At 43.0% G+C, this 144,179-nt stretch overlaps 1 protein-coding gene and 1 long non-coding RNA gene across 5 annotated transcripts; both read right to left on the bottom strand.

Moving 5' to 3' along the window:
• Window positions 1-33,848: 33,848 nt before the first annotated feature.
• LRRC3B (leucine rich repeat containing 3B) lies at window positions 33,849-125,283 on the bottom strand. 4 transcript variants are annotated; one of them, XM_042999262.1, is made up of 3 exons: window positions 110,058-110,122; window positions 109,496-109,594; window positions 33,849-35,103 (listed from the first exon to the last, which is right to left on the bottom strand). In XM_042999262.1, the coding sequence occupies exon 3, from the start codon at window positions 34,937-34,939 to the stop codon at window positions 34,160-34,162; it is 780 nt and encodes a 259-aa protein (XP_042855196.1). In that variant the 5' UTR covers window positions 34,940-35,103; window positions 109,496-109,594; window positions 110,058-110,122; the 3' UTR covers window positions 33,849-34,159. The 4 variants fall into 4 exon arrangements, with proteins under 4 accessions (XP_042855196.1, XP_042855198.1, XP_007097526.1 ...); XM_042999264.1 differs by lacking the exons at window positions 109,496-109,594; window positions 110,058-110,122 and adding an exon at window positions 124,917-125,283; XM_007097464.3 differs by lacking the exons at window positions 109,496-109,594; window positions 110,058-110,122 and adding an exon at window positions 123,417-123,655.
• A 10,166-nt stretch (window positions 125,284-135,449) lies between these two features.
• On the bottom strand, window positions 135,450-141,641 carry LOC122230482. Its single transcript, XR_006207458.1, has 4 exons — window positions 141,570-141,641; window positions 139,123-139,266; window positions 138,793-139,017; window positions 135,450-135,575 (listed from the first exon to the last, which is right to left on the bottom strand). It is a non-coding gene; the product is annotated as an uncharacterized LOC122230482 (long non-coding RNA).
• Between the last annotated feature and the right edge of the window lie 2,538 nt (window positions 141,642-144,179).

Here is a 144,179-nt window from a genome sequence, read left to right as displayed (position 1 = left end):
TCTGTTTGCAAATTAGAAGGTTTTCCTAACACTAATTAAAATAGCCTTATTAGCTTTTGGCAGGCAGCTGCTGTTCCTAATTTGAAGAAAACAGATTTAGAATAAAGATTTGAAAATATTAAAGAAAAATAGATGATACCCCCCCAAACAACTTCACGACCACATAAACCTTGCATGCATATAGTACTGAATTGACTATGATTATAGAAAAAAAAAAAAGAACTCTAACTCTCTCTCAACTTCATAGTAGTAAGAGGTTACATAAAACTAATTTCAAAAAATGACACCTCTTGTTACCTTTTCCAAATGTTTGGACAAATCTGAACCAGTGGTTGTTTTCTACTCTCATAAAGGCGCCATCATGGAGTATGCTTGGTCAGTGTTGTTAATCACCGACAACAGAATCCGCCATAGCTATTAATAAGAAGGAGATATGAAATGGTATTAAGCAGGTCACAGAGACTTAGGCCTAGATGCTACACAGTGAAGATAAACGCAGTCAAATGGAACAGAACATACCATGGAGCTCTCTACCAGACATATCACTGCCCACACCGCCTCCCACTCAGCAATGTGATGCTAAGGCCTGGAGCTTAGAATGTTTTCCTAGGGACCAGCATAACCACACCCCTGCTTGCGACAAGTTGGGTCATCCCAGCGTGAGGTGCTGCCTCAATTTCCTCCTCTGCCTTCTAAGACGTGTGGGGTTGCATCTGTGCGGTAAAATTTGGTTCTCCTGTGGATTTCTACCTTCTTGGCGGTTTTAAAGTGTAACTTCTAGTTTGGCAGATTCTATCGTTCAGGTAAGCAAGCTAGAATCTGTTGCCAAGCAATCTATAGTATGTGTTACAAGTACTAGACTTTCCTCTTGGAAGTTTTTTCCCCCCTAAAAAATAAAGCATTCACTGAATACGTAGGGGCATGTTTGGGCATCATATGCCAGGATGGAAGGTCGATAGTAAAAATTATATGGGTCCTGGGTACTCTTGACCTCTGCCAGATCCACAATGACCCTGTGACATTTCTGTGAAACTTAGGGACTGTCTAGTTCCCCACACTGGAGTATTGTACCTTCATTTCAGGGCAGCATCACGTTTATCTCAAGTTTCAGAAATCAGGAGAAAAGTTTTTGTCTGCAAAGATTACAGCGTCTATATGTCATAGGGTGAGTGAGGATAGCAATCTGTGGCAGCGCACATATTTGAAGTCTGGGTGTGCTCTTTTTCCTCTGATCTCTTGTTGCCGGTGAAGACGTGAATCAAGCTTGAAACCTGTCAGGGACATGGAGGGAAAAAATCCTCTTAATACACATTTATAGAACACTCATACATTTACAAAGCACTTCTTCATACATTCTTAAGAGTCTCGGGAGGTAGGCAGTTGCAAGGGAGAGGAGGCAGGATTGTCTGCATTTTAAAGTCAGGGAAACTCAGGCTTACACTGATTTGTCCAAAATTCATGAAGTGAAACTAAAACCCTAACCCATATCTTCTGACTACAAGCTTATTACCCTTTGGATCACTCAAATTAGCATCATACTAAAGTGAAAGGGAAGCACCTGAAACACTCACTTAGAATCTTCTTTTTTTAATGTTTATTTTATTTTTGAGAGAAAGTGTGTGTGTGTGTGTGTGTGTGTGTGTGTGTGTGTGTGTGTGAGTGTGGGAGAGGCAGAGAGAGAAGGGGACAGAGGACCTGAAGCGGGCTCTGTGCTGACAGCACAAAGCCCGATGCTGGGCTGGAACTCATGAACCATGAGATCCTGACCTGAGCCAAAGCCAGATGCTTAACCAACTGAGCCACCCAGGTGCCCCAGAATCTTCTATGTGCTAGGCACCATCTTGGACACTTTCCATTTATTATCCCACATTGCTCAAAACAATCCCCTGGAGTACGTGTTATTACAGTAAGGACACAGCTCAGAATACCCCACTGATGATAAATCCCAGCATTTGTACCGGAACCAGTCTTCTCAAAAGGTTTGGATCTCCACTAAGAAATTTGCTTCCAGATTGTTAGTAAAAATAACTTGATTATGAGATGGAGGAAGAAGAGTAAAAATTCTGAGAAAATGCAAAGGAAGAAGAACAAGAGGAAGAGTTGTTAACAAATCGTCCAAAGGTCGGTATCTGCCTGTGCTATGCATATCAGCCTCAGGGGCCACTCCCTGACATAAGTGTTTTCTTTGGTGACATTTCTTGCCTCACTGATTTCTGGAAGCTGGCACCATGACCACAAGGTGTATGGGGAACAGAGTTAGGGCGAGGCTTTTCCCATATGTGCTCATTCATTCTATTCAGAGCTCAAGTCCAATTTCCTCCTCAGTATCCCTGCTACTGACCAGGTATGTATGTCACTAAGTTGCTTGATTATAGAAGGAGAGGGATGACCTAAAACTTATCATTGGGGAACAATATCATTTAAATATGATGACACCTGTGTATCCCCCCAATACCTTCATTTGGCGAGTTCTTCCATAAGTTAAGGCATTCTTATCTGACCCAATTCTCCTCCTGTGTGTAGACCTGAGAGAATTGACAACAGACGTCTATATGAAACCTGTGCAAGTTCCTAGCAGCATTATTCATGATAGCCAAAAAATGGGAACAACTGAAATGCCCACTGGCTGATGAATGGACACACAAAATGTGGTATATTCATACAATGCAATGTTTCTTAGTCATAAAGAGAAATGAAGTATGGATATATGACATACTACAAATGGATGAACTTTAAAGACATATCCAATGAAAGAAGCCAAACACAAAAGATCACATGATTGTGTACGAATCCATTTATATGAAATATCCAAAATGGGCAACCCCGTAGAGACAGAATATAGGTTGACAGTTACAAGAGGCTGGGGGGATGGGGTATTGTAGGGTGGGGATAACTGCTAATGAATATGGGGCTTCTTTTGGAGGTGACAGAAATGTTCTAGACTTAGATAGTGGTGATGGATATATAACTCTATGAATACATTACAAACCATTGAATTCTACCCTTTTAAAGGGTAACCTTTGTGGTATGGGATTATATCTCAATAAAGATGTTGTTTAAAAAATTAAAACTGGTGGGGCACCAGGGTGGCTCAGTCAGTTAAGCACCTGATTCTTTAAAAAAATTTTTTTTAATGTTTTTATTTATATTTGAAGGAGAGAGAGACAGAGCACGAGCGGAGGAGGAGCAGACAGAGAAGGAGACACAGAATCTGAAGCAGACTCCAGGCTCTGTGCTGTCAGCACAGAGCCCAATGCGGGGCTCGAACTCATGAACTGTGAGATCATGACCTGAGCCGAAGTCGGACACTTAATGGACCGAGCCACCCAGGCGCCCCATTAAGCACCTGATTCTTGATTTTGGCTCAGGTTATTATCTCATGGTTCGTGGGTTCGGATCCCATGCTTGGAATTCACTCTCTTTCCATCTCTCTCTGCCCCTCCCCTGCTCATGGTCTCTCTCTCTCTCTCTCAAAATAAATAAATAAACATAATTTTTTAATTAAAAATTAATCCTGCATGCAAAATACAAAGAAATATCTAATACCTTAGTTGCCCAATCATAAGGAATTCATCAAGTGTATGGCTATACCCCTCTAGTGCTATTTAAAAGATTTTCATCATCACATGGGATATATGTAATTCTTTCCATTGAAACCCACATTTTAAGTCTTAGGATAGTGAGGTAAAAATAAAGTCTTGATAAAATATACTAGGGAAAAAGAAGTCTGTGTATTTCTGTCAGCATGTTTTGATGTAACTTAAGTGGCATGCTTTCGGAATTGGTCAAGGTTTGAGTATTCATTTATTCATCCAAAATATCTTAATAGAGTAACTACCATGTGCAGGACACAGAACTGATAGCTGTAGATTATTCACAGAAGTACAAGGCAAGGATAACATTAGGATCTCATAAGAGAGACACATGTGCCCATAGACTCCTAAAGGTCACTCTTAGGTCTACTGCTAGGTCTAATTCTTGCTCTGACCACAGCAACCACTGGTAATTAGACTCTTCCCCCTCTGATCCTAAGGACTGCCTTAGAAATCTCTACAGGGCCCTGCTCCAGACAGACCCTATCGATCACTAAGCACAAATGTTGAAACTTAACTGAGGCCCAGATTCATCAAATTCCCCCATTAGTTCCAGGAAGGCTCAGAGACTTAGTCATAATTTCAGAGCTGGTCAGTGCTGACTTAGGACAAGAACTTGAAGCTCCTGATCCCACGTCCTGTGCTTTGACCTGTGAAATGTTAATTATTAACAAATAAGAGGTGAATAAAAGCAAGACATGTTAAGTGATATAGGACTTTAGAAGAGGAAAGACAAATAAGGGCCTGTAGATGGAGACAGTTTCACGGATGGTACAGGACTTGGAAAAATGAGAGGCAGAGAGAAAGCCACGCCAGGCACCAGAAAATGCTTGAAAAAAAGATTCAAGCTCAGAATGACCACAGCACTGGGGCAGACTACCTAGAATATATGGCCATCTAGGAGATAGACCTTCAAGTGTACCAGCAGACTCCCCAGCCTTCACAGATGCTCTTGTCAGCTACTAGAACTTGAAAGTCAGAACTTTCAACCTTTTAGCATCTCCATTTCATCCTGGGAGAAGCAGCACATTGTATTTCTTCATTTTATAAGTATTTATGGAGCACTTCTAATATGCCAGCCTTGGGGCACCTGGGTGGCTCAGTCGGTTACGTGTCCAACTTTAGCTCAGGTCACGATCTCATGGCCTGTGGGTATGAGCCCCACATCAGGTTCTGTGCTGACAGCTCAGAACCTGGAGCCTGCTTTGGATTCTGTGTCTCCCTCTCTCTCTGCCCCTCCCCCACTTGTGCTCTGTCTCTCTCTCTCTCTTTCTCAAAAATAAATAAACATTAAAAAAAATTAATGGGAATGCAAGCTGGTGCAGCCACTCTGGAAAACAGTCTGGAGGTTCCTCAAAAAACTAACAATAGAAGTACCCTACAACCCAGCAATTGCACTACTAGGCATTTATCCAAGGGATACAGGTGTGCTGTTTCGAAGGGACACATGCACCCCCATGTTTATAGCAGCACTATCAACAATAGCCAAAGTATGGAAAGAGCCCAAATGTCCATCGATGGATGAATGGATAAAGAAGATATGATATATATATATACAATGGAGTATTACTCGGCAATCAAAAAGAAATCTTGCCATTTGCAACTATGTGGATGGAACTGGAGGGTATTATGCTAAGTGAAATTAGTCAGAGAAAGACAAAAATCATATGACTTCACTCAAATGAGGACTTTAAGAGACAAAACAGGTGAACATAAGGGAAGGGAAACAAAAATAATATAAAAACAGGGAGGGGGACAAAACAGAAGAGTCTCATAAATATGGAGAACAAACTTAGGGTTACTGGAGGGGTTGTGGGAAGGGGGATGGGATAAATGGGTAGGGGGCATTAAAGAATCTACTCCTGAAATCATCATTTCACTATATGCTAACTAATTTGGATGTAAATTTTCAAAAATAAAAAATAAAATAAAAATTTAAAAATTTATGCCAGGCTCGGGGCTAGCCTGGGCACTCAAAGAAGAAAAAATAAAGGCCTAGTTCCTGCTAGGGACTTATCTGGGAAGACCAACATACATCACCGGTTTTGTGAATACCAGGATGAATATACTTACCATTTGCTTTCTTTAGAATAAATTGTGTATTAAGTGGGGGTTGGGGGAGAGAGCATGAATATAAGCTGGGGTTGGATTGTTGAGGGCATATAAAACCAAAGTAATAAAATTCAACTTTATTTCCTAAACCAAAAGAAGAAGACAGGACTTATGCACACACAATCCATGACCTCCATTAATGGAGAAGCCTCCAGAATGATAGGCCCTTGTCTCTTGGTTTCACTGAAGGAACTGACAAAGAAGGCAATGATTTGTCTGGGTCCACACTGCTAGTTAGTAGTTGTAAGTAGGACCCAGATCCTCTGATTCCTGGTCTTGCTTGTACTATGCTCTTCACGTTACTTCCCAAATGCCTAATGGTTTGCAGCTAAATTTGATTGAGAAGCAATATGTCCTAACATAGCTGGATCTTGGCTCCTCGCCATCATGTCTGTTTACTTAAAGGGCTGTCATCACCACATGGTGTCCCCTCAACGCTTTGGCTGGCAGTGTGCTGGGCCAGCACTTTAAGAGACCCAGTTGGGTATGGTGTATTTGATGACACAATTTGTCATTAATATAAAGAAACTACTCCATATTGGGGGAGCAAGAATTCTGGGTTTTTTGAAACAACAATTCCCGAGGCTGCGATCATTTCTGTTGGTTTGAAAGAGGACTTATGTGGTCTGAAATGTGTTGGGCTCTTCCATTTCCTCTGGGGCTCTGGTCCCATTGTTCACTCCATCTAGTGGTGTATCTCCTTCAAGAAGGACTGAAAAATGGAGTTTACTGAAATCTCAATCCAAGACCTTCAGGCAGAACTTAGAAATAGTGATGAGACATGGGCATCTAGCTAGAACAATGTAACACGATCACAAAATTTTCTCCCTGGGAGGGAAAAGTCAATCACTTTTTAAGCAGTGCAAGAATTCTGACGTATAAGTTAAGGCTTGTGTAGGTGTTAGCTTCAGTGAGTCTAGTGTAGAGAAACCACGAATGAAGCCCATATGGAAAGGATCACATAGGAGTCTTTTAGAAGAACACCTCCTATCAGTGACCAGAAGGAATGGTGATAAAGAGCTAGATATCAGTGGGGAAAATATGGAACCAGGGAAGGAGAGCAGAGGGTGGCTTACTGTTGATTCTGCAGCCATATAGAACCGAGATATCACTTGGGACCTTTCTTCCATCAGAGGTTTTGAAAAATGTGGCTCTGCTTGAAATGTCTGCAGATTTCCAGTCACAATTCCTTCTGGTCCCTGCACTTTGACCTGCTCTGTTCAATTTAGACACTGCTGAATTCTAGCTTGTTCACCTCTATCCTCTGCCTATCCTCAAAGCTTCTTGGAGGAAGACAACTATGCTTAGTAGAATCTTGTAGAATCCTAGGAGAAGGAGGGACCATCTCACAATACCCAACTCATGAACCTCCCTTTTGAATGTGTGGCCCATTCAACCTCCATATATCCTACTTACCCTCTTATCATCTATGAGCTTCCCTTTCCAGGAGATAATGGAGTACACAGCTGTGCTTAGCTGTAAGTAATGGGACGGTACACTGGATAGAAAACACAAGAAACTGCCTTTTTAAACAATGGACCCAAATTTTAGCTTCATTTTATTTGATGTACAATGTTTACCCTATCTCTCCCCTATTTATCTTCAGGAAAGATCACTCTTTAGTGATAGTGACCTCACTCAGTCATTTCTATGCAGTGATTTACCCCCAAAGTAAATTATTAAACAGGTAAAACATTACCTTTCTATATTGTTTAAGTGTTTTTAAGCTGCTTTAGAATCATTTCTGAAATGAAAAATGATACAAATGAATAAAAGAATGAATGAAAGCCAAAACATGAGTACTTCATCTCTCCTCCTTTACCTAACACGTGAATTTAAATATACGAAGTATTATTTAAAAATTTTTTAAAATTTTTTATTTATTTTGAGAGTCAGAGAGAGAGAGAGAGAGAGAGAGAGAGAGAGAGAATCAGCAAGCAGGGGAGGGCTAGGGAGAGAGGGAGAGAGAGAATCCCAAGCAGTCTTCACACACCATTAGCACAAAGCCCAACGCGGGGTTCAATCCCACAACCATGAGATCATGACCTGAGCCAAAATCAAGGGTCAGGCTCTTAACCGATTGAGACATGCAGGCGACCCTATTTAAAAAGATAATTTTAAAGTGAAGTCAGTGTAACATACCTTTTTATTTCTACTGTCTTTTTACCTCCCCCACTTCCAAAAGCACCATGACATGTATGATGAATGTTGATACACTCAATATAGGGCAGTTAGTTCCAACAAGAATCCTGGCTAATATTTTCCATTTGTTATTCGTCTGTGGTTGTATATATTTTCTGTCAACACTATTTTGAGAGTTTTAACCCTTTTAATACTAACATTTTACCCATAATTCTGGGTGCAAAAAGAAAAAAAAAGTTTTCCTTCATGTTTTAAACCCTTGAGGTGTTGATACAATTCAAATTTTAAATAAGCTTCTAGGGGCGCCTGGGTGGCTCGGTCGGTTAAGCGTCCGACTTCGGCTCAGGTCATGATCTCACGGTCTGTGAGTTCGAGCCCCGCGTCGGGCTCTGGGCTGACAGCTCGGAGCCTGGAGCCTGCTTCAGATTCTGTGTCTCCCTCTCTCTCTGCCCCTCCCCCACTTGTGCTCTGTCTCTGTCTCTCTCTCTCAAAAATAAACATTAAAAAAATTAAAAATAAATAATAAAATAAATAAATAAGCTTCTATTTTAAGAAGCCACCAGAAGGTAACTGCTCCTTCTTCATATATTGGAGACCATATCCCACCTATGGACTCTACTTCGGGGACAGATTTTGCAAGGTGTGGAGGGTCTTGCTTTACAAGGCTTTGGGTGTCTTCGAGGAATTACTCCTGATATGGACCTAAGACCACCATAGCTAATTTCACTGCCACTGGGGGGCCGCTCCAGTTTGGATTTATGTGAACGCTGTCCTCTTTATTCCTTCACAATAGAATGAGTCCCAGTAAGTATCCCCTCAACAAATATTTATTCATTTTTAAAATACACATTTATTCACAGCCTGGTTTGAGCCAGACTCTGAGGTTAGCACTGAGGACATAAGAATAAGAATAGGTTTTATAGGATTAATAGGGATTCATGAGGAGAAAGGAAGGAACAACGTCTTGAAGTGGCTGGACCAGTGAATTTAGCATCACTTCCACTGGGACCAGGATACAATTATTCTCTCTTGCAAAGTTTCCTTCTATCATTCAGGAACATATTGACTATGGACATGCCTTCTGGAGGGAAGGTATGTTTTGGTCTTTCTCCCAAAGATGTTTGCTTTGTAAGCTTTGTTTCTTTGGAACACCTTTGTCCACTATGACAGGATTTTCAACCAATAGGCACAGATTTCAAGGTACTTATGTCAAGGCGCTGAGACCCTTTCCAAACTTCTTTCAATTACATACCATAAAGGAACTGGTCATCTTTCCTCTGGCACCACAGGACATGCATCCAGGAAAGAAAATCTCATAGCCTAGTGAATAATTTTTACATATTTTGGGATCCAAGCTTTCTAATAGAGTCTAGCTTGTCTTTGCATACATTCTTGGGCACTTTTCATACATTTTTCCCCTGTTTCTTTTTTGGTGTTTAAGCTTTTTGAAACCAGTATGTTTATCTAGAATGGAAGCAAGCACAAACCTCCAGTGGAAAACAGTGTGTTTTTATACCTGCAAAGTGCAGTCAGTCACATTGATGACCAAGAAGGCTTTGGTTGTTTTTAAACATCACTTCAATAATTTGCAGGTTTGTTTTTGGTAAAGTTTATGTTGTTGCTAATACTTTAAGAAAGAATATTCTTAACTAGAAAAAGTATTTAATTGTTCAACAAATCCTTCTTAGGTGCTACAGAGAATTTTTTTTTTTTTTTTTTAGTTTTTCCCTAAAGCTTTCATTGTTCCTTTTGTCTACTATACTTACATTAGTTTTCCTTTGGAATTCACTTCTTTCAAATTCTGAGGAATGTAATTTGGATAAATTTGGTCATACCAAATTCCAGAAAGATTGGCTTAAGCCCTACAGCATATCCCAGACCACTGCTCATAATGTATTTGTTCACAGATGAGCAAGTGACTGAAACAGGGAAGAAGATTATTCCTGGGGCTTCTGGATACAAATGTTTTTTTCTCTTTCCCAAGAAACATTCTCTCCTTTACAGAATGCTCTATGTTAAGGTAGGAGGTATAGAATTATTGCACTCTTTCTATACCATAATTGGAATTTAAACTTAACCAGTAAAGGCAGAGTGAACAGACAGAAAGAAACTAGGTACTTGAAGAACTCTTTCTTGCTTCTGAATCAAGCTTCACCTACAGCTACACTTATGTCTAGATTATGCAAACTTCTTTTATTGTTTATGCCAATTTGAATTGCATTTTTCACCACTTGCTACATTAAAAAAAAAGCCTAACTCACGTTCATGTCCCCTAATAATGGGAATGGGGCCACATAGATAAACATGACATAGTCTTTGACTTCAAATAATGAACAACTATTTGAAGGAGAAAGAAAAAACATAGGGTGATACTTACAATACTATGTGGTAAGTGCTGCTGTAAAATTAATGTGTAGCATTAAGACTAAGCCAGTCAACATATTTAACTGACAAGAATAATTCCTTTCAACATGGTTCAGCATAGAGGGAGGTTGGCTGTAACTTGACCCTGAATCGAGCTATAGTTTTGGGGGAAGTTGACTACAAGGGCCAAATTCCATTGCCATGGATCTTTCTGGAGCTGACCACTTATGTTGCCTGGTGGACAACCTCTAGTTGAGTTATAACAATCTCCATCCTTTGGCCACCTACTCATTCTCTCAGAAGAATGCTGTAGAATTCCAAAAACCTCTCAACTGAAAGCCATTTGTCCTTAAGAGGGCATTATTTCTACAAGATTATGACAATTGTTGTAGGTATTTTCCTTTCAAGAGAAAGTAGATCAATCTTTGTCCCCCCCCCCCACTTTTAAAATGATAAAAATCATCTACAAGCTGGGCCATTGACTAGATGTTTTGCAGATAAAAATAGAAAACTCCCCCCACGCCATCACCAGTTTCCATTTCCCCCCTTCATCTCCAGATCCAAAGAAGCTGAGAAGTCTTAAAGCATCCTATAACCCAAATGCCACATTCCATTGCAAGGGAGACGGGATTGCATGAAAAGAAGCTGTCTCTTTGAAAATTCAGAAAACACACACACACACACACACACACACACACACAACATTTTTCTCTAGAAGTTTCATATGGTATATGTGCTAGGGTGGCTCTGCACAGAGAAGCAAAAGGGAAAAAGGAAGGAGAGGCTGATAAAAGAGAGACCACAGAGAGAGGCTGAAAATAGAAAAAGATAATGAAAAGCACACAGAAGGGAAGTAATAGGGTAAGATAGGCAATTATAGGCATAAAACAAACTTTCAGATTGTGTGCACGTGCTATTACTGTGATGGCTACTATTCCTTGATCTTCTTTTTAATGCAGCAACACTTTTAAGCAGGATAAAAAGACTTTAAATCATGTAGTGTGTTAGGCATCTTGATGGAAAGACCTGCGTTTTGAGAAGAAGGCAGCAAAACATTATGTGGCAGAGAAAAGCTTTTATGAAAGGTTCCCTTTGTGTTGATTGAGGTTTTGCAAATCTGCCCCTAACAAGAGGATTTGCAGTTGGATTAGCCAGATCAACTTGCTGAGCCAAGGAATGGTTTCTTCTTCTAGCCTGATTTTTTTTTTTAAACCTGCTGTTTAAGCCCAAATCCTAGAACGTTCAAGTAGAATTTGTTGACTGGTGATTTAAAGGAGAAAATTTCAATGACTTGAACTCAAATCTGGGCTTCAGTAAGAATTTTTTTTTTAAAGGCTGGCAGATGGGTGAAGGGTTCACTAATAATTCTTAGTACAAATGGGACTGTTTCCAGAATCAAAGGACAGCGATTTTAAGGAAAGTAATTTTTTACGAATGGTCCTTAGCATCACTAGAAACGCACATGTAATAATAATGAGAAATAAAATGAAATAGGAAATCATTAGGAAGCCGAACCTGGGCTTCACTTTCGTGGAATGAGTGAAGTATAAAAATGACAAGAAGGACGTTAAAGTTTAAAATCCTTTCCCTTTTGAGTTAGCAAAGATGCTATTTATAAGACAAGATGTTTTAGAAATCTGAGAAAACTTGGCTCTCCCTCCTCATCCGGGCCGGCACCAATTCTCGTCCACTCTGGAGCCCGCCGGGTGGGGGAATTTCAGCTCTGGTTATCTGGTGAGATTCACCAGGCCTGTCATGAACTAAAGGGGCGAATTTCCACAAGCTGTGCCCTCACCATTCCACTGGAGGGAGAGCAGGAAAGGCTCCTAGTCCCCATTTCATGGCAATGAGGCCCACCGGGTAGTCCCATAGTCTGGGCTAAGGCCGTGTCTTTGATTTTCCAGAATCACTGGGTGGCTTCACACAGATGACAGCATTTAGAGGTGCCTGTGAAACCCTAGGATATTTCACAGTCTATTCCAATGTCTTTTCACCGGAACCATCTTCCACACACCGCCATCTTCCAGTCAGCTGACCCAGGTGGGACCCACCACGTTTCCAAGGCTTTATTTTGCCTCCTATATTTTATTTCTCAGCCCCATTTTTTTCTTCAGTTTTACTTGTCATTCCTCAATCATTGCAGTCTCCTCCTGTCAGTTATTGTAGCTGTCCCCCGGGACATTTTACTCTCAAGGCTCTTGGAGACTCCTATCAATTGTACCCCACTCTCTAGGTGAGACTTAGAGCACACTCAGACCCTGCTTCTTTTTAGATGTGTAGCTTTATAGCCAGAAGATGGTCTAAGAAACTTGAGGGCATCTTACAATTGTTCTTTTCTCCTGGGGTGCCTGGGTGGCTCAGTCGGTTAAGCGAACAACTTCGGCTCAGGTCATGATCTCCCGGTTCGTGGGTTCCAGCCCTGCACTGGGCTCTGTGCTGACAGCTCGGAGCCTGGAGCCTGTTTCGGATTCTGTCTCCCTTGCTCTTTGCCTCTCTCTCTCTCTCTCTCTCTCTCAAAAATAAATAAACATTAAAAGAAATTGTACTTTTCTCCTGAGCAGCATCCTGTGCTCCCTACCCATAGCCATGATCCTCCCTATATCCTTCCCAAAAAAGTGTCATCCAGCACCAGCTTGACGGCCCCCGGCAGGTGGGGGACTTACTAGGGGGAGTGGACGCTCAAAACATGTGCGGTGTGGTCTTTTCTGAACAATGTATTCCCCTGTGGGGCCGCTCTTTTCCAAGCCAGACCTGCCTCCGACGAAGTGACACCCAGTGGCCCTGGGCCACCTTTCCAGAGTCCTACAAAAGTAATTCCAATCCGCTCCTGAATAAACACTTCCTGTATTTGAAAACCATAGCACAGCTTCCCCTGGGCTCCCCTCTTTTCCAAATTTAACCTTATTTGTAGATTTGTTCTAATGGCAGCCTCCTAAAGATCTGTGTTTTGTCAGTGTTTCTTTGTCCCAGAGATGAACATGCTCCAGATGAAAATCGACCAGTGAAGAAGAGGTGGACAAATCTGGCTTTGGCTCTAGACTCTATATTTCATTTTGCAGCTGGTTGCATTAGTTATAACTTCCTCACCGCTAGATTGTAAATTCCTTAAGGCCAGAGACCCTGTCTGATTTTCTGCATGCATAAAGTCTAGTGCTGTACTAGACCTAGGTTTTTAAAATAATATTATGAATAAGTGGCCGCAACATTGCCATATTAACTTAATACACTCTTGCATTCAGCTATTATATGTACATCTTTTACATTTATTATTCCTGTTATATCAAATCTCCCCACCCTACACTTGTGCAATTGATTTCTTGGACTGAAGGTGTGGAATATTCTAGGTATTGTATTAGAGTTTATAATTTTAGATTGGGTCCTATGTACTGTGCGTCTTTTGGATCCAAATCCTTTAACCCCTTTTATTGGCTGGGCAAGTGCGGACTAGCTATTCTATGGTGTCCCTGTTCACATAGTTCTATTGAAGGAAGGAGAACATGGCCTGGAATGTGTTCCTGGGAAGATTTGACAGCTAGAGGACCATGAATTGACTTTGAATTTCTGTTTTATCAGCCACATCTCCACTCTTGAGGATCTTGCCCTTCCCTTCTGTTTCCCGTGTGCACTTACAAACACCTATTTTTTTTTAAGTTCATTTATTTTGAGAGAGAAAGAGACAGCAGAAGAGGGGCAGAGAGAGAGGGAGAGACAGAGAATCCCAAGCAGGCTCTGCACCAGCAGCACTGAGCCGCACATGGGGCTCGAAATCACAAACCGTGAGATCATGATGGGGGCCGAAGCCAAGAGTCAGACACTTAACTGACTAAGCCACCCAGGCACCCCACGAATACCTTCTTAAAGATGATTTCCAAACTCGTTGCTAAGAGCCTGCATGGTCATTTAAAAAGAAAAAAGTTGAAGAAAAAAGAAAGAAAAAGAAAAGAAAAAAGTTGCTCTATTGACCACAGAATAACTAGCACAAGTGGGACCTAAATGCAGGGACCCACAGGCCACAAAATTGTGGCACCTTGTAGCTCTTGCAAGCAGGGGCTTTAGACCTGATTATGCAAGTGTGTGGTATTGAGAGGGGACACGATTTTCCCCCAGTTTTATTGAGCTTTAACTGACACATAATTTTGTAACAACGTGTGCGACGTAATGATCTGGTAATGTATATATCATGCAGTGGCGAGATTTTGTTTTTGTTTCTCTCTCATCATTGGTGGGAGAAAAAGGGGCTTCTCCCTTTTTCTGACTAGACTGTTGCTGACTAGTACACATGCCCCCTGGTGGCTTTCTGACAAGAAAATAGACTAAAGCCTTGCTTCTCTGAGTGTCCTCCGTGGGCCGGCATCATCAACATTACCTGGGAGCTTGTTAGAAACACAGAATCATCACCCAGACCTGCTGAGTCTGAATCTTTATTTTATCAGCATCCACAGGTGATTTCTCTGCATAGTAAACTGTGGGAAGCAATGGAGCTATAGGAGTGGGACTTGTAATAACCCAAGAAACTTAAAAAAAAAAAAATACTGATGCCTGTATTCCTCCCCTTTACAATTCTGATTGAATCAGTCTGATCTGTGACCTGGGTGGTGGCATTTAAAAAAACAATTCCCCAGATGGTTCTGACATGTGGCTCAGTTTGAAGACCATTGCCATCAGTGGCATAGTTTCTGTAGGTCTGCTTGTTGCTACAGGGGCTGCCCCAAACTCTCAAGCTTCTGAGGAATTGAATCTGTGCTGCCTGGGAGCTTCCTGATGTGAAAATGCACCAGAGATGTGATTCACGGTGGTGGGTTCACACTGGAATCACCTGGACTGACGCCTGGGTCTCACCCATCAAGATGCTGAGTTAACTGGTCCCACCCATCAAGATGCATGAACATCAGGACTTCTAAAGTTCCCCCAGGCGATTCTAACCCTGCAGCCGAGATCAGGACTCCCTGAGCTAGATTCTAAAGGCCACCCAGCCCACGACGTTTTGTCTTAGCCACCCTTCCCTTCCTCCCATTTACCCACTTCCATTCCTTGTGGGATTGCCCACAGGTGCCGACAAGGCAGACCTGCTACAGAGACTTTTCTCCATTTGGAGTAAGGTGAGCACCCATTCTCTGGGTTTCAGGCTCCTGGGGCCTGACGCAAGGCACTGGCTTCTTGGGCGGGGTTTTCCATTCGCTATTTGACTTGCTGGTCATCCTACATACCAGGCCTACTTTGATCTTTCTTTTTTTTTTTTTTTTTTCCACTTTTCTCACCCACTTTTCTTTGATTTATTTATTTATTTATTTATTTATATTTATTTTTTAATATATGAAATTTACTGTCAAATTGGTTTCCATACAACACCCAGTGCTCATCCCAAAAGGTGCCCTCCTCAATACCCATCACCCACCCACCCCTCCCTCCCACCCCCCATCAACCCTCAGTTTGTTCTCAGTTTTTAACAGTCTCTTATGCTTTGGCTCTCTCCCACTCTAACCTCTTTTTTTTTTTTTTTTTTCCTTCCCCTCCCCCATGGGTTTCTGTTAAGTTTCTCAGGATCCACATAAGAATGAAACCATATGGTATCTGTCTTTCTCTGTATGGCTTATTTCACTTAGCATCACACTCTCCAGTTCCATCCACGTTGCTACAAAAGGCCATATTTCATTTTTTCTCATTGCCACGTAGTATTCCATTGTGTATATAAACCACAATTTCTTTATCCATTCATCAGTTGATGGACATTTAGGCTCTTTCCATCATTTGGCTATTGTTGAGAGTGCCGCTATAAACATTGGGGTACAGGTGCCCCTATGCATCAGTACTCCTGTATCCCTTGGGTAAATTCCTAGCAGTGCTATTGCTGGGTCATAGGGTAGGTCTATTTTTAATTTTCTGAGGAACCTCCACACTGCTTTCCAGAGTGGCTGTACCAATTTGCATTCCCACCAACAGTGCAAGAGGGTTCCCGTTTCTCCACATCCTCGCCAGCATCTATAGTCTCCTGATTTGTTCATTTTGGCCACTCTGACTGGCGTGAGGTGATATCTGAGTGTGGTTTTGATTTGTATTTCCCTGATAAGGAGCGACGTTGAACATCTTTTCATGTGCCTGTTGGCCATCCGATGTCTTCTTTAGAGAAGTGTCTATTCATGTTTTCTGGCCATTTCTTCACTGGGTTATTTGTTTTTCGGGTGTGGAGTTTGATGAGCTCTTTATAGATTTTAGATACTAGCCCTTTGTCCGATATGTCATTTGCAAATATCTTTTCCCATTCCGTTGGTTGCCTTTACTTTGATCTTTCTATATTTGCTTTTTCTCACTGACGGTCAGTTCTGTAACTGAAAACATAACTGTTAACCGCAGAAGAAACTCCTTTCCCCTCCCTTCCTCCTGCCCCCAGGTTGGTCCTCTAGCTATGATTTGTGGGAAGAGATGTTGGCAGGTTGGAAGAAATCAATCTTTCTGTGTTTTCCACCAGGTAGTTGGTCTCCAATAGAAGCTGCTCCCTACCTAGTGCTGGAGTTGAGGGTGCTGTTTCTGCCCACTGGCGATCAGGAAGGAAAGGAATACCTTCTCTACTCAGTGGATCCCAAAGAGGGCTTAAAAATTCCTTAACTGAAGGGGCTGAGGGAACTGAAGGAGTAGAGAGCTGAGGTAGGGAGATGGGTGCATGTCCACCCACCCTGTAGCCAGTTGTACGTAATATACATGAAAGAGGTAATAAATACCTACCAGCAACGGACCTTCCTGTTAATTGTTTTTGTTTTCTTCCCACTTCCTAAAGTGTTCCCCCTTCACACTTTTTCATTCAAGTGTCTCCACTGTCCTTTTTTTTTCTTTTGGGAACCAACAGATTTGCCAAGAATATGATCAATCTTAGTCTCCGTCTGTCGCTCCTAATGTCCTGTACAGCTTACATTCTCAAAAATTGGTTGACAATGTTTCTAATCCTCTAACTGCCATTGCTCTGGTCTTGGCATCCAAGGCTCCCACAGTGAGGGGGGGCTGAGCCTACCTCCCAGGCGCTCAGGGTGGGGAAGTTGGGAAGAGAGAATGTTTTATTTCAAGCAATGGATGGTTCTCTATAGGAATATCTAAATTCAATCCCGTCACAATACTGCAAAGTTGAATTTCCTTCCTGGATTCTCAAGTCTGGACAACTTGAGAAAAGCTACTCCTCATATTAATTTAACTTTGACTTTCTTTCTTACAAACTAATAGCTTGGCCTTATAATGACTAAGAAAGCATTCACCACTTTCCCTGAGTTATATAAAAAAAAAGCATCTCACATTTCCATGACAATGAGACTTTCTAAATCCAAATCACAAATCCCTAAACCCTGAAAAGGCTCAGTCAGTGCCACACAATGTTAGTCATCTCAAGTTTCTAGCTAAAGAGAGGAATTATACACTTCAGACTTTTTGGAAATTGTGAGATATTGAGGCAAATTCATCAGACATAAACAGATAACATTGTCAGTTTGGTTTAAAAGCGAAGCCTCTGTTTCACAGAGAACAGTGTATGTGTGCGTGTGTGTGTGTGTGTGTGTGTGTGTATTAAAAATTGGCACACAGAAGCTATTTGTATCAGCCATAAAACATGTTAAAAATATCAGTAAGTGGCTTGTATCTTTCCTATCTTCAATGGAGTTAGGACAGTTTCTCAAAATGTAAAAACATATTTTATTCTGAAGGTTAACGAATCTTTTTAGGTTGCTAATGTAATTTGTCCATTAATCCAGGCTTTTAAGACTATATTTCAACTTCTGATTCTAATATTTTGACATGGAACCACACCCCCAGAGTAGGAGAGAAAGAATTTGGCTTTAAGTCTTTTTCTAAAAGCACAACTCCCGGTTTCCTATTTCTATAATGGGATTTTTTTTTTTTTTTGCCCGTTTGAAAGGTACCATTATTTTCTTTTAGTGATCGTATTTTATGTCACATTTCAACTTCTGTGCCTCAGATATTTGTCACCTCAACATTGCTTTGTCAAGTCTTCGTTACACCATGGCTCCCTTTTTAGTTTGCACATGATGAAAAAGAACATCAAGGGAAAACTGACACTTGTCGAGTTTATCCTGAGGTAGGGCTTCGTTTCCACTGTATCAACGATATTTTAGTATCACACCGAGTACACTACATTTCACAGATGAGAATGTGCAAAGCTGATGATGTTGCCCTTCGATAGAAAGCTAAGTGGGATAACACTGCCCTCTCTTTTCACAAACAATCCTTTGATTTAATTGGTATACTTGGAGCATGACCATTTGTTTTCAAAGCTCGCGAGCATTTCCTGCAGGATAACACGTCCCTATTCATCCACATTTTTGCTCTTCCTTCTGAAAAATAAGTTGCAAAAAACACGGAAGGAAAGCATGGGCTTCTGTTCATCCAGCTCCACTCCCAGTTGACTTGACTCCTTATTGTCTACTGGGCTCAGCTCCCCACCTTCCTCACCGAGCCATCAACAGCTCCTCCTTCCCACACGGAGTTCCTCCTTGCTCTTTGATTCTGGGTTTTGTCTCCTCAAATATACTGCAGTCTCCGTAAGCCTAGGGACCATATTTTATAATCCTTACACTCTTACTATGTGCTAGGTGCACAGTGAATTCATCTGACTTTAGCATTCATTCATCGAATCAATAATTCATTCAACGCATGTTTGTTGCAAGCCCTTTAAATGTGAGTCATCACAGCGGGGCGCCTGGGCGACTCAGGCAGTTAAGCATCTGACTCTTGGTTTCCGCTTGGGTCATGATCTCACGGATTGAGCTCCCTATGGGGCTCTGTGCCGAAAGTGCAGAGCCTACTTGGGATTCTGTCTCCCTCTCTCTGCCCCTCCCCCACTGGCTCTCTCTCTCTCTGTCTCTCTCAAAATAAGTAAATAAACTAAAAAAAAATAAATGTGAAGCCTCACACCAAGAGCTATGAAGGCAGCAGGGAATATCACTACATTTTATCTAGTATAATGGTTGAACTCTTAGGAAGAAGTGACTTTCATCTCCCAGAAGGCTGAGACAGAGCCAACGACTCTGACATGTCTGTGGATCATCCTCTGAGTTCACCATGGGGCCAGACCCCTTAGACATGTTGAGAGGATCATAGTGACTATGAAGCCTAACTTTTCATTCCTTTTTCTTTCTTATATGGGCCACATGGAGCAGGAATCATATAGGCCAAAGACCCCTTGGTTTCTTCCCAGCCCTGATCCTCACTCCTCTCCCTTGGTTTCCGTATCCAAATGTCAGCTCTGGGTAACAAAAGACAGAGGATGGCCACTGCTCTCCTTCGAGGAAAAACTACTTAAAAAAGGTTCCTAAAAGGCTGGAGAGCAATGTTAAGGTTTATTTTTCTTGAAAATTAACTACATCATTTACCATTTGTTATTTGCAGTGTGTTAGGTATTTGTTTTGATGGTCTCTTCGCCACATTGTTAAGAGAGAGATTCCTGTGCTATAGGGATGGCCAAACACAAAACAGTCAACACTGAACAGACAAAGTTGACAGCTGCTTATTAATCACATATCCTCACACCCAGGGGAGGAGAACACTGCATGCCATGCAAGGTTACACAATGTTGTGCTTAGGGACAGAGTGAAAAACCAGGGATCGTCAGAGGCAGGTTTTAAATATCAAGCAAGTGAGGTGCCCCTGATTCCCATGGGAGGAAGTGATGGGTTGCTTGAATAATTCTGTGGGCTGGCAGGAAACTGTAGCTCACTGTTTAGGGTAAGCAAGGACTGTGTCTGTCCCTGTGATAAGAAGTGTTATTTGGCTAGGTGATCTTGCCCATGCGAGTGGAGTGGTGGAGAGAAGAGCTGGCACTTGGGCCATTCATGTCCCTCCCCGTTTCACCAGATGTCAAAGCAGCATGCCATATTGAGCCTTAATCTTAGGTCTTATATCTAGATATCTTGACACAATATATCTCATTTCACCCTTCTAATAAGCCCAGTAGATAGTTATTATGATTTCTCACTTTGCAGTCCAAGAACCTGAAGTTCTTACTATTTAAGTCACCGGAGGTGACTCCCAGGAAATGGAAAATTCAGGATTCGAAGCTGGTTCTAGCTCACTCTACAGCTGTGACATATGCAGTGACTCAGCTTCCGAGGGACACTTTGCAAATCCTAAGAGGCCATACTTCCAATTAACAATGAATTTTGACACCAGGATGTGAATAGGAAAGTGAGGTGGAAATTCTTGATTCTCCTGCCACATACTTCTCTTCTCAATGAGCTGCAGCTCTGCTGATGGGAAGCCCTTGGGGACAGTGAGCACCTTGGTCCTCAAGCGAAGTGCTAATTATCTTGCTGAACCTCAATACAATCCATTCCCCATGGATTACATGTCCTTTGAGTTTTATGACTTGTTCAGGCCCATCTCAGGGAGACAGTTTAGAATAAAACGTAGATGCCTGATTTGCCATGGTTCTAATCAATCTTATATACTGTGATTTCGGGAAATAAGCAAAACGTTTCCTGATAGTCATGCCTACCGTCATTGGCTTTTGTGTGAGAATCAGATGGACACATGAAGGTGGGATTTTGGTATTGATGAAGGATTTGCCCAAAGAAATTTTACAAAGGAAGGGTGTGGATTTTTTTCTATGCACGTCACACATAGAGTGCATTTCCTCTTAAAATAAAGCGTGCCCTCCAGGCTTAAAATGCAGTAACACTGATCTATTTCTCCCCATTGATGTTGGGGGCCGTTCACTTACAGCAGTAGGCAGAATCCTTGAGGGCACTTTTTGCTCATCCCTTTACCTTTAGGTGTACTTTAAGGGTATTTCCTATGGATTGTAGTGGTCAGCTATGGCTGCATCATACTGTATACCAAAGAAACTAAACATCTTAATGAATCAAAGGAGTGTTATGGAATGAATTGTGTCCCCTTAAAATCCATATGTTGGAAGCTCTACCCCCCAGTGTGATGGTAGTGGGAGGTAGGGCTTTGGGGAGCTAATTAAGATTGGATGAGATCATGATGGAAATTCCTCATGGACAGGGTTGGTACTTTCATACGAATACTGAGAGAATGTGCTTCTTTCTGCTCTCTGCTATGCACAACCAAAGATGGCCATCTGTGAACCAGGAAGTGGGCTCTTACCAGACACCCCATCTGTTGGCACCTCGATCTTGGACTTCCCAGACTCCAGAGCTACAAGAAATAAATGTTTGTTGTTTAACCCAACCAGTCTGTGGTCTTTTTGTTAGAGCAGCCCACACGGACTGAGACAAAGAGGAAACATTTTTATTTTTCTTGCTCAAGGTTCTGGAAGTCAGCAGGGGTGACCCTGCTTCAACCAACCAGATGATCTATTTTGGGAAGTTCAGGGAGCTTGTTTCATGGGCCTATCATGCGCCTTAGCCCAATGGCTGAGATATGCTTTTGTCATGGCGAGTAGCAGAGGCGTAAGAAGATGAGCGGAAGCATTCGATGCCTCTTTGAGGCATAGGCTCTGAATCGGCGCACTGCTACTTCTGCCCAGAAAGAGGTCCTGCAAGTCACTTGGGACTAGATAAGATGTGATGGGGGCATGGCCCAATCTATTACGGGAGTACTTGTTTTCCTTCTACTGGCTTTTGAAATTGCACCTTCTAATTCATATAATTTATACAAAGGCACTACAAAATGTCATTTAGGGGTACTTGGGTGGTGCAGTCGGTTAAGCGTCTGACTTTAGCTCAGGTCATGATCTCGCAGTTGGTGAGCTTGAGCCCCTCATTGGGCTCTCTGCTGTCAGCACAGAGCCCACTTTGGAACCCCTGTCCCCCTGTCTCTCTGTCCCTCCCCTGCTCATTCTCTCCTCCATTCTCTCTCTCAAAATAAATCAATAAATAAAGAAATGTCATTTAATTGAGGCAGGGCTAAAACCCTCGGAGGAAAAAAAAAAAAAAGACTAAAATCACGTAAGATTACTTCATCCCCAAAGCTCCTATTTTTCTTACTTCTGATTTTTTTCAGATGAATCACAAAATTGTGTTTTGGAGACATCTATCATGTTTAGGGAAAAAAAAAGTCATGCTTAAGAATAATTTACTGCATACTTTCCCAAAGAGAAGAGTGTATGTTATGGTTAAAGCACCCAACCTGTTATAGAGAAGAACAAAATTGGAACATTCATGAATTAGACTCAGCATCTACCTATAATGAAATACATTACAATTTATTGTCTTAACTAAGACCCTTTACCTTGACTGTGGCTGTTAATTCTTAACACGGTTGGTAGCTTCTCAGCACTGGCAGTATACCATAAGATGGGTGAAAAACAGACATTCATGTAGGTATTAAATTGTATAGTCTATTACATATGATGACTAAGAGTGATTAAAGAAAGGCAGCTTGGCTAAGACATACAAATGATTAACTTTGATGAAATCCAGCGTCCCTTATTTTGAAAGATGGCTAGCTTCACCTCCCCATGTTATTTGGTAGCTGACAACCAGGCGTGACAGCACTGAAGACTTGGAACAGGATAGGGGATGCTGACCGCCAGGAGGTTCACCGCAGCAGTCCTCTGTGTGTCGGAAAACTGAGTTCATGGTCCCTGTTCTCCCTTACTAACTCAGGGACCCTGATCAGTCACTGAAGGTTCTTTCGGTGTACGTTCTTATAGCATGAGGATAATAATGATCCATAATGTTCTTGGGCTTAAGTGAATTAACCCAAGAGTTAACTATCATGATGATGAAACCGTGGACCGTGTCCTCCTGGTATAGAGCAACACGGGGAGGCTACCACTTAGCTGTGTGTTCTCTGGTGTGGGATTGGGGGCACTGACCTTCCTGTTGTATGAGGACCTGACCTTCCTGAAGGCATGAGCTCATGTGAATTCATCGTCCAGTTTACTCATCTGTACAATGTGAAGCGTAACAGTATCTGCTTTAGAAGGTTGCTCTGAAGAGTAACCGAGCGAGAAAGTCATGAAAAGTGCTAAGCGTGACACCTGGCACACAATGCTTGCTTAATACATGTTATCAGCGGAAATGGTTGTTTTCATTATTTTGTGGCATTATGTGTTAAATTTCTGCAACGCAAAAGGATCCCAGAGAGTATTTTATCATACTGAGTTTTTAAACACAATATACTTCCTCTTAGTTTTGACAACTAGACATTGATCCTTTATAATGTAACATTTTTGATTGGCCTTTTGAACTCCATGATGTGACCTTTGAGTGGCAAGGGGAAAGCACATATTCCAGTTGTTTCCATCCACTCTTTGAGAACATCTCCTTTTATGAGCTCAAGGTACAAGCATCTCACACCCTAATCTCCTGAATAAAAGCGCAGAGATTTCCCAGGCCTCCCAAAGGACAGTTCCGTGGAGATGTGGCAGGAGCTAGAAGGCAGAGATTCCAGGTGATTATGATTCTCAGGTCAAGGATTAGACCAGATATTTAATAAACTGCATTAACATGAGCTGAGTCATTTCCCTGCAAGGTGGTAAGCGTTCGCAGTGTTTGATTTAAAGCCTTTATTAAAAGAGGTCTTCAAATAAAATGAACTTTATCCTTTTCTGACAACCAGAGGAAAAGATGGATGATCATTTAATCTGTGATGCAGCTGAAATCTGACCTATTTTGGGCTACATGAGGTTGAGCTCAACAGTGAAACCATGTCTCCTGGCTACAACAATTAGGCTGGGTTTTTGAAGCTTCAGTGATTCCATGTATTTTCCTTGATCCCGTTATTGTCAGGTATAATCATTAAACACTAGGGATGGAGCCCAAATATAGCAATAGCAACTACCTTGGTGGTAGTGAGGATGAGGAGGAGGAGGAGGAGGAGGGAAAGAGGAGGAGGAGGAGGTGGAAGAAGAGGAAGAAGATGGCAGCATTTACCTCATACCTGAATGCCTCTCCCAAACATGTCCTTGGATCCATCTGCTTTCTATCTCCACTGCCACAATTCCTGCCCAGGAGAATAGCTTTTGTTTTAAATCTGAATTTAGTGCAACAAAGACCTGGGCTCCTCATCTCTGATCATCCTGTGGTTCCAGGCAATTCCTGCTGACCACATCTGCTACTTAGCTTCCAGAAATGGAAGGCTGATCACGCTCTCATAGCAGCTGTGGACTCTTCAAGGAGTCTCATGAGAGGCAGAGGCAGTTTCCAGGAATTCATGATGGGAGAGGCAGGAACCTAACAGATTCGAGGGGTGGAGGCAAGAGATCATGCCGGAAAACTGGACAAGATTGGTCAAGAAGGGCTATGTTAGCATTAAGGGGTTTGGCCTGGGCATTACTGAGGGGAAAACCATGAGCCATGGTGTCTGAAGAATGTGCATTGGATGTCCCTTTTATATAAAATTTTGTATGTGTATGTACAGAGAGAGATGTCCAGAAGAAAGTTCAAAATGTGAAGAGCCGTTACTTCTGAGTGCTGAGATTTGGAGTGGTTTATACATTTCTTTGTGTTCTTTAAATTACTCTCATTTTCTACATGATACTGTATTCTCGGGTTTTTAAACATTATGGTTATTTTCATCGTGCAAACAAAATGAAACGAGTCCTTTTTTTTTTTTTTCTAACCACACTACAAGGCCGATTAAAACACTGGGTTAATCGGGCCCCTCTGCGCTGTAGGATTTCACAGTAGCTGAATCTGTGGCGTGAGGAACTGTGTTCTAATAGGCTTCCGACAGTCGTTGGCTTCTAAGTTTCTTGCCTACAGAAGTCTTTTGAGTCTCTTACTAGCTGAACCATAGTCTCTGCTAGCTGAGGGGAGCCAGCTGTGTGCAGCAGCTGCTAAATGAAAAGCCAATGCCAATTACAATGTTTTTATTGCTCTTTGAAAGGCGAGAGGCAAGGGTCCTCGTCTGCCACGTTGGTCAAAGTTTTCAGAGCCCCTAACCAGAGAAGTGATCGTTGGATTGTAAACTGATCTCCTCTACTGAGAAATTGCTGGCAAGGAAGGGATAAAGCCTCCCATTTTTCAGCCCCTGCTCTTACGGACAACTATCGTAAAGGAATAGTTGAGATTTTTTGCTCTGAAAAAAAATTTGCTAATGAAGCCGGGGCAGGGGGTGGAGTAGGGATTTGGCTGTAATTAAATATAGGGCTCACAGATAATTATATCATTCTTCCAATTAAGATGGTTTATTACCTATGGCCATTTTCTCCTTTAAAATAGTCTTCGTTATCTGGAAATGAAGCACTATCTGATCATTTATTCATTTTGTCTCTTTTGTTCTCATATATCTGCATGAAAGTCCTCATTTCTCAGAGTTATTATGCTTACTCTTCAGTACGGAGCATTTCCAGAGCAAAGAGGCAGATCCCTCTCAAAAGCAAAATTGTCTCTGAAAACTAAGGGCAACACAGAAGGATCTGGATACGGGATGGCATTGATTAATTAGTTGCATTTTCTAAAATTTTCTTACATTGCCTCCTAAGAAAACCTTCCAAAATACTCCCTAGAAATCAAGGGTTAATAAAACGTATTAGTCTACTAGGGCTGCTATAACAAAATACCACAGACTGGGTACCTTAAACAATGTATATTTATTTTCTCTCAGTTCTGGAAGTCTAAGATCAAGGTGTCAGCAGGTTTGGTTTCTTCTGAGGCCTCTCTCCGTGGCCTGCAGATGGCCACCTTCTTGCTGTGTCCTCACATGGCCCTTCCTGTGGGCACATGCATCTCTGATGTGTCTCTATGTGTCCTATTCTCGTCTCCTTATAAGGACACCAGTCAGGTTGGCTGAGGGCCCATCCTCATGACCTCATTTTAACTTAATCATTTCTCTAAAATCCCCATGTCCAAGTACAGTCACATTCTGAGATATTGAGATTAGGACTTTAACATACAACGTCCGAGGGGGCACAATTCATCCGATAGTATGTGGCGTCCGTTGAAAAGAATAAATGGAGAAAGAAACCCAATGAAGGACTAAAATATTGCTGGTGGTTTTATAACATCAGCAACAATGACAATATCATCTGCCAACTTTGAATAGAGATGAATATGAGATTTTTTTTATCCCAAAAAACAAATGTCCTGTGGCACCAGATAATTACCCTTCTCCTTATAATTACCTGAGGCCTCCCCAAAACTGTTCATGCCTCCAAAGTGAGAAATGGATAGAGCATGAACTTTAGTGTCAAGAGAACTTCTTGTAAGTCTCACCTCTTTCACTTATTACCTTCTTGGGCAGTCATTTAGCGTTTCTGGGTCTCAATTCCCACATTTGGAAAATGATGCTATTATATACTCTACCTCCCTCTTTCCATGGTGGTTGAGGGGATCACATGAGCCAGAGGCCATTGAGGGGTTGTGAGATTCTGGGCCTTGAACTTGTGTTAGATCTTGAATCTTGTTGATTAGGCATAGGTTCATAGCAAAGGATGACTGGATATCAAATATTTTGGGCACATAAAAGCGAAGGGAAACACATGATAAAAAAAATCAGAAATTAAGCAGTACTGAATGGGGAATGAGTCAGCAACAATCTATAAATTTGAGGGGAATGTAAAAGGCAGAAAATAAACATAAATGTGTTCCCTGTTTCATTACATGATGGGTTTGAGGGGTCTTAAAGAATACTTACAGGGGCGCCTGGGTGGCTTAGTCGGTGGAGCGTCCGACTCAGGTCATGATCTCACAGCTCCTGGGTTCGAGCCCCACATCGGGATCTGTGCTGACAGCTCAGAGCCTGGAGGCTCTTTGGATTCTGTGTCTCCCTCTCTCTCTCTGCCCCTCCCCCACTCACACTCTGTCTCCTTTTCTCTCTCTCTCAAAATAAATAAACATCAAAAAAATTAAAAAAAAAGAATACTTATAGTAAAATAGAAACATGCATATGATACACTTAAAACAATCAGAATAGCTAATTACTTACATGTGACCGCAGGTCCAAAGCAGAGAAAACTAAACTGTAGCTAGATGGACTATGAGATCAGATATGGTTACTAAATTAGAAGTGTAGACTTTTTTTCCCTCTTAATTGTCTGGCACGGGAGGCAAACAAGGGAAATTTTATGAAGGATTCACATGACATTCATTCTCCATGAGGGGATAGCTGTTCACTTTTTTATGGCAGCAAAGCACAACGTCTGAGAAGAAATTTCTAGTGCAGAAGGTCCTCTAGGTCAGAGTTACTACCCTGACTGGCCACCCTAGATCTCTCAGGAAGAGAGGAACCATCAAAACATTCAGAGGCCAGAGCCCAACCCTCAAGGTTTCCAGTTCAGCTGGTCTGAGTGCGTAAGTATTTACATTGTGCAAAGGCTGGGTCAATCTGCTTGATCATTAGTCAGGTTTGCAAAGCGTTGATGGGGGGTATTCAGGGATCTTAGTTTAGGTTTTTCCGACAAGCAGGCAGGGAGACAAGGATTTGGATGCAAAGTGTTTATGCGGGAGGTGAAGGAAGCACAGATAGGGTAGTGGAGAAATGAGACAACGGAGGAAAGGCAGCGAAAGTAGAGCCTCACCAAGCCCATTAGCCCAGTGGTCTAGCACAGCTTCATCCTGCTGGGGTAACAGTTACACAGAGTAGGACACGTGCTTCTGAGAGTGAAGGAGCTGGGTGTTTATACACGAAGTGCCTAGCGGTCGTGGGTTGAGGGCTGCTCCCAGCAGATGGCAATTCCCTGGTGTCCCTAACCCTCACGACCCTCCTGGGAACAAGTGACCAAGGGTCATTCATCAACCCCACGACCCAGAGCTATATTCACATCTTCCCTGTGCAACAGCGTGGTTTACTTTATGCATACGTGGGGCTTCAGAGCCGGGCACAGAGGGATGGGTGTAAAATGGGAATGGACCACTGCAGTCCCCGAACACCAGGCCCGGCCCACTGGCTGGGTCAGCTAACCTCATTTCTCTCCTGTGCAAATTAAGAAAATTGACTTGCCCTCTCTTCATTTATTACCACGGGACTTACGACAAGACTTCATGTAACTACAGGGTGAAGCATAACTAGGCAGTGCAGCTTAGGTAGAGCAAAGGACGTGGAGGAGAACTACACCTGGCTCCACTCTGGCACGTTTGCTGTGGGAACTTGGGCAGAATACATTCTGAGCCCTAGTTTCCTCATCTGTAAAATGGGAACAATGATAATATCTACCGGGCAGGGATGTTGTAAGAACCAGGGAAGGTAGAAACAGAGCCTCGTACTCTGCCAAGTAAATGAGAAGTGCTGTTAAGGAAGGGAGAACTATTGAACAAAAGGTTCTTTTGTAGGATCAAAGGTTCTTCATCTGTGACTTATACACAGGGATGCCTCAGTTCATGTTTCAATGGGAAGATAGAAGGTCTTGTCCGTGGTAACGTGCGGACAATGTCAGTTTAGGTCAGTCGTGTTTGTTCCCCCAGAGCCTTCCTCCAGGTAGCGCTCTCCCTGGTGTTTCTCCTTCGTTCTTCATTTTACATTCTTCTCTTGTCAGTGCAGCTTGCTCCCCAGAGTCAGGGAATTGGCAAGACAGTCTGTGAGGATGAAAAACTTTGAGAGCGTCTTTCGTATATCTTCCTTCCAGAAGGAATGTGGACAAGCCCAAGGAAGCTGGATCTGTGTAAATTAGCCCCATCCCACTCCCTGTGGGCCATTTTATTTTAAAATCTCTTCAACAATCAATGCCATTAGCTCAACAGATGGCTTATTAATCTTCAGACCAACAGCCAGATTTTAAATTGCCTTCCATTTTGCAAACCCTTCTCTGAAGAAAAAAGTACATGAAATACAAAAGGAAAAAAAAAAAATAGAATTTCAGTCCCAACCCCAGGGAGACCTACAATGTATTCATTTCAGGCCTGGTTTTTAAGGTCAGATTCGGCAAACTTTTGTCAGTCGGATGCTCGTATGTCTTACAGGCAAAGAAAGTAAATGCATTGATTTGTTTTTGAAAATAGTGAGCAAAATGCAAAACGTTTGTCAGCCAAAGAAAGCACACAGCTCCCCAACCTGATTAACTCAGTTGCCATTAGTGACAAGCATAAATGTTTCTCTGAACTTGGGGATAGCCTTGAAAATACATCTAATAATTTCCCTGGAAATCCCAAACTTAGGCCATCCCTAGACCAGATAACCGAAATATTTTGTTTTCAGTGATCTCATTATCTCTTTTCCTGGTGTTTTTAGGGGCCAATTCCCCACTGTATTACCACAATGTGCACAACACACACACACACACACACACACACACACTTCTTAATTCACACTAGCTTCTGGTTCTATGTTAAATAAATTAGAGTCATAAACAGAGGTGGTTTTTCTTTTACTGTCTCCCACCCATGACACTATGGGACTCTATATCCATACGTCTCATAGTCGCAAGATCATAATTTCCCTGAGTTGGCATTAGAGACTTAGACCTTAAGGGGTGTCCCCTGCTTATTCACTTGGGGCATTTGGGACCATCCATCTATGGGCAAATGTGGGATGAGGAATCCGGGTCTTTCTTTTCCCTAAGTTTCTATTTAGATTTGGATTTGTAAAAGGGTTGGGGAGGGCATTTACACATGTGTGGTTAAATGACTTTGCCTTTGGTTTGCTTTATCGGGGTCAGACCAGCCAACTTGATGAATCAGTGACATCACGTTGGAAGCCAGACTGACAAGAACTCTGGAATTGGAGACCAGAGGGTTAAAGGCGGTGACTCCCCGCTCCCCCCACCCCCTGCCTCCGCCAGCAAGGCTGTATTTGACCACACAGGATTTAGGCAGCAACTCAAGGAAACAAATGCTCATCAACCCTCCCTCCCCAGGAAGCTGCATCAAGATCATTTTCTCCCTCTCTCCCCTGGGAAGCCAGATCATGCATAGTGTTGAGCATGTTATCTGGGGGTTGTTTGTGAAAGGAAAATTGATGACCTCATTCTATCTTGAGGGAACAAGAAGCTTTTTAGAATCACAGATACTCTTCATTACAACTCTGTGACAATGTAGGAGCCGCGACTGCCTTCTGACTCCTCAGAGAAACTGCTACTGATTGATTGCTGGGACATCTTCGTGGTGTATATTGTTACATTGTTTTCTTTCTTTGAAGACTGGGGGATGGTTCATCAGGAGAGGCACTTGGTGCCCTGTGAAGGACACTGGGTGAAGAGTATGGACACATGCATGCTAATGTCCATGTCTGAAGGGTTTCCATTTCAGCACCTGTCAAATCAGCGGGTGAGATCATCTCCAGAACTCTCCCAGCCCTGAAATTCTAGGAGTTTGCCTATTTCTAGTAACTTGAACATTTCATTAGGCAGAATTTTCCATTCTCTAGCTGTGCCAGATAGATGAGAAAACTTACTGAATGAATTGAAAGTCTCGAGCCAGTAAGGAAAACCTACCCACATCTCAGACTGCCTTATGCTTGTTGATGTCAGAACATGAATTATTGTGGGTAATCATCGAAGGACGTAAAAAAGAACAACGCGTACCTGGCAGAATTTGTATACCAGTGCATTACAATTTGCCAAAGTGTTCTTGAAAGTTAAATCTTCCGTTACATAACTTTTTTATCACTTTCCTTAAAAATGTTCCAGTTGGGCTGGCACGTTTTATGATTTGCCTTGCTTCAGAGATAAGCACATTGTCAACGATTAGACACAACTTCCCAGGTACTTTTGAACTGCAAAGGTTGAGGTCGGGTGAGTGATGGCAAAGGAGAGGGTTGGGCACAGAAGCTGTCAATTAAAATATTTAAAAAGCAAGATGGTGTGTATGTGCCTCAGATGATAAGATGATAGTGCATTTCAAAAACCCTACAGTTCTAAAAGAGGTAGCTCTCCTTGTATATATACATTTACGAGAGTCCAGAAACTTTAGCATGCTGGGATTGAAACTGACGCATGCATTTCAGAGCTTTTCCTGTACAGCCAGCCACGGGCCTCAAGAAGCCACTCACTGGCCTCGTTCACTGTTGGCCCAGTGGGGTGGAACATCCCTACAAGCTGATGGGAAGTGTGTTTCCTTCCAGTTCCGGTCACGAAGGGGCCTGATAGCCTGGTATCTGGTGTTGTTTTTTTTTTTTTTTAACGTTTATTTATTTTTGACACAGAGAGAGACAGAGCATGAACGGGGGAGGGTCAGAGAGAGAGGGAGACACAGAATCTGAAACGGGCTCCAGGCTCTGAGCTGTCAGCACAGAGCCCGACGCGGGGCTTGAACTCACGAACCGCGAGATCATGACCTGAGCCAAAGTCGGATGCTTAACCGACTGAGCCACCCAGGCTCCCCTGTTTTTGTTTTTTAAAGAATTAATTTTCTCCTCCAGTGGCTTAACTACTCCAATCACAGAAACCTAACTTAAAGTTGTTGTTTTAAAGCACTCACACTTATAGCCTGTTAGCTGAAAATCTGTACACAGAATCTAGGCAGGGGAATGATTATTAACCTAGGGTGCACCTCTTAACTCTGTGTACACAAGGAACTACAAACCCAAATGTGGGAATTCAATGTTGCCACATCTGAACCAGCCTGCCACTGTGCTGCAACACTCTTCAGAGATTTTTTTTTATACGTACTCACACTTGACCAATGCAATTGGCCATTAGGAAAATAAACTCTTATTAGCAAGAAATATGAAAAGGCTATTTTGGAAGAGGCAACCTGAAGTGGATTCTGTGATTTGTGAAAGCTTTTCTAAAATGAATGTGACTCACCCACTCAAATAAACGCAATTAATTTTTTAAGGCTTATCCTTTGCAATGGCTGGACTTTCCTATTCTTTAGTTGGCGTGGGGTGGGGGGAAGGTGCATTCATTCAGTTAGACATCTCTCTGTGGTAGTACTTACAGAGATACATTGTCATGTTGTCCTCCAGGGGGCGTTAAATCTTCAGCAAAGCTCCAATTCCTCTGGAAGGCGTTCAAACCCAGTTAGCAAAAGCAGACAGTCTGGCTTCTTTCTCACTGGGATGCAGAAGTACTGGGGCCCATATTCTGAATTTCACATCTCAGACTTGTGGACTAGGTTTTGCATTTTTTTTTTTTTTTTTTTTTTTAGTAAGACTAGGATGGGTGTGACAATCCCATTGCCCCGGAGTATGTGCCAGTGTGGCCTTGCCACATTGTTCTGAACGCTCTACTCCAGGTATCAGAGTGGCTGACCCTCATGACCCATGTCAGGAACCTCTTAAGAGACTATTGATATGGACAGGAACTGTGGTGCTTTCCAAGGGCAGGAACGTGATTCCTAGAGGCCCAAAGTTAACCTAATGTGGGTTGGAGAAGGCTCTGTGGGTCAAAACTGCAAAGGATCCAACCTTCCTACTTAAGCCCCACAAAAAGCCATTGTTGCTCATTACTGTGTTAATGAGACCATCACTTGGGAATCTGCAAGCCTCTTGATCTGGGGAACCAGCAACTTAGGCAGTAAAGTGAATGTAAAGCAATGCAGTACATTGGTTAGAGGTCCGTGGGTTCTAAAATTGACTGGATTTCAGTATCTGCTGTACTTCTTATAAGGCCTAGTTTTCTGAATTAATTACTTACACTCTTGTGTCTCTGATACCTCATTCACAAAAGACTATCTCATAGGGTAATTACAAGGACTAATTAATACAACCCAAAGAAAGTACTTGGTGCGTTGTAAATGCTCCATAAATTCTATTAGTCATTCTTACTCCGGAGCCCAGAATTGAGATCCCCATGATAGGGCTCCAGCTTTGTCTTGCACTTTTCCCCGACACAGATTCCTTCATCCCAAATACCACCCTGCATTTTTACCGCTTTCCTCCCCCTGCTTCATCTACCTTCCTTGCCTGTATCACCATCTGATGAGATCCCACCCAAGTTCCAAGGGTTATCTGTAATGGCACCTTAAAACCAAAACGAAAACCAAAAACCAAACCCACAATTCCCTGCTCCAAGAACTGAATTAACTTTCTCCTATCTCAGAACAGTTTCAGGGACACAATATCTTGATATACTGGTACATACATCTGTCAAAACTTATGGAACCGTACCCTTAACATGGCCAATTTTCTGGCATGTAAATCATACCTCTCCAAACCAACCCAGTAGGAACATAATGAGAATGTCTCAGCCTTTGGAGAGAGGAACACTTGGTTCAAAGTCAAGTTCTAACACTTTCTACCTGGCACTTCGTTGGCCTTCTTTCACCTCAGTTTCCTCTTATGTAAATGGGGCAGTTGTTACATTCTCCTTTTGCAGTGAAGGTTTAGAGACCTAATGATAGTATAAAAATGCCTCGCACACTGTTGATGCTATATTACAGTCAGGACTTTCCTTTTCAGCATAGCTATTTCTATGTTTGTCACATACACCTGCCCACCAAAAGGTGATCTTCAGGACAGAATATGTGCTGTCCTTTTCTTGTCCATGTATCTGGCATAGAGTAAAAGCAGTGTGTTTAGCTAGATTAATATAATACAATATAATATAATTAATATAACAGGTAAACACACCAACTTTTAGATAGCGAACATCTAGCGGTATCCCAGCTGAAGCCTCTGCAGGATGCCGGAATGTGTGTTATCACTCGGGTTTGCTAAGGCTCAGTATTTTAAAGTCTGACAGACACTTTCCTTGCTCGATCATTCAGCTATGGCTTCCCCGTGTCCAGTAGGACTTAATAACACATCTTTCACTATGATAATTCTTTAGGCTCATAAGGGTTGTCGATTTCTCTTGAAAGCAACGGAATGACTGTACTGTTTTCTGGACCAATAAGTCACTCTGTTTTCCATGGTTCAAAGTTAAGCTTTTATTTGGTTTTAAATTAAAAAAATAAATTTCATTATTAAATAGTGAGATGGATCTAACTTATGTCCAGATAGTAGCTTACTCAGGAATATACCACTGGGGGTACAATTAAGGGGTGGGACACCTAAACTAAAATTATCTGTTATGTTGTCATGTTTGTTAAAAGCTCGACAGTGGCATAATTCAAAAGAAAGGGAGATACAAAGTTTTAGATGTTTACAATGGATGGGAAAAGTAAACCACTTATTCTATTGCAACTGCAAACGAATTTCTTTCTCGGTGCCAGGCTGTTTGGACGCTATACCACAGTGCTAATGTCATCGGGCTCATCTGCTTTCTTCTGCCTGCTGGGCAGGGATTTCAAGTATTCAAGGTGTCTCCGGGCATCCTCCTGATTTTGCCTCACGTAATACACCACATATGAGATCACCATGGTGAACCAGCCAAACATGGTGACCAGCATGGCATAATCGGTAGTCTTTTTGGGGAGGTTACAAAGGTCAGCATCATTGGCAGCATTGAGGAATGGTCTCCCGGCGTGCTCATCCAACACAGAAGTCTTACAGATCACATTGTGGGCTGTCTCGTGGTTGGATGCCATGCTCCTCAGAACTTGCTGGAGAGTACAGTCGCAGTGCCAGGGGTTGTTGGCGATTCTGGCCCTGGCCTTCAGGTTATTGAAGGCATTTTTGTGCACGCTTTGAATCCGGTTGTCAGACAAGTCCAGAGTCTGCAAAGTTTCCGCTACTCCTTTGAAAGCATGCTCATCGATAAACTCAATGCCGTTTTTGGACAAGTTGAGAACTCTTAGTTGATGGAGGTCCTTAAAAATCTCATTGGGGATAGATGTGATCTGATTGGAGTCCAGATACAATAAGACTGTTTCAGGAGGAAGATCTCTAGGTATTTCCTTGAGATTTGCATTGCTACAGGTGACATTTAAACCCCCAGAGGAAGAACAGAGACAGCCCTTGGGACACATACTGGCTGAATGAAAGCACAGTATCATAAGAACAAAACTTTGTAGGAGGAGACACATGGAGAGGGAACGGGTTAACCACAGGTCTACCAGATTCATGCTGGAATGTCAGCATAATCACAAGCCCATTCCTCATTCACTCCGACAAGCAAGCGTGGCAACGGTTCCAGCCTTGTCCACACTGCTGATTTCCTTCTTGCTTATTTCAAAAGGTTGCAGCTAACACATGTGTCTCTTCATTATTCCTGTCCTTGCTTGGGTACCTAAAGGAAAGGGAAGCAGAGACAATTAGCTTTTTTTGCAGAGAGAGCAATTAAAAGTGCTCTCAGGCGCCTGGCATTCTATGTGGGCAGGAGAGGTAATTTCCATTGATACCACTGGGAGATGTCTGCATAATGGGAGTCTCCTGCTCAAATCCCAGGTGCTTGGGGAAAGGTCTGTCAATAAATGACATTTCCGAATCATGCTGCCTTGTTTTTAGTTGTGCAGAATTACAGCAAACAGCCTAGAATTCTGTCATCTCTACTAGTCCTCTCAACATCCTGAACCCCTTCTAAATTATATAGCAATAAAATTTAATTATGCCTTTCCTCCTTTCTACAGTTGCAGATGCATGAATGCAGTTTAGACCTCCTCTTGAGCAGCAATGAGAAATAACACTGATATTTCATGGTTAATGACCATAGATAGCAATAATTGTCATGGCTCCTGAATGGATGCTCAATTGGAATATTTTCTCTAAAGAAACATCTTGCTTGAATTAAGAAATGAATAAATGCATTCCAACCTTTACAACAAAATGTTGCTAGGGACTGATAGAACAGAATCCCCAAAAGGGTTGTCTCCCTGATTCTCTCTGTTTTCTAAACAACCTATCCCGTCCCCAATAGGTCTTCAAATATGACACACACCTCCAAGACTTTTTAAAATATAAGATAAGGACTAAAAAATATTAGCCTCTAAGACTTTGCCAATAGCTTATTTTTTTCTTTCCAATCATTATATGTATATATTATTGCTGAAATGTATATATATACATATACATGATAAATTATATATATATAATAAATTACATATATAATAAATACACAGTAAAACCTTGGATTGCAAGTGACTTGCTCTCTGAGTGTTCTGCAAGATGAACAAACATTTCTAATAAATTTTAACTTGATAGACGAGTGATGTCTTGCAATACCAGTGGTACATGACACCGAATGTCATATGATCACAACGGAGGCAACGGTTCTTGAAATTCACTTTGATAATACAAGTGCTTTGGATTACATGTATGTTTCCAGAATGAATTATGCTTGAAAACCAAGGTTTTGCTGTATATATATATAATATTGTTGGAGGGGGCTTCTGAAATATAATTAAGTGATATTTTAATATTAAGTAATATAAGTAAGGATACAAGCTTACTCAGGAACAGAAATGAGAATATTAAGTGAACCCTCAAAACTCTTTTCTCATATAGAGAGGACAGGCATCTTTGGGACCAGTTCACAGAGGAAGCGAGTGGATTTTGGAGAGATTATGTGATTCGCCCAAGGTTATAGCTCGTAGGTGGCAGAGACAGGACTCACGCCAGAGGCTTTATTCTGACTTATTAATCTCCTAACACTCTCTACTACCCCTACAATGCTCTCCCAACATTATCTGCTCTATAAAGACAGTTGGGATCAAGGAAGCATTGCTTGTTGTGACTTCTGATGCTGTTATGTTGAAGCTCAACCCCAAATTCAGTACCCCATGGAGCTCGATGTCTGATTTCAGAGTGTCCTCTCTCAGGATGTGAGAAACAAGGGGAATATTCCTTCCTCTTACCACAGTGAGTAATAAATGACTTTCTGCATGAGCAACAAATGAGTCTCTGCAAACTTATCTTTTCTAAAGATCCCAGATGGATAAATACAGGGGGAAATGACTCCAAATGTTACCAAACTCACAGAAGAGAAGATTAATGTGAGCTGAAAACATAATGAATGGGGTTGTTAATCATGGAAAAAATGAGATTAGCACTAGCAGAATGCAGTGGATGTGCTTTTGGAATCCTGAGTCCCTTAAATGCCAGAGAATGCTAAAGAAGGACCTCTAGGCTTACTGAGCCATCCATCAATAGCTCATTTCATTTGCAGTGAGTTTCCCTCCCTTCCATGTTTTCCTTGAAAACTGCATTGCACGACATTTGGGACTCTAGTGATTGTCTAGATGGGAGAGAGGAAAAAATAAGCAGGTGTGGAGGGGAGGGCATTCAGAGAGAAAGGAGGGTGGCAGAAGGATAAGATAAAGGATGTTAGGAGAAAGGCATGAGAAGGACACAGGAGATGGGGGACATGAACGTGATTAGAGAACATGAAAAAAGTCTATGCGATCAACCAACTCCCATCAACTGAGGCTGTACAACCAGCCTAAATCCTGCTGAAAGGTGGGAAGGCTTCTCTGGCAGACCCTCCACATCTCTCCAGAGACTGATTAAGAGTCTACCTGAAGAAAAGTGTTCACCAAGTTAGACCGTAAGTTCCATGAGGGCAGGGGCTTGTTTCTGCCTCGTGCGGAAACAACAGCAAACAATTAAAAAGTGCAAAGTGTAATTAAAAAGTACACTGGCGTGTATCCCAGCTTTAATCCTTATTAGCACTGTGTTCCTGGGCAAGTTATTTAACCTCTCTAAGCCTTATATTCCTTATCTTTGAATAGAAATGATAAAAGAACACAATTACAAAGTTGATTTGAGAATTATGTGGGATAATCCACATAAAGCATTTAGCCCAATGTCTAATAGGTAGTAAGAGCTCCATACTTGTTAGCTACGGTTACTGCTATTATCCCAGATACGTTCCCAAATGCTAGCATAGTGCTTGACATGTAGTAAGGGCTATACAAACATCTATTGTATGAATGATCGAATAACATATTGAAGCATATAGCTTTACTTTTTCTTCCCTAAGATAATTATTTTTATTTTTAATATAAATATTGGCTCTTCCAATGTCTATTGGTTTTACATGTCAACATGGTGGTCTTTGGAAAAATCATGAGCGCAGGCTCCTAGCTGATGAAAGGAAGAATGGAGCTTTTCCGGGAGGCTTCTTGAGACTTAATCTTGGTTTCTCCAGGATGATCGGTCCAATAGTCATGGTAACAGACAAGAAATGATGAGAACACATCTTGAGTTTTCAACAACAGAATGAAATACCTCTTGAGATGGAATCCAATGAAATGGTTTCACCTTGAAACCTTGAAATGGTCCACCTATACACTGAATAGAACGCCTATTAGGAATACAAATACAGAGTATCTCTTGCATTCAGAGATGCTGGGCTCAAACTAAGTATTTCATTTTCTTCCTGTCATGTTGGAGAAAAGGGAAACAAAAGCTCTGGGACTGGCTAGATTACTTGGCTGCTATGACTCAGCCTCTAGTGCTCCCATGCTCAGCCAGGACAAAGTGACAAGAGATGCAAGGAGTAGAGAATTGAGCCCTTGGATGTCTAGGAAGCAGACAGCAGGGGCCAGAGTTATTGAGTCAAGGTCATCTTCAGCAGGGAAGATGGAAGAACGGCCTCTCCACTCTAATATGCCGAATTACTGTTTTCCAAAACCAGCTTGACATTGTCTTAAATTGCTGGAGAGGTCAAAAGAGGTTCTTGGAAAAGAAAGACATGGGAGGTGTGCCTCACAGTGAAAAACATAGGTATTCTTCTGACATCAGCTACCACCCAGCAGAGTATAAAGCTAAGGAGCAGCTCAAAAACTTAAAACTCCCTCCTGCTCTATTTCCAGCCAGGTCTACCCAAATATGCGAAGCAGCAAACACAATATCCTGCTAGAAAAAATAGAGTGTCTCCTTTCTAACTTCAGGAGGAGTATGTAGAACACCAGAGAAGGGCTGGGGTCACACTGGTGATGGCAAGAATAGAAGCAGCATCACTGCCTGTCCTCCTGATAAGGAACAAGACCCGATAAAGGGACAGAGCAAATTAAACAGTGCGTTCTCTACCTCTTGACTCCCCCCTGCATTTCTCAACTCATCATACTACCCTATCTTCATTCCCTTTAAATATGTCTGGGGCAGTCAGGAAGCTACTGTATTTTTGGAATGTGGTATTTAGGTATGAGCTGTGCTCCCAAAGGGGGCCATTTTATCCCTGGACCCATGCCTTGCCCACATTTCCCCATCACACGGGTCTCCAAGGTCCAACAATTAATGCCCGGATTGGGTAGTAACTATCAAATGTTGTTTCCAGGAGAAAAAAAAAGTGTATTTAGCAAACTGCCTGAGAAGACAGATCTTTCAGTGGTTAACAACTCTATCTTGCTTCCTATTCCTTTCTTCTCATCATTAGGGGATAGATACTCAGGGACACTCAGGGCTTCAAACCCAAAGCTTTCATTAACTCTTCTAAGATCAGTGAGCACACCAATTCAAGAAGAAATAACAGACCGATTTCTCCCAATTTCTTTCCATGCAACACTGCTACCAACAAGGATCTGATTAAAGAGCACAATACAGCAACACAGGAAGGCCCTTTGATTCGGGCTGGGGGGGGGGGTGGGTGGGTGGGTGGGTTCATTAATTTTCAAATTAATGAAAAAAGAAAAAAAAAACCTCATAAGTTTAAGTACTTAAAATTAAAACTTCCATAGGGCAAAAGTAAGACCATACACAAAATGAAAGGGCAGATGCTAAAACAAAGGGTTGATTTCTTTAATATACAAGACATTCTTACCAAGGGATAAGAAACTGATCCAACAGAAAAATAGGACAGAAAAACAATATATACGAATGACCAAAAAAATCCTATGAAAAGATCCTTGATCTCACTGACACAAGAATAAATTCAAGTGCAAGTACCTAACATCTTGGTTAAAATTAGGAAAACTAGGGTCACTGTAAGTGACCTTGTAAAAACAAAGTGACCTTGTAAAAAACAAAGCACTCTCAAACCCTTGATGAGGGGATACTTGGGACACTCTTTTTGTACAAGCAATGTAGGAATATCTATTCAGATTTTAAAACACGAGAACAAGTTAGACTGACTTGTACTGATGTAAGATCTCCAAAGATGACCTCAAAAAAGCAGCTAGGAAAAAGGGGTTTATAGTATCATCCTGTTTGTGTAAAGTTTTAAAAAGAGGACACGAATGTGCAGCTATAGGTGTACAACATATGTCTGCAAATGCATAGTTCGTTTCTGAAAGGATCTGTATGGAAGGAAATGTATATGAAACTATTAATAGTGTTAACTGAGGAGCAGAACTCAAGGGGCTGATGGGGAGAAAAGCAGTGGTCTTTTTATTTCATACCCTTCTAGTGGATTTAACTTTTTATGATACAAAGGTGTTTTTGTTTACATAAAATTAAAAAAAAAAATAGTGCAAAAGGACCAGAACTTAACTGAAAAAACAATCTGAACATAATGCCTCAGAAGACAACTTTCGAGCACCATGAAACAGTTGGACAATGGCGGCCAAGAAGGTTGGGTCAATAACAAGACGATAAAGTTTAAAAAGCTGAACGTGTTTCAATCTGAGAGACTGAATACGCAAAGGGACAATGGTGAGACCACATATCAAAACAGAACTTCAACTCACAACCTGCTTAAACCAGCCCAGGAAGGCAAACTGCAGCCTCTATAGCAATTGTCCCAACTCAGCCAGATCAGTAACTGCCAGCTTCCCTCATTTTCCCTCCTGCTTCCAATTTAGGGTTAACCAGGGAGAGCCAAATCTGCTCCCCTAAGCAACCACATAACGAGGTTCTGGGTCTAGTTAGCCTGCTTCCAGATTCCTCATGCCAAGAGCCACCAATCAGGGCACATCTGAAGCCTTTCATTTGTCCCATGATAAAGCTTTTACACTCCCTGCCTCCCCGTGAGTCTCTGCCGAATGCGAGGGATCAGGGCTGGCTCCCTTGCTATAGAAAGCTTGGGGAAAATGGCCTCTGCTTGTTCTCATTTGGGTAGTTTTCATTTACTTCCGCAAAGACTACAGTATGTGATATTTTCAATGTAGTATTTCCAAAGATAGCTTTATAACTTATTATAGAAATTATATAGGGATTTCTTTACATGCTCAGGTTTTCTATAAACTAAGTATTGGTTGCATAAAACATCAATGCGTATAATTCCTGACCAAAAAATGAGGGACAGTTGGGATCTGAATAATTCAGGTGAATGAACTATATAGATAATTTTGAGATGACGTTCACAGATATGACACCTTAATTCACAATCTTTAGCATTGAGCTCTGCCATGAACTTTAGTTTTGCATTTCCACTCGCAACCACCTCTCACCAAAAGATTCCACCTGGGCTTCACAATGGGCATCCTTAAAAGTAAAATCACTTTCACCCTTTATCCTCACCCAACTAACTACCTTCTACCATAAACCACCTATTCTTCCCTCCTGATTTCTTGGGAACCGTTTCCATTTTCATTCTCCCTGCCGGCTCTCTTGTGCTTTGTGTCCCCTTTTTCTCTCTCCTGTTCAAAACACTATCCTCTTGCACCAAAAGGAAGCCAAAGCCTCCTTCCCGGCCTGCCTGTGTGCAGCTTCTGTTCTCCTTCCAATGTCAGGTGCAAGTAACACTTTGACCATGAATTTCCACTGGCCAAAAAGCTTTCACGAGCCCCTGTTGTTCATGGCAACCCTCCTTTTCCAATCCTATGTCCCACCACACTTACTCACACAGACACAGAAACCTGAGCTCAGGAAACAGAGATCCACAGTTAGAAAGCTGATGATGAAGAGCACTTCCTTCCACAAGCGTGAGATTTATCAGAGGTCATCCCAACCCTCTACAGCTTGGATTCGCTTTCCTGGTTTCAAATCCGACGATGAAGATCTGGCCCAGGAGTCATTCGGCTGGTTTATAACAAGCAACTATCATCATTTAGTTAAGGATATGAACTAATAAGGCCAACAAATACAGGAGGAACTGAGGATCATTATATTTAGAAGGAGTTTAATCTGCTTGCAGACCCAATATGTCATAACAGGTTAAGTCAGGAAGCGCCTGAAATCTCAAAATACTTGCTTTTACAATTGAGGATATCGGTTTATTTTTGCTACCAGACCATGAGCTTTCAGAGGGTAGGGGTCAATGTCTTACTCATTTTTATATTCTTGCATCGCCCATAGTAAGAGTTTAATAAATATTTATTGAAATGAATTAGGATCCATCCTCATTTCATCATAAAACAGCTACTGTTCACTTGGCATTTATTACATGCCAGGTATTTATTAAGTGATGAACTCATCTAACATGAGTAATGGATGGTGAAACTGAAGTTCTGATTAGGTTCCTAGTTAAATGGATATAGAATTCCAAAGTGAGGGCTCAAGTTGCCATGGGAAGGTTGGGTGACATGTTCTGTGAGTCTAACATCTCCTTGTCCACTTTGAGGGAAAAAGGTGTCAAGAGGCATCTATCTTATCACCTCCCCAAAGAGAGGAGAGAGTTATTAATAGGATTCCTGGAGCTGGGGTGGAGGTGCAGAATGTCCTAGCACAAGGTTGGCCATTGATTGGTGGTAGAGTTGGGTAATGTTTTGATGTTGGGGTGAGCCTGCACTCCCAGAGCTGTCAGACAAGGGATAGAAAACTACTCCCTATCGGTCAGATATGGCCACCTGAGGGAAGGAACTCCCCAGTGAAAAGTATCTTGGGTCCTTTCTCATAGTCCCATAGGATTCCCTGGTAGGGCCGAGGCATCTGAGCAACAAGAAACTGAAGGGCAGATGTTTGGATTTGGGGAATGTAGCCATCTGGAATGTATCCACCACAGGGACCAGGGGAGTCATATTTCGGGGCATCATACAGGTGGGTAGGGGGCACAAAAGAGCTCCAGAAAGAAGCACCAAGCCCATCTCATTCTACCTTCCAATGAGCCTCTGAGGAGAGTAGCTGAAGCCCAGTTATGCTGATGGCCTGGGGTGGGGTGAAAGGGCAGAGAGAAGAAACCGAGCTACCCACCATACCTTCTTTCCCTTTCCTTTACGCCTGAAACAAAGAAGAGAGGGGAATAGTTGAATATTAGATGAAATTCAGTGTATTGGCTAATCTCTTGAATTAGACGCTTACATAATCATATTCAACTTTTACTTTGGCTTAAGTCAATTGACTTTGTGACTTAAGGTAATGGTAGGACAATCTATTACCTGAGATTGGCACAGATTGGCTGACTGATGTGTTTCATTCAGGGACTAGAGGAAGATGGTCACTTGCACAGAATAGAGATTAAAGGAGTGGCGAAAACAGAAAGTCAGTTGCCTTCTATTCTGGATACACATATGTCGCCTTGCAAAATCCTCAGGACAACCCTGAGCACTGGGGGAAGCGTTGCTGAAAAAGAAGACTAGTGAGATAGCAAGAGGGAGGGAGAAAAGGTGACACATGCTTCTGAAGGGGTTCAGAACAAGTCTCCCCAGAGAGCACCGTTCTGGCATGATGACTACTTTGAACTGAAGACGATCAAGTCCCAAAAGACTCAGGAAGAGCTTGGCACCTCCCCCTTAACTGCCTGGAAAAATTCAGACAGAGGGCCCAGTTCGGAAGAACAGGATGGGCTAGAGGATGGCTGGAGGTCCGCAGAGCCTGTTGGTTCAGATTCCTTTCTGCGTCCCATTGTCTCTGCATGGCACCACAGACATTTGTTTACTAACCATTTGGTCTTCCCATCGTTCTGTGAGTTGGCTTCCTCCCCTTTGAAGCCTCAGATCCCTACCCCCTTCCCCTTAACTCAGAATGGCACGCACACCTCAACTGCCTGTCAGGAAGCCTCTCATTGTCTTTGTGGGGCTCCCACTTCATAATTAAAGTTTTTTTCTGTTAACCTCTTTTATGTCAATTTAATTAACAGACCAGCCAAACAAACCTAGAGATGTGGAGGAAAAAATTTCCTCCCTTACACCTCTAAACTGAAAGCTCTAACATGACACATTTGCCTTACGTTTGTGAACTACATTACATTAGATGCCTGCGGGGCAAGTCCATGGATATGCTCTTATTTAATTATCTCTAAGCAGCCTTTTTAGGGAAACATGATAAACATCATTGGTCCTACTTTAGCACAGTAGAGGAACACACCAAATGGAAATGGCTTAAAGTCACACGCTGGTTAGCAGAAGGACAAAATTTGGATCCTAGGTGTCCCACAGGGTAGATTCCATTCAACACTCAGTGATTTATAGAATCCTTCTACTGGCCACATTTAGATATAGAGGGTCTGCAAACACAAGTACTGAGTTTCAAATGCCAAATCAGTCCTCTGTTGACTACTTTCCACAGACTTTGGGAAGGTCAATAACGAGAAGAGAAACTCTTTTTCCTGCAAAAAATCTTCTAAGAGCTACTCATACAAAACTTTTATCAAAACGACATGATGTCCATCTGTCCCAGATCTCAGTCATTTTAGGCACCACTTTTCTTCTTTTGAAACCTATTTCACAAAATAATTCTTTAAACAAACCCTGAACTTTTTGGGGGACAAACAACTCTTATGAATACATTGCCTCCTTTCTACATGATCTAATGCCCATAGATCTCCAGAGTAGATGTAAAAATTCTTCCCACCCATAAACCTGCTTGAAAAACAAAGAAATACATAAACAAAATCCACTTTTTTTTTTTGACATAGTATCTATCTCTCTCTGGGACTAAACACAGAATAAAGATAAGACTATGTCTTTGCTTACATCTGTATTTATTATTCAACATGCTGCAAGTTTATAGGGAGATTGAGTGGGAACCCATCTATCTCAGTTTCTTTCTGCTTCTCTATTATTATTTCTCAGCAAGTGCCTATGACATTTAACAGTGAGAGCTTTGCAAGCTCTTAACACATAATCTACATAAATGTAGGCTCCCTAAAACTCAAGAGGGTCCTGAGGCAATCTGAAAGCTGCTTTTAGAGCACACTAGCTTATGCTGAATTCAGTCGAATTTCTGAGTAGGCTGAGTGACTGTTATCATTTTTTTTAAACCCTTGTTTTGTTTAACCTTATTCATTGATTTGGTGGGGAAAGTACAGGATTGAGATCCAAACCAAGGTCTAGAAACTGGATTCAAACCCTGGCTTCTGAGGAATGAATTCCAGGAATTTAGCAAATCACACACACTTCTAAGCTTTATTTATCATACACCTATAATGAATAATATTCATCTCCTTGGTCTCATAGTTATGAGGATAAACTGAAATAAATATATGTGAAATGCGCTTCAGAAGCCATCAATGGCCACTTAAAGATTATGCTGTATTGTGGGTTTCAGTATTTGGCTGTTTTGCTCGAATACCAGATCATTCTTTTTCCAGAGCCTTACGTGTCTTTTTCTTAAGCACAACCAACTAGGATGCGATTCTCACATAACCTATGATAGTATTCATTTCAAACCATATTTAACCTGAATCTAATCATGAGGAAAGGATTTGACCGATCTGAAACGTGAGGCACTTTGCAATGTGACTGATCAGGACTCTTCAAAGGGTGACTGAAGGGAAACAAAACAAAACAAAACAAACACACAAAAAACCCAAAGCAGTCTGCAGAACTCTTCCTGATTAAAGAAAAAAGATGTGATAACCAACAGCAATGCAAAAGACTGGCTTCCGGCTGTAAAAAAAACATATGCTAGCAAAGTGCATTATTGGTACAATGAGGGAAAACTCTGATTACAACCTATATTAGATATTATTGAATCAAATATAAATTTCTTGAGCTTTTCATGATTTGAGGAGGAAGGAGAGAATCCTTGTTCCTAAGAGGTGCATACTGAAGTGTTTTGGGGTAAAGTGTCATGACAACTGCAAAGGGTATTCAAAATACCCAGGAAAAACAAAACTATATTTTTATCTGGAAAGAGAGAGACAAAGGGGCAAAAGATTAAGAACTGGTAAATGGAAAGTGATCACCTAAAAGTATTCATTGTACCAATTTTCCATCTTGCCTGAAAGTTTCACGTTTCTCAAAGGAACATGTGGAGGGGAGGTTCTAGGCTTAAAAAATAAACAACAGCAACGGAAAGAACTTCAAGAGAAAAAGAAATCCCTTCCTGATGAAGGAAGAGAGTTTTAGGAATACTCATTTGAATGTGGCCTATCTCCTCATAGTGACACTGAATAGAAACCGAAGGTGAAATGAGAAGGACTTCTTTAAACTGTATTTTGTGGAGGCACCTGAGTGGCTCAGCTGGTTAAGCACCTGACTTTCAACTCAGGTCACGATCTTGCGGTTCATGGGTTCGAGCCCCATGCTAGGTTCCACACCGACAGTGCAGAGCCTACTTGGGATTTTCTTTCTCTCCTTCTCTCTCTGCCCCTCTCCTGCTCATCCCCCTGCCTTTTTTCTCCCCCCACCTCTCTCAAAATAAACAAATAAACTTAAGAAAATAAAATTGTATTTCTTGTATGCCAGGACTACCAAAGTCCCAGCACACGGACAGATGTCACATGTGCAGTGTGGACCTGGTTTTAATTGGGCAGCATGGAGATCATGGCTTAGCCATTTACTAATTATGTATCCTCTCTTCCCCACAGTTAAACATGGGGGTATTAATAAGTTCTATCCAAGGGATTTCATGAGGATTCACTGAGGCAACACATATAAAACACTTAGAAAAGCTTCTGTTACATGAGAAAGAAACTGTCCATGAGAGTTTACTATTACTCACTCTACCACTACGATTATTGTTACTATCATCACCATCATCATCTTACACTTTGTCTTCTCTCTGCTAGGACAATGGAGGACCAGAGTGATGTACCCTTAATGCAATAAAGGGAGTAACTCCGATAGTGGCTGACATTTCTTGGACATGTACTATGTGCAAAACCTTTACTTTGAGATGATGAGGAATTTTGCCCCAGGATGGATCATGCCCAGAGTCTCCTCATATCCGCTTTGGATAATCTGGATGATAAGATCTGGGACTTTTGAGCTGATGATCCTCAGATGAAATTTTGGATTTTTTGAATTGATGCCATAATGGGCTGAGACCTCGGTAATATTGGGATAAGATGGATATATTTTGTATGGGGGATGAATGTGAATCTTTGGGACCAGAAGGTAGATTGTAGGAGGCTGAAAAATGCCCCCCCCCCCCGCCCCCGCCCAATACCTAGGTCCTAACCCCTGGAACCCATGCATGTTACCTTTTATGGAAAAAGAGACTTTGCAGATATGATTAAGTTAGGGATCTTGAGATGGAGGGATCATCCTGGGTTATCTGGGTGAACCCTAAATGTAATTATAAATGTCCTTATAAGAAGGAGGCAAAGGTGTAATTGACGTGGGAAACAAGAAGGCACTAGGACTCCCCAAGTAGAGATTGCGGTGATGTGGCTACGGGCAACATGGCAGCCCCCAGAAGCCGGAAGCAGCAAGAAACAGATGCTCCCTTACAGCCTCTGGAGGACGTGGGCCCAGCTGACAAACTGATTCTGGTCCAGCAAAACTGACTTCAAACTTCTGGCTTCCAGAACTATAGAACAGATGTGTGTTGTTTTAAGCCACAAAGTTTGTGGTAATTTGTGATAGCAGCCATAGGAAACTAGCACCACAGTAAGTGAAGAATAGAACCCACGGTCCATTCTATCTGACTCTCCATCACCCTGGATAAAGGACTTTTGCTACAACTAAATACCTGGCTTAACTCTGAGTTTCCTGCCAAAGGAAGAAGACAAAAATGTCGAATTACAAAATGATTGCTATCTAATGTAGTGAAAAATGACTGGCAAGCAGAGAGAAACTTTCAAATTTCATGATTAAAAATTATTTTTGAGAGTGTGTGTGTGTGTGTGTGTGTGTGTGAGCAGGAGAGGAGCAGAGAGAGAGGGAGACACAGAATCCAAAGCAGGTTCCAGGCACTAAGCTGTCAGCACAGAGTCTGATGTGGGGCTCGAACTCACAAGCCATCAGATCATGACCTGAGCCAAAGATAGACGCTTAACTAACTGAGCCACCCAGGCACCCCTCAAATTTCATAGTTTTAAAAAGATTCTGTGAAAGGACGACCACACGACATAACGGGCAAGATCTTTACAATTGCACTAATGACGTACGCAAACTCTCTTCTGGCTCTAGGCGGAATGTGAAGTCATTGCTCTGTGAAAGGCTTCCTAAACCACAGAAAGCTAAATTCTCATGTCGGATATTTACTAGAGATGCAGGATTAAAACAGGGATGGGATAGAAAATATGACAGAACAGGAAGGTTAGCATGCCCCTTATAGTGCAGGGGTCCACAGACTTAATCAGACAAACCAAGTCACCTCCGACAGTGAAAAGCAGTGCTGGGAACAATTGTACTGGGACAACAGGGTCAGGCAACAACTGTCCCAGAAAAATGAGACACGTGGTCATCTTGCTAATAGGCAACATCCTTCAAAGTGAGGAGACTGCCTAGCCAGATCTATAGTATGCCTTTTCAAAAGAATACATCAGTCTTTGAGACAAAAAACAGACTTTTGTTCAAAACTCACATTCTTCATGGGGCACCTGCGTGGCTCAGTCAGGTAAGCATCCAACTCTAGATTTTGGCTCACGTCATGATCTCACAGTTTGTGAGTTCGAGCCCTGCGTCAGGCTCTGCGTTGACGGAGCAGATCCTGCTTAGGATTCTCTCTCTCTCCTCTCTCTCTGCCCTTCCCCTGCTTGTGCATACTCTCTCTCTTTCAAAAATAAACACTAAAAACAACCTCACAGTCTTCCTCGACATCCATACAAATTATCTTCTGTGAACTAGTAACTTACTGAATTTACAAATAATATTATACACCAGATACGTTTTCTAAATGAAATAGACTACCTAGAATTCAAACATCTAACAAATTAAGTATCTTATCCTTCCACGCAATTTTATAATTGCCATGTTAGCATAGGTGACAATTTTGTTTCTTTTTTTAAGATTTTAATTGTCATGTTCTTCATCATTTTAATACCAGCACAATGCCCCAGTTATACATTAGATCCACTCAAACGTTATTCTTTTGCTAGATATTTTGATTTTCTCCCATTTTTGCTAGTAATTTATCATAAATAATATGCAACTGAAATAAATGTTTCAGGGTGATACATTTTCCTCTTGGATCATTGCCTTATGATAAATTCCTAGAGGTGAAATTTACTCAAGTCCAACTCTGCATCTGAATTCTGTTCACTGTTTCCATCACTGAAAGGGCCAATTGCAAAAAATTATGGGCAAGTCTTTAAATGACAAAGAGTTGGTTACATCTGTCCACTTTGTATTGAGTATGTGTCCATAGCGTCAAAACCAAAATATGTAACGTTGTTCCACAGGGCAGGTAACAGCTTCCAGAGTCTGAGTCACCCTCTCCTGGTTTTAGTCATTGTGGACCTTAGAGTGGCATTGGATAGGATCACTGGCTCAGTCCATTTGCCCTCTGGTCAGAACAGAGCTGACCAAACAAATAGGATACTATATTTGGTCCAAAATTTGTATTTAAAGAAATGTTTATTTACAGCTCATTAACACTTCCTTGGCAATGGTCCACTGTTTTTCCTAAGAGAGGTCACCGGGGAAAATGATGTTCTGTATTGTTTTTGCTTTTTGTTTTCCATTAAACATGTAACCGCGCAAAGATATAGGTATAAGATTGTTTTTTCACTGAGACGCTGTTTGCTACAGCAGAACTTTTTTTTTAAAAGAAGGAATTAGGGGTGCCTTGGTGGCTCAGTTGGTTAAGCATCTGACTTCGGCTCAGGTCATGATCTCATGGTTCGTGGGTTTGAGCCCCACATCGGGCTCTGTGCTGACAGCTCAGAGCCTGGAGCCTGCTTCAGATTCTACGTCTCCCTCTCTCTCTGCCATTCCCCCACTCAGCTCTGTCTCTCTATCAAAAATAAATAAAGATTAAAAAAAATTTTTTTAAATAAAAAAGAAGGAATTAAAAATACAACTATAAATACCTTAAAAGTCCGTCACAAAAATTGATTAAATATGGTTCATAAATACAAAAGAAAGAAGCAATCTATAAATCCTGATTTTAAAAAAAGATGTCAGACATATATTCAGTGAAAAAGGTACATGTACAATCTCATCTGTGTAAAACAAAATAGAAAGATCTATACACACACATACACACGTAATTAAAAAGCTACAGGAGAACAATAAAAAATGATAGTCTTACCCTCTAGGGGAAGGTTCTGGAGCTAAAAAAATGGTGAAGAATCTTCACTTTTTATCTTATACCCTTTCCTAGCCTTGCAATTTTTTTTGCCATGAGCATGATCATACCGATAAGTAGATAATAAAGGGGTTGGCCAGGAGGCATTGACATATCATCTCTTTTCTGTCAGGAGCTATAGGGATTACAAAAATGTGAAACATAGTGTCTCTTCTGAGCGGCTGAGTCACCACGGGCAGTCATTTAAACTTTCTGAATCCCAGGAGAGTGTACAGGAAACATTATAGGCCTGATGTTAGATAAAACCAGGTTTAACTCCCAGTTATGGCACCAGCTTCTCAGTTTCTTCCACTATAAATAAAAAAAACAACGCCTATTTCATGGGTTTCCGATAATGCCTGGTTCTGACAGTGTCTGTCTCAAAGCAGATAGATGCTTGGCAAATACTACTGACCTTCAAAGGGATGAGAAAGAATCCAGTTCAGATTTCCCAAGGGTTCTGCGGAATACTAGGTATCTGAGATTTCTACCATGTGAATGTTCTGGAGTCATACAAGTGGGAGAAATACCCTCTTTGAGCGCCACAATGGGCGCCAGCCTGTTAAAGGTTCTGAGAACTTAAATAGCAAAGTAACCGATTACCTCATAATTTCCCCAATACTTGGTCCCCCTGCCAAAGGCCTCCCCACACCCCATTATTTTTATAGCATAAACACCCACAGAATGCATTGGCTAAATTCAAATTAATTACAGAACATTTCATTCTCCCTCCGTTATAATCACTAGTAATATATGGTCACAAGTTTTGCAAACGCGAATTCTATTTGTACTTGATCCCTCTCAGGCTGTATAATATAGAGAAAGAGCCACTGCCAACTGATGCCTCTTACGGGCGGAGACGAAAAAACTATCCATAGCTATCTAGGGTGGTTCTATTTAATTAAAGAAATGCCCCTTGATTAAAACTAGTCATGCCTATAAGTAAATGAAAAATGGGTTATTATTATCTTTGAATTTTATCCTCTCCTATATCTTTTTCCTCAGGCACCACTTAAATGATCGACGAGATCATTTAATAACATGACCCCCAAAGACCTTGAAAACCTTACAGAGTGGGGGTTTCGAAGGACTTTGGAGTTAGACGTGCCTAAGTTTGCCTAACTTTGTCATTCAACCACTTACTAGTTACTAATCAGTGCTAGTAAGTTACTAGTCGTCAGTTTGTTTTTCGGGCATGCTACTTAATACTGGGCCTCAATTTTTTTCGTCTACACAGTGAGCATAATCATTTCACGTGCTGTCGTAGCTTATTTTCAAACAGTTTCCGTTACTCCCCACCCTGTAACATCCCTGTCCTTTTGCAAGGTAACCTGGAGTTCCTTCCATGAAGACATGGGGTCCATTTCTCCCTCCCTTGAATCTAGGCTGGCCTTGGAAGTCCTTTTGACTACAGACGAGGCAGAAGTGACATTATGCCAGTTTCAAGCCTATACCTCTCCAAGAGGCCATCCATGCTCTTGCTTTTGCTGTGGGACCCCTCCCCCACTGCAAGCCACCACAATCCTTGCCTAGCCTGCCGGATGATAAGCAGTCATATGAAGGAGGGGCCACCTGGCCCACGTGGGTCACTCTAGCCTAGAGCTGGCCACACTTCCAACATGCGAGAAAGGCCAACCCAGATCGTCAGATACAACTCTCCGACCTGTAGCTGACCACAGATTCGTAAGTGAGCCCAGTCGAGAACGGAAAAACTATCCAGCCACCCATGAATTTGCGAACGACAAAAATGACCCTGGGTGTGGGGTGTGCTTGTGATGTAGCAAAATCCACCTGATACACGTGACTATTTTAACAATTTAAAAAGTTAATATGTTTGTTTCTTACGACACCTGTTTGACATTTGTTTCATGCATATATACTACCAATAGAAGAACATGCTTCTTCATACAAGAATCACAGAGACCTCATTCAAGAAAGTGCTAAAGGACACCAGCAGTTACATTATCAATGGAAACCAAACTATATATCTGCTGACTATGACTGTCAATAATATTCAAAATTGTTACGGTAACCTCCAAGTAGCCCAGAAAAACCGATACATAGATAGAAGACATCCATCCAGTTCCTAGGTCAAACCTGAATGAGACACTTTAATATTGTTTGCTTACATATTCCTCGTGCCAAGCGCAGTGCCAGCATGGAGTCAGGGCTCTACCAGTGCAGCCCAGGGGTTAGGAGCAAGGGCTCAGTCTGAGTCTCAGTTCCTTCCATAACTTTGCCTTGCCTCAGTTTCCTCACCTGTAAGTGAGGATTACAGAAGCATTTACTGCTTCTTTCGTATAAGGATTAAGTGATATTATTTAGACAACGTACCTACATGGCACATAGTACACAAGAAATGTTAGTCACTTCTCTTTGCGAGTGATTTTTGTTTGAAACATCCTCCTGGAAACAGAGCCCGTGTGGTAGTTCTGGGTATATGTGAGTGAGTAGCCACCCTTGGGCTTGCTGGATCTCGCAGGCTCTCAGAAGCTATCCTGCAAACACAGAGGCAAACATCAAAGAGACAACTAAAAGAAAGCGAAGTTTCTAGAGAGTCAGTGAAGAATTGAAATGTCATGTCTTAGCAATCGGGATGAAACAGAACCGAAATAGGTAACATTTTATTAATTCAGGAGCTATAGCGAGCATGTAGACACTCTGAGGCTCTTCCCTGTTGTTTTGTCTGCAAAAGGTTTCCACCAAATGGAACCCACTCTCCATTACACAGTCCTGAAGGGTAGAACCCTGAGGGTCCACTTCCTCCAATTTCATTTTGGCCATTTATCCATTAACAGGCCTGCCCAGACCTGGGACCTCGTAGACAATTTCACCGAATGACCTAGGCTGATGACCTGAGGCTAACACCTGAACTCTGATTTCAATGAAAGGTGAACAGAGAATTTATTTGCACTCAGATTACCCTTCCTTCTAGAACCTCACAGTTTCTCCTTTCCAGAACTGCTGTGCTTATCAAAGCACATAGAATTGCTACCCCTCCAATCTGTTAGCGGAAACTAAGTGGTAGATAAATCATTCCAATCTTCACGTAAATTTGCCCTTGATTTCAAATTTAGATTCTTCATTCTGTTAAGCTCTCTAATGTACACTTTCAAATTTCATCTCCTCAGTGACCACCTGGGGATCATGTAAGATAGAAATTTCTTCATTTATTTTATCCTGTGAAGTGTATTTTTCAAACAACAACAACAACAACCCTTAAGTCCTCCCTAAAGAAGAAGACAGAACAGAAGAACAACCCAGTATTTGTAGAACAATAAAGTAGTACAAAGAACTTGCCTGGATACGATGGATGGCAGTTTAATTTTAACAAGAGGATCATGGGACAGGCTGCCTGCTATTTACCTAATTATGCAAATGCATGAAAGAGGCAGCCCTTTTCAGATCAATGGGTTGTATCTAGTCTAGAAATGGTCTTACTGCTTCCTGTTCTCCACCTGAGCCCTTTATCTTTTCAGTTAAACGTAAGCTTCTATCAAATGTAAAAAATCTTTTCATAGTAAAAAAACAAAACAAAACAAAACAAAACTCCACAACAAAAAAGAAAAGAAAAAAAAAAAAAAGAAAAGAAAATCAGAACAGAGATCTATGGTTTTTCTTTTCCATGCTGTGTAGTTCACTGAAGTTCCATAGAGAAATGCGTAGCCCTGAGTTGGCTTGATTGTCCTTTGGGAGTCACCCGGAAAAATCAACAGCTACCCAGGGACTTAGCTCCTGTCAACAACAAAGCAAATCAGACTTTCCAAAGTCATTTAATTGTCTGCAGGATGTAGTAAGGCTTCCCCTGTCTCCTTGCTCAGACATAATATGCCAGTTTAAATAAAACTGAATTGGTATTCTTCATCCTAGCATTTCCTCTTATCTCAGTGAACCAACCAGCCAGGTTATGATAAGTAAAAAAGGTAAGGTCAGTCCAGGTGAAGCTAAGAAAAAGTCAACCAGAAGAGAGACAGCCATTTTCAGAGAAAAAAAGATCATCTGAAATCCTATCTTGTCTCCTCTAAATGCTCGCACAATTAAAAAAAAAATAGGTCATCCCAGTATTAACATGCAATCACAAATCTCATTGCCTATAGGATGGTTTCAGGAATCAAGACCGAATAGCTACTGCTTATACACGTTTGGCTCAAAAAATGTTTGGTTAGGTGAGAAAGTATTGTTTATACCCAACCTGTTGCTTTTTGCCTTGCACGGAGCCTCAAGATATGATAACAGGAAGGGTGGTGAGACTGGTCTGGTGTCCCTGATCCCCTGACGCAGTAAACTTGGTCTAAGCATGAGCACACAGCCCATTCACCCCCAACCCCTGGCACTCTTTTCCTTTTCTCTCTTTCCACTTCAGCAATTCTTAAAGTCACAGAGGGAAGAGCTGGACAGAGCAGAGCCAAACTCCCATGTGGGGTGGGCCTCTGGACCATCTGAATGTCTCGGCTGTGGGCATCCCCAGAGCCACATTAGGGACAAAGACACGGGAGGTGCTCAGGACGTGTTTGCTCAGTGAAGGGCCGGATGACTGAAAACACACGGAAGCTTCTCACAAACCTAACCCTGACAGGGTAGGGGCTGGGGTCCCGGGGATGAGCCACCCTCCCCTCACCAGTGCAGACTTTTCCACCTCTCGTCACTGTGGCAGTCCACGTGGAAATGGAAGAGGAGGGAAGGAGCCCCTAATTATGAGCTGCTTCTTATGCAACTGGGTTCAGAATAAAAGCAGAGCTGCTGACACTGGGGACATGGGGGAGGAAGCATCCAATTCATGACATCTGACACCTAGCCAGATAAAGGAGGATGACACTTCTGCTCCCCACAAGTCAGCCAGAGATGCCCGTGGTCACAGGAGGTCAGGCTCTGGGAGGGCTCACCATTGGCCACTGGGCCGGTGACTCAGGCCTGGCCCATGATTTTCAGAAACACATAGTCAAAACACGAAGGTAAAATATTTCTGCGCTGTAAATGGCAGAAAGAGACTGACTGTACTGACTGTACTAATGTACAGCATTTCCCTCTTTGCCTCTACTTTGCCTCAGCTCTAGAAGGGAAGCCATCATTATCAACCCTTAGGGAGACGGGGCATCGGAAGAGTCTACACATCCTGCTTGTGTGCAGCTGCTGAGAACTCTGTGGAGTCCAGGAAAACGTGGTAGAGCTGTGGCCACCACGTTCTGTGCAGCTGCAGAAACAGATGGCACCCCTCCAAGGATGGAGAAGCGGAGGCCTTGGTCACATGACACGCTGATTCCTCTAGTATCCAGGTATTAGACCCTTGTCATCTTGGGGATCCAGGTAGATCTGATTGAGCCAGCTAACAATTAGACAGGCATACCTTGTTTTATTGCACTTCACTCTGTTGTACTTCACAGATATTGCTGGGTTTTGTTTTGTTTTGTTTTTTTTATACAAATTGAAGGTTTGTGGCTGTCCTGAATCAAGAAAATCCATTGGTGCCATTTTTCCAACAGCATTTGCTCACCTCGTGCCTCTGTGTCACATTTTGGTCATTCTCACCATATTTCAAACTTTTTCATCATTCTTACATTCGTTATGGTGAACGGTGACACGTGATTACAACTCACTGAAAGTTCAGATAATGGTTAGCAGTTTTTAGCGATAAAGTATTAAAAAAAAATTTTTTTTAACATTTATTTATTTTTGAGACAGAGACAGAGCTTGAATGGGACAGGGACAGAGACAGGCAGACAGAATCCAAAGCAGGCTCCAGGCTCCAAGCTGTCAGCACAGAGCCCGATGTGGGGCTCAAACCCATGATCTGTGAGATCATGACCTGAGCTGAAGTCAGAGGCTTAACCTACTGAGCCACCCAGGCATCCTAGCCATGTACTTTTTAATGAAGGCATGCACATTGTTTTTTAGACAAAATGCTATTGCACACTTAATAGACTACAACGTAGTGTAAACATAACTTTTGCATGCAGTGGGAATCCAAAAAATTTATTCGACCTGCTTCATTGCAGTGGTCTGGAATTGAACCCACCATATCTCCAAGGTATGCCTATATATGGCAGAGGCCATTCTTGCCCTGCTAAAGCCAGAACTAAGAGGGAGTGGTTGAAAAATATGCTCCAGGCAGTAATTACGGGGGTGGATGGGAGCGGTCGTTATACTTCACTGGTGCTGACAAATACTCCCCGACTAAGCTGGTCTTTTCCCCACCGGCACAAAGAAGCGGCAAGTACAATTTTTTTGCTCCCTGTTCTCCTCCGCAGGCCAGCATTACTCTGATCTGCTGACCAGAGAAGGACAGACGCCCGGGTGTCTGGAAAGGGCCGTGGACAGAGTTTTGAAGGTTCAGCCCTTTTCTATCAACCTATGATCGTACAAAGTCCATGTTATGTCTTCCCAAGTGCACTTGTGGATACCCGAGCTTTGTCCTGAGATGACCAAGAGGAAAGCTTCGATGAGCTGCCTTTGTCGCGTCAACAAAAGAAGAACCGGACAGAAATCTTCCCAGAGGCCACTTGTGGAGCGGCTCCGCATTCAGTGGGCTCTGTTCAGCGGCCACATGAGATACAGCGGGGCGAGGGGAAGGGACCGAGGTTAATTCGTGAGTGTTCAAGGCATGGACTCTCTCAAGCCCTGGGTTCTCCCCGACTTCCGTGTGCCTCCTGGGCCCCCGGTCATTTTCACTGCTCATTACCACGAGCGCCAGAGGGAAGGCAGGGGAAATGAAGGCAGATGAAATTCAAATGAATCTATCCTGCCACTTGTTAGCAGCTCAGCTCACAAGTACACAAAGGGGGAGGAGGCTGCAGTTCTGTGGGTTTCAAAGCTCCCTGCTATTCTTGTCCCTCGTGCTGCCAGGCAATATCGAGTGGGCTGTATGGAAATGATCTGTGGGATGAAAGAAGAAAGGAGGGGGGAAGCAGGCTCCATCAGTCGCTTCTTCGAATAAAAGAGAAAGGAATTATATGCTCGGTGGCAGCGTGCCATGCAGAGTAGCCCAAATTTTATTAAACAAACTCGTGTTTGGAAGCATCTTATTCCCTCAGCACTGGAGGGAAAGGGATGCTGAGACCGTATTTAGAGCAATTATAATGCAGAGGATGCACTGATGGTCATAGCAGCAAAAAGAAAATGAGAAAGTATTCTTGAGAGCTGCTTCCAAGGACGGCAGAGGCAGAAACAAGCAAGGGCTGTATCAAAACCTTAAAGGATAATGAAAGGGAAGAAAAATACAGTAATCCTTTAAGCCCACTCCCCCTAACACAAATAGGCGGGCAGGGAGTGGATGGAACTGTGTTGCAGAAGGAGGTGCCCTCCTCTCTGAGCTTATGGAATAGGAAGGAGGAGGCCTGTGGTTACCACGGTCCTATCCTGCTCTGTGGTGGACGCTGTGATACGCCATCCAAATGCCCCTCTAATGAAGGGCTTGTTCCAGCTGCTGGGAGTGCTGGGGGCAGAGAACTTTCCCCTGTCAGCTTCTTCGGGGCTTGTCTCTGTGTGGCAGAGGGTGGCTCTGCCCTCCAGGGACAGCCTACATCCAATGACTGACCGATGTAGGAGGATAAAGGCCTGGCCTGCTCAGCCCAACCTGGGGCAGCTCCGAAGGGCCACTGGAGAGATACAGCAGGGCGAGGGGACTCAGAGCTGCCTGAGGGATTGCCTGAGGTTGTCGTTGGGTATACATTACAGCTCAACTTCTCTCTCCAGTGCATCCCATCCCGCCCACCAATGTTGATTCCAAGGGTACTTTTTTTTTTTTCAGAAAGAAAGAGAGAGAGAGAGAGAAAGCCCATATGAGCAAGGGGGATGGGCAGAGAGAGGGAGAGAGAGAACCTTAAGCAAGCTCAGTGTGGAGTCAGACGTGGGACTCAATCCCATGACCCTGGGATGGTGACCTGAGCCAAAATCAAGAGTCAGATGCTCAACCGATGGAGCCACCCAGGTGCTCCCCCCACCAAAGGTACTTCTTAACGAACCTCGCACATATAGAATCCCATTTCCAGAGTCTTCTACCCTGGAAGCTCAACATGCAATGGTCACCACTTTTTCTTTATCCTGCCTGGGATGTATAGCTTATCACTTTCTCTGAGTGAAAGATTTACTTTTATGTACGATGCTGGCATATACAGGAAGAAAAGTTATGAAACACATCAAAGAGAGACAGGTTGGAGAGATAGGGGATGGAGGAGAGAACAAGACCATGAATGAACCAAATGGGAATAGAACAAAGAGACAAAAAATAGAATATTGAGCATGAAGACGTCACAACTACATCATTCAAGATAGTTGTATGGCACCCATAACAGGCCCAAGCACTGGGGAGACCAGGGAAGGGGACAGCATGAGTTTACCTCAGCAAGGCAAGAGGCGGAGTCTGTGTGAATCCTATACCATAACTGAGTCCATCAATGGGAACATAACCTGTTTTTTGTGGTGTTTTTGGCTAAGCCTAAGAACATGATACCTTTCATTTGGGTGAATTATTGGCAATACAGTCACAGAGAATGCTTGCCACCAGGTAAGATCATAACAGAGAGTTTGGACTAAATTATTAGTTTAAAAATTTTAAGTTTAGGGGCGCCTAGGTGGCTCAGTCGGTTGAGCGTCCAACTTCGGCTCAGGTCATGGTCTCACGGTTCGTGGGTTCAAGCCCCATATCAGGCTCTGTGCTGACAGCTCAGAGTCTAGAGCCTGTTTCGGATTCTGTTTCTCCCTCTCTCTCTATTCCTCCCCCGCTCACACTCTGTCTCTCTCTCTCAAAAGTAAATAAAAACGTTAAAAATTTAAAAATAAATAAATAAATAAATAAAATAAAAATGACTCAAATGTATATATTTTAATATTTATTTATTTTTGAGAGAGAGCACAAGTGGGGGAGGAGCAGAGAGAGAGAGATGTTTATTCATTTTGTCTCTCTCTCAAAAATGAATAAACATTAAAAAATTAAAAAAACATTTTTAAGTTTATTTATCTATTTTTGAGAGAGAAAGTGAGAGGGAGAGAGCGAGAGATCCCAAGCAAGCTCTGCACCATCAGCAGCAACCTCTGCAATGTCAGCTCAGCAGAGTTCAACCCCACACGGGGCTCGAACCCACAGACCTTGAGATGGTGACCTGAGCCGAAATCAAGAGTCAGACACTTAACAGAATGAACCACCCGGGTTTTCCTTTGGACTAAATTACTGACAGATCTGAACACACTTCCCCAATGAATGGTATTAGACACAGCCTTTAGAGCCTACATCTGAGAGGAATAAAGCAGGGAAGAGCTCAACAAATGGAGATTCATGAAACCAAGGTTTTCCTGAATTGTTTTATAGGAATTTTTCATCACTGGAGGAACTGCCCGAGACAATTAAGATACAGCAAAAAAAAAAAATAATAATATGTAACCAGTTTTAAAAACAAGGTGGATACACACATACATACACATGCACACACCCACACACATAAAGTCTACATTATTAACAACAACAAAAAGGCCAGTTGCATAACAGTGTGTGGTGGTGGTATAATTCCATTTGACTCAGCAAATACTTATATGGCCTCAGGTACACCTGATAATTTCACAATTCCCAGCTCACTTAACATGCCTAACCACCTTCTGGGGAATTTACAACTCTTGTCTCTATTTCCAGGTGGAGGAGTTGCAGAACAGACAAGTTAACTAATTTGCCCAAGGTCACAGAGTGAGTAAGTCATTAAGCCAGGATTTGCACCAATGCAGAATCTATGTTGACCGCCATGTTGGGCTTTCTTTTATGATGCCTGTGCAAATAAAGAACAGAGAGGGGTTAATTTAAAATCTCTTTCTCATCACCAAACTGAAGCTGGACCTTGCCAAGAGGAAGTATAGTGCCATCTGTATGGGTTTATCATGTGCTTTAGAGAGGCTGGGCTGCCATTTCAGGGCCTCACAAAATTCTCAGTGCTCCTTCTGGAAGGTGGTAGGATTGCACTTCTCCTCCTTCTTTGAGGTTAGCTGTGCCATGTGATCACTTTGGCTAGTGAATTCTGGGCAGAACTTAGGCTCCCCTACCTCCGTCTCCATCTTCCTGGGTCAGTGAATAACTAGGAAAAGCAGATCCCCTCCCTGACCCATGTTATGTGGTGTGAATGAAAAAGAGGCTGTTGTCCCTTTATGCCACTGACATCTGAGGATGATTACAGTTGCTTTTACCGTCCTTCCACAGACAAAGAAATTGAGGCTCAGGTACTAGTAAGATGGGAAGCAGTTTGACTGGCAGAGAGTGAGGGGCAGTATCATTTCGGGAAGGAAGACCAACTTTAGCAGCGTCGAGAAGGTAAAAAAGTATACTTGAACATCCGCAAATATCCCTTCCAGTGTGGGGGGACAGAGAGCTCAGAGCAAAACTCAGAGTTCTGAATGCCAAGTGAATATCAGGTTCATTCGGAACTCATTGGATATGTTCACAGGAAGTCAGCAAGAGAACTGGAGCAAAGGACCAGAAACTGTCAGAGGAGAGAGAGAAAAGTGTAAAGCACGGATGGAGCTTACACCATCGTCAAGGCCAGGACATTATCAAGATTTTGCTACAACCTGCCCAGTTCCTAACACTGCATGGTCCGTTGTTCAATGCCACGTAGATTGAGACTCTGACTTGATTGCATGGGAAGCAGCTGGACTGACCAGTTCCATGCAAATGGCTTTCACCTTTGGTTCCTTTGCTGCCGTCAGAAAACGCAAAGCCAGGGGTGCCCGAGTGGCTCAGTTGGTTAAGTGGGTGACTCTTGATTTTGGTTCAGGCCATGATCTCACAGTTCGTGAGTTGGAGCCCCACATGAGGCTCTGTGCTAACAGGGTGGAGCCTGCTTGGGATTCTGTCTCCCTCTCTCTCTGCCCCTCCCCTGCTCTCTCAGTCTCTCTCTCTCTCTCAAAATAAATAAACTAAAAAAAAAAAAAGAGAGAAGAAAATACAAGGGGATACAAAGTGGAAATCTAGCGAGCCTGCCCTCTTGACTCAGAAGAATGGATAACTTCTGGGTTAGCAGACTAGTGGAAGTTGTCCTGCTTTGAGTAGGCAGTATTTCAGGGATGGAATGTGGGATTTGTTTCACTGCTTCAATAGTGTAGAGTCTCAGTCACTCTCGGATCCACCTAGTCTCTGCCCTTCCGTGTTGGATCAGGCCTTTGGAAATTCCTGACCTGCAGCATATAACACCTGGTGGGGGCCTGCCATCAACTTCTCTGCTCCTTGAAATCCAACTCCCCGCATATTCCTGCCAAGTCCCTCTTCAATGTGGGGATTCCAGCTGGGTGTCGATGCATCCTCTATGGAGCCAGTTTTTACCAGGCCTCTAGAGGTATGATCAGAACTGCTGCCCCCTCCCCAGATGGGGTGAGGGAAGCCTCATATCTTCATTAGCTTCCCTTTCCTAGATCCTGACCTTTCCTAATCTCCTCCTATTTCCAGAAGGTGCTTCTGAAGTTCCCGCATGCCTGGTAACTAAGAATGACTAGAATACAAAAGACCTCAGAAGTGAGTTGCTTGGGTTTAACTGGTATATAAAAAAAAATGCAGACAGAATTGTTTTTGTGTGTCATTCTTAATACAAGCTGCAGAATGCCTGTGCAGAGAAACACAGGGTGTAAATTAGGAAATCTCAGATGTTGCATTGTTTTGGGTAAACACCATGGAAAAGTGAAATAGGAAATACAGAGCTAATTGATGTAGAGGAAGGAAAAACAGCAATCTTTTGATGCTAATGTTCTGTGGGTGAATGCCACATACAATGCGCAAGGGGAAGGGGACGCACCATCCCACTGGGGTAATAATGGCCCTGGTGTGAGAGCCTTGTGCGGGACTGCATAGATGTCTAATGATGCTTTAAAGTGAACAACGTCACTACCAAAAGGAATGTTTAATTTTTCTCTAGACGGGGGATGGTCTTTCCAGTGGCACACAGCCAGGAAACACATTTTCCCGTCTCCATGACAGGACTTCCTGGGGGTAAATAAATAGCTCTTCCCACCAAGAACAAAAACAAAAGGAAATGTTACGCGGTAAACCAGGTGACAAGAGAGCAACCAAAGAAGTTCTCTTCTTCAGCTGATCATGTGTGTGTGCACGGCAGGTGTGGCACAAAGAGAAAGGGCGAGTGAACTTGAGAGTCTGCGAGGGAGAGGTGGCAATAATGGGACACACATTATGTGTAGAGGGGTCTCAATCCTGGGCAACGTGTAAGGAGAACAAAATAAGTGTGAAATAAATGGGCTGGACAGAGGGGAGATGCCAGCTACACAATCTTCGCCACGTCCTGAGTAGGAAGGGCTTGGGGTTCACCGTAGGACTTGGCTGTACCATAAAATGGATCTGGTTAATGGCTAAATCTGGCAAACACACTGCACATCCTGATTTATTACGTGAAGTATTTTGTGTTTGTAAGTTTTCAGCTCAGAAGAGGCTTTGCCCATTTCAGAAACACTTTTACTCCTACCAAGTTCATCAAACCATCTGGTTGCTAATCTCGTGCCAGACAGTGATTGACATTAATGATCGTATGGTGATAAGAATGATGATTATAACTGTAGTGGCTGACATTTATTTAGCCTTTACTTTGGACTATATGCTTTATACACATCGTATCATTTTATTTCACACGCAGAGCTACCCAGAAATGTGTGAGCAACTGTAGCTCCTTTTATAGATGAGGAAATCAAGGCTCAGAGAAGCTTGCTTGAGTCAGGTACACAGCCTGGATTTTGACCCAGATCTGCCAACTCAAGAGCCTGAGCTCATAAACATTATGGAATATCATCTCTTGGTGGGCAGAACTGATGGGGTTTGTATCTATTCCTCCCTACTGGGCTGTGAGAAAGAGTTTCGTGTGCTACAAATATGTTCTCATAAATATATTTAATTCAGCTTCAGTTTTCAAATATGTTCCCTGTTACAACTACGTATTCAATATTACCCTCTCTTAAACCACAAAATCAACACCTATCATTGTGTTAACACAGCTTAGTGGGATCCCAAAGGATTGATGTTAGATTACCTAAATCTAAACAAACTTCCACGAACACAAAAGAACAACAACAAAAGGACAAGTAAATGCCAATGAGAACAGAAACCATATATTAATTATTTCACTTTCCAACCTTTCCCTAACTGCTTTCTTGCTCCCTCAACAGCTATTGTTTTAAAAGCCTGACCCAGACCACCGTATTTAAACTGTCTTGGGTAGTATGTACGTGACAAAAAAACACATTTGGGAGAACAAAAGAGTCATTTTTCCTTTCTCTGTCTAATGGTGCCTTTGGGTTTTAGCTTCCAAAAGAAAATTTGATGATTACTAATGAAATAGGAACGATAAAGCCATCTTTCTGGATTAGGATACTTGTCTGAAATATTTGGAAATCTGTGTTTTAAGATACACCAAGGTAAGTCCCCTCTCTGAGCTGAACTATATTTTGATTCTTTTAACCACAGTGAAACAAAAGATGTTGAGCCCAAGAGGGGAAACCAGCTACAGTTTCCTCTACCAACCCCAATGCCCAAACAATCTCTGCATATTACCCATAGGCTCTCTGCATTCTGTTTAAAGGTCTGAGAAGTCAGTTGTTTTGAGCAGTGCTGGGCTATAGGGTAGGAACTGCATGTTTGTGATTTGGGGTGACAGAGAAACTTCAGAAGTGCCTTATATGTGACATTTCTGGAATGATCCTCCAGCAAATGGATAGGATACAAAATCCTATTTCGTAGGCATTGGGAAATTTGCAGTCTCTGTCCATGGCATTAGACCTCATCCAGAGAAATCCTAGCAGAATCTCCTTTTATTTCATGTGTGAAAGAAGGAATGGTCAACTCCTAAGTAGATTAACAAGGCATATATTTAAAAAGTACAACTTAGTACAATTCTTAAACATAGGAACTTCAAGAGAATTTATGCATGTAATTTTTTTTCCCTTGGGAAAGTTCTTGGAACTTTGGGACAGTAACCACAATTTATTGATCTGTTTGGATTAATATAAAAAGGAAAATCTTTGATATGGCAAGAAACAGGAGATTCAGCTTTTTAATGGAAATTTTTCCAAGGATCTCCCATCAATTTCAGTGAATACTAAAGCTCTGTGCATTCCTTTCTCAATAAAAAAAGGAAAAAACATAGGCCTAAGTATCGAGTACATTTGACATTTCTTCCATAAAAACAAAGTTGTCATCCTACCCTTGAATCTGCTAGTGATCATCTATAATTTTCAGCAAGTTACCTTATCCTCTCTGTACCTCAGTTTCCTCATCTAATTAAATGGGGACATTGATTATTCCTACTTCAGGACTGGCTCATCTACTTCCACAGGCTCATTCTACTAATTCTCAATTTGACTCTTAGGTAGAGTAGTAAAGGTAGGTGATCCAAGCCTGCAGGTGAAATGGAAGAGAATCTCATACTGGCCAAGTAACCTCTGATACTGTTTCAAAGGGAGTGCTCAGAATACCCCTCTCTCAGAATAAAAAAATAATGTGCAATGAAATGGATCTTTGTAGCCTGCCCAATATAACGTGGTCGTTACTTGTACTAATCTAGTAATGCAAGTTATACAAGTTATGGACTTTTATGCTGGATTGATTGGGATGGGTAGGTAGTAAACTGATGTCTGGTTTCTAAATTCCAGTTTTTAAATTATTCATAAGGTATGCCTCCTGGGCTGGGCCTTGCTTCTTTCTTGCATATCTGGTTTGGGAGAGGGAGTGGTCAAGGAAGGGCTGGAAATTTCAAGTAAGGAGTCCAGGATAAGGATGCCAGGCACGACTTTGTGCCTCTTGAGTTGGGGGTGAAGAAGAGAATAAACCTCTGGAGGGGACAAGGAGGCTGTAAAACCCTCCTGGAGGGAAAGAATGTGACATCCACTCTCTTGTTAGCACAGAAGTCCCTGCGTCCTGGGAGTCCAGACTATTCTCCAGAAAATGAAATGCTCGCTTTGGCAGATGGTAATGACATTCATTCACTCAACAGCTCTTTACTGAGGGCCTACTATGTGCCAGGCACTGACTAAGGAGCCGTGGATGCAGAAATAAAGACAACAGAGTGAGCCTCCGCCTTCACAACAAGGACTCCAGACAGCACGTAAGCGAGATGGGCACCGCCTCGTTGTCTGACCATGAGTTCCTGTGTCTAAATCTGAGCGACAACAGGTGCCACGGGGAAGAAGAAAGAATTTGAGTCCAGGCTCGGCAGTGTGATTCTGGGAGGATGACTTAACCTGTTTAAATTTCTGTGAATGTATTTTCAAATGAAAGCAAAACCATATGGTCTCTAGTGCATCTTCCTTAATCTTTACCTGTTAATTATAAATGAAATGCAGAGAGAAGCTACTTTCTTGTTCTGGCAGGAAAATCTTCGGGAGGACTCTCGATACAGAATGTTTACAGACATAGGATCCTTAACACTATCTAGCACATAATCATCATTTCCTAGAGGGGATTACCCACCAGCACACCTCACTGGCTACCCCAGGACTCTGAGATTTTCGAGAAATTATCCAGTCACGCTAGCACTGCACCAAATGTCTAACCAGACTGTCACAGTGGGTATCATTTCCACTTATCAGTAGAAACAGAGTGAAAAGGATAAATAACTCTTTATAAATTGATATCAAAATGCATTAAAGATCCACCCAAATAAAAAGCTCTTATGTTATTTTGACTCTTCAGTCAGGATGAGACACACGGAAATTGAAATTACAGAACTTGAAAAAAAAAATGTTTATTTGATTATTTTTCACCGAGAAAGAGAGCGAGCGGGGTAGAGAGAGAGGAAGGACCCCCATGGGGGGCTCAAACCCACAAACCACACAAGATCATGACCTGAGCGGAAACCAAGAGTCAGAAGCTTAACTGACTGAGCCACCCAGGCACGCCCCCCAGAATTACATAACTTTTAAGGGGCGAGGAGGTCCTCGGACAAGCAAAAGAGCTTTTTTCCCCTCCTTGAAATTCAAAACGACCTCTGGGAAAACACGGTTTATTTTTGTAAATAAATAAAGTCAAGAAAATGTAAATCCCAGAATTTCAGGTAGTCTGGGTTTTGTCATTTTATAGTTTCCTTGACCTTTAATAATTTTTTTAAAAAAATCAAAAATCCCATGGAATTAGATCCTCAGGAGGACTCATTCAGAGGGAATTTACCTTAAGGGCCCTGGGGGAGAAGCCGATTCCATTGGCAACTTCCTCAGGTTTTCCCTTTTGCTCAAGGCCCCACCCACCTGAGGCCCACAGGTAGGCCTCCTCCTGGGGCCCCTCCTGGGGCCAGGAGGCGGGGGAAGGGCCCCGGTGTGGCAGGCAGCTTTGTTACCCTTGTCCTCCCCTGGCCCACGGAGCAGCAGTAATGGCGGCACCTTCCAGATTCTTCGAAATGCAGAATCTCAGGTCCCACCCCAGACCTCCTACATCACGAGCTGCACTTTCACAAGGTCCAGGTGATTTTCTGGCACTTGAAGGTTTGATTCGCTCGGCCTCGGCCTCCTCTGCAGGCTGAAGGAGGAAAGCAAGTGAGCATGGCAGAGGTAGTGACCCACGGAGGAAATGAAGCTCAGGGACCCCTTCTCCCCTGAATGTGGCGTTTCTTTGCTTTTTCCCCACCTCCAATCCCGCATCACTCGCTTTCATTCGTTCATCTGGCCACTCAACAAATATTTTCTTAGAAGCCTCCTCTGTGCTAGGCAATGTCCCCCGCTGCGTTGAGGGTATGGCAGTGCACGCAGCAGACCAGGTCCCTGCCCAAACAAAGCTTGGGAGGGAGGAGGGTGGAGGAGGAGGAGGAGTGAGATGGACAGGAGGCAAACACATAAAGAAACCATTTAATGTCAGGGAGTAGCTATGAGTCATAATAAAGTAGGACAAGAAAAGCCTGTTGTGGTGGGATGGTGCTGTTTCAGACAGGGGTTGGGGGACGCCTCTCCAAGGAGGTACCTGTTGAGCAGAGAACTGAGTGAGGAAACCATTCTGAAGGTAGTTGGGGAACAGTGTTCCAGGCAGAAGGAACAGCATGTGCCAAGACCCTGAGACATCTGCAACTTCTTTGGGGAAGAGTGAAAAGTCTAGCTTGGCTGAAGTGAGGTGGTACAGTGGCAGAAATAGGTTTGGAGAGGTCAGCAGGGGCTAGAGGTCAGCAGGTCTTCAAAGACCATAGTGGGGGGAGGGGGTTGGATTTTAATTTATGCACAATGACAAGCCACTGGAAGACTGTGAGTAGAGAAGCAAGACTGTCTGATTTATATATTGAAAAGATTACTCTGGGGGCACCTGGGTGGCTCAGTCAGTTAAGTGTCTGACTGTTGACTTTGGCTCAGGTCATGATCTCACGGTTTGTGAGATCAAGCCCCACATGGGGCTCTGCACTGACAGCGTGGAGCCTGCTTGGGATTCTCTCTCTCTCCACCCCCCCTCCCCTATTGGGCTCTCTCTCTCAAAATGAATACATAAACAGGGAAGGGGAGGGGAGGGAAGGGAGAGGAGGAAAGGGAAGATTACTCCAGCTGTTGTGTTCACACCAAGGCCACCAGCCATCACCTCTTCTAAAGAAGCATCTACAATGCCACAGATTGTCCATCTCTAAGGGTTTGTATCCCCTTGTTCAAATATTTGATGACTGAGTCAAAAACTGAATGAATGATTGAATAAATGGTTCCGATTGCCCGTATTTTGGCTACCTGAAGCAAATAATCCTATGCTATGCAGTATTGATCTTTTCTCACCATATCTATCTGGATTTGCTATAGGATAACAGACACATTGTCAACAGGAAGTCCACCCAAATATTCCTTCAAGATCTGAGGTTTTTAGAGAATTCCGGATTTCACTTTGTTTCTAATGGGAAACCATGGAAAATACACATTTCTCTCATAGGCAGACTTAAGAAGGAAATTCATAACCATTCCTCTTAGGAAGCTCGTCTCCCCCCCTTACTCTCAAAGACTTTTATAATAACCCTCAATAGAATGTGAATTGCGTATTGGACGACCTTCGAAGTCACTTTTATCTCTGGTTCTGTGAATCTACGATTTTGGTGAATCTTGACTGTGGTGCTCTTCCAACCTTTCTTCCAGAATAAGCATCAAGAACGCTGATCATGATTAGCATATGGCTTTGAGGGTTAGGTGCAAAATCTGGTTCCTTAGACACCAACACTGATCAACAATCTCTACTTCTGCCAGATGTTCACAGGTTTCACCAAGAAGCCCTCTCTTGTGCTTTTGTACGTATCTAAAACAACTTTTAAAAATTCTAATCTGGCCATACTGGTAGCTCAATTTTGGCTGGCAGTGAGAATGCAGGACATGTGTACCTGTGCTTCTTTGGAACTACAGTGTTATTGTCCTTACGTGCTCTAAATAACCTTCACATTTGTATAGCATTAGCACAGAGGTGCTTCCGGTGTCCCTCAGCCAACTGGCCCCCTAGTCAATCTGCTCTGACTCACACAGACGATCCCTTCTTCACATACAAACCCCTAGCCCCTCCAGAGTGGGTCAGGACCATGGTGGACGAGCCTGTCTCCTGACAGACAGCAGTGCTAGCTCCACGAAAGGTCCATTACCTGACTCCAACCACCACCCACCGTTGTGATCATAGCCCAACACTAGCCAGCCCTCCCTCATATCTGCCCTCACGTGGAAGCCTATGGGAAGTGCAATCTCTGCAGCACACAGCACTGGTGGTTGAACATTCTCGAAATCAACCTACACACATCCCCACTTCCTCAGAGGAAACTATGGCTTCCTTATATAATGAATGACTTATTTCTGCATAGTACTGTACAATTTTCAAAGTGCTTCCTGCCCATTTCTTTTCTTTGATTGTTCACCATCCCCGCGGGGAAGACAGACACGGTTTTTATCTTCCTTTTGCAGATGAGGTTAATGACTCATCTTCATGACCAGTCAGTGATGGAGCGAGACTGTGAAGCCTGCTCTCTGACCCCAAGACTAGCGCCCTTTTTATTCCACCGTGACACCTCACCCAAGTCCAACTTTATGCTGCAACTCGGGAGCACAAACATCTCCGATCTACGTGCCCATCCAGTCAGAGACTGCAGGGAAGCCTAGACTCCCAGCCTCCAAAACCAAGCTTCCACACCAGTGTTCATGGACGTGCTAAATTTAAAGATGAAATAAACCAAGGACCGATACAGTACGGTCACATTTTACTGTGTCAGCTACCACCATTATTTCATAAAAGTAACATGGCCACCACCAAAATAGAAAGTAAAACATTTTAGAATAAGAGCTAGTCTTTCCTAAGAAACAACCATTAAACCATTTGCACCACTCTATTTTTAAAGATATAATTATATTTTTGGGGGCACCTGGGTGGCTCAGTCAGTTGAGAGTCCGACTTTAGCTCAGGTCATGATCTCACAGTTCGTGGGTTTGAGCCCCACGTCAAGCTCTGGGCTGACAGCTCAGAGCCTGGAGCCTGCTTCGGATTCTGTGTCTCCCCACCGCTCTCTGTCCCTCCCCTGCTCGCACTCTGTCTCTCAAAAATGAATAAATGTTAAAAAAATATATATTAAAAAATAATAAATAAATAAATACATATGTATAAAATTATGTTTTCAAATCTAAAATTAGAAAAATGAAAACAATTTTCCTTTAACTACGCTTTATATATATTAATAATTGACAGTTTGTCAATCTGAGTGTGTGTACATATATATGTGTATATATATTATATACATACATATATACATATATATTCACCAATGCAAGGAAAAACAGTTATTTCAATTAACTTCATTTCTGTCAATATTACCAAACCCCCCAGTTTCACATGCTATTTGATAAAAATGGAAATAACACTCACTAGGGCTTCTTCACATAGCTTAGAATATTCTAGGCCAACTGAAAGAAGTGGGGAATCAACTGTTTCTATGCCACTGGCTTCTTTTCTGCCTCTGTCTCTCCCTGGAACTCTAGGAGGATAGTGGATCGTTGGCAGGGTGTGCATCTGGCTGAAGGTAGCAGGTGCTGTAGGAAGGGGACTGCAGCACCTAGAGCCTCTGCTGAGACCCAGAGCTGACGGCCTGGGCCTGATTCAGAACCCTGCCACTTGCAAATCATCTGATTGGGGTATCACAGGCACTTGTGTTACAGATCTGATTTTAATAATCACTGGCTTTATTTACATGCTATACTTGAATGTCTCCATTTTATTTTAAGAAAATAACGTTAAGTCCCTACCTGTATGGCATCTATCTACCTACACAGGTATCTTCTTATATGCAACAGAAATTAGGTGGGGAAGGACTCCATAGGGAAGACATTCTACTAAAGTACAGAGAAAACATATATCAAAGACTAGACGACAGGGGTGCCTGGGTGGCTCAGTCGGTTAGGTGTCCGACTTCAGCTCAGGTCATGATCTCATGGTTCTGGAGTTCGAGCCCTGCACCGGGCTCCGTGCTGGCAGCTCAGAGCCTGGAGCCTGCTTGGGATTCTGTGTCTCCCTGTCTCTCTCTGCCTCTCCCCGACCCATGCTCTATCTCTGTCTCTGTCTCTCTCTCAAAAACAAATCAACATTAAAAACAATTTTTTTTAAAGACTAGAAAACATTAAGAGAAGGATTTCTTGGTCTTTCTGCTTGCGATACCCCAGGGTGTTTACAATTATTTCAGATCAAGTCATTGAATGTCAACACAATAGCCCAATATAAAATGATGCTAAATCCATTTTAGATTATATTTATAAGCTCATGCTCTTTGACAGACAATCCTGATGGACAGAACTTGAAACATGTTGACACTCAGGTCAAACCCTTTTCTCTTCACTGAGGAAGAAAATGAGAGGAGTAGGTTGTGGGTTGAAGCACATAAGGAACGGTCAAGTTTGAGCTCCTTTCTAGAAATGATCGTTTGATGTACTTGTGGGACTTTGAGGTTATGAGGTCTTGTAGGTAGCTTATAAACCATTTAATCATCTAAAACTATTTATTATTACAGGTGACCCTTGAACAACACAGGGTTAGCTAAGGGTACCAACCCTCTCCCGCCCCCACAGTTGAAAATCTGTGTATAACTTGGACTCTTCAAAAACTTTATGAATAGCCTACTGTTGACCACAACCCCCACTGAAAATATAAACAGTTGATTAAGATATATTTTGTATGTTTTATGTATTATATACTTTATTCTTATGGTAAAGTAAGCTAGAGGAAAAAATGGTAAGAAAATCATAAGAAAAAGTACATCTACAGTACTGTATGGTATTTATTGAAAAAAAAAAAAACCCATGTATAAGTGGACCCATGCAGTTCAAACCCATCTTGTTCAAGGGTCAACTGTATATTTAATGGCCGACAACCCCAGCATTAGGTTCTAGGGATTAAAAAAAGAATACGGGCCCCGCTTCCACAGAGAACCTACATTTTAATAGCAACCATTTCTGTGGTAGCTAATAAAATGCTTTTATTCTTTGAGAAAACTTGTTTTTAAATATATAATTCATTTGCAAATTTTAAAGAGCATCCTTCTTTTTCTTTTTTAAGTCATCACCCCACCCAATGTGGGGCTCAAACTCACAATCCCAAGACGGAGTTGCATGCTCTACTGACTGAGCCAGCCAGGCACCTCATCTTTTTTTAAATAAGAAAACAGGAATAGAAGTCAAGTGCTGTCACATTTACATAATTCCAACATTTTACTTTTGTTATTTTGATCTGGCTAAATTAGTCAAGAGCCTACATTTTATTTCAGTCCATTTAATTTCACCTTAATATTTTTCGCCTTCACGAGTAAATGTGTTTGCTTTTGTCCTATGACAATATGACAAAATATAGTTACCAAATATTCATAATTAACCTGTTGAATTGGATAGCACAACCTCCCACAGACTTCAGAAAGATCTCTATTAATTAACTTTGGGAGATGATGAAAGTCACAGCCACATTTCTGAGAGTGCCACATCATGAATCCACAAACTAACCCAACATAAACCTCTCTTGTAAACTGCAGAGTGTGCTTGCTTCAAAAATTCAGGAGGTTTAAATGTTTCAATGACTACTATTAAATCATTGAATTGACTTAGCCCCAAATCTCATCATCAGCAAACCTATTTATTTCTTTGCTATTGTTTTATTATTATTTGTTATTTACAATCTCCACGAGGTCCGAAGATTGGGTCTCCTGTAGCTTGCCAGCTTTCCAATGTGGTGCACAATCCAGGGGTCATCTTCTAGAACATTTGAGATGTCTCTATTTTAGTTTAAGAAAACGACCTAAGTTCCCACCCATATGGTATCTAACTACCTATGCCGTATCTTCTTACATGACATAGACATAGTAGAGGGCAAAGTAGCCAGAGAGGAAGCAAGATAGAGAGGACAGCTTTTACTCCATCCTGTGCCAGAGAACAGCTCCCCTGGAATTCTATCCTGTTTGTAGGCTGGGAATAGATGTGGAACAGGCAAGGACTCACTGGTAAGTGTCTGTATCCAATCCACAGGCCCCGTTGCACTGTCCCATTTACTACATGTCCCTAAAATTCTCCCTACACAGCTGAGAAAACCTTAATAGAACACATTTTCATAGTACCGTGGCTCAACTGTGGTGCCATTTTTTTCTCCACTATCTACATAGTTTGCAATAACCCCTTGAATATCGTTGGGTTTTCATCTCGCACAAAGTGTATCTAAAGACACAGCAGTACAGTTACTGCTTGAAATGAAAACCTTAGCGTAAGAGAAATAAAAGACTGCAGAAGCTAACTTTTAGATACTTCATGTTCCCATTTTTTAAGGATTATGATTTGTACCAAGAAAAAAAGAAAGCAACCTATGAACACTTTAATTTTTCTTGGTTTGACATTTGTGCAGAAAATACTGCTCACCACTGCAACGGACCTTCTTGGGGGCTACGCAAGTGCGATCTCTAAGATTCACTTTATGAGGCAACGTTTACATTCGCCGAGGCCAGAACTGGAATCTCAAATGCTATGAAGTTGGGTGTGGTGTGGGACTTTAGAACAGTGAGTAAACCTAGTCTGCCATCCAGCATTCTTGTATCGTGGGCAGCCTTGCTCTATCTAACTCACAGTCATGTGGTGTAGTCGCCTTGGTGAAAGATAACAAGTATCGTTAACCTTCCAAAAAGTGGCCCCTACAAAAGGTACGCTATGAAGTTGTTTCTGAATTAAGATGTTCAAAAAAGACCCGGATGCATTCTATTCAAAATGGATTGATTTCAGGGACAAGGAGGGACTATCAAATATGGTGAGTGCAAAAATCTTAAGTAGCTACTAGAGTAGCTGCTACTGTAATTTGAGCCCCAGATTTGAGGCTGAGGTTTCAGTCTCTGATGGAAACTGGATAACCAATTTGAGATTTTATGTCTAACGATAAAAATGTGAATATCAACAGCCTGACCAGGTTGGAGGTTGGGAGCAGGGACTCAGTATGAACTGCCAGTCCAGGAAATGCACGCTAAATCTAACGTTCTTTTTCAAAAGGCAGGTGATCTTCCCAGGGTAACCACCCAAGTGAAGGGTCTTCTTCTTTTTTTTTTAATTGTTTACAATTAGCTGAACATTGTGGGAAGATATTTCCATATACCTGTAATCACAACTAACTTTTATCAAACAGTTAAGAACTGACCTAGCAATTGAACAATGAAAATACTAAGAAATCAGGCTGAGAACTGCATGGCGTGTTGCAACCAACTTATCACCACCTCTCTCCTCCAGAATTGCTGACTGTGATTGCTAGGATAGCATATCATTAAAAGCTGTGTTCCCTCTTTCTTGATATGTCTTTGGCTTTGCCTTTTGACAAATCGAGATTATTCTCTTCAAAATGCATTTTGTCTTCCAAAAAATGTACTCAATTTTAAATTTAAGGGCTCCATTTAAAAAGACTGGCATTGCCATATCAATGTGTATGTATGTATTAGATCTTTTTATATTCAATATTTTTCTTATAAATCCAAAAAATATATGCAGAGTGACACAGTTGTTTACCCAGAAAGCAGGGTGTTTTCAGGGGACAAACATCTCAATTACTGGATAGCAATTTATTTCAAGTGGTTGAAACCTAGAGCTGGGGGGAAGGGGTGTGCCCAGAACACCATATGTTTGAAAAGTCTATAAAATGAGTTTCACAATGAACCATTGTTTCTGTAGGGGCTTTTCAATTTTCTAGCAACAAAACAGATCTTGTGTTTAAAATCCACAGCGTTTATATCTTGTCCTTTCTGGGAGAGTTTTCTGTTAGGGAAGGATGTCAAGCTCAAGTTTGCAAATACAGAAGAAGGAACTCTAGGACAGAATTTGAACACCTAGAATGTGGTCCTGGTTAAAATAATCTGCTTCATGTCCCTGAACTTCAGTTTCCTTTATCGGTAAAATGGGGCTAGTTTTGATCCTTTAAATATAGACATTCTTTTCGTAAGATACAGGAGAAAAGGACTGTGTTCACTTCTCCCAATGCAGGTTCCACTATGATGCACCTGCCATAGGATGCAATGAACATAGCCTGAAAGGATTGAAATGTCAGAATTCTCCTTGCTAGTTCTTTGTGCTGATAAAGACATTAATGGTTACTCAACTTTTATTATGCTCCAAGTACCACACTGAGCTCTTTATGTGAATTATTGGTTTCTATTTGCCTAATCTAATGAGGTAGTAGCTATGATCATCTCTATTTTATGCTTGGGGAAACTGAGACACAAAGAGGTCAAGTAACTTGCTCAAGGTGATACATTAGTAGGCTTGGGAATTCAATACCCAGGCTTGTTATCTCTTTGAATAATAAGGAAACAAATAAGAAACTAATGACTGTGCCTTCAGCTTTGTTAATAAAACTTTTGATTCCTGATATTTTTATAGCACTTTTGGTATTTCTTGAGATTCCCAGACAATCCTGGAATATCATGAGCTTTATTTGATAGCTTAAAAGGCCCAAAACTCAGGAAGAAGAAATAATTTGCCCAAGGATCTAAGTGGAGCAGTGAACAAGAATTCGAGCCTTCAGAATACTAATATGACGACATTCCCCTGGATAGTTCACCATGACCTTCTATCAAAAAATGGGGTAGAAGGGAGGGCACAGGACTGCGAACTAAATCCCTTCAGTTATTTTGGGAAACACAGTACTAACATGTCTCTCCATATTCTAGAAAACTGCTTTGCATCTCTCACTTGTGAAAGTCAAAGTGATGAAGTGATTTCTCTTTAGAACAGAGCATCCACCAGGAAATGTACCTCCTTTCCTAAACACCCTCATTTCTCCAGTGATGAAAGAAACAGACTAATTAACAGCACCCATAGGATAAAAACAAACAGGACAAAGGAGATAAATGATGAGAATGAGGTGCTAAGCTGATGGCAAAACTCCATCAGGTATAGAAAGGACAGAAGTATTAATTCTAATCACCTAAAAGGAGAAGGCTAAGCAGGGTGGAGAGGGAGAAAGAGCATTTTATGAAGCTCAGGGAAATGTGAGTATATTTGGAATGTGCTAGAGTGGATGAGGAGGACTTGATTCTTCTCCTGGGGTGAGCACCCCCAAGTAACAGAACTGAACCCAAACGAACAACACTAAGCGAAACTAATGGGCCTGGAAGGGGCATCTGTGAGCACACCCTACTCATGGAAAATCCAAGAAATCACCTTTTGCTAGAGACTGTATGGCTTTAAGTAAGATTCAACTTTGGGGAAAGAAAAGTAATGAAGTGTGAAATAGTGTTTTCTTCAGAATGGCAAATAGGAAAGCTTTATTTTCCAAATTACTGGGTTGCTCTCTTCAAATAGGGCAGATTTCACTAAGAGTAAATCTTAAAGAATAGGAATCAAGCAATTAGTGAAAGAAGGTTCATGACTCTCGGGGTTATCAAGGGTAAAATGGCAAAAGTCATCTCCTTATTTTACAAATGTTGGGTCACTAAAAATTTTCAGTGTACCATCAATGGATGAGTCTTTCGACTCAACATGGCTTTGAACCTATCATTAAGTGTTGCATAAACAGTGTTTTGGACCTATCATTTTCAAATAACTAGACGATGGAGACATATCTGGGTTGCAGTTAAATCCTAAAGAAAATGGATTTGCTGTCTTTATAATCTATCTTGGGAATGCATAGAATAGGGGAGCTCTCTTTTTCCCTCCATAAGTGAATTGTAGAGCCTTTGTTCCAGAGGATGTGTTCTGGGAAATGACTAGACTTTTTGAAAGAATAGTAAGCAATCAGGTTTATTAATGTAACTGTGGAAGAAGGACCTTCCAAACTATGTGAGCAATTTGCTGCTTCTCATTGAAAGGAGCAAAGTAAGAAGAGTGAAGGCAAAGGAGGTATTCTGGAAGCATGTGGCTGGCATGGACTGAAGTATGACATGGTCTAAACAGTGATGGCTCCATAAGTCAGTCATCCCTCATCACAAACACAGGGACCCCTTTGGAACATCAGTACATCGGGGGGCCTACTATAAGGTAGTTGAACTTATTTAATATTCATTGACTGAAAAAATAACTAACGACAGCAAGCTACTCTAAATTCAGTAGTGCTTTTGAATGGATTTGCATTTATTAATCTCAATGAATAGCATCTTTGTATGTTTACCCTATAGTCGAACATGTGTGTGTGTGTGTGTGTGTATGTGTGTGTGTGTGACATATTAATTTGTTCAATCTATTGATAATGTTTGATAAGCGTGCGGATTTGAGGACCCTTATAAGTAATTCGTGGCTCCCCAGGATTCTTCAGCTGCCAGATGGGAACTACTAAGCCCTTTCTCTTCTACTAAAGACTCCATGAACTAAAAATAGGCTTTTAGAAGGCATTCCAGCACGTTATCCTGCAAAAATTTGCAGTCTATCTGCATTGAAAAAGAGCCAGAGTATCAAACACTAAAATGGTAACAGTATTCATTGCTGGCTAGAATAGTTTAGGGAGGTTTATTTGCTTTGCTGTATTTTCCAAATTTTCAACAGTAATTATTTATTCCCTTTGTAGTAAAAACAAACAACAAAAAAGCCAAACAAAAACTTAACAAAAGGTCCCCATGCCATGATTATCAGGAAGGCCCTACCTAGCAGTTCACTGTAAAGTTAAACACCCAGACTCTTGGAAAATGTCCCTAATAGCTGCTTCTACTCTCTCCTGAGGACCCATTCCTGCAAAGCAATGTGGGAAACTATGAGAATGTAAATGTGCATTCTACAACCATGACATATCCCACAAAAACTAGGTTTCTGGCAAGAACAACTACATCTTCAGCACAAAAGAAATCCTGTTCTGCTTCTGTTTGACTTGGAGGAAAATTGCACAGCCTTCAAAGCTTTCTGATACTGCCTCCCCCTAACCTCTCTAGCTTAATGCTTAACCATGATGTTGAGTAACCAACTCTGGCTCTGTCATGGCATTTCAAAGCCATCTTGCTTACTAGTTCTTCAAAGAGTCTAGGTATTTCCCAGGACACATCCTCTGGAACAAAAGCTCTCCAATTCACTTATGGAGGGAAAAAGAGAGCTCCCTATTCTATGCATTCCCAAGATAGATTATAAAGACAGCAAATCCATTTTCTTTAGGATTTAACTGCAACCCAGATATGTCTCCATCATCTAGTTATTTGAAAATGACAGGTCAAAACACTGTTTATGCAACGATTAATGATAGGTCCAAAGCCATGTTGAGTCAAAAGACTCATCCATTGATGGTGCACTGAAAATTGTTAGTAACCCAATGATCTGTGTCTGCATCTACAGGAGGGATCATACAACATTGCTAAGTGTGGTGGAGACCACTATTTATCTCCCAACTCCCAGTATCACCTTCTTCTTTGGTAAGAGATACTCAAGTTTTGCAGGTACGTGACCACCCGCAATAAAAATCATATACCCAGCCTCCCTTGTATTTAGGACCGTTCATGTGACTAAGTTTTGGGCAAGAAGATATGAAGAGAAAGTGTTGTGCTGCACTTCCGGAAATCTTCTTGTAAGGGAGAAGGCACACCCTTTTCTTGCTCCATCCTACTACATGCAATGTGGATGTGATGAATAGAGTTTTACCAGCCTTTCTGGACCAGAAGAATCAGGCCACACCCTCGGGATGATAGAATAGTGAGCTGAAGGGGGGTTATATCCCTGAGTGAATAATTTCTTTAGCTTTGATTCCAGTTCTGTATTGCCTACTCTGAATTGTTTCTAGGTGAGAAGATAATAAATGTTTGCCTTCTTTAAGTCGCTATATTTACTGGGCTTTGTTTTGTTTTTTGTTGTTTTTTTTTTTTTTTTTCAAATCTCTGTACTTGCAGCCAAACCTTATCTTGAAGGCTATATGAAGTTTTGTATGACAAGCAGACATTTTAACAGAATGCAGAATTAGAACACTTAATAAACTTAAGTTAGGCACTATGTTCAGTAGTGAATATCAAGTGTTAGTGATCCTTAAGAATTCACTCAGAAGGTTAGCATCCTCATCAAATCTCCCAGAGGCTGAAGGGTCATGGGAACGGATATTCTGGTATAACCTAAGGCTTGTTTCTTTCTCTCAAAAGGGGGCCTTTAGAAACAGTGAAAACAAAATCACAGAGGCAACATTTCTAGAACTCAAGGAGCCCAGGTATTGGTACAAAACAGTTCATTCTTAGTTTTCAATGTTGTTGCTGGCAAAAGTTCGTACTAATACCCCCCTTTTCAGCCGAAATCTCTATCTTTGATGTAAGTGTTACAGTTGATACATGTCTATTAAAAATAGCAATTTCAATTCTACAAATACCTAACCAGTACTCTGCAAAACTGCCAAGATCACGAAAGACAAGGAAGATTGAGAAACTGTCATGGACCAGAGGAGATGATAAGGGTAGTTTGGATACTGAATTGGATCCTGGAAAAGAAAAGCACTGTGGTGACATCCAACTAAAGTCTGGAGTTTGGTTGATAGTGATGTGCCGATATTAAGAGTTTTCATTGTGACAAAGCAGACTAACATAAGATGTAAACAATAGAGGAAAGTGACTGAGGGCATACAAAGAACTCTCTGTTTTAGCTTTACTTTTTTTGTAAACAAAATTTTAAAATGTTATTTAAAAAATGGTAATATCTTTGGTAGATTTGTTGTGTTAATAGGTTATAAAACCATGGGCTTGTAGAAGGGATCCAGCAAGTGGTAATATCCTTCCTTCCAAGTAAACCCTTAATAAAACCCTTATCAACCGCTTCATTATCAGACAAATTCTTTGATGTGTACTTCTGTCATGGCACAACTGAACAATCTATTCTCTTATTATGAACTTACACAAATTTGAAGATGGTTATGGGGTTTTTTGTCCTTTTCTTCACCATCAATTAACTATTTGTCATCAGCTTTTCCTCTTACACTTCTTTCTTCCATGAAGTCATTTTCCTGGTCTTTCTAAGTTTTCCACATATGACTAAATTTCAGATTCAGATCATACTAAGTGCTCTCACAAAGGCATGCTGACAGTAAGCTTTCTAAGGGCGAAAGTCCTCCTTCTCTGTGGTTCCGTCTCTTCCCTTTACACAGAGTAGGTTCTCATTATGTTTCTATTAAGTTGACTTAAAGTAATGAACAAGGAGTATAGTGAAAGAACCATTTCATGATTCTTGAGTGACTTATCACCTTTGCAAAGATTCTAGCATGATGTCAGATTTAATCACAACACTAAACTTTTAGCTCTCGCATATTTATTTCAAAGCACCAGGTTAGATAGATTTTCCACTACATCATGAGCTACTCTTGTGAACATCAGATGCCTCTGGGAGCTCCATGAACTTTTTCTAACAACCCAGGATAAAAACTGTGGAAGGAAATCCTCTTTTAGTAAAATAAAATCATACCTAAGGTTTGACCAAAATTCTCACAATTGCCAAGATTCCTCACTTATTTCCAAAGAGCATCTAGAAAATCCACAAACTAAGCTCTAATTTTTGTTTTTGTTTAATTCTAGGTCCTTTCTTGTTGAGTTAGCCTATTTTACTGTCTTGTTGTTTATTTCTTAATGCTACACTTTTTTCTTACACTATATTTTTAGTTTGTTGCCTCAATTCTTTTCTTTATTACTACACTCTACTCTTTTCTGATTAGATAATGACATTTTGAAGTTTGTTTTGGTACATTAAGATAAAAGAGAACATACAAAGAAGTCAGCTGGGAAGAAAAACATAGCAAGACAACATCCAATGGTGCTTCCAGGAAGTACTTTTGGCAGAACTTAATGAGGACAAGAAGAGAATCAACGATAAGAAGAAGAAATAGTTTAGTGAAAGTGTGATCGTCAATTACCGCAAAGTGAAATTTGATTTAGAAGTTACTCACATAAGTCATCCTTCAAATTGGGATCTGCCCTTGGAGTACAAATGGGGCCAGCAGCACTCTGCCCTGGACAGCTCAAATCGTCTTGGGCATTAGTCTGGGCTCAATCCCTGAAAGGAGATGCTGTTGAAGCAATATCCTTATTCCCTTGGATCCCTTGATGATTCTGGTATGTCTTCATTCCTAGAAGCCTATATATCCACGCCCTTATTGTAGGATGACCCTCACGCTGCTGTAACTTGCTTTGCTTAAACCAGTGCTTCTCAAAATACGGTCTGCAAATCAGAAGCATCGGCACCACCTGGGAACTTGTTGAAACTGCAAATTCTTGAGCCCAACTGCAGACCCACCGAATCAGCAACTCTAGGGGTAGGGCTCAACAATCTGTATTTTAATAAGCCCTTTAGGGGATTCTGACACATGAGCAGTTTTGAGCTCCACTGACTTATATACATAGAAAGTCAAGTGACTGGGACTTTATTTTTTGGGGGAGAGGCAGTACCCGGCCAACGTTGATAGACGTGAGTGTATCGAAACCCCAGGTGCCCCACTTCTGGTGGGGACAAATCACAGGTGGGACCTAAACTGTCTCCAGAACTCTCTTGTAGAACTGAGCCAAAATTACCTTCTGTGGGACTCTCCTGAGAGCAGCCCATACTTGACCTCTTTACCTTTATATCCCTGCCTCACTGCCCTACTCCTTTACTACTTTTTCCTGGGACCAGTACCTAATAAATCATTTTCACATGAGCCTTCAGCTCAGAGTCTGCTCCTAGGGAACTACACAAGAAATATGTCCTTCAGGGAAAAAAAAGAAAATCCACCTTCGTTGGTTATAGCCTGGTGACCTAGCATTACATTATCAATTGTTACTAGACTCCGGGCACCGTATTACAGAATGGGGACAACACGAACAACAGGAGTCTTTCTGCCCTTAGAGAACTTAGGGCTAGCGCCAATAGTGGTGGGAAGCAGACACATGAATGGATATTGTCAGTATAACAATAGTGAAATTCTCAACAGTGCTAGGAAAACATTTCCCCCCAAATTCCTGAAAGGGGCAATAAGCCAAGCTAGCCGCTCAAGTGTGGATGAGGTTTAGCGAGTCAGGATAGGGAAAGTGAACAAAATATTCCAGCCCAAACCACGGACCACAACATGAAAGCGAGCAACAGAGAAAAAAGTCATGATTTGGTGTTCGTGTGGTGTCAAGTTCAAATTGGAAAGGGGCAGGTGACGAAGCTGAAAAACATAGGAAGCACAGGAAGACACGTCCGTGCCCTGTAAAGTAGTATGGCCTTTTTCTGTATCTGCTGATGGCTTTTAAGCATGAGAGTAACTCTGTCAGAAGTGCATAGGGAGATCCTTCTGGCTGAATTAAGAGGGATGATCCTACCAACAGGCAGACCAAGTCAAAGACTCCAGGGATAGTTCAGGCAAGACATACCAGGGGCCCGAGCTAGAGGAGGATCTGTTAACACATGAAATATTTAGGGGGGTGAAAGTGACAAGAGTTTGACTGCATAAATGTACTGAATGACAGGGAAGAACGAGGCAAGGACAAATCCAGGTTTCTGGCTTAAGTGATGCAATTAACTTAGAGTCCTCATCATTTCCATTTTGTCAGTTCAGAATGAGGACTAAAACAGTCCTGCTGAGAACTGCTCCCCCACCTTAGGAAAGCAAGACACAACACAGTTGACGGAAAACTTCATCGGTGCCGACAGACACAAGGCGGCTCTGATTAGCACAGATACAGAATTGCCTAATCAACAAAAACACCAGGCACAATTAATACACAGGCCCTTTCAGTTAAATGCAATTTAGGCATGATTACTTAAATGGAACATTTATGAAATTATCCAGTATTTCATCAGTAATTAATAAAATTCTAAGCCTTGAGAGAATCAGACGTAGAGCCATGTACAAGTTTACTAGAGAACGAACAGTGAAGTAAAGATGTTTGTGTTGGGGTGCAGGGAGCAAATACGTAGTCACTGTAAGCGGTCAGCAAGGCAACCTGCAAAATGAAACCCTCGAATTACTATTTGGACAGGAGCGAGCACAGCACCTGACTCTGGTACATAAATATTACCATTAAGTGTGCCTCTTTTCTCAAAGCCAGAGCTTACCACCTGCATAAAGGGAGGAATATGTAGAAATGACCTGGAGGAGGGTTTACTGGTGCCTACAGTACAACCCAGTCTAGCTCCATCCTCTTGCACACGATGTACTGGGAGCAAAAGTGACCGAATGGCAAAGCCAGCACAAGACCTTGGCTCCCCTTCTGTCCAAGTGTTCGAGCTCTTAGAAAGGCCCCCTGAGTAATACACATGCACGTATTCACATCTCTCCTTCCTTTCTGCTCTCTTTGACTTAAACTCCTTGGTATCCAAAATGAGGAGAAATAGCAATAGGAAAGACCAGTGTCAGGTTTCCCTGAAAATAATGGCGATGTCAATTGGCCTCATCATCCCACCATCAATCTGAGAATAGACTTCCTTTAAAGAAGCGTCTGGGTCGGGGAAAGCAAGAGGCAATGGTGGGAATCAAGTGATATTCGTACAACCAAAATAGCTGCCTTCTTTCCAAGAAATTTATAGGCAAAGACCCCAATCCCAATTTGAATAGAGCAGAGATATCTGTCTATCTGTCTGTCTTAAGGCAAGCAGGAAACAGCAGCTACGGCAGAATTGAGAAGCTGCATGGCACAGAGATTTCAGAGGAGGGGCTGGGGTTGCCAGAACAGTAGGAGAAAGTTAGGGGTGAAGGGGGGCCTTTTAAGGGGACATAGTGGTAGAAACTATTTATTAGTCAGTACTAATGCATGTCACTATTTCAATGACTGGTGTGCTGGTACCATGTGGATCAGAAGAGTATCAGTCCTAACAAACAAGAATTTTGTTCTTTTATTAAACTCTCTAAATCCCCAAATGTGAAGCACAGGTAGGGTATGGCAGAGAGTTTAAGGACAGTAACAAATTGAATTAACTATAATGATCAAGGGGGAAAAAAGATAAGGCAGGGTAGCTTTAATAGTTAGAAGAAATGACTGAAATTATCTAACTCAAGGGAAGGATAAAGAAGGGCTTTGATGAAAAGATCTGAAATGCATATTCCTTTAAAGGTGAAGTTAATGTGATTGGTTTTCTGGGATAGATAAGGGAATTCTGGGGTGATAGGTTAAGGACAGCAGCATTTCTCAAAGGAGCCTCAGGAGCCTCGGGTAATTACTAGAAGGCTCTGAGGGGTCACAGAGTTCAGAACCTATAACCCTGAGAACACGGTTAGCTGAGCAAGATGAGTGACCCCGATCCATTCCAGACCTTTCTGTACCTTCCTGACCTTCCAGCCTTTAAAAGACATGGAGATGTCAGAGACTGACTTGGTCTTTGATCTTGAGCTGGGGGACTCTACAAAACATCAGGAAATACAGTGGGAGAAATTGATGGCAGTTGCATGAACCAACTTCCAACTCTAATGACTTGACATATTTGGCATATGCGGGAGACATGTGACCATTGTCACAAATGCTGCAACATCAGTATGACAGCTAAGAACTGGGAAAGCATGTGTTTTACTCTACAAACTTGGCCTGAAAACTGACAACACATCCATTCAATATGATGGTACACAGTCATTAAAATGATCTTTATAAAGACATTGTAATAATAATGTTTTTTAACATACATAATGAAAAGGGAGGATATAAAATTACCTGTACAGTATGATTGCAACTAACAACAAACACCTAAAGTCATTAAAAAAAACCCCAAATATTAATAATCTTTGGGTTGGGGATTGAGATTTTGAGTGGCATTTCTTCATCCTCTGAGCTGCCAGCACAGAGCCCAATGAGGGGCTTGAACCCATGAACCGTGAGATCATGACCTGAGCTGAAGTGAAGGGGTTTCTCTTAAAGATGCACACATTTCTGGGATGGCATTTCTATGGACTGGTTTGAAAAGCATTCCTAATTCATTCAGGGTGTTTTTGAAATCGTTCAAATGTCTAACACAAATTATTGCAGCCATTAGGGTCCCGCGTGGATTAATAGTAAGTCAAAGATAAAATTATCTCAAGACTTGTCTTAACATGTTTTATCATCTTTTAAAGAAATACATGATATTCCACACAACACATTAGTGTGGTCGCCACCACAACCCCTGAGGTGGAAACTATTACCACTCCACATAAGGGGGAGGCGGAGGCTTAGGCAAGATGAGTTAACTCACTCAGGGCCATGCAGCTAGGAAAGGAAAAAAGCAGGATCTAAACTGGGTGCTCTCTGACCTCAAGCCCTATATCTTTGACCATATCCTATACTGTCTGTATTTTTTGACTCCAGAAATACATAGATAGCTTGGAAGCCAACAGTCCTCACAGACCGTCTTTCTTTGTCACTGTTTGCTCTAAAACAATACCAGAGAAAGCAAGCCATGTTCGGGAGCACACATACACACAGTAACTACTGGAGTTCAGTAACTACGGGCCACTTCCGAAATCTAAACGAACCCTATCTTAGAAGCTACACTTAAAGGAAAATGATGATGTCATTGTCTGATGGTTCTCCTTTGATGAAATCAGCTTCAAAATGTTACCTCCTTGCACACATAAAATTCACTCTGTGAATTTGTTCTGTTTCGAATTTGCTAATTTATTTAAGAGAGCTAATCGTATCTAACACTAACATTTACTCTGAAAGACTTATCATGAGCTGCTGCCCAAAAGAAAACAATTCTGATCTGGAGAAATTGAATGAAATAGAATAACATTCTGGTTTAAAATTCACTTGCTTCAATTCCCTGACTTTCTGAGCAAAACAAACAAACAAACAAACAAACAAAAAACAAAGAAAAAATTAATCTCTAATCATAATTTGTATAGTTTAATGATCAGGAGGCACCTCCATCACACTCATCCAGGAACCAGAGACATCGAACTCCTGGCCCCAGCAAACAAGCAAAGCCCCTGTGATCTTTCCTCCTGACAATTCATATTCTCAAGTCCCCTAAATTCTTGGGCAGAGGAGAGATGTAGTAATACAATTATGACCCAAGTCCTATCTTACCTCTCACTAAAACTTAGAGGGACAGAACTGTGTGCAGCTGGAACGTTAAAACTCTAAGTGACGGCTTTTGCAGAATGAGAAATATGCTGGCGCGAGACAAGGCAACAAGACAAATCACGGGCTGAATCTGAGTGCAAAAATCTCTGGTGAAATGGATTTCATCACAAAACACCTTTCCAAATGAAGAGCTAAATGCTAGAGGCCTCAGAGAATCATTTCAATCCAGATGGGCTAACACTTCAGAGAAGAACCTGTAGGGAATATTTCACAAAATAGGAATGAATGAAATCAGCTGATGGGGCTTCTACTGGTTTTTAGCCTCTGCAGAACATTCTATTTTCAGAAAACCTAAAGAAAGCAAATCCAAAAAGACTTTTTTTGTTGTTTTCTGTTTAAGTGTCCAGGCAAAACTAGTTCTTTCTGAGGAAGCAGCAAAAATATAAAAATAGAGACTCAGGAAACATAAGTTGGGCCTTTACCCGATGCTATTTAAAATATATACCAATGATAACTGAATGTGTCCATCTAACCTTTGAATCTGTCTATACAGCAGTATATAATGTATATAATTTCAGTGCATTATCTTATCTCAACGTCCCAAGAACCCCGGGAGGTTGCAGGACAGCACTGGGCTCATTTCACAGGTGATGAAATTGACACAGAGAGACTAGAGGACTTCTCAAAGGACAGATGCAAATGGCAGAATCTGAACTTGAACCCCCACATCCTTGGTGTATGTGAGCCCAGGACGAGCATGATGAGAGAGTACGCTCGGCAGCCAGCCTGCTCAGATTCAAAATCTGAGCTCTGTTGAACTGGAGAGTGTGCTTAATCTCTCTGTGACTCAATTTCTTTATCTATAAAAGGGAGACAAGGACAGGACTGTTGTGAGGATAAAATGAGTTAATATAAGCAAAGCGCCTGGACCCCGTAAGCACTATACTTGTGGCTGTTATCATTAACTATGTGCAGATATTTGGTCCCACCTCCCCTTTTAGACATAAAAACGTACTTATGAAGGTATGCCTCCAATATTTATATCTGGGTATCTCCAAACTCCCAATGTACTATGCAAAATCATTAGCAAGTTAGCATCTGATCCCAAGCCAGATGCCTAATTTTCTATGATCCTGATATTCACCCCTGCTCTCATAGTTCACCATCCCTTCTGTTGGGTAATCGGTTGCAGTCAGCTCATAGCACCGCTCAGATGGAATGGGATCTGTTATCTTCCTGTTCACCGTCCGCGTAGATGCAACCTTAGCACTGGAGTGGCCTGAATTGCACAAACTCGTTCGGACCCAGAAGAGGCACTTTATAAAATACTGTAGATTAGAAAAACGTAAAAGATCCCACTTGCCTCCTGATTGCAATTTTTTTAGCTACTTTCACAATCGCAGCCTGGTTATTACTCCTTATCACAGAGACCACCTCATCTGAAAATATTTTGTATAAAGAACGAGGCCTTGCAGCACCTACCGGTTTGGCCATCTCAATCACCCTAAATTTCAACTCCCAGAAATTGAGTGTTGGAGAAAAAAATTCCTTGGAGAGCCCATTGTCATTTGCTATTTCTGACGAATGCCCATTATTCCCTTTAAATTTTAATACATTCAGAGGAAATAACCATATTGTATGGGCTAATGAAATGTACTACATGAGCAACATACTCTGAAAAAGCTGACGCTTGGAGTTTGCTTTTGGAATTATCATAACTTAATTTGACAGAGGTTTAAGAAACAGATAATAATAGTTGTATGCATTAAATATTAATGAGATGCTATGGGATGTTCCTAGCTTACAGCTGGTCAGTGAAAATGCTCCATAAATGTTCATTCCTTCCCCTTCACTGCCCCCCATCCAAAAAAAAAAAAAAAAAAAAGGCTCGGGAAGAATGGTCTCAGCCTCATCAACTCCCCCACGCTCCTCAAAATGTGGTAGCTCAACCAGCAGCATTCCCGGGGAGCTTTCTAGAAATGCCAAATCCCAGGCCCCATTTCACACCCACTGCATCAGAATCTGCAGCGTAAGGTGATCCCAGGCGAGGGGCTCCGTTGGTGAAGCGTCCGACTCTTGGTTTCGTCTCAGGTCATGATCTCATGGTTCGTGAGATCAGATCGAGCCCCGTGTTGGGCTCTGTGCTGACAACATGGAGCCTGCTCGGGATTCTGTTTCTTCTTTCTGCCCCCCACCTCCACCCCCATGTACTCTCTCTTTCTCTCTCAAAATAAATGAATAAGCTTAAAAAAAAAAAAAGGATGATCCCAGCTGGTTCCCGTGCACGTGAAAGTCTGAGAAGCACGGGGCTACCTCTCTGCAGGACCTTTATTTGCAATTGTCTCTCTTACTGGAGGGCCCATTCAAGGAATGACACTTTGGTAGCTGTTCAGTGGGCATGTAAAGTCAAGATTAGCCTAAATTTGATAGTCAGTACTACGATCCACCTCAGCAACCATTCTAGAACTAAAGGCAGCCAATCTATCAGATTTTCTCTAATGTCCCTTGTTATTTACTCATGAAAGCTTAAAAAAGCAGATGCGGCCTCACCTGCAACCACCCAGAACCACAAAAGAGTGAGTCATCCCACTTTCACAACTCATAGCTGGGTGAGCCCAGGAATGAATGAAAGGCCAGGCGAACCATCCCTCTTCAAGACTCAGCTCAGAAAGCAACCTCTCACAGAATGAACTTGGTGGCTGGAATTAAGAAGTTTCAAGAGATTCCAACAAGAAAAAAGAACTGGAAAAGGAAAATAACGTAATGAATCACTCTGATTTTGGCAATACTCAATGTAGGAAAGAAAGTCTGAGTCTGTTTAAGTGACTAACACCATCAATTCAGAAAAATGATTTAGCAAATAAGAAAGTTGGAATGTGATCACTTAGGATAAAACACCCTCAAAGACAGAAATGGGATCTGAATGAGCCCCCCGTTAAATCCCAGGGGGGTCAGTCACGAACTCCTCTTGTACCAGCCCCCTAGTCACTCTGTCTTTGGCCAGCAAGTATATTTTAAAATTGAAGGTAATTCAGGGGTGCCTCGGTGTCTCAGTCGGTTAAGCGTCCAACTCTGAGTTTCAGCTCTGGTCATGACCTCATGGTTTTGTGAGTTCGAGCCCCGCATCAGGCTCTGTGCTGACAGGGTGGGGCCTGCTTGGGATTCTCTCTTTCTCTCCCTCTCTCTCTCCCCCTCCCTTTCTCATGCTGTCTCTGTCTCCCTCAAAATAAATAAGTAAGTAAATAAATAACTTAAAAAAAATTAAACTTGAAAGTAATTCGGTAAGCAACAGTTGGACAGCAACTGCCTACCTGGAACGTATGAATACCTGGTGGGGATTCCAAACATGGAGGTGATGCAGGGTGTTCGCTCAGGAGCCTACAGTTAGTTACTCACGGTGTGTGTTGAGAATGAACATCTATTTCAATCTTTAGAAAAAAAAAATATTTTCACGCGTAAAGGCTCTACTTCAGCCAGGGGGGAAGGGCAAAGCACGGAGCATGGGGTTCAGAAAGCAACTCCCCAGGTAATAGGCCCTTAAGCAGAAGTCCCCGATGATACCAAAAGACAAAACATTAAATGCTTTAACTATCTCCTTGACATTGAATGGTTTCTCAAACACTTTTTCATAGCCGATTCATTTGTATATGTTCGGGAAGCCTACAAAGAAGGTAAGGAGGTGCTTTTCCTCCTAACTTAAGAGAAAAGGCCTTGCAGCTCACAGCTCAAATGAGTGAGTCATGCTTACATAGCTAGGAAGTGGCAGAAAAAAGAATGTGAACTTGGATTCCATATCTCAGTCTAGGTCTTTGCCTACTATTCCACGCTAAGTTGCATACAAAGCATACATACGCACATACCTTATTTCGCTTTAATTTTGATCTTCAATTACCCTGTGGAGTGCAAAGCTGCAAGGGTGATTGATTCTGATTTTTCAAATGAGAAACTTGCCAAGTGGCTGTTAGTAATGGGTCATCAGGAAATGTCTGGGTTCCTAGACTGGGGAAGCTTTCCTCTGCTCCCTGATGTGAGTATTTGGGACAATTCATTTCCTCCTCTTCTTGGAAACCTAGCTTGACGATATTTCACAGGCTTCCCTGCCATTAGGGTATCCGTGTGACTGAATTCTGGCCAATGGAATGGGTGTGCAAGGAACATACACTTCTTGTAAGGCCTGGCCTATGAAAGTATCCCATGTACATTCCTCTAAACCTCTTTGCTCCTGGCTGACTGGAATGGCAAACAATGACAGCCATGGAAGCCACGCATGGTGATAACAGAGCCTCGGACAGCTGAGGTCCCTGAATGGCTACATGGAGCAAAGTCACCTTTCCCTCCCACCTTACCATCAACTTCAAACTGCCCTGGAAACTATTTGACTAAGAAATAAAACTTTTGGGGGCACCTGGGTGGTTCGGTCGGTCAAGCATCCGACTTCGGTCCAGGTCATGATCTCACAGTCCGTGGGTTTGAGCCCCACGTTGGGCTCTATGCTGACAGCCTGGAGCCTGTTTCAGATTCTGTGTCTCCCTCTCTCTATCTCTGCCCCTCCCTCCCTCTCTCTCTCTCTCTCTGTCAAAAATAAATAAACATTAAAAATTAAAAAAAAAAGAAATAAAACTTTTGTTGTGTTGAGTCATGACATGATTGGGTCAATTTGTTTAAGCAGTTAGAGGATCCTGGCTATGATACACAACCAGCCTCCCCGCCTGCCAGCTCATTTGGGGCAACAGCAGCAGCGACGTGAGTCTTGCTCTGTTTCACAGAGACTGTCAAATCCCTCCCTGTGGTGATTGTTCACTGTGCTCGCAAGTCATTGAGCCAACTGGAGGCAGTGTAGAGAAGCAGATGAGATTGACTCTGTGAACAGACCTCAGGCTGGAGTCTAGCTCCGTCATTCCTCAGCTACGCAAACTCCGGCTGGTCCCTTAGTTTCGGAGTCTTGGTTTCCTCATCTATAAAATGGTGATGATAAACAACAGTAATGTTCTGGTGAATGTTAAGCCACGTCACAATGTCAGTGACAGGCATGGCACAGGCCCTGGCCCGTAAAGGACGTCTAGAAACCAGCAGGCATTAGCGATCTTTAGCAGGTGCACCGTGGGCTTTTCTGTCACCACAACACAACTAGAATGGTGGCTGAAGGTAATACGGGCAATTGGTAATAGAAAATCAGAGACATGAACTCTCCTTCAACTTGGCTTTCCAAGGAGGAGACAGCCGCAAAGGACAGTTACTTGACAACGAAAAAGATGCAGGTAGGTGCTGTCGATGCAAACAGGGCAGATGAATCAGTGAAATGAACAGAAGCGGGTTTGTCTCCAGCACTACTGGGTTTTACTCATAATCCTAGTCCTACCTGTCGAGTAAGATCTATTTATCAGCAGAATGCCTTAGTCATGCAATTGTAGCAGGCTCTAGACTGGATTTTACTAATAGTCTACATAAACAAAGCAGCATGTAACTCAAGATAAGGACATTATTATGTGTCTCAAAGGCTTTAAGAGAACTCCAGAGGGTTAGTAAGAATTACATTTCCTTCTCCATTGGTCACTGGCTTTAAAGATAGGGTCGTAATGTTTGCTCTGTGAGTGCAGGCTTATTTCTCTCATTACTTTCTTTGCCCAGCAGTTTCGAATCTACTTTGGAAAGTTTCCATTTACCATAGTGCTTCGTGAATACAAAACACAGACACATATATGGACACCACAGTGTTCTCTCGGCTTCAAATCTAATCAGCCCCTCACCAAAATAAAATGTGCCCACATACAACTACAGCCATGCAGCACACTATTTTCAAATTTCGTGACACTCCAAATTCTCATGATTCTCTTATTTGGTATTGTGTTTTAAAGACGACAATCACTAAATCCAACTGTATTTAGTTACAGTGTGTGTTACCAGTTAGGTTCATACACACCGAGAGCAAGTACATTCTTCCTGGGATTATCAAACCATCAGGAGCTGCCTTTTCTGCAGGCAAAATAAAAGGGGATGATTAGATCTGAAGGAACTCTCGAAGATTCGCTGTCCTGATCTTTACCATCTTTCTCAGCCACATCCCTTGTAGGTATTTTGGCATTCGAGCTGACACATGGCAGGCAGACTGGAGCTGCATTCTCTGGGGGCAACACCGACAAAATGCCCATCACCCTCATGCAGAGCCAACAAGGGCCACTGGCCAAAGACCGGTGCGTCTGCCTCTGAGCGGTCTCGTTTCCATTCCATCCATCTTCTCCAGACTCATGGCCACTGCCCTGCTTGGTGCCGTTCTGTCTTTCACACCCCTTGCAAACCTTCCCTTTTCACAAAGAGGCCGGGCCTCGAAGTCGGACTCCTCGGTGGGTGAGAGTATCTATCAAGAAATGCCTTTGTTTTAGTCCTTTAGTTCTGTCTTAGTTCCTAAGGTTAAGCTTCCATTTATGAAAAGTGCTACTAGTTTTCCATTAAGGGAGTTGTGTAAGTATTGACGGAGATCCACATACATATATATTCTTTGTAGATAATTTAAGTAAAGTAAGTCCATTTATTTTTTATTTTTTTTTTTTTTTTTTAAATTTTTTTTTTTTCAACATTTATTTTATTTTTGGGACAGAGAGAGACAGAGCATGAACGGGGGAGGCACAGAGAGAGAGGGAGACACAGAATCGGAAACAGGCTCCAGGCTCCGAGCCATCAGCCCAGAGCCCGACGCGGGGCTCAAACTCACGGACCGTGAGATCGTGACCTGGCTGAAGCCGGACGCTTAACCGACTGCGCCACCCAGGCGCCCCAAGTAAGTCCATTTAAAGAAAAGTATTAGGAAATTGTGCGCAAAAATCATGAAGATGCCAGCTAATGACTAAAGTTGGGAGACGTCGCTTAAAAGCCACACGAGCCTCCAGATGTGACGCAGGGTTAGAGTTTCTGCTTTCCCGTAGGCACTTTGTATACACCGGGGCTTTGTTCATTAAAAACAAACAAACAAACAAACAAACAAAAACAAAACATCTGCAAAGAGGAGTTGGAGAGGCCGCCGGGAGCCTCTGGTTTCTATTTAACATGCACAATGAGCAGTTTTAGGAAGCAGCCTTTTGGAGAGGAGTGTGCCCGGAAGTGTGCCCTTTCGTTTCTTTCTCAGCTGAAACACAGTGGCCGGAAAGCAAGCTGCATTTGCCCGGGCTCATGCTCCACGGTGCACCGCCTCTCATGGCACCGAGGTGGCAGCCCGTCTTCAAAGGCCTTCTGGAAGAAGTGGCAGCTGCTTTTACCAAGGACAATGTGATTTTTCTCAGTTTTATTGAATGTGGAGCAACATTTTTTTTTTTTTTTAAGGTTTGCTTCTTGCGGTTTTCTTTTCTCTCTAAAATGGCCCCCTGGATGGCATGTGCACGTACAACTCAAGTTTTGAATGAAAACTTCACGTCTACCTCTGTGTCCTCACTCAAGTTGCAGCCTCACCCCCCCCACCCCCCCCACCCCCCCCACCCCCCCCCCCGCCTCGTACCTCACTGTCATCAGGAAGGCATTGGGTCCACAGACAAATACACAGGAGACAAGGTGCCCGGCAGGACTCGGAGAAAGAAAAGAAAGGCTTCTGCTCTCCTTTGCCATAGTTGAGGGGATGCTAAGATATAACAAAATGGTGCCATTTTGTCAACAAAAATTAATTCTGCCAGCCACCGGAAGGCTTGTAACCCAGATGCCATCTGTCAATGGTTTAGGAAACGTGTTGGAGAATCACCTCAACTTTGTCACCCGTAAAGCAGGGTTCTTTTATCCGATCCCAACATCAAAGGGATATTATAAGAAACATTTATATGATATCTTTGAAGTGCTTGTGGTTCTCAGGGCACCTGAGTGGTGCTCAGTCGGTTGAGTGTCCCACTCTTGATTTCGGCTCAGGTCACGATCTCAGGGTCATGGGACTGAGCCCCGCGTCGGGCTCTGCGTGGAGCATGGAGCCTGCGTGAGCTTCTCTCTCTCCCTCTGCCCCTCTCACCTGCTTGTCCGCTCTCTTTCCCTCTAAAAATAAAATAAATCTTTAAATAGGTGCTTGTGGTTCTCGAGGGGAAAAATTGGTGTTTGGGGTGAGGCTATACAATAAAGCATCCAAAAATGAATGAAAAAAGAAATAAACAAACAAACACCTTTTCTCTCTGATAGTTACCTCTGCCTCGGAAACTACACGTAAGATTTCATCAGCCTGGTAGTCAAACCCCCTCGATAGCATATCATGATACTCCATGATATTTTCTCCCGCTGTTCCTTTACGCCTCCATGCTATAGCCAAAACCAAACAAAAACAAAAGCAAAAAATAAAAACTAACCGCAAAAAAGCAACCAAGTTTGCACTGTCCCACTACATGCTTTCTTATCTCTGTGTTTGCTTATGCTGTTCCCACTGCCGGGAACACCCTCCTTACTGCCTGCCAAGGAAGCCTTCGCTATTTTTCTTTTCTCTGAGGTACATCTAGAGTATACCCACATTTCCCATCAGCATTTCTTATACTAATCTATAGTTGTGTATCGGAACCACCTGGAAGATATGTTAAACTACTGATCATTCAGCCCCAGCCTTAGAAATTCTGATTTAATGTGTGCAGGACATAGCCTGGAACTTGGCGGATTTTAGAAGCTCCCAGGAGACTCTGGCATGTAGTGAAGCTTGAGAACCATTGCTATAGATACTTACAATCCTCTCTAGGCCTCTGCTGTTGGACAGTGAACTTCTTAAGTTTGTCTCCCTTGGTACAGATGGATGTCAGTGGGAAAAGACTCAAGCATCTGGTTCAGCCTTCTGAACGGATCTGGGCCTTGGCTTGCTAAAAGGTAAGGCTACCCTGGTCTCGTTCCAGGACACCTACATTTCTGATGGATTTTCAGTCTGCTTCTATAACATTATTGTGCAGGTTATTAGAAACAGACCACCAGGAACAGGAAGGCATCACAATTCAGCCAGGCTGTGGACGGCTTCTGCATCTAGGAAATGTATCGTGCAGGCTATTTTAGGTTCTTAATTAGACATCGAAAAAATAGCCATCTGGTGCCACCAAGTATGGACACTATAAACTTCTTCTCCAATATCCACGCGAACGTAATTTGCCTCTTAATAAACCAAACGCCACCCATGAACTGCTGTTTTCAAGATGGCGTCTTTCAGTATGGCTGGGCATAACTATTTCTTGACACACACATGAGCACAGTCTGTTCTCAAAAACAAACGGTTCAGAGTGACTTTATATGAGTAACATTATAATTCATAGTAAAATCTAATACCTGGCCCTGAGCAGTAATCAGATTGATTTAAAGGCCTAATACACCCAGCATGGTCAAGAGTTCTCAAAATCTCTGCGAGACTCAGGTTATCTTCCTGTTGCTTAAGGGACACCGTCAGCTTTCTTCTCTGTGAGTTCTTCTTTCTGACGGTTTACATGTTTCGTTTTATACTCCACCTCTCTCATCCTCCCAGAGGCTTACATCAGTGAGAAATGGCATGTCAGTTTCTCCTAAAACATTATTAATGACAGACCAATTTCTGCAACATCTGAACTCACATGTATATCCAAGCCCATCTTTGAGAATATTTCAAATCAGTCTTTCCACCATATTTGTTACTCTGCCTAAAGAAAAATGACAGAAATTCTAGATTTCATGGAGAAACTGCCCCGAAGTAGGCTGTGGCTAACACAAATTGGCCAAACTGAATGTCAGGGAGCTGCAAGTCATTTTCCTTTCATTCATTCCCTCTAATAACTTCTTCCTACCCCATTTTCCCCTTTCCCACCTATGTCTGTTCTATTTTTTTTTTTAATCCACTCTTTTAGGCACTTTTGCTCTCTCTTCCTTACTCTATTCCCTGAGCTGTGAGCACAGAGCCTGATGTGGGGCTCGAACCCACCAGCCGTGAGATCATGACCTAAGCCGAAGTCGGACGCTTAACCGACTGAGCCACCCAGAAGCCCCAATCTCATTTTTTTAAATCTCACAAGCTCAGCCTCTGCTTTTGGGGTGACCTCTCCCTATGTGTGAGTCTACGAGGGATGCTGTCATCCCTTCAATCTCCTCCTTGACCCTGGCCATGCCCTGCACTGGTGGCAGTGGAAGCCACAACTCCCTCCAGAAACAGATTCCAGCACATTCCAGATACAGGCTTCTGCCAAAATAAAAATATGCATGCAGATGGACAAGAACTAGAAAGGGAGGAGCCCAGAAAAACTCAAAAATATTTTTTAGCATGGTGAAATTTCAGGAGATGCTCTGTTTATTTCCTGCAGTGTTGTTATAACTTTGTTATGGCAGGGCTTTAGAGCAGAAATTTAAACTTGTAATTAAAAAAATATACACTTTTAAAAAAGCTGCCTTCAAGTCCCTAAAACATCTATGAATGGTTTGGGGGAAAAGTGGGGTCGAGGGGTGGGTAATTGACAGAATGAATATCGTTGTGGAGGCATTCTTAGCGCACGGACACAGGAAACGGGCCCCTTCCTTGTGTGCAGTTGACTCTACGAACTCCCGGCTTTCTACGCATCCTTTTCCCTGAAGACCATCTCTTTCACTCTTGCAGGGTTCGAGCTGACGTGGTTCTCCTAACCTTCTGAAGCCCTGCATTTAGTTCCCTAGCTCTTCTGTGCTATTCCCTCCGCTTCTGGCTTCCACCCCACTTCACAGCTGTGCGGTGACATCTAACACTTCCCGGCAGCATATGCTGGCAGGAGCCGGTGCCAAAGCGGTGGAGACTGAGAAATGGAGAAGACCCCATGAAGGGCTGGGCTGTGCCTCCCAGGGCCCCGCTGTCCTTCCTCCTTGGTCCCGGGGACAGGGCAGATCCAGCTGATCACACGGGTACTGGTCTCATTTCCAAAATTGCCTTTTTTTTTTTTTGAGAATTCATTGAGATAATACATATTAAATGGCCTAACATGGTAAATTTTCAATATATGTTACCTGCTGATTACACATCCATCTTCTGAGTTAGGCCTACAGGGCTGAACAATGGGTAGAAAAGTTGGGGGCAATTTTCCATCAACTTCCAGTTTAGGTAAAAAAAAAAAAAGCACTATATCTATGACCCATGTGAAAGTCTGCTCATTCTCCCTACTCAGATAAGCTCTGGAGAGAACATAAAGGAAAGGTCTCTGTAGGATGTATTATGACACTTCATTCATTCATTCATTCACCAATATTTACTGAGCCTTGACTGTATGTCAGACTATCGTACAGGTGTCTAGGATACAACACTGATAAAGCAAATTTCCTGGCCCTGTGGAACTTGAGAGTAGCAGAGGACACACACACACACACACACACACACACACACACACACAATATATATATATATATCAGTGCTCTGGAGATAAACAAACTGGAGTGGGAATAGAGAGTGGAGGCAGGGGAATGACTGCAGACTATAGGTGGTTGATCAATGGAACTTCTCTAATAAGGTGACATTGAGTAGAGCCTTCCATGGGGACCTCCTAGGAGACTGTCCTTCAGTAAAACAAATGCATCTGATACATAAGAATTCTTAGTATATATGACTTTTGGACTAAGTCATTTTTATCATACCCCTTCTCTACGTGAAAAAAAATGACTTGTGGTGATGATCATGAAATGGGACAAATATATTTATTTCATGTACAAACTAAAATATGCATTCATCAAACAAAACCCTGTACTTTGAAGTATCCGATTGTTAAAAACTAACAAACAAAAACCACAAGTGGTCACAGAGGATGAAAGAATTAGATGAGAATTAGATGAGACTCAAGATCTATTCATTTTTACAATCATCATCCTCCACTGCTAATTCCAAATCTACTAATTAAATGCAAGAATACATGATCCCACAGGGGCTGGGGGCACAAGCTGTGCCTGAAACAAGGGAAGGATACAGGATCCGTTAAGTCCCTTTTGGTAAGTGGACACCTGAGGCCGTGTGGCCCATGCGGCATATTGGGATCTCTCCAAATTAACACCCGTGCATAATTCAGCATTTATTAGATAATAATAATAATGTGCTAATTTGGAGTTTACATATATTATTTTTTTAATGTTTATTTTGTTATTTGAGAGAGAGAGAGAGAGAGAGAGAGAGAGAGGACAAGCAGGGGAGGGGCAGAGAGAAAGGGGGACAGAGGATCTAAAGCAGGCTCTGCACAGACAGGAGTGAGACCGATGAGAGGCTCAAACTCACAAACCGTGATATCATGACCTGAGCCGAAGTCAGATGCTCAACCGAATGAGCCATGCAGGCGCCCCTGTAGTTTACATACATTATTAAAATTTAACAGTAACCACAGCAACATATATTTTGGGGAGGAAAGAGTATTTTAGTACTGACGTTGTTTAGATGTGCTAGTGTTTGGTGATAATAAGAAGAACTACTCAGCAGGTTTATGACAGGTTTAAATCCTCTGTGCACCTGCTTATTGCCTGCCCACGGGGTGTGCTGCTCCCCCTGTCCCACCCTAGACAAGCCACTGATGGGATGAGCTGAGTGTCCCCACTCTCCTCACTTCCAGACCTGGTGTGATGCCATCGAGTATTCTTCATGGGCCTTTCAGGTCCCGGAATACGACAGCTCATCCCTCAGAAGTAAAGTGATATGACAAACAAAGCTTTTTGATGAGCAGAGAAATGGAGCCACCCAACCTTCATGTTTATGAGAAAGAGCATTACCTCATTCTTGACAGCAAATAACAGATACTGACCGAATATCTATAATGTGTGAGAGGGCAAGCTAGGGGTTCACAAAGTTATGAGACACAGTCTTGGAACTTAAGACATAGCTTGGGCACAGATTATAAAAGGCAAAAAACAAACAAACAAACAACCCATAGTGCAAATAAATTCAAGAGATAGAATCTTATTAAAAAGGAGAGATTACTTTAATCAGGGGTGGTCAAGGCAAATGTCTGCATTAGTGTTTGACCCAGGTCTCAAAAGGATGCAATGGCATTGGATGAGTAAAAGGAAGAGGAGAAGAGAAAATCTTCAGGGCAGACGACCTCAGGGGTGTAGAAAATGCAGAGTGTGTTAAACAGTCAAGCAACAGTTTGGATGATGTCCAACAGGAGCATGGAGATGCACCATGAAATCTACTAGGGGAAGTAGAATGGGGCCATAGGTGGCCTTGAAAGCCGGGTTAAGGGGTTTGACTTTACTGGCAGCTGAGTGTCACCAAATGCTTTAAGCAAGGGGGTAACTAAATCAAAGTGGTATTTTAGGAAAATATGAAGTCATATGAAGGACTGGGGTAAAGGAAGGGGGTAAAGAGAAGCAAATGTGGATACAGGCATAAAGTGATAGAAGAATTTGAAGAAGTTCTCCTTCAAATACAATGGAATGGGTGGCATTAGACAAAGGATCAAACATCACAAAATTAAAACTCAGAGGCTGGGCTAATTTTTAACTTGGGGAATGTGAAGTATGAGACTGGGGAAGATAGTCACACAACTGGCATCTAGTAAAATGCTCTTGTATCTGCTGACATAGTATTCTAAGCTAAAGATTCTGAGCTAGATTCCCAAAGAAACAGTACAGAAAAGTCAGAGGGACAAAGACTTCTCTTTGAATGCTAGAGTTCAACTGCTGGTTTCTCCACAAAAACCAGGAGAAGCTTTCCATCCTCAAAAATAAGTTAAAAAAAAAAAAAAAGAATCACTTACATGAAGGTCCAGTAAACTTCTGTCTGGTGGTTGGTCCTACCTGGGACAGCTGACCTTAAGTCAGACAATAGAATATGAAACCCTGAGAATCTTTTAGAAATTAAGATCTACCTTCTATTTCTAATTCTTTTCTTGGAAACGCAAGTGGCTTCAATTGTAAACCCTAAAACAAAGAATAAAAATGAATCCTTATAACCAAGAGATCACGACCTGAGCCAACATCAAAAGCTGGATGCTTAACCAACAGAGCCACCCAGGTGCCCCACCTCTCCTCTTTAAATAACGCTGCCTACAAGAAATCTTCAGCGCTCCAAAAAAGAAAAAGGCTTCGCTCTCATTTGTGAGTTGTCTCAAGGGAGAGATGCAAGTTTAAGAGAGTCTAGACAGCCAGTATATTCGTCTTTATCAGCAATAATTTGCTGATTTTAAGGTCTCATCCATATTATAAATTTTCTGTTGCAACCATGCATTCTTCAAATCACTCAAATTAAAAACAGTATAATTGAAATATTTTGCATCAAGTATCAAAGCCCTCGTGCTAGATACATTTTTTTTCCAGTAGATCTGAGCATTTGTGTGTGTTTCTCTTGGGAGAAAAAGACTCCACATCCTAGGAGGTGAGGGCAGGATTTGGATCTTCCGGGGAGGGGGGGAGGAGAAAACAGACTGGATATTCAGTCTCCTTTTCTGACTCAGTTTACCAAAATCCTTGCACTTTGAGAAACAGGGCGAACATCCATTTTGAGAGCTACAGGTGAAGTGATTTTTCCCAACATTTTTCAAGATTTGGTTTCAGTTTTTTAAACCGGAGGCTTCAATTTCCACTGAAACTTAAAGAAGCCCTTTGAACTGCCTGGGGAACTGGAGGGAGAACGGGGAGGGGAAAAGGCAAGCATCCCTGCAGACTCTGTCTACAAGGCGGCAGCGAGTGAGGGGTTCTCACCGCGAAATCAACATCGTTCGCTCCTTGATTCAGTCTCTATCAGGATGATTTTCACACTTGCAAAAACACATCTTTCTAAACATCATGAATAATGGATGGAGATTTCTGAAACCCCTTCCTTTCCCTCCATAATTTAAATCAAGCTCTTTCAAAGCCAACATACTACATCTTGATTGAAGCCTGAAAAGGTTATAAATAGTAAAGGTTGAAAATTTTCCACAAAGGTAGGTAGATGAAGAAAAAAAAAAAAAAGCCTTATACCATACACGGGCAAGATGTACTCAGCCGCTCATTATCAACACTGTTCTCCTTCATCACTGTGCTGCTGTCTTGAAAGAACGCAAGGAACAAAGAAGGGCCGCTGCACCATTGTGCCTGCCTCCGAGCTGAAACCTCTGCATTTATTCGTGCCTCCCCCAAACCAGGCGTATGATGCCATATCCTTTACGCCAAACTTGGCACAGGGAAGCTGTGTGTAACTTGAATTCTTAATACAGTCTCCCTCTGATGCCGGCCATTGTTTGCTGCATGCTCTGTGCCCTCTAGAGGACTGAAGCTTTACACCTGTAAACTGGGTTGCTGGCTACCAATTTCCAAGCAGGAACTGTTTTCCTCTGTTTCAAATTCCTCTAGGTTTCATGTGGAACTCGTGCCGGGGAAGTATATCAGGAGTGAAATCGTGTGTCACAAACACCCAATCTCTACAGAAAATGCTGTACGAATGTGAAAAGGATACTTCAGGCGTAGGCACTGAGAAGGGGCGGTTCATGGATGAGGTTGGGAATTCTTCATAATACTAAGCATCATCTGCGTGATGTGATTTAATTTCCAAAGGACTCTCAGAAACCCGAACCATCTGACCTTCAGAATAGCCCTGTGACACTGTCCCATCTCTCAGGGAGTTTCCGGTAACTTCCATACAATAAATAATGTGCTGAGTAACCGGTGTGTGTTACAGGTGTTGTTGGTACACCCACTGGAGTCAAGGCCTCTGCTCCCACGGAGCTCCGGGCTGGGAGGGAGAGACAGATATTGAACGGCAAACACAAATGAATCATCGAGATAACTTAAGACAGTGAGAGACGCCATGAAGAAAATCCATCGGGGCAGTATGTCAGAGATGGGGAGGCTGTTCTTGAGGGTGATACTCAAACTGAGAACGGCAAGGGGTAAGTGGCAAGCAAAGGGTGATCTGAGGGAGGGGCATGTCAAACAGAAGGAAGGGCGCGTTCAGCAACTTTGGTTTTGAGAGGCTGGGGGGAGGGAGAGAGAGGACCGGAGGGGTTCGAACTCACGAACCTTGAGATCACGACCTGAGCTGAAGTTGACCCCGGCGCCCCACGTTCAGCCACTCTGAAGCAGGGACCTGCTTGGCATGTCCTACAAACTGCAAGAAGGCCAGCGTGACTGATGGGGGCTTTGGAGAGAATGGGAAAAGAGATGGGCTGGAAAGGTGGAAAGGGCCTTCCTGCTTGGAAGTACAAGACCATGCGTAAAGAAATAAGATGGAGGGGGCTCATATTTGTCGAGTGTTTACTGTGGGCCAGACTTGGAGCCAAGTTCAGCCATAAGTGGTGGGGCTGGGACTCAAACCAGACTCTCTGGCTCCAAATCCTGTGTGTCTCGTGCTATGCTGTGCTGCCCGGCTCACACCCTGCCATCCGGAAGGCCAGCTTTGGTTCACCCAGGTGGAAGCGGGAAAGAGAAGGAAAAATTATATTCTGAATCCCACACAGGAGCCTTTTTACCTGCTGGCCTGTGTCGTGAGCGTTTGCTTATGAGGGACATAATTTCAGCCTGAATTTTAAAAGTTGCGATTTCTCTAAATGCGAAGCAACATCGTCTTCGTTTCCTATCTTTGGTGGCCTCTGGTCTAAAGAATCAGCTGACTGTCTCTACACTCTGAGGCAAATTCAAGCACTGAACATAGAATATAGTTATCAGATGAAACTAAAAAGGTGACGGGAAAAGAAGTAAAGCATATTTAATGCCTCTAGGAAATGAATCCAAATGGCTCTGGATTGGTGTTGAGGGAAGAATGCAGTATAAGTTCCTTCTCTAAGCAAGTTTGAATCCTCTCTCTGACACTGCTTTTACATGAGCTCAAATTGCTTTAGAAACCTGTCATATCGAATTAGCAAAAGAAGATAGTAATTCAGAGGGGTGCCAATGTGGCATTATTGAAAATTGCTGGCTGGAAGGCTTCCTGCAGCATTATTTGGGGACAATAACTCACTTTCATCACCATGTATCAGTACAAGCAAATGATGGGCTTTCTGTGGCTCTTGGATTAAACTTTTTCAAAAGTCCACCACACAGATGAAAATGCCCAGACATCTGCATTTAGCAACGAGAGAACGAGGACACAAGAACACATCCAAGTGTTGGCTCCATGCTGGTCAACTGGCATGAACCAAAACCAGAAACACAGACCCGTGGTAGCCCAACAGAACAGTCAGGTTTCAGAAGACGCTTGACCTTGACGTCAAACTCAAAGGCTGGGAGAATTGGGAATAAGCAGTACAGACGTGGAAAATAAAATACTCTTCCTTGTGATCTTAACGATGGGCCATCTCTTCAGAGAAACCTTCCACGACCATCCTATCTCACCCTGCCTCATCACTCTCCGTCATGTTACCCTCAGAATTTTCTTTTTCTTTACAAGACGAAACAATTTCTGGAATCGCCCAATTAGTTTTCATTACTTGCCCGGCTATTCTATCCCTCCCATCCCAGAACATAACCTCCCTGAGAAGGAGAATTTTAACCACCCTCCACCAGCCCCTAGGAACAATGCCTGGAGCACAGTGGGTACTCAATAAATCTTAACTGAAAGACTTCCGACTTCACATTAGACAAGAGCAGAGGCTATTCTGTGTGCAAGAGTATTGTTTCATCAGCTGTTAACAGTGAAGCCTATGCAAGCTAGAATCTAGGCGCTCATCATGAACTGTCTGCTGACCGGAGACTGATTCTATGTCTAACAGTCAGTTGCCAGAGGGAATCCTAGGTGTCCAAGAGCGGCAGGGCAATTTGGGTTCTCCGCACCAAAGTAAGCATGCCCCTGAGTAAGCTCAAAGAAAAGGTTACCCACCTCCTCAACACCTGCTTCCTGATCTACACGATGAAAATGTCGTATTATCTTAGACTTCTCTACCTCAAAAAGTCTAATATTTTTCCACGCCTTTTTATTTTGCCAAATTTTGAGGTCTCGGCCTTCAGAAAGGGTGGGAGAATTGCACGAAGGACGCTATAGACAGCGACTGTTAGAAATTCTATCACATTTGCTTTCCCTCTTCTTGTACATGTGAGTATGCATGTGTGAATGTGGGCACGTGCATCTGCGTGTATGCACACGCGTGCGTGCTATGTGGTACGTGTAGCTACGTACATGTATGTAAGGGCATTAGGTGAACATGTGAGTGTACGTGTATATTTGGCTTGAATTGAGAGTTTGTGGCAGACATTGATGTACTTCATCCCTGAATACTTCATCAGGAATCTCATTAGACCAAGAATAGTCACCTCTACTACAATTATCACACTCAGAAAATGTAAAACTTATAACTCTACTGTTCCCTAATAAGCAGTTGGTTTTCACATCCCTTAAACATCCCCAAATGTCCTTGATAACTTCTTATTTTCGGCCCAGGGTCCAATCACGTATCACCCATTATATTTAGTTGTCATCTTTCTTGAGTCTCCTTTAATCTAGAATGGTTCCCCAGCCGTGTTTGTTTGTTTCTTTTTGGCCCTGTATGACACTGACATTTTTGTGGTGTCCTGGGCCAGCTTCTTAGGGAATTTCCTTCCATTTTAATTGACCTGATTGTTTCCTCTAATTATATCTAGGGTGAAGTCTATCATTCTAAGTACCTGACATGACCAATGTAAAGTAGATATGAAATCCCTCTGGTTCCCAAAAGAAATTTTTAGGCTGAAATAGCGAATCAATGAAGGATAAGAACACTTCTGACACAGGCATCAGGTCTTGCCTGAGAAACAAGTCTCCTCAATTTGTTAAAAGCCTCCTCAACGCAATCAGGTTAGTGCTTCCCACACATTAGTCACTCACATATGATCTTCAAGAATTTTGTTACACCCAAGTTCTCCTTACATTAGCATTGATGCAATCATTTATTTTAATTCAACTTATTGAAACTGTTATCCTAAGAAATAATATCCATAACAACGGTTCTGCTGGGCTTGCTCTATTTTTCTAACACCTATCTGGTATACAAAAATACCGAAAACAAATCTGTGCACATCTAAAACCATCTCCCATAACACAGTGGGGTTCTGGGGGAAACACTGAGTACAGTAGGGTCGCCCTGCTGTGGGCACACACGTGCGCGTATGTGTGTAGACCGAGTTGGCATAAAAGGCCTTCTCAAGAACTAAGGAAACAAGAAGGTGCCCAGGTTGTCAGGCCAAGTCAGGGACAACATCTAAACAAATGACAAGGCCTGCATTTCCTGAGAGGCACAGCTGCTATCTCCAGTCCCCTGACGCCAGATTGATTGCTTGTCTATTCATTTCCCAGGCCCTCAACAGGCAAGATTGAAAACAGGCTCAGGAAAATGCTACTCGGGCAAACTCTGACACTGATGGAAGGAATCACTGTGTCCTCCAGAAGATCACTTTGTGGCCTATAAAATATGCATATGGATCACAGAATTCCCGAGGTTTCATCCCCTCTACATTTGCCAGAAAGAGACAGAGGCCCGGAGACGCTGGGTGGGTTGTCCAGGGTCACACTGCTCGTTGGTGGCAAACCAGAAACTTCATCTACAATCTCAGATCCCTGAGAACAGTTCATTCCACACCCCATGCTGAGGCCTGAGCCTATACAGTTTTTGATGTATAAAACCATATATATATACCATTACACATATAAAGCCATATTTATACACACACACACACACACACACACACACATGCAAAACCACATTCTGGCTTCCTGAATCCCTCCTAAATGCTTTTTCAACCACAAATGTGTTCAGCCCCAAAGGCAAGGGGCAGAGGTTCATTCTCTGAACCTCACCATTGTCATTTTCGCTGCTCACCAAACAATCATCTTTCCCTGTGTCCCTTGCTCTGTGAACCATGCAGCCCTGGCCAGCCCATGCGAAAATGGTTCTAGTAACTCTACCCATTCTAATTCCTGCCAGGGTATAATCATACTATAAAAACTCAGCATTTGGACCTCCATAAAATTATTTTAGGGCTAGACCTCCCACCTCCTTTACACCTCAGGTCAAAGCCTTGTGGAGCAGAAGGCCTGGGGAGCTCAGGCATGGGTTGGCGAACCCCCCACACCTGTTCCGGCAGCTGGTAGACACCCAGCTATCCATTGGCCCAGGACGCTCTCAGGGGCTCTCCCCTCTCATCCCAACAGCCGATTGGTTACTGAGTTCTGTGGCATCTGTCTCCCTAGAACTTGTCCCCTCCATTCTCTCTTCTCCTTCCCTACTGATACACCTTGGTGCAGGCCCTCATGTTCCTCCCCTACACTGTTACAAGGTCTCCCCCCTGGTATCCCTGCCTACTGCCTGCCTACCAAGCCACCCTCTACATCAATGGCTCTCAAAGTTTGGTCCAGGGACTCCTGGGGTCCCTGAGACCCTTACGTGAGAATGAGACTATTTCCATGATTCTGTAGACATGATTTGACTGTGAACATGATATAGACTATTTCCATAACAATACAGATATAATATTAAAGATGTGATTTGCCTTTTCTACACTTATTCTATCATGAGTGTACTGTGGAGTTTTCCAAAGGTTTTCTGACATGGGCTAAAGGAACAGAGTGAATCCAGAAGCAGATCTGAGAATCACAGTCTTGTCTTAAGTCGGGTATTAGAGACGTGCAGAAACATAAAAGGATGTCACTCTTCTCACTGAATTTTTGTTCTGGAAAATAAGTTTTCATAAACATGTGTTCTTTATGTTAATAGGTAATGGGTTTGTTATCGTTATTTTAATGAATCAGCAATCATTTTTTAAAATTTCTCAGCCTTATTTTCTAATGGAAATTAGGGATAATATTGCCCACCTAAACGAAAACTGTTTGGGATCCTTCATACAGTAAATCCTTCATTCATGATAGCTCTGTTTCCCTGTTCACCTCATTCATACTAGGGTCTCCACGTATCCTTCCCCCCCTCTCTCTATCAGGTCAACCAATTTTATCTTTCCCTCAACGCATCCAGGGTCTCTAAAGCCCCTTTCAAGCCATTCTCATCAACTCACAGCCCAGGTAAGTATGACTCTTTTCTCTGTGATCTCCCTGCACCCAGAACATACACATAGCACTCCACCTGTGATGCTTTATGAGCTCAGTTGTCCATAGATCCATCCCTCCCTCCTGTGTCCGCAAGCTCTCAGAGGTCAGAGACAGAATCTCACAATCTATATCTTTGTATCCCCAATCCCTGGAACAAATGCATATTTGTTAAATGACTTGAACACAGGGGAAGTGGAATAAACGGGACAGGGGGTTTCTAAACATCAGACATGGGGAAAGAGAATGAACGAGAAAGAGTGGGATCAAAGAATTCTGTCTGTCCAACTTGGGAGGCATCTGCACAGAGCAGTGCTTTTTAAAGTCACTAGGCACAAGAATTATTGAAGGGGCTTGTTAAAATGAAGATTCTCAGCTCCACAGTTGCAACTATTCTGACTTAGCTGGTTTGGGGCAGGGCCCAGGACTCTTCAGTTCAACAAGACATAGGGTACAGAACACATTTTATGGACCACTGGCAAAAAGAATATAATGGGGCGAGGGGTAGTAGTTAGTAGATTAGGCTGTGCCAAATCACCTGGGGCGGGGAGGTAGGGACAACAAAGAAGACTTGATGAAAATGCAATTTCCTGAGCCCCACCCCAGCTCTTCAGAATCAGAATCAGAGGTGCGTCCAGTGGGGCTTACCGTCAGGAAACTTTGCTCCTGTGTTTTAAGTGCTTAGTCATAAGAACCTGGAGCAGGGGTATTAATTCTGTCCTTTGTCTAATCATCTCTACTCATCCCTGAACCTTCCATCTATGAAGCAGAGGCCATATGGTGCCCCTGGATGTAAATGGTAAATACCCACAAGGAAAGGCCCTTTGCGGGGGGGGGGGGGGGGGGGGGGGGGGGGGGGGGGGGGGGGGAGGGGGGCGCATATAAATGGATTCGAAGGAGAAGATGGGAAGCTTTTGGAAAAATACTGGATTAACAAAAAGAACTGTTTCATAGAAAGGCCAAAACACTGGAAGGACAAGAATCTCCCAAGTTTTCCAGAGGTTAAATGTCCACACTGTGCCTATGGATCCCACTCCCAATGTTCCCCCGTATAATCTAGAGCATTCACCACCCAAGGAGGTAACCACTATACCAAGCACTTGAAATGTGGCTCATGTGACTGAGGAGCTAAATGTTTAATTTTATTTGTGATTAAACTTAAAACCTAATACTCCAGTCACCGGAAAACACTCAAGCATATTTGAAGCAACGTGGTTATGGGGATTTGCTTTCTCAACAGTTTTTTGAAATCTGAACACAGGTCAAGTGTTTCTGATGAAAACTCAGTGTCCAAAGGGCAATGGGCTGTGAGTATAAAATACACACTAGATTTCATAGATTTGGTATGGAAAAAAAATCAATAAATTCTAACTTGATTATATGTGAAAAGGATAATTTTGGATATACTGAGTTAAGTAAAAAAAAAATTATTAAACTTAATTTCACCTTTTTTCTTTTTACATGTTTAAAATTTCTTTGTTTAACACTTTAGTTTTGAGAGACAGAGAGAGACAGAGCATGAGCAGCGGATGGGCAGAGAGAGAGAGAGGGAGACATAGAATCCGAAGCAGGCTCCAGGCTCTGGGTTGTCAGCAGAGAGCCCAATGCAGGGCTCCAACTCACGAACCCTGAGATCATGACCTGAGCCAAAGTCGGACGCTTAACCCACTGAGCCACCCAGGCGTCCCTCTTTTTACATGTTTAATGCGGCTACTGGAAAATTTTAAATTCCTTAAGTAGCTAGCATTATATTTCTACCAAAGAGCGCAGTTCCATTCAAGACTATATAGAATGTGACTACTGAATGTTATTAAATATTTTGAAACCATCTTGGAACATTAGTTTATAGAGGGAAATGGCTGTTCCTCTATGAATTAGTCACCCCAGAGGACTGAAGGCTGATTCCAAGGATATTATCATTTTGGAAACTCAAATCTTTTCCAGACCTCATCCTTACTTTGTCTCCATCACAATGGATCAGATTCCAGGAGAGCTGATGAGTCCCTTCTGAAAAGAAGACTTAGAATTTTCAAGTCCCAATCTGGTGTGCACACCTGATCACCCTCTATATTCAGCAGCCTTACTTCAAATGACTTTGGCTTATTTCAAAACACCAGACCCAACCCTAAACAGTTTAAGAATTAACAGACAAGACTATTCACAACAATATACCCCTGGCTCTCAAAGACTCCAAATGTCTATTGAATACAGGCAACAGCATCTCTCTCCAAAGAGACTAGTTACTAAACCAACCACACTCTTTAGGTCAAATTCTGGCATGTTTGTTAAATACATTACCAGGGGCACCTGGGTGGCTCAGTTGGTTAAGCGTCCGACTTCGGCTCAGGTCATGATCTCGCGGTCTGTGAGTTCGAGCCCCGTGTCGGGCTCTGTGCTGACAGCTCAGAGCCTGGAGCCTGTTTCGGATTTTGTGTCTCCCTCTCTCTGACCCTCCCCCGTTCATGCTCTGTCTCTCTCTGTCTCAAAAATAAATAAATGTTTAAAAAAATTTAAAAATAAATAAATAAATAAATAAATACATTACCAGACAGTGACATTTTTTTCTGACCCCTTCTGTGGGTTTCATGTGTCTGAAAACTGCTTTCATTGTTATTTCCCATGTTATTAGGCATCAACTCGCACCTTGAGACAGAGGTTTTTGGGCTCCATGGTCCCCCACTGAGGCCATGGTTACAATGCAGGGCATCCACAACTATGGGAGGTCTTTTCTGATTTTTTTCCCCCACTCATCAACAACTGGAATCTGGCATTTTCTTTAATTTTAAAGACAAGCAACAGATTACACTACTGTTAATTAGTACCTGTGACATCACCAAAAAAAAAAAATCACAGCTTTTTTTTTTTTTTTTTACATGGCAGCACAGTTGTTTAGAAATCCTGAAATAGGACCACCTGGGTGGTTCAGTCGATTGAGCACCTGACTCTTGATTTAGGCCCAGGTCACGATCCCAGGGTTGTGGGAAATAGCCCCTCCTTGGGATCCACGCTGAGTGTGGAGCCTACTTAAAAGTCTCTTCCCATCTGCCCCTCTCCCCCAACTCCTACTCTCTCTCTCTCTCTCTAAAATGTATGTGTATATATATATGTATATATATATATATATATATATATATATACATATATATATAATGAAATCCTGAAATATCATTTACGAATATCACAACTTTAAAATCAGGATAGTTAATTCCTCCTGACCACAGCCCCTTCTAATGTAGGGAGGGGATTACTGGTCAACTTCTCACCTGGTAGTCATTCAGCCACAAAAGGGAAAGGGTGCATCTTCTCACCCAGGGATCCAGGCGTCGAGGCTGCTTAAAGGCCCCTGTCGACATTTGTTTATTCTTCGTGGATAAATAGAAAGAAGTCAACCACTTAAATTATTTGTTATAGTTCTGCAAAGCCGGACAGCTTAAATGAGAAGGTTTAATTCTTCATAAGTTAGCACTGGCTTTTGAAATATGACAGGTCTGTGGACTACAAATCCAGACCAGGCAAGTTCAAACACATCTGATGGTAACGCTAACTATCCAAGTGTGTTATTTAAAGTGATTTTTTTAAAACACTGATGACGGAGTAGGCAGTGATATAGGTCATGCATAATATTGTAAGTTCAGTGTGACAGAGATTCCCAGAATCCCTGAGAATCAGGCCGTTTTGTAGGTGGTGGGGGTGGTGCTGTTCTTTGTAATTTTATGTACATTAATTTTTACATTTAAAATATTTCTAGACTTAATCTCGACAAATTTGAAATGTTAATTTTACATTTAAAAAATAAGAGAGAGGTGTAATGGTGCACATTTTCACCTGTTAAAGCCTTAGAAGTTGATGATGATGTGGAGGTTTTAGAGCTTGGGAAGCAAACAGCAACTTCCTAGTGACTCAATAAGTTACGATCAGTTTTTCTAGAAACCACTTGGCTCTTCCACCTGCAATATGAAAAGTGGATTAAAACCTTGCCTGTTATTACTGAATCTGTTTCCCTCAGTTAAGTACAATATGAATGTATATTTAGAAACACTGCAACACATCCCAGTTTTAAAAAAAGCTACGCTGGGCTTAGAAGGGTAAAACCAGGCAGGGCAGAAAGAAAGTGACGCACACTGAAGACCGGTATTTCTAGGCACTTGTTGTCCCAACATTTAGAAACACCCCGGCATCAAAACAATGCTGTCGCTTTTGAAAATTTTGTTCTTTTTCTTTTTTTTTTGGTAACACCAAAAGCCAGATTCAGCCCACAATTTAATATTGTCAATACATTTTCTTCATTACAGAACTGGCACCCCAACTGTTACCTAAGCACTTCACTCTTCAAATCCCACACCCACATGTTCTGAACTCATCTGCACTCAGATATGAATAAAGATGAATAGCATCTTGAGGAAATAGCTTCTCCATTCTCAAATGGCAAAAGCCATGAAGCAAACACGTCACGGTGTCTGAGGGATTTCTCAGAGGAACAAGAAAGAACCCTAAAGCCACCATTTTGTTAGAAAAAAAAAACCACATCCTTCACTGGCAACGTGCCCACTAGGGATTTAAAGTCCAAAGGAACTTCAGAAGTTCCAATACTGAGAGGTTCTGTGATTCTCTTATGAAGAAATGACTTTTCTTTTTCCTTTTACTAAATTTCAGATAATTACATTGTGGTAGGTCAGCAGTCCAACTCAGCATCTCTTTATGGAGAATGGTTCTAGGAGACCTTGATGAAATTGCAAATGCTTGGAAATAGTCACTTGCTTGCATGCTGGGTAAATAGGAAAGCATGCTGACTGTATTTATTTTACTATCATTATGTCTCCGTGGGGTGGGCTAGTAAAAAAAGTGCAGGCTGTTAACAGCTTGGTATATACATACACAGACACACACCCCCCCACACACAGTATATTCTAAAAGAATTTCCTCTTCCTTCATCTCAAACCGTGCCTGCAGAAAATCCCCAACACTTCAATGGTTTTCCAAATATTTGTTTATAAGTTGGATGGTTGTCACTTCATTCATTAGTGTTCATTCATTCGACAAGTTGTGAGTGAATGCCTACTATGTGCCAGGCTGGTGGTGAACATCACATACACTGGTACCAACACAGGCCCATCTTTGCTCAAAGGAACGTTTCACAAGGTGGCTGGGTGCCCAGACTAACCTACGGTCACCTCCTGTATCAGTCATCTCGGACTGCCATAACCAAATACCAAAGCCAAGGTGCCAGCATGGCCAATGTCTTATGAGGGATCTCTCCTTGGGTTGCAGATGGCCACGTCCTTGCCGTATCCTCGCGTGACTGTTCTTGAGTGGGTGTGGTTGGAAAGAGAGGATGTAAACTCTCTAATATCTCTTCTTATCAGGGTGCTACTCCCGTAATGAGGGGCCCACCCTCATCACCTAATTACCTCCCCAAGGCCCCATCTCCGAACGCCATCACATTAGGGGTTAGGGCTTCAATACCTCTTTGATATCAAATGTGCTATTTCATCTGTCATGTTAATTCAATAGACCTGAGTCTTTCAAATCCATCTCAGAAGAGTGGGACTTTGGCTTCTCTGCCATTTGGCTTTCTGTAGTGGTTAGAGCTGGGGGCCTTAGACACCAACAGAGGATGAGAGCCAGAGGAGCACCAGACCCCCCCAGTCCTAAGGACGCAGGTGGTTTAGGGTTTGGAAGAAAGTAAAACAGGCTCTGAGGCTCTCAGGTCAGCATCTAAAGCAGAACTGATAAGATCTCCGCAGTGAGGTCGAAATTCAGAAACGATATGCTTTTTAAAATCCAGTATCCTTACTCCAAGGCCTGCCTCCCTCTTTGAAGTTCTCGTGATCAAGTTCAATCAGGCAGTACAGCAAAACAAATAAAAATAACACAAACTCAGAATAACAGCAAGATTCAATGCGTTATCGTGAGGTTTTCACAAAACTGCAATCACAGAGCACTTTTCGCCGGACCTGAGGAAGTAGGGTAGGTGGGTATTCACACCCCACCCCCCAATACATTAAAGGCATCGCCCACCAAGCTCAGCCCCTCCACTAGACGTAATTTGACTCTTCGAGGTTTGATCATTTCCTTAAAAGCCCGGATGATCAAAGCCAGCCTGGCACGCAAAGGGATCAAAGAGGAGAAATTACAGAAATCCAGATGCAGGTTTTGACTCTAAAACTTAGGGCAGCGGACTTCCTTTCAGACCATCCTCTGCCACCTCAAAGAAATAATCAGCACACGTCACAGAGGCTGAATGCACCTTTCGCCCTGGTCCTCGATCCATGCAGAAGCAATCGAGAACTTTTAGCTGGATCTCTGACATCCAGACTTCCAAAACGGAAGGTCAAGCTCCTTCCTGTTTCTAACAGAACGAAGGGGAAAAAGACACTCCTACATGTCTCTTCCCTCATCTAGTGTTAAAATTAAAAAAGCGGGTATCGTTGGGTGACTTAAATCGGGCTGTGCTGGATGGATGGTTCTGCCACAGCACACAGGGTCTGGGAATAATTCTAAGGCATCTCTCGTTCATTGCAAGGGCTTTTATTTCCATAGTACTAAAGGCTCCTCACAGCCACTGATGTAGGACAAGAAATATGATAGCCATTTAGCAGAAACCCGGGGCTCAGAAAGTTGGAAGGGACTCTCACCTCTGGTCACACAGCTAATGGCAGAATCCTATTCAAAATCAGGAATTCCGAGGGCAGATTTTATCATCTTTACATGGGCTTGGGAACCTAGAAGTCCATTCTTCTGCAGGAGGCTGGACGTAGCCTGCGGATGTGTTTTGTATTTTGTTTTGTTCTGTTTTTAATTGAGCTGGTCCAACCGTCAAACATCAGGAGGTTTCACATAAAAACCTGGATTTCTGACTTCTGGGGGGAAAAAAAGCTCAGATCTGTCCTCACACAGGGCAACCAAAGAACAGAGCTAAGAGGAGACTGTAGCCCGCTTTCCCGTGGATAACCCAGAACCCAAACACAGTCAAAGACTCTCTCCTTCCACGGTCTCATGCTCAGCTACACAAAACCCTAACAGCTCAGGCTGTTCCCACTTCCACGCCTGTGCTCACATGACTTCTGTCTTCCTGGGACGTCTCTGCCTGTCTTGCCAGTTTGGTATGTGTATGTGATCAGTCTTTCAGGATCCAGTTCGCATGCCCTTGGCTCCAAAAAGTCAGTTCTTGGTATCCCTGGAAGAACGAACCAGCCTCTGTTCTTGAATATTTTTTGTGTTTATTTTATTTATTTAAACATTTTTTAAATGTGTATTTATTTTTGAGAGACACAGAGACAGAGTGCGAGCTGGGGAGTGGCAGAGAGAGAGGGAGACACAGAGTCCAAAGCAGGCTCCAGGCTCTGAGCTGTCAGCACCGAGCCCGATGCAGGGCTTGAACCCACGAATGGTGAGATGATGTCCTGAGCCAAAGTCGGATGCTTAACTGACTGAGCACCAAGGCCTCCCTTTTTGTGTTTATTAAACGTCTTTTCATGTGTGCATATTCAGTGTTGGGCACATAGTAAGCAATCAGCTATGTTTTGATCCGTACTAAAAACAAAGAATTAAGTAGTACTTATCATGTACCAGATGCGGTTCAAAGCACCTAATACATATTAACTCATGTAAGCCTCACAACTCTCTATCCTTACATTCATCTCACCTAGAGAAAATGGATGTCTGAGGATATTTAGGCACATTAAAGGTTAGGGAATATTCTCGGAGTCACTCACTCTGCTATTCAGTTGCAGAAGGGGAATTAGAACCGAGTCTGGCTACCTCTGGATAGATGGGTAGATGAAAAGACAGAAGGAAGGGAGAGACAGAAGAAAGGAAAAAGAGAGGAAAGGAGGGAGACCCAGTCAGGTGAACTGTTAGGAACAGGAAAAGGCACGTTCTGTGGCAGCAACCACAAGGTCCCTGGTGGGGCCAGGGCAGTGTCGTATGCTGGTAAAATGTAGCAACAGATTCTCTGCATCAAAAAAGCCCTGCTTTGCAGTGTCTGTGAGTTTCTGTGGTGCCGATAATCCTACCGTGGAGGATTTTGAGCTCTCAACGTGATATCACTGAATGCAGAGTTGGAAAGAGGAAATGGGACGAGTCGGTGGCACTACCCGGTACTAACACGTCAGCTCAGATACACCAGAGCGCAGGATGCACCTAGGAAGGCGACAGAGGAAGAGACAGGCAGGACCAGGTGAGGAAGGAACTATGGAACCCTACTGAGGATCGTCCTCAATACAACAACGAGTAACCTGGAAGTTTTTAGTAGCAAGTGACACATCATACAGTTATGAAGACAGGCACACAGTCAAACCTCAGGAGCCCCTCCTTCATCTTTCCTGCAACTTTCCTGAGTGACAGTTACTGCTGCAAGGAAACTTACCAATGGTTCTGCCCTTTGCCTACTCTATCCCTTTTCACCTGTCAGCTGTCGTTCCCTCTATCAATCCCTCTGCCGACCACCACCATCCTCTTATTCTGGGCTCCTGGAAGTGCTCTGGGGGTCAACAGACCCTCAGGACTGGGGAGTCTCTGCCCATCATTACTGGTCCTCTGGTATGTCAGGGCTGGAGGGCCTAAGCAAAGAAGTGAGCTTGAACGAGCTCAACAGGAAAGCCATCATACGGAGTATTATCAGTAAAGCAAAGCCAGACACATCCTTGACATTAGAGACCACAGAGCTGGAAGGGGCTCTAGAAAGCCTCCAGTTTACTGGGGAAGTAGAGCAGAGGGCAGTCAACTTAACCAGCCCAAAGACATCATGCTGATTAAGGCCAAAGTTTGATGTAGAATGAGGTTGCCTCGTTCCCAAATACTCTACCTGCATATAAGCAGGATATTTTCTGGGATGTTGCTTCCCTCCTGCAAAGTCAAAGGCTTTCTTAGGAGAACTTTTTCTATTAAGCAGGTTCTACTTCACCAAATAGAACAGACAGAAACATGGTGATCTCCACGATCGGGGACATCCTGGCATCCTCCCGTAACACAGGACAGTATGAGCCATCTGTCTGGAAAACACTCCTATGACCACAGTCTCCTTTGTATCACTCATGGCCTTATTCATCAGTTTAAGAATTCAGTTCTCCAGACCCAGACCTTTCCCCCTGGGTCTCCATCTACCTGGCCTGCACTGACGCCATTTCCTGATAAGCAGGAAATGGACAGGGAAAGGAAGTGAACCATTATAGCAGCTCTGCTTTGGGGAAAAAAGTGTTGGAGGGGAACTTAAAACTTTCAGCTGAAATGCACACTTCAGGTGACCAGCCAAGGCGACAGGGCACGTAGCCAAGGCAGCCAGCCATCGGGGACTGAGATACAGGCCAATCTTCACCTAGCCAGGAGCCAGATGCTGCTGCCTATTTTCTAGTTCTTACAGAGGCATCCCACAGCCTGCCTGTGCCCGTGATATGCGAGTCTCTTTCAGGTAACAGTGATTTTTATTTGCCAATGCCCGTCATTGTCTACAACCATGACCCCTAGGAATAGGGCAGGTAAGGCCAGTTCCTGGGGCCGGAAAAGTGAAAATTGGTCCAGAGAGAGAGAAGATCCCAGAGAGACAAAAGAAGCTGGGAGGACCCTGTTATAATCTGCCCAAGTCTGTTCCGATGTACTCCTACCGCGTTAGCTGGAGACACTGAACATGGGTCCAAGGTTTTTGGGGTCGCAGACCTCTAGGGCATTTATCAACAGAATGCAAGTGATCCATAAACCTGAACAGGGAAAGAGTCACAACTTTGTTTATGAACACTGCACTACAATTTAGTATTTCATTCCATCATAAAGGCAGGCGACAATACTGCCTTTACGGTCTGCCATGTCGTAAAAGCACCAAAGACTTTGCCACTGACAGAAAGCAGACTTCTTCGTGTCCGAACACAGCTGCTGCAGGTGTCTCAAAGCAGCCCCGTTGCAGATCCCTACTTAGGAGAGATGGTGGCCATCTGTCCCACCAGATCTTGTTGTTACACATACATTAGGAGCTTACAATGGTGTGCGTGTGTGCGCGCGCGTGTGTGTATCTAGTGTTATAATCTTCTGGGTTGCATTTGAAGCATTTAAACACGTCATTCTGCGGGTCCCTAAGTTTGGAGGACTGCCAAAGGGCCACAGGCATCAATGAGATGAAGAGCCATTGATTGGCCTGGTGGTAGAGAAGCCACATGAACAGGGGACAGGGGAATGTGGGTATGAGACCAGGCCCTCTGGCTGAGCAGCCAGCCTGCCTTTCCTTTGACCTACACCTTGAGGAATTATTTGGGTACGTTATTTTTCCTTGTACACTTCTTCAGCCCTTTATCATCCCCATTAGTTTTCCGTGTCTTCTTATTTTTATGCCTTTTAAATCTTACCCCTCATGTTTGGCGTACTATTAAATCTCATTTAGTCTTTCTGTGCACAGAGCTGGGTTTTCTTCCTTCAGGTGGTCTGTTTTCTTTCCTGGCCTACCTCTCTCACCCCCTTTCTCTCCTTGCTGTATCCTGTTACCTCTCTCTTCGCCCCCCTGACCCAGCTGGCTGTCAGTCCTCCCTCCTTCCTGGATTTTGCAGCAGATGCTTCGGGCACCAAGCGCCTACAGTCCACCTTGCACTGGGGAAGGGAATTTATTTTGTCTAGATGACACGTTTCTAAGGAGCCACCAAAAAACAGACTGACCACCTGAATAAATGACAACCAAACATTCCATGGGAGAAGGGTACCTGCCTTTGCCAACGCAAACTTAAATATAATCTGTAGGAGGATGGGAAACACTCCTGCTTGATAATCCCTGCTGACCAGATGTCTAGGGAAGGTCAGCAGACTAGACCAGGATTCTTCTCAGTGCATAAATTCCCAGAGTAGCAAAAGAGAAGTATACTGCTTAGTCACTGCTAACAGGGGGAGCCCTCTGTAAGCAGGCCTTTACCAGCACTGCTTTTCTAAATCAGAAGTGAAGAGGTTAGACTAGAGGGAAAGCCAGTGTGCCTTCATGACCTGTGTGCTTTTGCTCTGAACAAACATCCAAGTGCACTGTGCCTCCTCCCTGCCCTCACCAGGGGAAACATTTGTCCTGAAATAGCCAACTCTCCCGGCAAGGTATTGAAGGCTTACATGTAGACTGAAAACGTGTATCAATGGCCTAAAAAATGAAAGGAAGAAAGAACAAAAGGGAAGAAATAAAGAGAAGAAAGAGAAAAAAGGAAACGAATCTGCATTTGAAGACATGCTTCATTTTGTGGAGGGTTGTTCTGTGTTCGAGAATGGTTCACAATCTTTTATTTTTTTTTAATGTTTCTATTTTACTTCTTCTTCTAAAAAATGTTTACTTATTTTGAGAGAGAGAGAGAGCACATGCAGAGGAGGGGCAGGGAGAGAGAGAACCCCAAGCAGGCTCCGTGGGGCTCGATCCCACGAACTTGAGATCATGAGCTGAACTGAAACCAAGAGTCGGACGCTTAACCGACTGAACCATCCAGGCACCTCTGTTTCCAATTTAATTCTAAGGAAAGGCACAATTCTTTTTAGAAAACTATCTGAAAGTGTAGTGACACTTACATTGGAGAGTTGTTAACATATGAAGCAGCTCAGAGAACTTGGGATAAATTGAAACCACAAATTTTATAAACTTCACTGATCTGTTCATTGATCCTCTTAAAGAAAAAAATCCATTTTTATCAGGGTGGTTCTTTTTCAACCCTTGTTCATTTATTTATTTTAAATGAATTATACTGCCCTTGCCAACAACTCATCGCCTTTGGGAAAATAGCATGTTCCAAGGCTGTTAGCTCTTGAGAAGACTGCAGACTTCATTCTCACATAAAATTTCATATGCCATGTTACAATGTATTAATTCACTGGGCTTTTATAAGGGATATACAATTATATACCAGTATGTCAGATATAAAAGCTGCCATCATGGTTCCCAACCACTTGTAGAATAAAGCTCTCCAAAGTCACAACCTGCAGATAAAATATTAGATTTATTGATCTTATGGAATATTCAAACTTAAGTGTAAATTAAGATAGTATATATTTATTTAAAATAAAACACACAAGGGTAAAACTTCTCAGATTCTACTTAGTGAACCTTTTTCCCCTCCAACGTCTTCTTCAAACTCCACAGAAACTTATTATACGGCTTCTCTTGTTACTCAAAGTAGGTCAAGTTCAGATGCTCCGGTCCTTGATTATGTTTTTATTTTCAAATATCTCACCCAAACTGAGAATTTTAATTCATGCTATGTCTTGCATAAATGCGTTTATTCATTGTGTTCTGAATAAAAAGGCTTCGGGTTTTTTTTTTCCATACTCTTTTCCCCAGAACATGCCGTTTAAAGCAGTTGCTCTTCTGCCAACAAACTGATATCAGTTTATATGATTTAAGGTAGATACACGCGCAAAGAATTGTCCCAGCAGAAGTGCTGTGTGGGCCCTTTAACACTACACCACATAAAAGCCACAGTGAAACAGGGAGAAGGGATGCCAACCACATAAACAGGATGAGGCTCCAGCTAAGTCTCCTATCATCCCTGAAAAGCTACAAATTGGGAACCAGGATGTCTGCCCAGATCAAAAAGGATTCTTCTTCCTGTGCTTCCTAAAAGAGAGACCATTTCTTTTGGATTTTGTCATACCTGATTTCAACGGTACATCTTTTCTCCTCTAACACTGCTGTGATCTCACTAGACCAGCTTCTCCACTTTAATGTGAATTTTCATGGTTTCCCCTGAAGATTGGGACAGCTATGTATATTTTGTTTTCTGACTTAACATAAAATAATATTCATTTCTAATAAATTCTCTAAAAATGTGAGTGCTCCCCTCGAGATAACAGGGGATTCTGGGATTCGGACCAGTCAACCCAACACAGAAGGCAAACTGAGGTGGTGGGGAGGCGGGGAAGGGGAAAGAACAGCATCTCTCAGTTCAGTCTCTCCATGGTCATTCCTGTCACCCCAAAGCCCTTTATCAGCCGACCTCCATCTACCCCCACCCCAGGTTCTTGACAGCAATGATCCCTCACCTTCACCTTTTCCTCCTTCACCCCTAGTTACTGCCTGACGGCTTCTGTCCTGGCTTCTCACAACATCAGGGATGCAAATCCTACCCCAGGCTACATAAAAGGCACCAAGCTTCCACCATCTGTCTGCCTGTAACTCTCACCCCTCTGTGTGGCTCTAAGGAACAGGTTTTTCCCAATCCCCCTCTCTGTTTACTCCAACTGACTTTTTCTTGATTTGTCTCCAGGGGCAGGACCTCCTGATGCCAGTAGCTACAGAGAAAAGACATGGGATGTTCTTAGAAACCAAAATTTTGTCCTATAAGAACGGCTAGGGCCATATGGCATCCCTAGGCTGCTGAAGAAGGTCCCTTTGTTATAAGGTCTCTGTGGGTAACAAAGTAGCAAAGGGCTATTTTCCCCCTCTCTGAGCCTCAGGTATATCCGCTAGAAAGATATTGTTTTGCCTCAGATTTGCAACAGCCTAAAGTGTGACCCAACGGTCAGAAATTCAGAAGAAATCATACCAAATCACTCCATTGTATTCAAAAGAATTTTCCCCTCTGATCTACTATGATTTATCTTATTTTCCCAAATACTTGGGAGTGAGGCCAGACAGAGCTACTCCTCCTGACAAAAAGACTGCTACAATGATTGGGAATCCATTCAATTTTATTGAACGTCACCTAAAGGTTTGCATGGTTACTTAAACGCTGTTGATTTGAAGGCTTATAAGTATTTGGTTGCAATTTTTTGCAAATGAGACACATTTGTGATGGTGTATCCGTTATATGATAGCTATTTTTTTTTTCTGGTTATGCTGACTGAGGCAGTTATGAAGAATTAGAAAAATGAACTTTCTTTTAGTAAGTTTTTCCCTAATCAATTTTAAGATGCTGAAAAACAGCAGTGGCCATAATCCATTTATGCATCAACATGGCTTATTTTGGCCAAGAGTCAGAAGACAGTGGTTCTAGCACTGGTTATGTTAGGAACACACAGAGTGGCCTTGAACATATCACTGAATCTCCTCCCTGCTTCTGGATTGGGGGCAGTGATATCTGAGATCCCTTTAGCTCTAATGTTCTGTGGTTCAATCACTAGAAAGACACTGGCAAAACACAGTTTCTACGGTTTGTGACTATAGATCTCTGCTCACGTTTGGATTCCCCCCTCTCCACTGCTCTTCATATTTTAAATGGGAAGGTCTACCAAAAGGTTCAGAAAAGAAGTCCATTGCCAGCAGCCAGTTCCCTAAATTTGCTTTCAGCACCAGGATCCCATTCTACCAAGATGTACCCCAACAGACTCTGAGAGAGGGGACATGCCCCATCAGCCTCCCACAGTATGCCTGCGGGGTTTGGAGTAAAGGGCTGGGAGACCTCACCCATACTTCCTTGTGGACAAAAGGTCTTTAGTACCAAACAGGGTCAGGGAGCTTGGGACACACCCAGTGTTCTCTACCCACAAGATTAACCAGCTTCCCCGCTTGCTGGCTGGATGACAATGAACACATAACTTAAGTTCTCCATGGTTTAGTTTCCTCACCCATAAAATGGGGAAAAAATAACTGTCCTCCAGGGCTGTTGTGAGGAGTAAAACTAAAACAGTTCACGCAAAATATCAAGAATAGTGCCTGGCACAGAGTAAGAGCTCAATAAACACTGGCGCGGATTATTATTACTACCTGTCTCCCCAGGATATCTCAGCAACGCGGGGGTGGGGGGTGGGGGGGAGGACGGACGGGGACACTTTGGTGTGCAATTGAAGTCTTTCTTCAAGAGTTCCCCAGGGACATGTTCCAACCTGTTTCTCCATGCAGAGGGAAGTGGCCCGAGCACAAACCCAGGTAATAGGCATCCGGAAAGAAACTGGCCCCGGGGTAGTTCTCGCGGGGTGAGGGACTTCATTCTGGGATCCTACCTCAGGTATCCAGGTAATTCGGCAGAAGCCAACGCTCTGTCCCCTGCGATGCCTGGCCTGTGAGGGTGTGGCCTTTGTGCTCAGGAGCCGCGGGGAGTCAGCGCTGAGGGAATCCCCGGTCCCGCTCCTCGGGGCTCTGAAGCCGGCCGCGGGGAGACTGGAGCTCGCTGCTCCAGGGGTGCCCCAGGGTGGGAGTGAGCGACCTCAGGATTCCTCCCCCGGAGCCCTGGCAAGTCGACGTCTCTTCCGGAAGGGTCTGGCCAAGGCGTGGGGCCCAGAAAAGGAGACTGCGCTGAGCTCTGCTTTCTCCCGGCTGGTTACGGGAGAGCAGCAGACTTATTATAACAGGGCAACCGCAGAGGCGGCTGTGCCCCGAAAAGCCTGCACGTGGGAGGCCTGGGCAAGGAGGGCCGGAGGGTTTTAAACAGCTCGGGACCCCACGCAACCTCCAAATTCTTCGATGGGCCAGTGGAAACCCGGCACTGGACTCTCCAAGGTGCTGCTTGGAGAGGGGCGTGCACCTCCTCAGAGAGAGAAGGGTTAAACGAGGTGCTTCCAGGCCTTTGGTAGCCCACCTGGAGAAATGGAGCCCGGGGAGGGGGCGCCCCTTCTCTGCAACAGCAGTCTAGGCCCCCTCCCGCAAATGGTCTTCCATTCGAGATTGCTGGGGGGCAAAGGAGGAGAGAGCCTCGCCTTCCCGCATCCGTTAAGGCGGCTGCAACAACCACAAGGACCTACCGAGGGGCCCAAACGTGGAAAGACCCACCTCTGCCCGGGGCCCCGGCCTGGAAGCCAAGTCTCCCCTCATCGGATGCCCACACCACCTCGCCCTGCGTTTCCCGCACGCCCTCCGGCTCTTGGCTCCCGAGCCTGCGGGCACAGCTTGGGGCTCCCCCACTCCCTCGCTCCGCCCAGGTGCGATTTGCGGAAGGGCGGGGGGGGGGGGGGACGGAAAGGTGGCTTCCCACTGCAGCCTCCGCCCCTGCGCTCTCCTCCAACCGGTTCGAACCCCTGTCTACTCTCCTGGCGCTGGGGACTCCCCCCGCCCCCCTGCCCGGCACACACGCCTCTCCTGGGGGCCAGGAAACCCCTTCCCACCCTGCGGCTGTGCAGACCTCCTTGACTCCAGAGCGCCCGGCAGGGAAGGTGGGCGTGGGTCTACGGACTCGGCTGCGGAGGTGGAAGGGTGTAGAAGCGGGTGCCGGGGAAAGGAGAGGACTCTGGTCCTCTTACAGCCAGGAAAAGCATCCCTGGTCCATGATCTGACCACTCGGTCGCCGCCTGAGACGCCAACGCATTCACAATCTCGCCTGGAGGTTTGTTTCTCCTGGAGAGGAAGATCGCCCCGTTCCAGGCACCCAGAAGCCGGCCTTCCCAAGTACCCCCCCCCTCCACCCCCCTCCCCCCGGGCTCTGGCATTCCAGGGCTCCATTCTGCCTCTCTGCGCCTTCCCAGGTGCCCAGCCCCTCCCCCCATCTCTATTTACACACCCGGGCCAGAGCTCTCCGGACTCAAATCCTTTTTCCTCCGTGTCAGGTGACGGCTTGGACTGGCCCCTCGCCCACTTTAAAAGCGGAGCCCTTTGGTACCCTGTCAACCAGATCTACCCGAGACCCCCACCCCCACCCCTCCAGCAACATTTCTCTCCCCAAATGACTTACTTCACCCACCCGGATCTGCACTTGCTGTTCCCGCGGCACACAGCCGCAAGCCACTCCAAGGGTTTCATTACCGAGTTCGGGGTGGCATACGCAAGGATGGACCGTGCTAGACTGAGCCCCAAGGGTGGCCGCAGCCTCCTCCCATGTCCCACCCCTCCTATTGCATTCTCTCTGCTCCTATCCCACCCTCACGAGCAGGATGAGCACTGCTGAGTCCCAAACCCTCGCCTCTCTAGCGGGAGCTGCAGGGAGTGAAAAGTCGACTGGCAAGAACACCGAAAGAGAAATGGGCAGATGCAAACGTCAGGGGTGGTAGTGGGGGAGGGCTGGGGGAAGGGCGCACGCGAGAACTAGACCTGCAACTTGCACGGCACGGGGTGAGCACCGCGCGGGGAGGGGGGGGGGCACAAAACTTTGCAGACTATTGCACAGCAGCGGGCTGCAAGCGAGCAGGGGGTCGACTTCCCCCCGCCAGGAGGGGTCTCTCCCGGGGTCTGCGCCAAGGGGACCGGAGCTTTGGACGTGGCTCTGACCTGGGGTGACAGTTCCCCTCTACTTGTTACGGGAAGGGACGGCCTAGACACCCGGGTAGAGGGACGACACCGCGCTTTGCGAAAAGCAACAGGCGGCTGCACCTTACCTTGCGCCAGTCCCGGGCCGGGGTGGCTGCTCCATCCTCGTGGCGCAGGGAAGAGGCGTTGGATGCGTCTGCCTGGGGGTGTGAGCTGCCAGAGCTGCAGCGCCCGCTCTTCCCACCCCGCTGCCAGCCGGGCTGCCCACCCCGGACCCGGCCGGCCGGGAGGGCTCGTTCCCCGCCGCGGCGGCGGCGTTAGTGCGCGGCGGCAGGAGCGCGGGACGCCGGCTGTGCGTGGCTGGCCGGCGTCCTCCGGCGCCTCCACCGAGCGAGGGTGCGGCTCCGGGCGGCCGTGCGGAGCACCGCTTGGCTCCCGCTTCTGCGGCGGCTGCTGCAGACCCTGCGCCCGGCCCCGGAGCCTTGCAGGAGGAGGAGACAAAGACGCGAGGGAGGCGAAGCGCCGCTCGCCCAGATGCGATCGTCTCAGGCACTAGAGGGGAATCGCCTCCAAACCCCGGCTGAGGATGAGGGAGGAGGGGCGAGGAGGCTGGGGACGGGAAAAGCAGCAGGGAACGAACGTGACAGTCAGAGCCCTGCCACCGCCTCTCCCGCGCTGCCCTCTCGCCAGCCGGGTGGAGGGTCCGGAACGGAGAGAGAGGGCGGGGGCTGAGCGTTCGCTGCGGGAGGAGAGGCGCCGAGGTGGGAGTATGGGCTCCCTCCGCCTCCCTCGCCTGCCTTCCTCGCACCCCGCCGGTGCAGAGCTCCTCTCTCTGGAAGCTACGGCCCCATTCTTTCTCCTGTTTATCTAACTACTGAGATCCGAGCTGAATAAAACCGGCAGAAGAAGCATAATGAGGTGATGGGTTGATTGTCCTCTAATGGGGAAAAGGCGGATGCCTAACATCTCTTCGACAAATGATGGCCTACTGGGTGCCAAGTGCTGTATGTAGTAGGCTGTTCCGGGGTAAGAGGGATCAAGTGAGCTATTCCCCGAAGGCTCTATGTTCCAATATCAGAATGATCCCCTGCGGTTCCTGAAGCACAAAGTTTTGGCCATGAGTCCTGGGCCTTGATCCCCACCCCCTACTAGTCCAGTTTCCCAAAGCAGAAGAAGGTGTTAGAATTCAATTTGCCTTCCCGTTGCAGGGATGACTTTCTACAGCCAAAACCAAACCAAAACAACAACAACAACAACAAAAGGGCGTGCAGAGTATATATAGACCTTAAGAAAGTGTATGTGCGTGTGTTCATGTGTGTTTGCTAAGATTAACACAAATTGCTGGTTTTAGTGGTTCTCAGTTCATGATTTAAATTATTTAGCAGAGCTGCACCTAAATAAATAAATGAATCAAGAAACAAGCAAGTGGGGCCAGAGGAACCAGCCTTCCCAGCATCTACACATACCACCTTCTTTTACAGCCCTGTTTCCACCCCAGCCCTCACCCCTCACTCCAGGCAGAACTACTTTTCCTCTTCTCTTTGCTATCACAGTCAAATTTGCCAATCACTTGCAGAATTCACATAGGTATAGATTTTTTTTTTATAGTTTTCTATTGCATCACTCACCTGTATTACCTCCTTTTTTCTTCTTTTTTAGGATACCACTGCAACATCCAGACTTGTTTTGTGTCTAGTGGGTACTCAAGGAAAGCTAAGCCTGTTGGAAGTCGTTTTCTCCTTTAAACACTGCTAAATCCCAGAGTGTCTAGAATTAAAGGAACTTGGGTGACGAAATTTGGGAGGGTTTGGGGAAGGGGAGGGCACACACAGTTCTACTCCCAGCTCCTCTGACCTAGAAACGGAAAAGCATTTAATTCATTTTTTGTTTCTGGACACTTTTCTTTTCCCACTGACCAGCCTGCGTCTGTTTGCTGAATTCCCATAAGCAAGGGAAACCGAGTTGTTGGGCAACTGCATAGAGCAAGTGATATGTACTCAGTTGCCCACACCTAAAGCAAACCCATTCCAGGCAGAGAATGACCAAAAAAATCTGTATTATTTCATGACCTGTGTCAAGTATGTTGAAAGACTGCCAAGGTGTCCTCATTTCCAATGAGGCTCTCTTATTGTAGATGCATTTTAGAATAGTTTGAAGAGTACTTCATCGCTGAGAGGTAAAAAAAAAAAAAAAAAAAAAAAAAAGTGCTATGTAGTTTAGGGATATTTAAAATTGTTCTTTATTTTCTATCCCCACTTCCTATGCATTGTAGGATGAATACCATCTAGATCGGGGATGTGCTAAGGAAAAGGTCCATAATGTGTAGGAGATTAGAAAACATGATTGCTAAGATATCTTCTATTTCTAAGATGAAACTGTGATTGGAAAGGTTGTGGTTTTTTTGTGGTTTAAGTTCTGTTTATTTATTTTGTTTTTGTTTTTTAAATGAAGTCTTAGGACTTATGGATGGCAGGTATGTAATTTGGTGTAACTTTTCTGAAGGGAAATATGATGTTACTCTTGAAAGCATAAACTTTTTGGAGGTCATTGTCCCTAAGACTGTACTTCTAGAAATTCATCATTAGGAATAAATAATGGATATTCAGTAAGATTTATATGCAAGGATATTCATTACAGTGTTGTTTACACTAGTGGCAAATTGAAAATAAACAAAACCAAATTGAAATTTCTAACAAGACTGGAATAGTGAAATGTTTTTTAAATCTATAAATGGATACTGGTCAGACATTAAACTGTGGTTGTAAATGAGTTAAGTGAGTATTGTTATAAATGATAATTATAATTTTAGATGCAAAAAAATCAGATGCACAAGATGAGAGACACAATAATAAAAATTAATATCTGGAGTCAACAGATGCAGGTTTGGAGCTATACATTTCTACTTGATAGCTATGTAGAAATCTTAGACTTGAACTTCCAATTCCTTAAAGGTATAATTGGTTGATGTTAATTACCTCATAGTGTTCTGTTTTCACTGAAATTTGCAAAACACTTATTTCACAAATAAGTGCCTACTACACGGTAAAAATCTCAATATGTTTTTCTCTTGGCAATCATTACATGTATAAATGTGAATATATGCATAGGTTTAGGCTCGTGTCTAGAGTAATGTATACTCCAGTATTAACAGTGGTTATCCCTGTTCATACAGGGATTACAAGTATCTTTTAAAATATATAGGGTAGAGGCGCCTGGGTGGCTCAGTCGGTTGGGCGACCGACTTCGGCTCGGGTCATGATCTCACGGTCTGTGAGTTTGAGCCCCGCGTCGGGCTCTGTGCTGACAGCTCAGAGCCTGGAGCCTGTTTCAGATTCTGTGTCTCCCTCTCTCTCTGACCCTCCCCCGTTCATGCTCTGTCCCTCTCTGTCTCAAAAATAAATAAATGTAAGAAAAAAAATTAAAAAAAATATATAGGGTAATCAAAAGCAGAGGAATTTGTTTTTAAATTAGTTCTCTTTTAATTAAAACAAACGATTTCTACCTATTGACAGAGGAAACCTCTAGACTTGGGATGCTTTCTGCTCTACTTGATTCACATGCTCATCAACAAGACTTGCTGACCATTGGTGTCGCCCATGCTATAAAAAGGATAAATGACAGGGCATGGAGTTTGTCACCTCTGATATAAACTTAGATTTGTTTTGTAGCAACCAGGAGTCAAATCCAGCTCAGCAAAATATGCTGTTTAATACGAGGAGCTGATTGGTTGCTGCCCCTGACTTGTCTTGACAACCTATAAAAAAAGAGAAGAGAGGAGGTATCAGAAGCTATATTTGTAACTTGATTAGTGAATTAAGAAGGAAGCCTAGCACTGAAGGGCCACTTCATTCAATGACCTTCACATCACAGCAGCGGCCCCTCTGACCCAGAGGGGGAGCTTTTGTAAAACTTATGTGTGTATTACAAATATTACATGACTTACTGGTGTTTCCAGTTTAACTCTCTCTAGAAATAGGGGTAAGCAATTGTTTTAAAATCAATATATTCCAGTAATTTTGCAACTAAAGGAAACCTCTTGAAATTGTAATTGCATTTTCCATTTGGAACTCTCCAGAGAAATGGAAACGCATTTTTCCGAGCCCTTGAGTTGATTTTCTGAAATCTAAATAGTTGGGGTGACTTAAATGAATGGAATCAAGGCAAGAAGATGTTAATATCATGAATCGTTTGTGGAACGTGTTCCAGTTAAGTACTCTTCATAACAAATCACCCCCGAACTTCTTGGCTTAAAATAACAACAATCTTTTATTAGCCTGAATCTGGAATTTGGACAGGGCTCGGGGAAGAAGGCTCACTTCTGGCCCACTCAGTGTCAGCTTAGGGCCACTGGAATCAGAAGTAGAGGATTCACTTCCCAAATGGTTCCATCACATGCCTGGCAGCGTGTGCTGGCTCTTGGCGTTCGACAGGAGCTGAGGCTCAGACCTCAGTTTCTCTCCATATGGGCGTTTCCATGTGCATCTTTCCCATATCTCCATAGTTCCTCATAGATTTCCTCACTTTATGCCATTTGGGTTTACAAAGAGAACCCGATAGGAGTCGGACCTTGCCTGGATAATGAAAATCTGAACATTATACAATCTAGTCTTCGAATGGCATTGCAAGTTTTAACCCAGAACTCACTGGGCAATGTACACTCGTGAATCTAGCTCATCATTTGGAAGACTTGGGTACATGGATCCGTTTTTCTTCCATTTACCGAGATCATTTGGAATGCAAAGTAGTGCACCCACCATGGGAAACAATATGGAGATTCCTCAAAAAATTAAAAATAGAACTATTATATGATCCAGCAATTCCACTTCTGGGTATTTATCCAGAGAAAACAAAATCACGATCTCAAAAATATGTCTGCACCCTCATGTTCATTGCAGCATTATTTACAACAGCCAAGACATGGAAACAACCTAAGTGTCTATTGATGGATGAATGGGTAATGAAAAATACATACACACAGACACACAGACACACACAGACACATACATAGACACACACACACACACACACACACACACACAAAATGCCACTATGGAATATTACTCAGCCATAAAAACGAAGGAAATCCTGCCTTTGTAATAACATGAATGGACCTTGAGGGCATTATGCTAAGTGAAAGAAACCAGAGAGAGAGAGACAAATACTGTGTGATTTCACTTCTATGTGGAATCTAAACCAAACCAAACCAAAACAAAACACCAAAAAAACCCAAAAAACAAAACTCTTCAATACAATGAACATATTGGTGGTTGCCAGAGGCAGAGGTTGGGGGAGATGGGAGAAATAGGTTCACTGTTTAATAAAAATAAAGGAATTAGAGGGCTGGCCATGTATAAATGCATAGTAATTTGTGTGTGTGTGTGTGTGTGTGTGTGTGTGTGTGTGTGTGTGTGTGTATTTAATGACTGGTCCACATAGTGAAGACCAAATTCCCTATCATGGTTTTTTCATAGGCCTCTGCCATTTAACTTTCTTTCCAGCTCTGTCAGCTTCTTTTATCTTCTCATGTTTATCCATCTTATCTTGGCTTTATGTAGACTCCTATTCAGGCTAGCTGTTGACAAGTTCACCTCTCCTAGTAGACTTATCATAGGGGGCTAAAGTTCCTTGAGAGCAGAGACTTTATTCCGATCAATTTATGCCCCCACAACTGTCAGTCGAGCCATGCAAGGAGTGGGTGCTTATACATGCTTATTGAAAAGATGAATAATTCAACACCCCTTGCCTTTCCAATTCAATCATTCTATCTCTAAAATGGCAATATTGCTCGTGAGCTGCTCCACAGGGGAGCTAATTAATTCTCTGAAACTGGAAAATGTTTTGAAGTTCCACAGTACTTTGGAAGCACTCAAGAACATTAATATGTGCAATAAAGACATTATTATTACTTCCCTGACACATAAATGGTGAATAATCCATTTTAATGTGTTTGTTTTGAATATACTCAACAAATTTGCAGGAAGTAATGTATTGTTGGCTCATTTCTACTAATGGACACCTTGTGTGGACTGAATAAGACGTGGCCTCTTCTGGCTCTATTGTTTGCTCATTTCTCCAGCTCTCAGAACGGCTATTATACATGTTTTCTGCCAGAAAGGTGCCCAGGATATGAGAATCAGCCTTCTTGGGGTTCCGTGTCTTGACAGGTCATATGAGTACCTATGGGATTCTAGGATTGCACTCTTAGTTCCCTAGCCATATAATTATTGTGGGAAGTGTCTTGTAGCTGAGAGATCCAATAGAGAATTCCTATCCCTAGGTGGAAATATCAGACTCTCTTCTTGGGCATTTTGGACAAGAAAACTGGGAAGACCGGGCTCATCTTTCTGATGACTAACATCGCAAGGTGTAACTCATAGGAGCCATGAGCAGGCATGATATCTGCCATGCAGAGAAAGCCACACTATACTGTGAGTGACAAAACTTCCACACAGGGACAAATGTGAGAGGCAGAGTGATTCCCTGTAGGGTCTGAGTCCCTGGTCAAGCTATTTGGAAGTCCAGCCATGTCTCTGCTCTCCCCTGTTTTTATTCATCCTCTTTTTTCAAGAAATCACCTTTTTGCTTAAACTAGCTCACATTTAGTTTCTGTCTCTTGGGACCAAAAAAAAAAAAGTCCAACTAATGCAACATCAAAGAAAGATTTGAGAAATGCTTCTCAGAATATGTTTGATTAAGGGTTGGAGAGAGTGTGCTTGGGGACACTTCGATATGAGGCTTATAGTTTGAGAAGTTAAAAGCCCGGTGACTAATATAAATTGAACCATATTTTTCCAGATAATAAAAATAGGATCTAACATGTAAAAGCAGGATCCCAGTGTTTTTGACTTACTGGAATGTAGGCTTCATGAGGGAGAAATCTGGATTCTTTACCACTGTTCACTGATGACTACAATAGAATGCTTCACATGCTAGATAATTCTGCACATTATTTAATAAATATTTGTGGAATGAATGAATGCATTTATTTGTTGCATATCTTCCTTAGTCCTAGTCGAAATATGGAAAATGACTCCTTATTGAATCCATACTACAAATCAGCCACTGTGCTCAGTGTCAACAAACATGTCATTGAGTTTATTACCTGACCTTGGAGCGGAGGTTGTGGGTGGGAAACGACTATGGATTCCGAGAACTTGTTCTAAGATGAGACAGTTTGTTCAAACAGTTTGCACGTAGATTCTATATGGTGGGGGTCAGGATTTGAACCCAGGAGCACCAGTCTCCAAAACTTGTGCTCTCTCTAACATACCACATTCACATATTAACATACAGGGCAGGGATCTCTTCCGGAGCAATAAACTAAAAGGGGACAGGGCTGGACTGGAATATTGCTTCATATATAACTCCAGCTCTAATGATCAAGGATTTAGTGAACACGGAATTAGTCCTCACTCTACAGACGAGTAAGTGCAGGTCTATAGGGCTGCATCCAGTACTCATCAGTCAGTATCTACTCAGAAAGTCTCATTTTCAGGATGGAAGCTCTCTTCTTGTTCCCCTGGTCTTCCCCTGGAAGAGTTAGAGGACTTACTCCTTACCCCCAAGACTGATGGGAGTTGATGGATAAATACCCTACACCTTCCACCTCTTTTGGTTTGACTCCAAGGCATGTTCCACACTGTCTCCAAGAGGTCCTCGATGTGACTGTGCCCCAATTACCCACAACACTAATTTGCTTAAAAGTATGCCCTTTATTGGTTTCCTTTCCTTCCATGTCTCACTTCCCTTCACCTCTCCCAGAACCTTCCAAACAAACTACTCAAACTCTCGCCTTTATCTCAAGGTTCTGCTTCTGGGCTCACCTGAGTTAAGGAGCTAAGTCATATCTCTGGCCCCTTTATCCTCATCCTGAAGGGAGACTGTCAGATTACCTGATTGATGAGTTTGAAAGAAGAAACTGAACATTATCTATTACTTCAACTCTTTTGAAGAGGGCAAGTTCATAGGACATGCATGTTTGGACTACCCTCTGCTGTGGGCTTAAAGGCTTGCCTTCGTGGGAAGGTCTTCAGTTAGCAACTGGATGCATAAGTCAGTTTATTCCAGGAGTGATGTATTAGGACACTCACCAGATCCTTACAGATCTAAAATCATGCTCTCCAAACAGCTTTATCAGCAATATTCACATGGTTCATAAAAGCCAAATGTGGAAACAACCCAAATAAGCATCAACTGATTAATGGATAGACAAAATATGTTTATGGAATATTATTTGGCCATTAAAAGGCATGAAATATTGAGACCTGCTATAGCACAGCTGGATCTTGAAAATGTGATGGTAAGTAAAACAATACAGTCACAAAATATCACATATAATATTATTCTATTTATATGCAATGCCTAGGATTTCTGCAGAGACATAAAATAGATTTGCCGTTGCTTAGGGCTTGGGCGTGTGGAGGGGAGTGGGGAAGGGAGGAGATAGCTGAACGGTGTAGGGTTTCTTTTTGAGGTGATAAAAATATTCTAAACATGACCAGAGTTATCCATATCTCTTAATATAGTAAAAACCATTGAAAGGTACACTTTAAATAGGTCAACTATATAGTATGTGAATTGCATCGGAACAAAGCTCTTGAAGTTAGGTCCACATTGTGATGTAAAATGTTAACATTAGGAGAGGCTGGGTAAAAGGTGTACGGGAATGGCCGGTCTGTACTATCTTGGCAATTCTTTTGCAAATGTAAACCTACTTTAAAATAAACAGTTTTTAAACTTGGGTCTAAACTTGGGAAGGTCTGAGCTTGGGAAGGGTCAAAACTTCTCTGACTCAGTTTCCCTACCTTAAGGGAGAACAATACTACAATATTCATCTCGTAAAGTGGTTATAAGAATTATACACTATCAATTGAGATAGTGTATATAACACTTACTTTGTCTGGCAGATAACCTCTCTCTCTTTCTAACTAACTAACATGGGGACCTAGGTGCATAAGGCAGAATCATCAGTGCATCTCAGGCATCCTGTTTCCCCCCACGATCTCCATTACCATCCTGTCTCCCTGTTACTTTTCAGATGTGAGATTTGCTTTGACAAGGTTTGGTCAGAGGTTAACATTTATAATAGTACAACTTAATAGGTATAACGAGCCAACTCAGTCTGTAATGCCAGAGATTTGGTGGTGGGGTTTGGCGGGGGGGGGGGGGTGAAGCTGGGTGACATTAACAATTGATGCCAAAGTGGCCCTCCTTAGCAATTAGTTGTTCTTGTTTCTTTTTGCCTCCCATCATAGCTATTTTTGTTATTGTTTGTGCTTTGTGAAATGGTATCGTTCCATCAGACCCACATGTAAGCCTCAAGTTGCTGATGCAGACTTTCCTTTCCTCCTTCTGTAGCACTTATGGAAGCCGGCACAATATTTCTGCTAGCTGGTCTGGAGTCAGTTCTGTATCTAATTATGGGGTTGATTTTCTTCTTTTGTATTAAGGTTTTCTCCACCCACTGGGGGTGTTAGGGATTTGACAAGGAAGCTTTCCCTATGGTCCCTGTTTCATTGTAAGAAGCCAAGGGCGTGGGGGAAATGCCCTTGTTGGAGTAGAGGTTGGGGTTTCAATCCTTTCTTTAAATTCAAGGGACAAAGGAAGCTTCAGGCAAGCCATTTATTTCCCCAGGCTTGAGAATTGGCCTAAATCATCTCTTCTGCAACTCTTAGTTCCTCTTAGGACTGACATTCTCCAAAACACAAGCATCTTCTTGAAGCTTACTGACAAGTAGTTGCCAAACACCAGAGGAGTGCTGATATGTTGTTAGCTAATATTATCTCTCATCTGTTTGTAGCATCTTGATGGGAAATCATCCCTGGGGAGCAGCCCTCTTCTGGAGTCTGCTCTGAGAACAGATTTAGAGATCGCAGGAAGAGGGGATTATGGAGAAAATGGATCCCTCCATCATGGACAGGGATGGTGTCATTCTGTTACGGTTCTGAAACAGATACAGACAAACCAACGGAAGGCTGGTCTCAGTGCCTGGAAAAGGAGTATTACATAAGTGCAATTTTACTTTCTGCGTTAATCTTTGCTGAGGTAATTGCTTTCATTCTATTTTCAGTGTGTTGTTGGCAATGCTGCGTGGCCTACTGACAGTTGTTCAATAAAAATAGAGATCATACCCGAGAGGAAAGGTGCAATATTCACACATGGCCAAAGTTCTTTGAGCCACACTACTCAATTCCTCAAGAGTTACACGGTGAGAGGCACTGCTAGCGAGTTGTACCAGGAATTAAGATTGAGTTACATTTATAGGTTGTTGGGTGTATCTGGCACGCACCTTTGGACATAAGGAGTCGTGCAACAATTTCAGCGAGGGGCGCGAAGGGGCGTAAAAGAAGCTCAAAGTCCTATTCTTCTCTCTACTCACCACATAGTCACCCTTGGCCTCCCTATGCATCATCAAATAGAACAAAGTTTACTCCCTCAATATCTTGCTAATGGTCCACACCACTCTGTCAAGGCCCCTCCACTGCTGGCTTGATTCAGAACATTATCATATCTCACCTGGGTACTCTATTACCCTCCGAAAAAGTCTAACTGTCCTCTGCTCTCAGCCCAGCAGCAGGAGCGATTCCCTAGTCTGCAATGTGTTGGTCACATACCTTGTTTAGAATTCTTCAGTGGTTCATAATAAAACCAGAACTTTATCACACAGCCCTATAAGTCTCATTATAATCTGTCTGCCTACTTCACTAGCCTCCCCCTCTGTGATTTCCTCTTCTTCTAGGGTCTAGCCAAGTTTAGCTGTTCATGGTTCCCCCAAATTCACTGCACTCTTGTGCTGCTTACTGGGATACTTCCCAGAAAGGATACCCCCAGGTTCTCCTTACCTTTTAGGTGTCTCTCACCAACATCCTCCCCAAATCACCTTTCCTAACTCACTAAGGACGATTTCCTTCCCATTTCCAATGCTCCCTACATACTGCCATATGGCTATAATCAAACTAGCATTTGCATGGTGAACTCAAGTGTGACCATCTAAAGGCTGAGACCATGTGTTGGATCTTCAACTCCCTAGCACCATACCAGACAAAAGGTGCTCAATAAATGTCTTAGGATGAGAAAGGAAAGAGCATTTTCTAAGCACCTAAGATACGACAGGCTCCGTGTTTGATTTGGGGGAGGTGCAGGACAGGAAGGGAAAGTAAGCAGCCTATGACTTACATCTGGGAGAGTGATAAAAATAATGAGAGGATGGGCAGAGATATTAATAATAATAAATCATGCATACCGAAAAGTCAAATAAGCCAGAAAGTCCTCAAGTCTTGGGTAAAATTTAATAAATCACGGAAAGGAAAGCAAACTAAGGGTAATATTAAGGAAATCAGAACTTTGACTCCAAATGACTCCCCCTCCCTCAGTGAATGAAAGGCCCCTGGAGTTCTCACCATTAAAGCCTCCTGGCATATTTGAGGATGGCCATGATAATCAAGCATCTAGCATAGGGGCTGGATTAGAAAATGTACATGTTCCATAACAGGGGAATCCTAGTAATCATTTCTCAATGATCTGTGGAGATATTGAAAGGAATTCTTAAGCAGATGGTTTTATACCTATAGAATTTAATCATAGGTCCCAGCAAAATCATTCTCTTATTCTCTGTAGCATTGAAGTCTGACTTTTAGTGGGTAGTGTTGGGAGGTGAAGCAGGACAAACAAGTAGCAGACAGGAAATTATAACGAAACTTGAAGACTATATTACGGAGTTAATATTTTATCAGGAACCACTAAAGAGTTTTGAACAAAGTATATCACAGTCACATTTGCAGGCTAGGAGTCTGACGCTGTATGCAGGATGGATGGGCGGTGTAGAGGGGTGGGGATAGGGAGAGCATTTAGGACTCTAGGACAATATTCAAGGTGAGAAATATCAGTGTTTAGAATCAAGACAATAGAAGGGTGGATGGGGAGACATGTGCCTCTAGAAGGAGACAATTCTAAGGTCTAAGTTAAGTCATCTAATGCTATCTAAGTGACACATTATATGATGGACTCCAATTTCCCCTTCCACGTGCTAACTCAGTGGGGTGTCCCTAGCCCATCAAGATTTCTATGGCCAACAGAACCCCAGCCCCACTGTGACAAGTGCAGTTGGCTGCCCAACCAACTTTCCCTCCCCACCATTCTTACAACAGAGCCCATACCTCACTGTGGGAGCTGCAAACCTGCTTTCCCAGCAGACTGTGCAGTGAAGGATTAACATCACACATGGCTGCAGTCACTGGAAACTAAGGGGAAGCTTGGTGCCAGGAATTTTTTAGTGAAGGCCTTTTTCCCTATAAAAAAAAGAATAACAAGAGGAGAAATATCCCTCTTCTTCTACGGATCATGCCCTTTGTCATGCCTGTGTGTGACGCCTAGAACTGTGGCAACCATCCTGAGACCATGAGAGAAAAGTGTGAAGACAGAAGCCATTATGTCAAGGATCGGAGAAGAAGAATGGAAAGAACCTGGTTCTTTATTGAAGTCATTTGAGCTTTTTAAACCCACCCTGAAACCACATGTCTCCAAACTTCTGTTATATGAAATAATACAAAGCCTAGTTTTAAAAGTTCTTGCTACTCAAAGGGTGGTCAGTGGACCAAGTCTCTCAATGTAAACTGGAACCTGTTATAACCAGAGAATTCTGTTGTAACCACAGGATCTTGGGCACTAGCCCAGAAAACCTGAATCAGAATCTGCATTTTAACCAGATCCCCAGTGTCAGTTTAAGCTCCTTTTCATTGAGTATTGTGTTACTTTCCTTGAAGCATCCTAATTAATATATCATTACATACAGCTCCCCCTATAACTAGAAGCAATTGTGTTTTGTCCTGTTATTCCACAATACTTGACCACCTCTCTGCCACAGCATGCCTTTTATTTTGTCATATATACGTAGTAGAGTTAGAACTATCTGTGGCAGTCTGATCGATACAACGTCATAAATTCCTTAAGAGAAGGCCCTATATCCTACTGGCCTTTCTACTCCCCCTTCTGCCCAGCATTAAACTCCGTGAAAGCAAATATTCAAGTATTTATTGAATGAAAGAATAAAAAGAGTAATAATTTCTTTGTAATTCTTCTTGCCAATGAGAATTTTAGAACCTCCAGTAGATAGACAAAATGGACTCAGAGGTATGCTCATGATCTGCCTCGGGCTATAAATGTATTTTGTTTTCTTATTCAACCATTTTTCCAGGTAGAGCCATGCTCAACAGAGCTCTTCAGAGGCAAAATGCTCCATAAATCTGGTTTTTTCCTCATGGTGGGCCACATCCTTGCCGTCTTTCTAAAGCTTAATTGCCTTATTGTCATTGGAATAATGGAAGTCATCCCAGGGTTGGCCCTGTCCAAGTCGCCAGATGCAGCCCTCTGGGGACCACTTTTTCCATATGCTGATTAATTTATAGCAATCAATGCCATAAATTAATCCACCATTTAGCATCGAACGTTGACCACTGAATATGGCCAGGAAAGAAATTCCTGGCCATCTAGAAATCAGGAAAAGCCAAAAAGAGGCAGGCATATTTAGCTGACTCTGCTTTCCTTAAAAGGCTCTGGCGGTGGCCAAGCTTAGAGAAGCTAGAAGGCAGGGATAAATATAGAAAATTGATTTATCTTTTTCATTTAATAAAAAGCATCCATAGATTCTATAAAGTAGAAACTCTGCATATAGGTCACCCAAATAGAGGACGCGCACGGGGAAGAGATTTTAGCCTTCTCACAACACATACAACAAATAGAGAGCCATGTGGTTTGACTTTCTGGTTTTTCCATGATTTTGTAAACACACCTTCACAGCCCACTGCATATCGGCATGCTGGCCTCCCCCCTCAATATCTGGCAAAACGGCAGTCACTGTAGGTGTAGTGAGCAAAACCCAAGACCTAAGGCAAAGAGGCTTAGGATCTGGTCCCAACTCCATACCAGTTAAAGGTAAGAGGTGAGCCTATCCCAGCCTGTTGGTGCAAATGAGTGCCATCCGTTTGATTATGGACACTCCTCAATCCCAAATTTTAGGGTGGATAAGAAAAACCATATACTTATTTAAGGGAAATAGTTTCACAAAATTCACGGAGGTTGTATGAGATCATTTAGAAGAGGTCGTACCAAATTTTTCCATCTGTTCCAACAATTTCATTTATTTACTGACAGCCCTAATTGGGCAAAGGAGGGGAAGACGTGATGTAGCAAAATAATCCCTAGCAGTGCCTGCCATAATTCAACATTGTCCACTGAAAGCTAAACTTTATTGGACCAAATTGCCCAATAAGGCCCACAGAAAACCACACATGGACAGCTGTGGTTTTAAGTCCCCAATTGACTTTGCAAATAGGAAAATTGCAGAAGCTATTTCAGAATCTGGGAATGCTTATTAGCAAATTTTGCCTGTTCAAATTATGGCCTAGATTGAGAAAATCAGTCTTATAATTGTTGGGGGCATTTTTTCACTCCCAGAAGAAAAACTAATTTTATGTTTATATTAATAAGATTTTTTGAGACACTGTTCATTTGAAATTGAGTGGAAGTTAATTCCCCAGAAAGGAGTAGGTTAACCAATTTATAGACTTACCAGTTTGGGTTAACAGACATCGTACTCATACTTCTGATAAATGCACAGCAAGAAACAGAGCCCTGAGCAGTTAGTGGCTTGCCCAAGGTCACTCAATTAGAGGCAGAGCTAGGACCACAGCCTCATTACCTCTTTTAGAGCAGTGGTACTCAACTGGTGGTAATTTTGCCCCCCTAAGAGACACTGAATAAGGTTTGGAAACATTTTTGGTTTCACACTAGGAAGAAAGTACTACTCACATCTAGTGAATCGGGCACAGGAATCCTAGTACACATCCTATAACGCACAAAATGGCTCCCCAGCATAGTAGTGATGAGGCTAAGAAACCCAGGGGTGCAAGTATCAATTAAATAATAAGGCTTGCATACACACACACACACACACACACACACATGCAAACACAGAAATGACCAGAAGATAAGATAGCTAGCTACATTACTTCTAATACTTCTTTATAAGCAAAACGGGAACAGAAATGACAACAGAAAACCTTCGACTTTTCCATAACTTCTCCTCTTTCACCCATCTTACTTCCAACACCAGCCCATCCTGCCAGCTCCTCTTTCAAACAATATTTCCAAAAGCAATGGCTTTGGGCCACCTCCACTGATACCTCCCAGACCTGCCACCATTCTCTTTCCCCGGGTCTACTTCAACAGCGTTCTCAATGATTTATCTTCAACCTTCCACCTGTCCAATCTGCTTTCTGCTCGGCAGTCACAGTAACCTTAACAAAGCAAACCTGATGGTGTCACTTCTTGACGTAAAGCTTAGTCTCCACTGGGACTAATTCCATACATAGCCCAGTGTGCTACTGGAAATAAGTAGGGACGTATGTTGGCTTGTCCTAGGAAGTGGGGAGCTACTAGCCTTTAGCACCTGGGGGGCGGAGGAAACGTATTGCCCCGTAACAGGAGGGCTGTGAAGAACTGACTCACCCAAACTGTTGAGCGCCTCTGGTAAGATCCTGTGGCCTCACTGCCTCACCTGCTCGACAGGTCACTCTCGGTGCTCTAGCCAGCGCACTTGCCATTGCTCGAAACTTCCAGGTGTGTTCCATTCTCAGGGATCTGTCACTAGCTGCTCCCTGCCTGAAAAACACCGCCCGGCATGTCCATAGGTCTCGTTCCCTTGCTTCATTCAGGTCTCCACTAAATTGTCATCTGATCAGAGAAACATCACATCATAATCTTATCCAACTTAGCATCCTCCTCACTAAGGTGAGGAGTTATTCTAATCGATAGGTCGATTAGAATAGGTCGACTTACCAAAGTCCGACACCATTGTATGATGTATATTTTTCAGTCTCTTCTGTTTCCTCTCTGTCTCCCCTTTAACAAGTGAGGTCCAAGAGGGCAGGAGTTTTTGTCTGTTTTGCTCCTCTTTGTATCTTCAAGAGCCTAGAACAGCACCTGGCACACAGAAGGCATTAGACAACATCTGAGAAATGAATAAATGAATGTATGTCTTTACTTAGCCAAAAACTATCCCTCTACAAATGTGTGATCAGAATAGAGAGAAAAATCATACATTTCCCCTTAATTTGATGGCTGTATATATTTTTAAAAACCTAACATTACTGGGGAAAAAAAAAACAAGCCTGCGTTCACCAAGGACTGCTTGGAAAATTATACTTAGGAAGCCGTCTTAACTGTTATTTTAACTATTTGGTCACCATAATCTGTCTTTGTGGACTGACTGGTATAAATAGGTTGAGCTATTTCTCAAGAACTTCAGGAATCACAGAAGAAAAAAGACCTATTCACATAAGATATCCTTGATAGCCTTATTAAGGGATGCAAAGATTCATGGGCTATTTTGTGCTGATGATCTTAAATGTATGAATTCAACAGGAATGGTGAAGTAGGAATCCCTCCCCACTAACTTTGATGGGAGCTGGGTGCCAGACAAAACCGCGATTGCCCTGAAGCCTAGTTTCCAGCCAAGAAACAAATGCTCCCCTCAGGGAGAAGGAGGAGTTTGGAGAGACAGTCCTTTGATGGGTAGGCAGAACTCGGCTTCCTCTCTCTGATCAGTTTCTGAGCTCTGACTAGCAACCCCCCCCCCCCCGCCCCCTCCCCGGGCTAAAGAACAACAGGAATGTAGCAAAGCAAGGAGGATGTTATAGGAGAAGTACCTACAATACTCATCACCATTTGAATTTGCTGACCCCGTGTGTTTTGGGTCATGTTCCATAGGCCCAGAGCCCCAGTGGGTATTTCTGTGTAAGTGATTTATTGGGTGCTCCTCTCAGGAGAAGGGCAATATAGGAAGCCAGACAAATTAGGGAAAGAAATCTAAGCAAGGATGTCATTTTTGGCTGGAATTTAGCTTCAGTCTGATCCCCTGGGCAGATGTGGAATACGAAGTGTACCAAGGAGTTGATCCTCCTGAGGCAAGGGGACCCGATTTTCATAACCCTTTGTCGGTCCGTCTTGGGCCTTGGAGTGCTCAACAGGGTGGGGCATGAGCCCCCTGGGGGCAGCTGTGCACCCTGGCCAGCCAACAATCACAGAGGCTGAGAGTGGGGTGCCCCTATCCCACGAGGGAGATTTAGATGAGACACCAAGAGCATTTGCTTTATGTCTGCCAGAGTCCAAAAGAGACATGAATCACAGTTAAAAAAAAAAAAAAAACAACCCAAAAGCACTTCTCCAAGTATCACTGCCTGGCACAGCATAATTCATAGTGGCCTTGAGAATCATGTCTGGCATCTTGAGTTCCCTTCGGAGGGAACTCTGCTAACGTAGGGCAATGTGGACACGGTATTTGCAATGCCGAATAACAAACATCTCCTTTTCTCCTTGAAATGTTCCAAGCATTTTACAAACAGCCATATTAATGAGTCTCAGACAACAGTGGAAGAGGTTAAGAAGAGATGTTAAAACGTTGAACTTCAGGATTTAAAACAGGAATTCATTTTATCAGCAACGTTGAGTAATCATCAACTGAAACCACTGCAGTGAGTCCTTTAGAAATGTTATTTGCATATATTTTCTTTTCACTTATTTTCCTTAAACCGACAAAAATACCTCCGAAGCAGCATGGTCTAGTCCAGGGTTCTCAATCTTAGCACTATTTACATGTGGGGACAGATCATTTGGGGTTGTTCGGTGCCTTTTAGGATGTCTACCAGCATCCCGGCCTCTACCTACTAGAGAAGTCAGTGGCACCACTGATCCCCCTCCAGACCCCACGAGGCCAAATGTGTCCTAGGGGCAAAATTGCCCTCCCCACCCCTCCCCCGGGGAGAACCATTGGTAAAGCCAAAGAGACTCGGGATAATAATCTTTGGAATCACAGGAGGGCCATAGACTATGTGTCTTGAGCTAGCTTTTTAAAAAAGTTATCGTAAATCTTGGTTTAATCATACGTGAAGGGAGGACAATACCTGGCTTACGGGACCTGCTATAATGATTTCAATGAAGCACAGCAGTGTGGCCTGGAACCCGCTACACTGGTCAGTATGTGTGTTGAGTTCTCGTCCCCCCACTTCCGGAGTAAAATACTTCCAAAAGTGCTCTGCATTCTCACGTAAAAAGTGAAGGAAGGAACACTTTGTACAAATTAGGACACAGAGTATGGTTGTGTTCCAAAGATCTGAGGTTGGTAGAGGAAAAACTAATTGGAAAAGATGTCATTCCCACTTGTCCCGTTCAGTTTTTACTGAATATTCTTTGGCGAAAGCATATTGGAGATTTAAATAGGCACTTACCATAACTAACCTTTTCTAGGGGGCGCCTGGATGGCTCATTGGGTTAAGCATCTGACTTCGGCTCAAGTCGTGATCTTGTGGTTTGCGACTCTGAGCTCCGCGTTGGGCTCTGTGCTGACAGCTCAGAGCCTGGAGCCTGCTGTGGATTCTGTGGGTGTCTCTCTCTCTGCGCCTCCCCAATCACACTCTGTCTCTCTCTCTCCTTCAAAATAAATAAACATTAAAGAAAATAATAACTAACCTTTTCTCGATGCTTGAATGTATACCAGATAGTATTCTAAGAACATTTTGTGGATTATCTACTAAATAGATACGAGCATATCTGCTCAATTCGTAGCTGAGAAGTAGGAGAAGAGAAAGATGAAGTGATTTCCCCAAAATAACAGCAAATGGTGGCTCTGGAATTTACACTGAAGAGGTCTGTTGGAAAGTGGAAGAGCCAGGTCAGCATCAACAAGGCCCGTTGGTGGTTTGAGAAGGGGATTGTGGCAAGAAGGGCGTCCATAATAAGTTGCCAACCCTTTGTTGACCTGTCTCTCAAGTCAGTCCCGCAGGCACACTTCTTCCTTAAATTAAGAACTTCGAGGCCCTAAGCATGGAAGGGTTGCTGCCACAAACCATATGCAATTCAAATTAAAATAATAAACAATATGACATTAGGAAACCCCAAGAAAGTACTCATTTTTCCCATGATGAATATCTTGATGTTTTTTTTTGAAGCATTTAATATCACATTTTTTGAAAAATATTTTCCCCATGTTTAGCTTGTCTGTTGTGGGTATAGTACTGATCACTCTGAGTTTCTTCATCCTCCTGCAAATGTTTCAATATTGAATCAGTGATCTTGACCTTGACCTTGGACTGGAACACTTCGCTTTACTCTCCTAACCTTGGTTAGACCCCTTCATTGCTACCCTCCACGTTCCTTTTGAGCTAGGGCAGACACCAGTAGAATTTGTTTTTAAAGGGCCAGATAGTAAATGTATTAGGCTGTGTGGGCCATGGGGTGGGTCTCAGTCACAGATAGTCAGTTCTGCCACTGTAGTTCAAAAGCAGCCATGGGGCGCCTGGGTGGCTCAGTCGATTAAGCGTCCAACTTCAGCTCAGGTCATGATCTTGAGGTTTGTGTGTTTGAACCCTGCATCGGGCTCTGTGCTGACAGCTCAGAGCCTGGAGCCTGCTTCGGATTGTGTCTCCCTCTCTCTCTGCCCTCCTCTGCTCATGCTCTGTCTCTCAAAAATAAATAAACGTTAAAAAAATTTTAGAAAAAGCAGCCACAGATAGTAAATAAACAAACTGACATGGCTCTGTTCCAGTAATGTTATACATACACACACACACACACATACACGAACACACACACACACACACACACACACACACACACACAAAAGCAATGGTCCAGATTTGGCCCAGGGGCCATAGTTTGCCAATCTCTGATTAAGGATCCTGTTTTGCAACATTGTGCAAAATTATATAATAAAAATAACAAGGCTTATGGGCAAAAATGGAATTAGGAGAACAATAGTCAAAAACTTCATCACATATGTGTCAAAATCACATAGAAAATGATGCCGACCTAATTCATGCAGTGTCACAATTTATACATGTTAAATGGTTAAGCAATACACACACAGTAGCACAAATGCTACAATAAATATTGAAAAATACCTGACGTTTGCCTGGAGAAAGATGCTTTGGAACCATCACACTTGGTGAGTGACTGTGAAGTGGTAGAAGGAGGGTCATGAGATGATTCAGAAAGTTGTAACACTAGACGTGGATAGGTGTAACTCCGGACACATGCGATTCAGCCCAAGGTAGCTGGTAGGAGGTTCCGGAAGATGGCGGCGTAGGAGGACGCGGGGCTCACAGCGCGTCCTGCCGATCACTTAGATTCCACCTACACCTGCCTAAAGAACCCAGAAAACTGCCAGAGGATTAGCAGAAGGGAGTCTCCGGAGTCAAGCGCAGACTAGAGGCCCACGGAAGAGGGTAGGAAGGGCGGCGAGGCGGTGCGCGCTCCACGGACTGGCGGGAGGGAGCCGGGGCGGAGGGGCGGCTTGCCGGCCAAGCAGAGCCCCCGAGTCGGGCTGGCAAAAGCGGAGGGGCCGGACAGACTGTGTTCCGACAGCAAGCGCGACTTAGCGTCTGGGAGGTCATAAGTTAACAGCTCTGCTCGGAAAGCGGGAAGGCTGGAGGACAAAGGGAGGGAGAGCTGCTGAGCCCCCAGACGGCAGAGCTCAGCTTGGCGAGGAACAAAGGCGCTCGCCAGCGCCATCTCCCCCGCCCATCCCCCAGCCAAAATCCCAAAGGGAACCAGTTCCTGCCAGGGAACTTGCTCGCTCCGCGCAAACACCCAACTCTGTGCTTCTGCGGAGCCAAACCTCCGGCAGCGGATCTGACTCCCTCCCGCTGCCACAGGGCTCCTCCTGAAGTGGATCACCTAAGGAGAAGCGAGCTAAGCCTGCCCCTCCAGCCCCCATGCACCTTGCCTACCCACCCCAGCTAATACGCCAGATCCCCAGCAACACAAGCCTGGCAGTGTGCAAGTAGCCCAGACGGGACACGCCACCCCACAGTGAATCCCGCCCCTAGGAGAGGGGAAGA

Source organism: Panthera tigris, chromosome C2 (genome assembly GCF_018350195.1).
Source record: "Panthera tigris isolate Pti1 chromosome C2, P.tigris_Pti1_mat1.1, whole genome shotgun sequence".
Lineage (NCBI taxonomy): Eukaryota > Metazoa > Chordata > Mammalia > Carnivora > Felidae > Panthera > Panthera tigris.
The sequence above is the reverse complement of the archived record's forward strand: the minus strand, read 5'-3'. Positions and strand labels throughout refer to the sequence as shown.

Coding starts and splice junctions, on each gene's coding strand:
- LRRC3B (XM_042999264.1), bottom strand. CDS start 34,939: ATGAATCTGGTAGACCTGTGGTTAACCCGTTCCCTCTCCATGTGTCTC.